General features: G+C 40.7%; 1 protein-coding gene and 1 long non-coding RNA gene across 4 annotated transcripts; one reads left to right on the plus strand and one right to left on the minus strand.

The window, feature by feature from the left end:
* The first annotated feature begins 27,875 nt into the window (after nucleotides 1-27,875).
* Nucleotides 27,876-59,793, plus strand: TNFSF11 (TNF superfamily member 11). Of its 2 annotated transcripts, none has more exons than XM_059144529.1 (5): nucleotides 27,876-28,400; nucleotides 35,263-35,430; nucleotides 54,084-54,126; nucleotides 54,207-54,305; nucleotides 58,280-59,793. In XM_059144529.1, exons 1-5 carry the CDS (start codon nucleotides 28,167-28,169, stop codon nucleotides 58,699-58,701), a joined length of 966 nt encoding a protein of 321 aa, XP_059000512.1. In that variant the 5' UTR covers nucleotides 27,876-28,166; the 3' UTR covers nucleotides 58,702-59,793. The 2 variants fall into 2 exon arrangements, with proteins under 2 accessions (XP_059000512.1, XP_059000513.1); XM_059144530.1 differs by lacking the exon at nucleotides 27,876-28,400 and adding an exon at nucleotides 28,962-29,133.
* Nucleotides 59,794-69,660: 9,867 nt separating this feature from the next.
* LOC131814003 (uncharacterized) lies at nucleotides 69,661-87,073 on the minus strand. 2 transcript variants are annotated; one of them, XR_009347083.1, is made up of 4 exons: nucleotides 87,034-87,073; nucleotides 71,852-72,345; nucleotides 70,174-70,373; nucleotides 69,661-69,785 (listed from the first exon to the last, which is right to left on the minus strand). It is a non-coding gene; the product is annotated as an uncharacterized LOC131814003 (long non-coding RNA). The 2 variants fall into 2 exon arrangements; XR_009347084.1 differs by lacking the exon at nucleotides 69,661-69,785 and having other exon boundaries at nucleotides 69,796-70,373.
* Between the last annotated feature and the right edge of the window lie 57,106 nt (nucleotides 87,074-144,179).

The raw sequence follows: 144,179 nt of genomic DNA on the forward strand, positions 1-144,179 counted from the left end.
TGCTGGTCTAGACTGAATCTGTTTGAAATCTCCCACTGAGCCAGTACCTCTCTCTGTCTTCCTTCTTCTCCTCCCCACCCCTACCTCCAAATCTGTCCGCTCTTCTCCACCTCAGTCTAAGTCATAGACTTCTCTAACCTGCAAAACTGCTGCGGCTTCTCTCCTAACTATTCTCCTAGATCCCCTTTTATCCTCCAAAAATCACTTCTCCATCCACCGCAAGGAACTTGAAAAAAAAAAAAAAAAAGTCTGTGTTGCGCTTAAAACACCTTGGGCCTTTCCATTTCTTTAGGATGAAGACAAAATCTGCTATGACCCGACCTGGCACTGTGTGCTCAAGCCACTCTGCAGATTCCTCCACCCTATTCACTCCCTTGTCCCATGGGCTCTGCTTTCATTCACAGGTGGGCTGTGATTCATCCAGCCACATGGCCTTTGCACGTGCTGTTCCTCTGCCTGAGACTTTCTCCTCTGACTCTCCAGGTTATAGCAGCATGTTGCTTATCAGTGCAAGCCTCTCCTCCTTAGGCAAGACTTCTCTGACTGCTCAGAGCAAAGCGGGCTTCTGCTCACAAAAGCAGTAGTACCAGAAGCGGGGGGGCGGGGGGTGTTTTAACATTTATCACTTGTGGTTTGACATCAGTGGGTTATTAATCAATGTTGGTTTCCTTTCCCCCTCCGTCTGTCTCTTCTTTCCTTTTCTTCCTCCACTTTTTGTGGACACAATTCCCCATGAGTCTGCCGAACCTGGTCTGCCAACCCCCACCCCAGGGTCTCTAAAATACTGCATCATTTCTTCCTGTTATTTATCTTTCAACCCATCTCCCTTTCTAGCAACCTACCATTAACCCTCCCACCGTTTCTGTGGGTAAGGAGGTCTTTTGAAGGAATACCAAGCTGCTGAAAACATACCACCCAAAGCTTTCTTTGTGAAACCCCTCTAAGATGATGAGAATTACCCCAGTGTTTTGTTCAAAAGAAGGAGTCCTGCACTTTCCAATCATATCTCAGCCACAAGGCTGCCCAGGGCTCCAGCTTTTATAGCTGGTGATAAAAAACATTTTTTAAATTTAGAAGTCAAACAGTAGCAAAACAGAAACTCTAACTCATTGCGTGATTTTTTTCAGGCAAACTCTCCTTTAGCGGGGTTTTTGGCGGTAGGCAAGAGAAAGTATAGTTAATGATAAGGGCTGATAGCGGTATGGCTGATGGGTCGTGAACTTGTCTGGCTCCTCTGTTTCTGGTTTGTGGTTCTATCCCAAGTCTGTAATGACATATAAAATAATAGACCGCTTATCCTGGTCCTTCCTTCTCATTGCAAATCACATTTCTTAAGACAATCCATGGAATTTACAGGATGTGAATGTGCGAGTGACAGTGTTCATCATTCAATAGATCTGCTCCTGATGCAAGAACTCACACCTCACATTTAACTTAAACCTCCTTCTCCACATGGTTCTGCTTTAAGCTCATGTTTCCATTTTGTTTTTCTTCCCCCTCTGTCCCTAGCCTGTTGACATTCCCCATTTATTTCTAGATGAGAGCTTCATAAAGCATGTTATACCAAATAATGAAAACATGAACTCTTCCAGTCTTGACAAGACTGGGCTGGAGATCTAGATAAAAGTCACAATAATAATCGTAATAATAACAGTGGGACTTGCTACAGATTTCAATAGGTCATAACGCACTTTTCACCGCCATAACTGCATCACAGAGACTCTTGAAGGATGCTAAGAAAACTCTAGGCCCTAGGCAGAAATCAGAGAGGCTCTTCTCCACTCAAAATTCCATTTTACCAGGATTTCTATTGTAAATATCAGGGGCCACACTCTTGTTTGTGTTACAGACTCAAGGAAAAATGCTCACTGAGAAAATTCACCGAAGAGTTGGATGGGGAAACTGGGCTGCTGTCCCAGCAACTGGCTTAAGCTTCAAGACTGTGTCTGTTTTCTTCAGCATTGTATCCCTAGAGCCTAGCACAGTACTTGGCATTTGCTGTCCCCAGTGAATATCTGTTGATCTGTATGTGTGATAAGTAACATGATATGGGAATGGATGGGAAGCCTCCTCCACAGGTGGGAAATAGGAAGGAGAAAATGTGAAAAATGAGGAAAAGTGGCAACAAATGAACTTATGTTATTCTCTTTTAAACTATTTCTTCTTCAATGATGTTGTCCTTCTTAGGCTAACATTAAGACATCTTCTTAAATGGTTACGGTTCTTTCCATTTTGCATAGTGGGAGAAGGAACACAAGGCATGGATGCCGTTGGGTCATATGGTGAATCTACTCGATCCTTTCTCTATTTTACAATATGCTTGTTTCCTTTTTGGTCTTAAATAGGTTTGTGTCTGTCTCACATTGTTAGAGATTAAAAAGAGTCAAGAGTCACTCGCTTAAAGGAAGCAACAATATGCACAGGACTGGTCATTTCTCGATTTCTGTGAACAAGTTAAAATTTTCTTTTAACCTTCCATGATGCTGGATGCCTTAGTGCTGCTGGGATAATTTTCCTGGAGCTTCAGGATGGAAGAGTATCCACCTTCTTTCTCCTTCTCCACCAGCCTATGGGAGACATCATAACAGGTTTAATTACAAGGTTTTCTTAAGAAAAGAGATGGTAAGCGCTGAGTAGATGTCCACCTCTTCAGGTCGTAAGGAACAGAAAATGCGTGGTCCCCTTTGTGGAGCTGAACTCTGGGGACAAAGCTTCTTACATCTGGGACTTCCTGCTCATGTTGCATCAGCTTCCCTCTCTTTTCCAGCTCCCAGGCTATGTCATGACTCTACAGATACAAACTGGCCACGACCCAGCACACACACAACCAATTCAGTGGCTATTCTTTTACAATCTCACAACCTTTATCTACCTGATGTAACAGACTATTCAACTGTCTCCACGTCGAAGTTGCTGGGTCCTGATCAGCAATGTGATACCATTCAGATCACTAATCTCGGGTCCTTTTTTTTTTTTTGCATTTGCATCTTGAGGATGTTTTAATGCCCCAATACAGGTCAAGAAGGAGAAATGCAATGCAGGAAGATGTAAGGAGGCGGAACAAATCATGTTGCTATTCCCAAAGGAAACTCAAGTTCACAATTACTATCTGTTTCTTTGAATTTGTGTCACCATGGATTGTTAGCCCAGAGCTACTTATGTACCACTAAGAAACAGAAATGTGCCACTAATTAAACTATGACACTGCTTTCTTATCACATCGGTTGTAAGAGACATAATCGATTTTGGAAATGTGAAATTGTCTAAAACAATTTGACAAAGCACATAGGTGCATTTTACCGATCCATAAACTCTGCGTTGTGCCATGTCCAAGCTACATTGCAGGAATTATAAAGTAGGCATCACCCATTATGCAAACTGTTCTTTTAGAAGCCTCTTGTTTCGTATAGTCATTTCCATGTGAATCCAGAAAGGACTGATTGCACAGAACTTGGAAGAGCTGTTTTCCTGTGTTTTCCTTTCTCTATTTTACAATATGCTTGTTTCCTTTTTGGTCTTAAATAGGTTTGTGTCTGTCTCACGTTGTTAGAGATTAAAAAGAGTCAAGAGTCACTCGCTTAAAGGAAGCAATAATATGCACAGGACTGGTCATTTCTCGATTTCTGTGAACAAGTTAAAATTTTCTTGTTTCGCTATAGTCATTTCCATGTGAATCCAGAAAGGACCGAGAGCACAGAACGTGGAAGAGCTGTTTTCCTGTGAACATGGTCTAAGGCTCGGCATTTGACTGACATTACAGTTTTATCCGGCTTCCATGAGCGCATTTATTTATTTTAAATCCAACATTCTTTCTATGAGAATTTCTTTTAAAATAATAGCCACTCTTCGTGCCTCCCACAAATAACCATCCTTGCACGCTTGCTGCTGAGTCGGCACTGGCAGAGACACACAGTCTCTTTCCCAGGGCGGCCCTGGCTCTGCCGGCCGGCCCAGCGGATGCTCAGGGGGCCAGGGCCACAGCTGAAACTCCCACCGGCCTTTGCCCGAGAAGCTCATCCATCAGACTACCGTCAGTCTGCACTTCGAAGTGCAGTGGGGTTGACACTTTCCTGGAGAGAGAGATAAAAAGTAGTTCCTGTTTCCTTTTGTCATTTGATACTAGGGAATTATGCTCAGTGAAGAAGGGATACCTTCAGAACGGCCACCTTCATAAGGAGCTGTCATGGAACTGTGGTGGCTTGCTCATACATCCATCAGCGCAGCTTCCCCTCTGGAGCAAGGTATGAGGCAGCCCGACAGAGGGGTGGGGTGGAGAACATTCCGCGTCCTTCTGTTGACTGGTGTAAGAGTGGCTGTAATTCTGAGCCCTTACTATGTGCCATGAACTGTGACGATTCAGAAGCTCGAGCCACATCTCATAACACATACAATGGGTGACATTACTAATGACATCTCACAAATGAGGGAATAGAGCCTTATGTGTTTGTGTCCTTCCCCCCAAAATAATATGTTAACGTCCTACCCTCAGGACCTCAGAATGTGACTATGTTTGGAAACAGGCTCGTTAAAGAGGTCATCAAGTTAAAATGAGACCAGTAGGGTGGGGTCCAGTCCAATAAACCAGTATTGCTATAAGAAGGGGAAACCTGGACTCTGGACTCAGGGATAGGTGTACCGGGAAAACCGGTGTGAAGGTGAGGGCCGCCATCTATAAGCCAAACAGAGAGGTCTGGAGAGGATTCTTCCCTCACAGCCCTCAGGAAAAAAAAAAAAGAAGAAGAAGAAGAAGAAGACAAAAAACAAAACAAAACAACCCAAAACAGCCATGCTGACACTTTGATCTGGGACTTCCAGAACTGTAAGATGATGATACGTTTCTGTTTCAGCCGTCCAGTCTGTGATACTTGTTATGGTAGTCCTAGCGACAAATTCACTCAAGTCATGCAATTTGCCAAGAATCAGCCAGAGAATGGGGTCCATAGCTCATGTGTGTACTTTGGTGTCTGAGTCAAAAATGTGGGCTCTGCTTAGCACCATGCCCTACAGTCCCTACTGAGTAATAATAGAATCTTTTCCTGGGCTTCTTGCTCCATGAAACTGGATGGGTCCACCACATGGGGTTAGTGGTTGCTAGATAATTTTAATAATATCACACAGTAACTACTTGTCTGCTATGTCATACTATTGGTGAATTGGTGAAATATTTCTTTAAGAATTTTTTTTTAATTTTTAATTTTTTTAATTTTTTTTTTTTTTTTTTTTTTTTTTGAGGGAGAGAGAGAGAGAGATAGGCAGTAAGGGAGAAGAGAGACAGGGAGGGAGAGAATCCTAAGCAGGCTACATTCACAGCATGGACCCCAACACAGGGCTTGAGCTCCTGACCCTGAGATCATGACCTGAGCCAAAACCAAGGGTTGGATGCTTAACCCATTGAGCCACCCATGTGCCCCTTGGTGAAATATTGAAAATAGTATTATACCCCAGGGAGAAGCCAGGGCCAAATTGACCCTGCCCATCTGTTCTGTAGTCTGTGGTAGGCTTACACTGGAGTCAAAAACAGACTTCAAGGACACTTTTGCCCTTGTCATCCTTTCGGCCTGATGCTTAGGGTCACCATGACTGTAAACAGGGTGCACTTTCCAAAGCCATTTCAAGGCTCCCTAAAGTCCTGATTGAGTCATTCCACTGCTCAGAAATTTGAATGACTATCATATCCATATGCCATGTCTTGACGTGCAGAAGAAAGTTGCTAATGCAATTCCTCACACGGCATCTCCCTAGCCTATTTCCAGGCCTCCCTAGAGGCCCAGGACTTTCCTCCCCGAATGCAGGCACATGTACTCACAGACACACTCCAGGCTCACCCCCAGCCTGGCTCGCCTGCTGCAGCCAGGTTTGGCCCAGTATTCCCTCACACCTGGGCTTTTACTCTAGGGGTCTCCTTGACTTGAAACTACCTTCTTTTCTCTTGTTCATCTACTGATATCCTACTTACTTGCAACGTTCATCAAACCTCACATTCCCCAAAGGCATGTCTCCCTTCCCTCCAGTAGAATTATTTTTCCTCTCACTCAAAGTCCCAACGCCTATTTCCCAGCCTGCCTTCAAATGGAGGTAATTATGATTGTTATCCCCATGAGCTCTTGGGAGATGGGACTTATGTCTTTTCAATTTCTATGTGTCCTCCAACAATATCTAGAAAGATCTTTATATAGTTGGTATTCACTAAGTTTTTGCTAGATTCTAATGCAGTCTCCAGGATACCTCACTGAAGCCTTCCAAATAGGCTCCAAAAACCCCCACTAACCTTCAGGAATAAGAAGCAAAGAACAGGAGTCTTGTCCTCAGCTTTCATTTTAAACAGAGCCAACTCATAAGGGCAGAGAAACTTTTTCTTATGTTTTTCCTGGAAGACAAAGCGTGGGCTTATGATCGCTAAGTGTGCTTTGTGGTCTCAATTTCATTGTCTACTCACTTATAAGGTTTTATTCTGTTTCTAGACTGAACCACTTTGAACTCTAGGAGTTGATAATACAGCATATTCTTCTACATACAGCAACAATTCCTCCGCCTTATGTCAGGAGACAAAATGGCAGCTCAGGTCACATGGAGGGCCCAAACGGAAGGAACGCACGATCTCAGATTAGAAGCTGCAGATGGTCAAAGTCTATTTCTTTTCTCTAAATTGCTTTCTTCTTAAGAAATGTGAAGGCAGCACAAATGAAATATGCCTCCCAGTTCACAGGTCTCACTGAGGGTGACTGTCCAGGGTAACACCAGTCCTGATCCCTGTACCTTGGTCATGACAGCAACAACTTCATCAGCAGCATGATCCAAAATTTACATTCTTTTCCCTGGGATAAATTCTCTTTGAACGTGATGGAAATTATTCATTTCTAAATGGTAACAGGGTGTGATTGTTAAGTGCATGGAACCCGGAACCATCTGACTGGGGACAAATCCTTACGCCTTTTTAGGTGTTAGGGATTTGGGATGTGACTTAACCTTCTGGGCCTCAGTTTCATTGTCTGTAAAATGGGGACAAGGGGCTATTCTGGAGGACTTTGATGATAAATTAACCGAGTCAATATATAGAAAATGCATTGTCCAGTAACCAGGACATAGTCAGGGCTGGATTTAATGTTAACCATTACTATTTTGAAGTGTTCTCTTCACCAAAGAAAGGAAACTGCTGAGAACATTACTAGCTTCTGTTATGGGTTCCATCTCAAACTCTTTTTCTTCTGCTGTTTTTCCTTTTCAGACTATGTTGGAAATTATAAGCAAACATGCAAGTGATGCATGTATATTTAGTTTCACATACAACCTCATTGTTACTTCCTGGCGCCTTTCCAAGATATCTTACAAGTTATCAATCTCGCCAGGACAGAGTGTGTTTTCTGACCACTTCCCCTTTGCAATTAAGGACTGTGACCACTCGCTTACGCACAGACTGAGACCAGCAGCCTTAACCCCAAAGGAGGTCAGAAACTCCCAGCTCTTCCCGCCGAGGGGGCTAGCCGAGAACCCGATACCGTCTGTTTTAAGGCTGTGGCTACGACTGTGACCATAGGAACTGGGAACACCCACCAACACCCTGCTTCCCCCTGCCCCACTTCCTTCACTTCAATGCCATTAGCATGGTTGCAATGCATTTGTGAATGTTTTGAGTGGAGTTAGGTTTCTGATGTTTATTGTTGAATTGCTAAAGATTTGGAGTGAAGACAAATGAACAAACAGACAAGCAAAGAAACGTACAGAAAACACCCCTGGACAGACGAGCACTATGAGCAGACATGCTTAAGATCACCGGGGTCCATGAAGTCCTGGGCTCATACCAGAGCCCCAGGATTTGGTCAGTTGCTCCGCAAAGAAAACCTGCCTGAGACACACAGCAAGGAGGCTTTATGGAAACTTTAAGGAAACCTGCCAGTCTGGCCTTGCAGATAGGAGGTTGGGTGGTGATGAGTTTTCCTGTTTACCTGTTTACCGTCTACCTTCAGGGAAACATTGAATGCGGGACTGAAAGGGGCTACAGAGGACTATCTCGGCTCCTCTTTCCAGATTTGGTGTCGCAGTTAAATCCAGGGCTTTGCCTCTCTGATTGTTCTCTGCACCATGCAAAGCAGAGAAAAGTAAGATAAACTCCCAAAGACTTCTCTCCTGAGAGTGTGGGAGGGCTTGGGAGTGAGGCTGGTTGGGCTGGCAATGGGAAGGTCAGGTTGCACTGCACTCTCCACAGGCTTCCCCATCTGACTTCATCATGGTGCCTCTTACACCTACTTATCCACATAAACTAAACTCCATGTGGCTAAAAGCTGTGTCTATGCTGTTTGCCACTGTATGCCCCACATCTACCACAGTGCCTGGCACGTACCAGACTCTTAGTGCATATTTGTTGAATAATAAATAAATGAAATAAATGTCTACTAATAGATGCAAATATATAGGAGTTCATATGGTCTGGATTTAAAATATTTAGTCCCATTGTATTCATATCATACCAGTGTTTTGTTTAGTCTACGGTTACTTTATGCTTTTCTTTCCTCCCTTTTTTCTTTATTCCTTCTTCCCTCCCTCTCTCCCTCTTCTTTCTCTCTTTCTTTCGCTCTTTCTCTCTTTCCTTCCTTCTTTCTTGTTAAAATAAGGAGAGCAACCTTTCCAGGTCTGCAGAGAGAATATATTTGAGATCAGTCTGTGAAGGCTGTGTGTGATTTCCTTGGAGAATAGACTCCAAAGGCTCTTCCATCATATTTGAAGAGGCTTATAGTATGTAAGCTTCTCCATCCGAGACAGATGATACATTCCTTGGGAGTACAGGATTTTATCACTCCTTTGAGAGAAGCTTAAAGTTTAAAGAAAGTGAAGTTACTGGATTTGTTGAGGAGGAAGTTGAATGGCACACTTTAAGATTATGAAAGGTTATGCTCTTTGAAGATGATGTTGGCCGAAGGAGTATAAATTATAGCTTAATATATAAATAAAGAGCCTAAAATTTTACCTTTTCATCTAGTAATTCTTCTAGGAATATAGCCTAAAGACAACACAGAAATCGGCAAAAGATCCATAGCCAGTAAAATTCACCATATTATTGCATTTGAGAACCAAAAGTTGAAAACAATATTAATGTCCAGCAATGGGCAATGGCTAAGTAGATTATGAGGTACTTTCATTAAAGTGGAAAGTAGGACACCTTGTTGTGGCTGCTTTGGTACTGTAGATACTTAATGGCCCTAAAGAACAAACCACTGAATTCAGAACAAATCACTGAATTCGTAAGTTAAAGAAAAAAGTGATGTACGTAACACATGCATCATCCCTGGAACCCTACTTCTTCCTATCTTTGACTCTCACCCCAGGAACTTTAGCAACTAGCTGGGTTTTAAGGGTAGGATAAAGTTAGCTGATGCATAAATAATTTGCATAATAATCTGATGCAAATAGTTTGCATAAGCAAATAATTTAAAATCAAAACTTAATTGTTTCTTTTTAGTGTCACCAAATAGTTGTGTGTGTTAAAATAAACATGACAACTAAAATAAGAGGGTCAAACCTTTACTTATAAGGGTGATATTTATAAAGAGTATTTATTGATGAAAAGGAATATTAGAATAATATCAAGTAAAAAAGGACACAAATGTGCATGTACAGTGTGATCTAAATAATATAAACATATTTATATAAATAAATACATACAATTTATTTACCTATGTATATAATGTATGTGCTAAGTTATTTACATTGATTTTCATCATATAATACTATTTTAATATATACAATTTAGTATTTATATTTTAATAATTTTATATAGATGTATATTGCTTTTATATTGAATTAAAATATTATAATAAAAATATTGAAAAGTAATTAAAGTTACAATGTGATGTGTCTATATGTTATATTTATTTTGTTTTTGTTTTTATTTTGTGTATTTCAAGTTTTATTTAACTTCTAGTCAGTTAACATACAGTGTAATATTGGTTTCAGGAGTAGAATTTAGTGATTCTTCACTTATATACAATACCCAGTGCTCATCACCAGTGTCCTCCTTAATACCCATCACCCATTTGGCTCATCCCCCAACCACCTCCTATCCAGCATCCCTCGGATTGTTCTCTATTGTTGAGTCTGTTTTCTAGTTTGCCCCTCATTTTCCTTTCCCCCCCTATTTTCATCTATTTTATTTCTTAAATTCTGCATATGAGTGAACTCATTTGGTATTTGTCTTTCTCTGACTGACTTATCTTGCATAGCATAATACTCTAGCTCCATTCACATTGTTGCAAATGGCAGGATTTCATTCTTTCTGATGGCTGAGTAATATCCCATTGTGTATGTATGCTATGTCTTCTTTATGCATTCTTCAGTCAATGGACATTTGGGCTCTTTCCATAAGTTGGCTAGTGTTGATAATGCTGCTATAAACAGTGGGGCGCGTGTACCCCTTTGAATCAGTATTTTTGTATCCTTTGGGTCAATATCTAGTAATGCAATTACTGGATGGTAGGGTAGTTCTATTTTTAACTTTTTATGGAAACTCCATTCTGTTCTCCAGAGTGGCTACACCAGTTTGCATTCCCACCAACAGTGTCTGAGGGTTCCTCTTTCTCCTCATCCTCATCAATACCTGTTGTTTCTTGTGTTGTTGATTTTAGCCATTCTGACAGGTGTGAAGTGGTATCTCACCATGGTTTTGATTTGTATTTCCCTGACGATGAGTGATGTTGAACATTTTTTCATGTGTCTGTTATTCATCTGGATGTCTTCTTTGGAAATAGACTTCATTTTTAGAAAAGTTCTAAATTTGCAGGAAAATTGAGAAGATAGTAGGGAGTTCCCATATGCCCCTCACTCAATTTCCCCTATTATTAACATCTTACATTAGCATGGCACATCTGTTACAATTAATGAATCATCACTGATACAGTAGTATTCATTAAAGCCCATGGTTTATTCAGATTGCCTTGGTTTTTTACCTAATGTCCTTTTCATGTTTGGGGATTCCATCCAGGATACCACACTACATTTATTGTCCTATCTCTTTAGGATACTCTGCTGTAACCGTTTCTCAGACTTTCCTTGGTTTTGATGACCTTGACAGGTTTTTTTTTAATTTTTTATTTTTTATAAACATATATTTTTATCCCCAGGGGTACAGGTCTGTGAATCACCAAGTTTACACACTTCACAGCACTCACCAAAGCACATACCCCCCCAATGTCCATAACCCCACCCCCCTCTCCCAACCCCCCTCCCCCCAGCAACCCTCAGTTTGTTTTGTGAGATTAAGAGTCACTTATGTTTTGTCTCCCTCCCAATCCCATCTTGTTTCATTTATTCTTCTCCTGCCCACTTAAGCCCCCATGTTGCATCACCACTTCCTCATATCAGGGAGATCATATGATAGTTGTCTTTCTCCGCTTGAACAGTTTTTTTTTAATTGAAGTGTAGTTGACATATAACATTATATTAGTTTCAAGTATATTGCTCATAATTTGTATTTGTATATATTTATATATTGCAAAATGAGCACCACAGTAAGTCTAGTGAACACTTGTCACCATACACAATAATAAGAACTGATTGATGAAAACTGTTTTCAAATACTCAAAAAGAGCTCCTCACGTAAAATGTATGGCTGCTTCCTCCCTGACAGTCTTGTGGAAAGGTGCTCCCCTTTCTCCTGGAAGGGTTAGTGAATCTGATGAATGGGTTATCTGGACCATGGGCCACCTTTTGTCTTCTAAATATCTGTTAAATTATGAAAATAGAACAAGGACAGTTAAATGCTGCCACAAGAAACGGCCATGGTTTTTCTGGCAAGTGCATTACCAAGGAGGTGCTTGAATACCTGTCCCAATGGCCCACCTCTCTTAGTAATTCCCTATTTTCACACCCCTTCCTGGTTCAAGTCCCTTTTCAGAATGGACCCCCACTACAGCCAGAGGAATCCTTGAAGGCTGTCGTTGATCTACTCCTCCTATGGCCTCCTACACATTGTGCAGACCCTGGTGCTTGGGTCTCCCAGTATTTAGCTAGGTGCTGGTGGATTCAATAACATACTTAGATAACAAAGCTAGAAGTAACCCAAATGAGTGTTTTCTTACCTTGCACTTGACTCTGACCCCTAGTCTCAATCCATGAGGTCCAGCTCTCTCAGGGGTATAAATTCAGACTAGGATAGGCCTCAGGAAATGGCAAGAATGGTCTGTAGTGGCCTTTAGGGCTCTTGATATATGGCAAACTCTAATACAGTGATAATAATAGGACAATAGTGAATAGCAAAAGGGATCTCATACTTGTGATGGGAAAGAAAATAAAGACATCTCATCTTCTGAGTAAAATTAAAAGTAATACTGTTTATTTCACTAATAATTTTGGCTATTTGGGTGCAGTACACAGAAGAGTGTGTTTGTACAGAACATATTTTATTCCTATGGATCTTGACAAAATACTATTTGGATCAGATCTACTTTCCATGGCAGCTGGGTTTTCCTAAGCTAGCTTTGTGTACTTTGGGAACCTCTCTGAGCTTCCCTGTCTTCCCTGGGGATAGGCTAGATCCTGGAAATTGTTTCTGGGGCTCTAAAGACCAATTCATTCTGGACAATGGGAAAAGAGGGACCAGTGAGAGAGAGATATCAATGAATTGCTATAACTTACTCATTGTATCTTGTATAAAAGTATCTAGGGGAGGAAAGATGACTCCAATCAGGGACCGATGAGTGCCCTGATGTTTCTTCCCACTCTATGATAGTAAAAGAGTGGGAAGTTACTTTCTTCCCACTCAAGATAGTAAAAGAACTTAACAGGCAAAGAGATCATACCTCTCCTAAGAAGTTTGTGGTCCTACAGAGAAGGAGCTGGAAAAAAGCCTGTATTAGTTTGCTTAGGAATGCCATAACAAAGTACCATAAGCTAGGTTAAAAAATGGCAATTTGTTTGTTTGTTTTTACAGTTTTAGAGGCTCAGAGTCTAAGATCAGAATGTTGGGAAGGTTTGTTCCTTCTGGAGGCCCTGAGGAAAGTATTTTTTCCAGGCTTCTTCCCTTGTCTTATAGAAGGTGCCCTGTGTCTTCACATTGTCTTTTCTTTATATGTGTTGGTATCCAAATTTCCCTTATAAGAACCCCAGTCTAGAACCTCATTGTAACTTAATTATTTCTGTAAAGAATTTATCTCCAAGTATAGTCACCTACTGAGATTCTGGGGGTTGGGACTTCAAAAAAAAAAAAATACAAGTGTGTAAACCTGGCGATTCACAGACCTGTACCCCTTGGGATAAAAAATATATGTTTATAAAAAATAAAAAATTTAAAAAAAATCCAAAAAGATCTCAAATGAAAAAAAAAATACAAATTTGGGGGGATGCACAATTCATCATAACGAAACCTGTTTATTTCTGATCATGGAATACTCTGGAATAGATGTATTCTCCAATCTTCCCTGCCTATAGGTCTGGAGTCCCCAGCTCTTTACACCGGAGAGAGAGGGGTAGAGATAATCAACCAGCAAACATTGCATACAAGACTCCGCTCTTCCAGAAGGTACTGGGTGAGCCACCTCTTCAATCCCAGCCCAGACTGGACCTTGTTCTCTTTCTAAATGGAGCAGTTGCCGAAAAAGCAAAATTGTATGGTGAAGCCAAAATAGTCCAAAACTATGAAGCTGGGCAGTTTGGCTGTGTGGTGGAGCCCATTAATTATAGTGTGTCCTGATCGTGTTTATTTGTCTAAACTCTTCTTGGTATTGCAGAGCTGCACCCCTTGGACATTAAACAACAAAAAAGTGAGAACTCATGCCAGTCTAGTCATCTCTCCTGTGGCTCAGGTCTATGGGGGGCAGCACAGGGAGGCACATGTGCTGACTCTCCCTGGGAGAGGCCCTGCATGATGTGGGTTCACCTGGGTCCCACAGAGAGAGATTATCCCGAGTATAGCTATGGGTCCCCAGGACCAGCCGCCATCTCATTTATCATTAACCAAATGTTGTAGAGATTAAAGTGATGTCTTGGGAATGAGGGGGATGGGTGATGAGGCAAGAGAAACACTCGTAAGCCCTCTCCTAATTGTCTTTTGTCCCTGCCCCAGACTGTGGTAAAATAGAGCAGGGACCAGCTGGTCAGCCTTGTTTGTTTAAGCTGTTGACTAATCTCTGAGTTCATGTGCTGAGCTGGTTCATGAAGTTCTTGAACTTTTATTATCCTTGGACTTTTGGCACAGTGAACATGAAATAAGAAACGGGTACTGTTTTGAAAAGAAGCCTATGAGATTGAATGAAGTGAATGTTTGATTTCAAATTAAGAGATGCAAGGAATTCAAATAAATTTGCACAATATTTGTTGACCACTACTCTGTGCCAGGCTCTGTGCTAGGCTCTGGGATCAGAGTGAAACTGAATTTTCTCCTCAGCTCTATCAAGAGCTCTATTCACTGAGGCTTTCTCAGTGGGCAACACTGATCCTGTTTCTCTGAAACAATGTTTTAAATGCAAACTACTAATAAGCATATATAAATCAGGAATAAAGAAAAGTATATATAGATCTGTGCTTTCCAGTATGGCAGCCACCAGCCTCAGAGACTGATGAGGAACTAGGGAAATTCAGTCCTCTAGTCATATTACCCATATTTCAAATGTTCCATATCTGTACATGCCTGGTGGCTACCATATTGCACAACACCAGTATAGAACATTCTCATCATGGAAGAATGTTCTCTTGGAGAGTGCTGATATAGATAATGAACAAATGCATATGGTTTCACGTGGGATATTTTTCATTTGAAAGCATTTTGTAAAATTCAACATACAGCACCTGGAAAGACCTGTTAAGGTTGCTAATGTGTATCTCAGGACTGGAAACTTACTGAAGATTATCCAGATTAACCACCTGTCTGATAATTAGTCCACTCTACAACATCTCCACCAAGCCTCTATGTTGGGCTTGAAAATGTCAGCAACAGACATTTGCCTTTGAAGGCAGTGGATGTTCTCAGTGAATTCCCCCTAGTCCAAAATGGTTAGTAAAATTTAGTACAAGGCTTTTTGAAAATATTAAGAAATTCCATATTCTTACAAATGCCTTTGCAGAAGAGTCACACAATTTCCATTATGGTTGTGTATAGAAAGAGTAATTATCAAATGTAAATGCAAATGTCAAAAATAAAACGAAGTTCTGATGTCATCTGCCCATTTGTCCTGCAGTCTGCTACAATATTTTAAAAATTAAGTCTGGATGAATTAACACAGCCAAATAGATGACTTCTTTCCTGAAAGTGATCTTAAATGTTTCTCAATGATTTTCTTTCTCCAAAATACTTTAGCCATTGAAAAATGAGCAAATTTTCCAGATAAATAATTAGGTTTACCTTTTATAACACCACTGGTCAAGAATTATAATCACTCATGACAGAAATACTTTCGTGGAGTATCTCTGCTTGAGTAAGCAGGCATACTGATGCACTCCAACCTTTTCTAAAGGTCTTGGCCTTGCCAGCACCACGGTACTGAGCCAGGTCTTTGCACCACTGAGGTGCACAGGCTGTGTGACTCTGCAACTGCCCTAATGTGTGACCCTATTGTCACTCTACTGTGCCTGCCTTCCTTGTTTGATCATTCTTTTGACTGCTCTCGCTGAGCACCTCTAGCTGCAGTTGGATAATATTTACTGGGTGATATTCTTTACTGCTCCAATTCTTCTCTTCTCCCTTTCTTTCTTTCTTTCTTTCTTTCTTTCTTTCTTTCTTTCTTTCTTTCAAGATTTCATTTATTTATTTGACAGAGACAGAGGGAGAGAGCACAAGCAAGGAGAGCAACCAGCAGAGGCAGAAGGAGAAGCAGTCTCCCCGCTGAACAGGGAGCCCAATGCAGGGCTCCTCCATCCCAGGGCCCTGGTATCATGATCTGAGCTGAAGTCAGATTATTAACCCACTGAGCTGTTTCTTTTCATACGTACAGGATTTGTTTAAAGACAAGAATCTGAAATGAGTATTCTTCTAAAATTTCTAATTACTATTAAGTAGAGTGCATCTATGTGGACAACAATCTGAATGGCTGATAAGTGATGCTGGGCAATAGTCATAGTCATAACAAGGACAAAAAGAAGAATGAAAAGAATGTAACATGCATACATTATGCACCATTCTAAGGATTTGTATACAATGATTCAAACTGTATTCATAACAACCCATAAGGTAAACATTTCTTTCTTTATTTTTTCAATGGCCTAATGAAGGCATAAGATACTTTGGTCCCCCAGCCAGTAAATGGAAAAGCCTGGATTTAATCCCAGGACATATGGCCCCAGAGTCCCTCTTTTTAACCATTTCATTTTAGGACTGAGTTTTAAAGTTTTCACTCTATAATACAGCACGGATGCAAGCATGTTAAATAACCACTTATTTCTATCCTCTGTTTTGCATGGGGGACCTTTGACAAAACCCATGAGAGTCAGTTTGGTATAACAAAGAACATAAGGTCTACACTCAGAATGGATATGACATTTGTTCAGGCATCCAATACATACTAGTTTGAACAAAGTCCCATTTGAATATCTTTTTAGTTTGGGTGTTGAGTTTGCTAAGTTCTTTATAGATTCTGGACACTAGTCCTTTATCTGATATGTCGTTTGCAAATATCTTCTCCCATTCTGTCAGTTGTCTTTTGATTTTGTTAACTGTTTCCTTTGCTGTGCAAAAGCTTTTGATCTTGATGAAATCCCAATAGTTCATTTTTGCCCTTGCTTCCCTTGCCTTTGGCGTTGTTCCTAGGAAGATGTTGCTGCGGCTGAGGTCGAAGAGGTTGCTGCCTGTGCTCTCCTCAAGGATTTTGATGGATTCCTTTCTCACATTGAGGTCCTTCATCCATTTTGAGTCTATTTTTGTGTGTGGTGTAAGGAAATGGTCCAATTTCATTTTTCTGCATGTGGCTGTCCAATTTTCCCAGCACCACTTATTGAAGAGGCTGTCTTTTTTCCATTGGACATTCTTTCCTGCTTTGTCAAAGATTAGTTGACCATAGAGTTGAGGGTCTATTTCTGGGCTCTCTATTCTGTTCCATTGATCTATGGGTCTGTTTTTGTGCCAGTACCATGCTGTCTTGATGATGGCAGCTTTGTAATAGAGCTTGAAGTCCGGAATTGTGATGCCACCAACGTTGGCTTTCTTTTTCAATATCCCTTTGGCTATTCGAGGTCTTTTCTGGTTCCATATAAATTTTAGAATTATTTGTTCCATTTCTTTGAAAAAGATGGATGGTACTTTGATAGGAATTGCATTAAATGTGTAGATTGCTTTAGGTAGCATAGACATTTTCACAATATTTATTCTTCCAATCCAGGAGCATGGAACATTTTTCCATTTCTTTGTGTCTTCCTCAATTTCTTTCATGAGTACTGTATAGTTTTCTGAGTATAGATTCTGTGTCTCTTTGGTTAGGTTTATTCCTAGGTATCTTATGGTTTGGGGTGCAATTGTAAATGAATATCTTTAGTTTTTAGTCCTTTTGTTCCACCTTTCCTAGAAGGCTAACAGTGCCCGATTTGCATGTGAGTATGCAATGAACCTTCATCATGGTGGTGATAAAGATGGTATCTGCCATACTGGTCATTTCTGAAATGTATTCACCCAGAAACATCTCATCATATGTATTTTTGCATCTGTGCTGCTGTTTCAATGTTTTAAGATTAAAAGGACCACTTTATTCAATAACAATGATTAAGTGCCTAATATTTGCCAGACATTTTGCTAGGTGATAAGTGTGCAATAATGAATACAATAATGTCCTCAAGGCTCCCGTGGTCTACTGGGAGGACAGTCATTTGTAAACAGATGAAATCACTAAAGAAATGAAGTAATGAAGTAATGAAGAAGATGACAAGCTAAAGGTGAGTGAGGAATAAGAGAGGAAGGGCTGTTAGAAAAATCCAGGGATGTGGGAAAAGCCAGGAGGCGATATTACCTGGACTGCGACTTGATGGTTGAATAAGAGTCAACAGAGCAAACAGAAGGGACAGAGAAAACTTCACAGGTGCACTCAGACCTATGGTGCGACATGGGGCTCATCCAACCTGCTCCTCCTCCAGGATTTCTCCCTTCAGTAAAGGGCATCCCTCTGCAGAAAATGAAAACCTGTGAGGCATCATAGAGTCCTTCCTCTTCCTCACCGTCCACAGCCAGCCAGCCACGACACTCCATGTACTCTACTTCCTAAATGCTTCTGGGACCCATCACTTCCCCCCACCACTTCTGCCACCACCGTGGTTTCTTCTTACCTATATTTGGCAATGGTCTCTTAGCCAGCTCCCTGCCTCCATGCCAGCTCTGTCCATCTCTTTTCACTACCCACCTCCAAACTCATTCCCCACATTGCAGCCAAGGTATCGAAATTGCAGATCAGAATATGCCATTTCTCTGAAGGGGAAAAAAAATGCAATGGCTCTCCCTTGCTCTTAGAATAAAATTTAAAATTTTATCATGACTGGCAAAAGCTTGGTGATTCAATCTGCTTATTTTTCTAGTCTCATCCTTACCCATCCCTTCCTCACAGTGTGATCAAGCTATATTGAACTTCTTGCAGTTCCTTGAATGCATCCTGTTTTGTTTCTGGGCCTTTATATGTGTGTTTTCACTAGTTTTGGATAACTATTACTCATCCCACAAGTCTCATCTTAAATATGGCTTCTCCAAAAAAAGTCTTTCCTGAACTCCCTAGTCTAGGTTAAGAACTTCTCTTCTGTGCTCCCAGAGCACATTTTACTAATTACCCTCTATGGTTAAGTGGCTCTTTCCTTGAGCAACAGTGTGTTAAAGTGGGACCAAAATACTTGGTGACAAGACTAGTTGAGAGAAGATACTTGTAGAGAAGGAACCTGGAAACTAGACTAAGGATAGAAATGATTGAGGATGAAGTAATCAAGAGATTTATTTTTTTATTTATTTTTTTAATTTTTTGTTTGTTTGTTTAGAGATTTTATGAGAAAGGCTTTGAGAGGGACCAGTTGGAGAGTTTGATATTTGTTCTAAAGTATGAGATGACAGAGACTGGGATTTCTCTGATGTCTAAGAAGACTAAAAGTAAATGGTTGTGGTTGGAGCTGCCTGTCTGTTGGCAGAGCTAAGATGAAGCTGTCCTGGGAGCAAAATATGTTTTCATTGACAACAAGGCAGGAGTGTGTACTGGGGACAAGATGTGGGCAGCCAAGAAGGAGACAGTCTGAGGATAATACTTAAAGAGATTTTATCCAAGAGGGCTTCTAGCCAGACACAGGCTGTGGCCAGAAGAAAGAAAAGGGGATATACTATTAGCTGCAGAAACTGAGGGGATAGTTATCTAAGGGAGAGGGAACTTAGGTTAGATGATTTTGGTCGGAATTTTTTCAAGAAAGCATCAGAGTGCGCCATGAAATAATTAGCTCTGAATATTCATTCACCATGCCCAAAGAGCACCAGCTTAGGTTATAACTGTACTAAATAAGACCTTTCTGTCCTTTGCCACTCCCCACTCCACACCACCCACACAACAGCTCCTTTAGCCCATGGACATTTTTCCACACTGGTAGTTCTAAGCAGAGAGAGGGAAGAAGATTCAACTTCAAATGGCATCAAAAATTTTATTAGTAGACCAATTCCTTCATTTAATTAGCAAACAGTGTGTTTTGAAGACCTGTAACCAGAGATCTTTTTTATTACATAAATGTTAACAAGGAAATTGTGAGACTCACATGAGACTTCCAGGGAAAAGGAGAAGAAAAATACAGATTACTGGCTGGCTTTATATTTTGGTTTTAGCAGTTTGAATGTTGTGTGCCTAAATGTGGATTTCTTTGTGTATATCCTGTTTGGGATTTTCTGACTTTTTCAATCCACGAGTTGCTGTCTTTATTCAGTTTGGAAATTTCTCTACATAATCTCCTCATAAGATGCTTCTTCCCTCTTCTTTCCTTTTCTTCCTGAACTCCAATTACACATATGTTAGACCATTTGATGAAGTTCCACATATTTCTAATGATATATTGTTTCATTTTCTAATTATTGTTCCTTTTTATGCCTCATTTTGCCAATCTTCTGTTGAACAGCCTTTGAATTCATGAACCCTTTTTTCCTTTTTTGTATCTAGTGTGCTATTAAGCTCACCCAACAAATTCTTAATTTCAGATGTCTTATTTTTATTTTATAGAAATTCACTTGATTATTTTTAAACTATCCCATTTCTCTGCTGAAATTTTATTTCTTTTTATGTATTTTCTTTACCCTTTCCCTCTTTTTCTTTACCATAATTATTATAGTTACTTGAAAATCCTTGCCTACTATTTCCAATACTTGGGTCATCTCTTGGTCCACTTCTATTGGATGCTTTCCATCCTTCTTGATTATGAACCCACAGTCCAGCTTTCTATCATGTCATGTAATTTTTAAAATTGCATAATAGGCATTATGTATAAAAGAGCGAATGTAGATATTAACAGGCAGCTAAGGTGAAAAGGATTTCCATCCAATCAAAAGTCAAACTGGGTTGTAGCTTTAGTTTCAGTGCAGCTTTTGCTTCAAATATCTTGAAGGCTATATTTGCTTTGTGCTTATTCTAAATCTCTCTCTCCAGCAATATTTTGAAAAAGTCCTAATGGCCACTGTGAACTTAATGGCTTCCCAATAATAAAAAATGTCCTGATGACATCAGTGCTGATATTAGTTGAATGTGAGTTTGGGGTATTATATAATGAAATATGTAAACATTGGGAAGATCTGTGGAATTCAGTGAATGAATGTTTTTCAAATGGCCATGCCTGATATTACAAAGTCATTCCTGGGGAAGAGATGCATTCAAAGAAAAAAATAGACCAATGGATATTATTGTAATGGAGGAAGAAAACTTCACTGAAGATTTTAGATGCCACAGTGCAAATATTGGCTAAAAAATGACCACTTGTTGAATTTTAGTATAGTAGAAAAGGAGAACTCTGCAATTATCAGGAAAGGCAATGAAAATATTCCTCCCTTTTCTAATTATATGTTTGTGTGAAACTATATTTTTCATACATTTCAAGAAAAACAATGTATCACATCAGAATGAATGCAGGAGTGTACAGAATAAGGTTGTCTTCCATTAAAGAAATTTGTAGGGTGCCTGGGTGGCTCAGTGGGTTAAGCCTCTGCCTTTGGCTTAGGTCATGATCTCAGGGTCCTGGGATAGAGTCCCACACTGGGGCTCTATGCTCAGCAGGGAGCCTGCTTCTCCCCCCTCTCTCTGCCTGCCTCTCTGCCTACTTGTGATCTCTTTCTCTGTTAAATAAATAAAATCTTTAAAAAAAAATTGTAAACATAAACAATGCAACTCTATTTGCCAATACTTTTATTCTTAAAATGATAGTCATTTTTCATAAAATATGTTACATGTTGTTACCACAAAGAGTAAAAAAAAGTCTCTGTTTAAATATCTAACATTGTAAATACTAATAACTATAACCTACATTAAAATATTCAGCTCTTTGGGACACCTGGGTGGCTTATTTGGTTAAGTGTCTGACTCTTGATTTCAGCTCAGGTCATTATCTCAGAGTTGGGAGACTGAGCCCCGTGTGGGGCTCAACATTGAACACTGAGTTTAGAGCCTGCTTAAGATCCTCTCTCTCCTTCCCATCAAGCATGCATTCTCTCTCTTAAAAAAAAAATAAATAAATTTAGCTTTTGGGGATGGTCTCTGGTTTTTAAGAGTAAAATTTTCTGACACTAAAATGTTTGAGAACTGCTGCTATATAATTACATAAAATCTGAAAGTCACTCAAATTCAAGTTTCATTATGTCCTATAAGCTTGACATAAAGATTTTACAAAATTAGCAGTAAAAAATGCATTCTTCATTATTGTGCTGGCATGTTATACCTGTAAGTTGGCTGTGTACATTTTCCTAATCTGATTAGGTCATCAAAATATTTACAGAGATTGAGAGAGTGGCATTATTTGGGGACTTTCCTCTTTAACACTCAGTCTTCTCCCCAGTGCAGCCCTCTGTTATTAGAATGCCCGAATCATTTGCATATTCTTTTCCTCTTTTTAAATTTATTTTATTTTTTTAATTATGATTTTAAAATTTCAGTATAATTAACATACAGAGTTATATTAGTTCCGGGTGTACAACATAGTGATTCAACAATTCTACACATTACTCAGGGCCTATCATCCCTTTTACCTATTTCCCCCATGTCCCCACCCACCTCTCGGGCAACCACCTGTTTGTTCTCTATAGTTAAGAGTGTGGTTTTTTGTTTGTTTGTCTCTTTTTCATTTTATTCACTTCTTTTGTTTCTTAAATTCCACATATGAAGGATATCATATGGTATTTGTCCTGCATATTCTTTTCTTTATCTCTTCATTCATTCTACAAACATTCTTGAGGCAGCGTGTTAAGACCGTAGGAAAACAAAGATAACTTCCCTCAGGAGCTAACGGCCTAGTAGGTTAGACAGAGAAGTAAATGAAGGATTATAAAAAAGTTTCAGAGCTACGACGACCTATACACATAGTGTAACAAAGAATCATAGAGAAGTGATGCCTGGCCTCTGGAAAAGTAGTAAGAAAAGCTTCATAAAGACAAAGGGGTTTGGCTGTGTGTTTGAAGATAAGCCTGTAATCAGATGAAAAATTCAGGGAAGGTCAATCCTGACAGAAGAGACTGAATGACCCAAGGTAGAGAATTAAGAAAGAGGAGGGTGCAAGCAATTCTGTGTTGCTGAGGCATAAGGGTGAAAGGCTGGAGGGTGGAAAGAAGCAGTGAGGGAAGGAGGAACAGAAATTGCTAGGTACACGGGAAGGAGCTTGAGCGCCATCTGATCAGCCAGTGGACTTGAAGGGGACTCCACAAAACCCTAGCAAGGACTGAAAGCTTCAGGTCTGTGGGAATGCTTTGTGTGGGCAGCATGCAGCCTTAAAATGGATAGGAATGCTCTTCTCCAATTTGCCAATCTTCTGCGTCCTCTATGGTCTTGTGTCTTCTCTCTCCTTATCCTGTTCCATAAGTCTCTGGATGTCCCCCTGCCTGCTGGCCATTGTACTGGCACTTGGGCCATTTGTATTGTACTGACCACTTGGGTCCCACAGGTGCCTCTCATCAAGTTTTTACCACATCTTGTTCATTAAACCCTTGATATATGAAGTGCTCCACCCCGTCCCATCCTCCTCCCCGGCAAAACTAGAAAATTAGAAAATCAGTGTCAAATCCCTTTTCTGGAGATTTGCAAGATGCTTTTGTACATTTTTTTTTTTTTTTTTTTTTTAGAGAGAATCTTTTTTTTTTTTTTTTTTTTTTTAAGATTTTATTTATTTGTCAGAGAGAGCGAGCAAGAGCGAGCATAGGCAGACAGAGTGGAAGGCAGAGTCAGAGGGAGAAGCAGGCTCCCTGCAGAGCAAGGAGCCCGATGTGGGACTCGATCCCAGGACGCTGGGATCATGACCTGAGCCGAAGGCAGCTGCTTAACCAACTGAGCCACCCAGGCGTCCCGCTTTTGTACATTATTGCCACTGATAAGATCTGCATTAAACAAAAGCCAACCGATTTTATTTCCAAGCTAATCTGACCACGGGACCATCTCCTTCATTTAAGGGAATGTCAATAACATCTAGAGCAGTCATTTTCAGAGTGTTGTTAGGGAATGCCTAAGAGTCTCTGAGATTCTCTTAGGGGTTCTGTGAAGTCAGAAGTATTTCCTAGTGGGCTGTCTGGGTGGCTCCATTGGTTAAGTGTCTGCCTTTGGCTCAGGTCATGATCCCAGGGTCCAGGATGGAGCCCCATGTTGGGCTCCCTCTCAGCGGGGAGTCTGCTTCTCCCTCTCCCCCCTTGCTCATGCTCTCTCTCTCTTTCACAAATAAATAAATAAAATCTTTTTTAAAAGACAAGTATTTCCTAATAATACTACAGCATTATGGTCCTTTTTCCTCTTCATTCTCCCAAGAAGGTACAGTGGCATTTTCTAGAGGCTCTATGATGTTCAGTATTTTTTTTTAATGTTATGTCAGTCACCATACAGTACATCATTAGCTTTTGATGTAGTGTTCCATGATTCATTGGATGTCCAGTATTAAAACAGATTAAATACAGAAATGGATAAGCCAGATAGTAATGGGATTTTTAAAAATGTAAAACAGTGCCACTTTTCTCCCTAATTAAAAAAATATAAATGACTTTTTAAAAAGGTTATTATTTATTTATTTAACAGAGAGAGAAATCACAAGTAGTCAGAGAGGCAGGCGGGGGGCCGTCAGGGTGGGGGGGGAAGCAGACTCCCTGTTGAGCAGAGAGCCTAATGCGGGGCTCGATCCCAGGACCCATGATATCATGACCTGAGTGAAGGCACCACCGCCAACCCAGATGCCCTATAAATGACTTTTTAAAATAAAACCCTACTGTGTTAACAAGTTAAAAGATTTTTTAACAACCATTCAGTTTGGATTTCTACTATGCCAAATATTCACAGATGCAACTCACATGAACAAATGTCCTTTGCGGTCCTCATTAACTTTTAAGAATAGAAAGCAGTCCTGAAACCAAAGGACGTGAACACCACTGACCTGGCAGAGTCACTGGTCATGAGTAACTGGTATTTTTGCTTGCCCAGTAACACAGCATCAATTCTTTGTATTTGATCTCTGCAATTTAATTTTCCTCTGGGAGTTGTCTCTCCTCTCCTCTCAGCCCATAGGTTCCAATTGGGTTAACTCAATCCCTTGGCTCAAGGGAAAGGCATCTGATGAAGACCTGTGTCCAACCATGCCTGAATCTAGACCTAATGCTACATTTTTCAACTACATGCACCAATAAATCATCCCTTGACTCCAAAGGATTTTCGTCTTAATACACCAGGGTACCAGGAAATGCAGCAAGAAAAATGTTGATGTAGTCGTGTTGAATGTAGCTGAGTATTGTCATAAACTTGAATCTTCACTAGTGTTTTTGGTCTTGACATCTCTTAATACCTTAGTTCACTAGGGCTCTGACTTAATTATTTTGCAACTTAATAACAAAGTAACTACTTAATTGATGTATTAAGGTAATAATAAATCTATATATGAATTCACAGTAAGACAGACATGTTCAATTAGGAAGATGTATTAAACGAAGAATTATAATAACATAACGATTCTCTGCCTAAGATAGATCCCTGGTCACTCTCTCCCTCAATAGCTATTATTCAGAGATTAGTTTTAATCATTATCTTTGCCTGGGAAGTCTGTTCTGACTCTTGATAATTGGTTGGCACCCCCCGCCACCACCATTACTAAAATGTTTTCATCATTCTTGCACTTTGGTTTTGGAACCCTCATCATAGTTTTAGTTGATTATTTGATGATTTGTTTGATATGTTTCCTTCCCTCCAGACTGTAAGCTGCCTGCTTATCTTGATCACTGCGTCATTAGGTGTATCGTGGGTTTCCAGGAATGTATCTTTGAGTGAGTGTACGAGTGTCATAACAGGAGGAGTTAAGGGTGCTGTGGGGGCATAAAACAGAAGGAGCCCACCCAGGTCAGGGGCATGGAGAGGACTCCTGGAGCAATGATACTGGAGCAGAAAGAGGGAGGATGAGTAGGAGAATCACCCAGTCGTGGAGAGAAGGGAGACACACCACAGTGAAGGGTAATTTTCGAAGCTGATATAGAACAGGAGTCTTGGGCCAGATTGTGAAGGACCATTGGAGGTGTCTATCTCAAGAGTTTAGGCTTTATACCAAAGACACTTGGAAGCCACTAGAGGGTTGGAAATAGGGAAATTATATTTATTTTTGCTTTAAAAGGGAATCCCATTCAGTGTGCGCAGATATGCTGAGAGGCAAGCAAGTCTGGAGGAAGTGGGACCAGTTAGGTAACATGATTAATTAGGAAAACAAACAAAACAGAGCAATGTGGCTTAGACTGGGGTGGTGGCAGAGTCTCCATCAATCATATTTTTACTTGACACATATTTACTGTGCACCTACTATATACGAGGCAACATTCTAGGACATGGGGATATACAGATGAATAGTACAGATAAAGTTCTTGAGCATGTGGGGTTTATGTATTGATTAAGATGTGGAATGCTGACGAATGAACAAGCAAATAAAGAAAGGTCCATTACCTTCAAAGAAGCAACAAGGGGAATGTCATTAATTTCCACTCCAGCCTATGCATTGCCAGAATACAGTGAGATGGAATCTTTTGGGTACTAAAGGAACGTAAGTCCCAAGCAGTAGGAATATCACATGAAGAATTCTGTACAAATATAACATGGGTCTAATATATGAAGCTACTGCATCAAACATATCCGAACATGAGATTGAGGGTCCCTCTTGTAATCTGAGGATCATGATGGCAAGGAATAAAAATGTGTAAAACACTGGAAAAAATCGAAGGGATTACAGAGAAGTCATGTGGGCTTAGTAGTTGTTGTTGTTATTATTACTATTACTATTATTTGAGAGAGAGCGTGTGCGCATGCACTTGCCCGAGGAAGGAGGAGGAGAAGAGAGAGAGGGAGAGGGAGAGAATCCCAAGCAGGCTCCACTCTGATTGCAAAGCCTGACACAAGGCTCAGTCTCAGGGCCCTGAGTTCATGACCTGAGCTGAAATTAAGGAGCCACCCATAAGCCCCGGGGTTTAGTTGTTATAATGCACTTTAAATTTCACTGATCCTAATAAAGATTTACCAAAAAGTTGAAATACAGAATTGTTTTCCAAAAGAAGAATAAAAAGGAAAAAGAGGAGGAAAAGTAACATCTTATCCTCAAAGTTAACAAACAAAAAGCAGCGAAGAGGCCCAGGTCTGCATGGAGTAGAAGAATCATGTTAATTATTCTACACTGGAGTATGAAAAATTTTTTCCCCTTCTTTTCCTACCAAACTTGTTATACATACACCTATAAATGCTAAAAGCATTTTCTAAAAAATTTGAACAAACCATTTCATTTGTACAGATGCTTTTTAAATTCCAACCCAGTTTCTCTTCTTCAACATGTGCTGTGTTATAAGTGTTCACCTGAGCACACGAGCTTTACTAACCCAGGGTTGTGTCACTTGTGAGAAATCTTGCCTGGAGAATGGCCCACTAGAGAAGGATGCGGAAAGAGAAAAGAGGGTTTCTAAAAACCTGTGAAAGTTTTCTTTAGGGATGAACTAACATGTCACTTACACTTTCAAACCTGTGGAACATTCCTCTTTCTCCATTCACAGTTATGAGCTCTCCTGGGGCTCCCTACATCTTGGTGTACACCCCTCTTATCTTTAGGACACTGAAGGAAAACAACCGTCAAGCAATAGGAATGGCATGTGACAAACCCTGTCGGAATGTAATAGACGGTCCTATATAGGAAGCTACTGGAGCCTACCCTGCTCTCTGTACTGCTTCCATTTCCTAGCTCAGAGTTGGCGCCTACAGGTTCTCTGCTCCCACATTCAAAACTGCCCTACTCAAAGCCTCTACGAGGGTGCAGAAAAGGGATTTGGTGCAGGAGTTCTGGTTTTCTAAGGTTGCCAAGATAATTTGGAACCTATATTTAGGGTCATGATAGAGGCTGCACTCTCAGGATCCCCAAGGATATTCCTGGCTGAATTTCTTTCGGGGTGATGGAAAGTAGGAAGAGATCCCTCAAGAGATCACCAAGTCCAGCTTTCTTAATTCTATAGGAGAAACTGAAGCTTTGGGAGGCTGACTGCCTGGCACAATGCCTGTATCCTAATCCTTAGGATAAGGTTAAGGATAAGGATAACCTTTATCCTTATACCGAGGCCCCTCTGCATCTCCCCCCCCCCCCCCACCACCACCCCCGGCCCATCTCTTGGCAGCTCAGGATGAGCTAGCTAGTGGCGTCTGGCTCCGCGAGAACAACCCACAGCCCTCTCCCCTTGAGAGCGCTGATGGGGAGGAGGCCATTCAGTGAGAGTAAGAACGCGAGGGAGGAGAAAGGAAGGAAGGGGAGCCAGAGGTGGGAGTGGAAGAGGCAGCCTCGCCCGGGGCTGATTGGCTCCCGAGGCCAGCCCTCGCCAGCGGTTTATAAGAGTTGGGGTAGCCGGGCGCCCTGCCCGCTCGCCCGCGCGCCCCCCGAGCTGCGCCCGGCTCCGAGCGCCCCACGTCGAGGCCCGTCTGGCCCCGCGCCGGCTCCGCGCCGTCTTTGGAGTTGGTGGCGGGCAGAGGCAAGGGAGGGCGCCAGCCAGGGAGGCGAGCGCCGCAGCCAGCCGGCCGAGCGCCATGCGCCGCGCCAGCCGAGACTACACCAAGTACCTGCGCGGCTCGGAGGAGATGGGCAGCGGCGGCTCGGGCGCCCCGCACGAGGGCCCCCTGCACGCGCCCCCGCCGCCCGCGCCGCCCGCGCCGCACCAGCCCGCCGCCGCCGCCTCCCGCTCCATGTTCGTGGCCTTCCTGGGACTGGGGCTGGGCCAGGTGGTCTGCAGCGTCGCCCTGTTCCTCTACTTCAGAGCTCAGGTGAGTGCCGGCCTCCCCGGAGGTCCGCCCACCTCATCCCTCCCGCGCCTGTGGGAAACTGAGTCTGGACGTCGGCTCGGCTCCCCCAATCTTGTATATGCCGGAGGGGAAAGTGACTCCAAAGAGGGTGCGTCCGACTCGGGGACAGCCCCGCGCGGGGCCCGGCGCGCTCGCCTCCACTGTCCGCTCCCGCCCTTGCCCCGCAGCGGGCGGAGGCTGGGCTCCTGCTACGTTTGAATTTCCCCCGCGATGCAGCATTGGCCGCTCACCTCTAATGGATGATTGCACGCTCCCCCTACAGACCCTTCCATTAATTTGGAGCTAAGAATGAACTGAACATCCACTTGGGGAAAAAATCGAGAGCTTAGGCGGCGACCCTTTCCCTTCCCGCCCACCACCTGGAGAGGGTTTCGTCCTGGGGTTGGCTGCTTTGCAGGGGTGTGTGTGGTGGTGGTGGCGGTGGCGGGGGACTCCGGGCAGCGGCGCTGGAGGGAAGATCGTGTGCGGTGCTTGCACTGCAGGCAGCCCCTGAAGCAACCGGTGGTGATGCCCAGGGCGCCAGATGGGCCGAGGGACACAGCGCGGCCAGAGCAGCCTGGTAGTGGGTCAGGGGTAAAAGAAGAGGGAAGGACCCTGTGCCGTCCCACTGAGGTGGGCGGAAGAAGGAAGCAAGGTGTGTGTGTGATGGTGGTGAAGTTTTCACCCCTGACACAGCCTCGCTGCCCTCTAGCAAGTAAATAAACTGCTAAGAGATGAGAAAGAGGGCTGGGAAACTGCAGGGAAAGATAGTAGAAAGGAAGGGGTAAATCTGTAATATTATGCTTTCTGGTGGTTTATGCTCTTGTGTTTTCTTGGAAATTGCAGTGCAGTTGGTTGGATTCATTCAAATGTTCTTGTCTGGTGCTGTGAACTCTTTCTCAGAGGAAGTGGAGGGCTGACTGTGCAAAAAAAAAAAAAAAATTTTTTTTTTTTTTATGGGAAAAGAGAGTTGGGTTTGGACTCCATTGGTTTTCAGATTCAAAGGTGATTACTAAACCAAATTGGATGCATCAAAATATGGCATTGCTTGGATTGTATGGGTTTTTGACATAGTCCAGAGTCTTGAACTCCATTACTTGTAATCATAGGCTTTTTGTTAAATATTTATTATCCACTGTTTTGTGTTTTACAGAGCAAATCTGATTACCTACATCTTAAAAAGGTAGAAATACTATGAGCAATACTTTAGGACACTTGTATTTGCATCTTAATTAAAATAATCTCTATTTATGGAGATTTTTTTCTTAAAAAAAAAAAAAACTTTTGTAACAAAGACTACACACTTCTATATGAAAGTGATGAAATGTTTTTCTTTCATCAGAGGTTGCTTCCGTCAGGAATGAGTGGTTCACCCATGTTCCCACCCAGTTTTCTCCTCCCATGTACAATCTGTATATACTGAGGGTCTACACTGCAGATGAGACTATTAAGTGCTATGGGATGTGAGTTAAGGATCATGAACTCAACATACAATGTCCACCTACTATGTGCATCGCACAGTGGTAGGTAATGGAGGGACCTATAACAAAAGACGTAAAATTCTTAGTCAAACAGGAGAGCAGCATTCAAAAAAAGGACAGAAGATGTAAGTGTTCTCTGCTCCTTTTTTCTTTTCTAACACCTTAGGGATATGACATTTCGTAGCAGTGATGGTAAAGTAAGTGTTCGGCAGCGAAAGAGCAGTGGGGAAATAAATGAGCTCTAGGGAAGATAAACAGCTTAGATTGGTGGGAACCATGGAAACGGGTGTGGCCATGTAGAAAAAGAGTGGTGTGCTGGACACTTAGGACAGACGTTCTGCTTCTCCAGGGCATTATTCATGGTCTGGTAGACTCGAGGGGGCTGTCTGATAATCACTTGCCATAATTTAGCCATCTTGACGTTATATGAGTAGTAATGAAGTGCTCAACAGTTCTTTCCAAACTAAATGGGCCAATTAGTAAGCCTACCTGGAAAATTCTCATTTACAGGTTTTTAAAAAATTTATTTATTTATTTATTTGACAGAGATCACAAGTAGGCAGAGAGGCAGGCAGAGAGAGAGGAAGGGAAGCAGGATCCCTGCTGAGCAGAGAGCCCACTGCGGGGCTCCATCCCAGGACTCTGGGATCATGACCTGAGTGAAGGCAGAGGCTTTAACCCACTGAGCCACCCAGGCACCCTCATTTACAGATTTAATGTCATCAGATTTTACAGATACAGTCATGGGTTTCTCTAAGGCTTGTGCCAAATATGTTAGCCATGACTCCTAAAACCCGTTTTTGTACTGCATTTTAAAAGGGGTGTCTTCTTTAGGGAAGAAGTAATATCAGGAGCAGTGTGTTCATTGGAAGACACATAATGAGGCTGCGTTTTACTGAGTATATAGTATCTACCTTTGATACTTAAAGGAGTCCTAATCATTTACAGATACCTTCCGAAGTAGGTACAAGTGAAATGCTATGATGTCTGGAATTTGTTTCAAAATAATAGGTGGGGAGGGTTCGGGGTAGGGAAGTTCTTGCTTATAGATGAAATAGGATTGGCCATGGGTTGATAATTGTTGAAGCTTGGTGATAGGTTTGTGGGATTTCATTCTACAGTTCTTTCTAGTTTTATGTATGCCTTTCAAAGTTCTTCTACCTAAGAGAATACACTCATTTTGAGCCATCACTAATGTAACATTTTTCATTTTTACTCATATCAACTCCTTTAGATTAGAACTTGGTACCAAATAAGAGATTTTTTTTTTTTTTAAGTTCCACTGAAGTTATATCAACTACTTGGGGTTTCTAAATGCATCTAGATTAGAGTAAAATCATTTAAGATCTAGTAATATGTTTGCAGTTTATAGTAAACAAATGAGAAAAAGGAGCCTGTTTTATTGTTTTTTTTTGGGGGGTGCTATATAATTTTTCAAGGAAAAAAAAACCAGTTTATTTAGTTTTATATGCATTTAGAAGAATGTCCAGGATAGTGTAAAAATTGCAGTGACTTCAAAAAATGTTTCCCCTTCTCAACTCCTGTTTGAGTAGTTAAAAATGAATCAGCCTCCTGAATGTTTGCAGATCGCCTGTGCCCAGATTGAAAAGAAAAAAAAAGTACTAGATCTAAAGTAGATTGGCTTTTCCTCCACCAACCTTGCCAAAGAAAAAAATAACATGCGGTTTGTGCTATATATTTACCACATAGTATTCATACTTTGGTTTGCAAAGAAGAAGAAGGAAAAAAAACCTTCCAAAAAGTTGTTTGTAAAATGTATGCGTGTAGTATTCTCTCTTTCTTTTCTTTTTAACATCCAAATAACCATATTCAAAGTTTGGAGTTTAGCTACATGATAAGGTTTTCAGAAAACTCAATCTCTGTTGCCCCTTTGAACTCCTTCCCCTAAACCCCGAGTATGCATACCAACCTCCCTGGCTGTTTGTTCCCCCAACCAGAGAGCAGTCACTACTTCGACTCTGATGTGCAGGCTGCCTGTTTGAGAATACAGATAACCAAGTAGCACAAATGTCAAGCATCCTGCCTCATTTAACCCTACACATGATTACATTTCAAGGAAGTTTTTTTGTTTTAAAGACTTTAGTTTCGTATGAACTGCATCATCTGATAAATGCATTTTTAAAGTCTTTTAAATCAGATATTCAAGGTTTATAGATGTTCAGAAATTTCTAGGTAAAATGAACTCATTTGTAACTAAGTTTACAGTGAATTTTTTTTTTATGAGCTTCTTCGTTTTTCTGTTGAGTACAGTAAGTTCAAGGATGGAAGAATTGCCTGTTTTGCTCACTATATCATTGGCAGCATCAAGCCCAGGGCCTGGCATGTTCAATTTACTGAAGAAACTTTTCAAATGATTTACAACACTAGAAATTTGCAATGTGGAAGTTATCTAATGAGTAACTAAACTAGACTAAAAAGTAGCATATTTTTCAGTCATGCAAATTCCCTTTCTGGGGAGAGGGTGTGGGACAGGAGAGTCCTTGATTCAGCTACTGGACCAGCACTATGGAATGCCCCACACCTTGCCCTGGGGTCTTCCCAGCATGGAGACAAGAGCAGAGCAGAGTCCCCTCACCCACCCCACTCCCACTGCTGTGTGTGGTCTGCTGGTTTCCACTCAACTCCTCTCTTTTCTCCTGGTCTCCATTTTTGGGAAGGGGGAGCTACAAACACTGGAGCAAGAAAGATGTTTGGTTGCAGGTTAACAAGACATTTCTAACAAATGGCTTTTAAGTAGACAAAATAAATTATTGAAATTAATGATGCCATGCTTTCATGATTTCTTTTGGGAAAACAATTGATGATTTTTATATATGTTTTAGTTCTCATGTTACCTTCCTAAACAATGGTTCTCCAGCGCACATTTGAAGCCCTTGGCTAGAGAGATTTAGTTGGCGCCTGCCTTCAGGGATGTGGGTTCTGTTGGCCGGAGGTGGCCTCTGGGTATGGAGACTTTTTAAGAGAGAGGGGACAAAATCTTTGTGTTACATTTCTTTGGATCAGATCATTAGTCATCATAATTGTCACAAGATTTTTGTACTAACTACTATTGCTTATGAAAAAAAAAAAAATTAAAATTGTTTTCCAAAGAAATTTCGAGACATATTACGAGCAGAAAATCTCTATTTGTACCTTTGATATTTGAAAGCATTTCTTCTCAAACTTTCATGTACATAGAGAGGACTAGGGATGTAGTTAGGATGCAGATTCCCAAGCAGCATGCCAGGGACCTGCCTTTCCAAGACTCTGGTGCAGAGTCTGCATTTCCAAGGAGCTCCAGGTGAGCCTGTGAAGCTACAAGTACTCAGACTGTACTTCGAGTAGCGACAACATGGTAGACAACACTGCTTCTGGTTAATGGCCCTTAGTCTGTCAGCAGGCCTGGAGTTCAACCAATTTCAGGGTCCCCAGGCATTTCCCTCCAATCTCCGCATTGTTCCTGTAGCTCAGAAATTTCTGGTGGTGAGCCAACTGAGGCCTTGGCATGATTCTTCCTTCTTGAGGTCTGAACCCAGTGACCCTTCATATCAGCTGCCCAGGCTGCTCTGATTTTGTGGGAAAGTTAGTGGCTTAAGTGAGCTTAAAAAAAAAAAAAAAAAAACTGTGATCGAAAATCTTTCCTAATATAAAAACTCTCATGTTCTGAATTATGCTGATTATTTTAAAGAAAATATGAGAAATAAATACGGATTGCAAATAGTTTTGCTTTGTGAAGGACACCTCTCCCATATGCAAGACTGAAATAAGAGAATCTGTATTAGTGGGCGCACATGTGTTGAAAGGTTATCATTCATTTCGAGAATCTCAGATATAGGTAGAGTACTTACAAGTTTATTTCTGATGGTTGGTTAATAAACCTGTGCATCTTTTTGATTACTTTCATTAAGATAAACCAGGCACTGAGAGAGCTGGTATTAATTCACTGAACTTATATTATAAACTTCTACAATTGTTCCTTTCTTCATCTGGTTTGTACCTAATAATGAGCTAACACACATGAGGTACCTTGAATTTTTGAAAGAAGATGACAATCAGTTAAACAATTATTATTAAGACAATTGATAGTTAATTATCTCTACACTTTACTTGGCAGTTAAAACTGCTACAAGGGTTTTTCAGAACCCTGGGAGGAGGGGGAAGACAATTTCAAGAGTAATACTTAAAAAGATGTGTATGTATGGGCGCCTGGGTGGCTTAGTGGGTTAATAAGCCTCTGCTTTCGGCTCAGGTCATGATCCCAGGGTCTTGGAATGGAGCCCCTCATCGGGCTCTCTGCTCAGCAGGGAGTCTGCTTCCCTTCCTCTCTCTCTGCCTCTCTGCCTACTTGTGATCTCTGTCAAATAAATAAATAAAATCTTTAAAAAAAAAAAAAAAGATGTGTATGCAGACAACTAGCTAACAACTCAATGGGGATATTTTGGGTGGAACAATCCCTGACATTAGAGGAATTTTCACCCCCCCCACCAGTATCTGTCCATATAGCCTGCTCACCCCATGCAGCCCTCTTCACCCCGTGTAACACTAACTATCACCTCCAATAGACGTCCCACACCAGGTTAAGAAACATGGATGAGAGTTTCAACAAAAAGGGAAATTATGCTTCTGGCTTTAGGCTTTTGGGGCTCCCTAGGAAATGGATTTCTCCCTCCCTTCTTTGGCTAATTAAAATATACATTGATTAAGAAAAAAAGGCGAGGGGCGCCTGGGTGGTTCAGAGGGTTAAGCCTCTGCCTTCAGCTCAAGTCATGGTCTCACGGTCCTGGGATTGAGCCCCACATTGGGGGGGTTTCTGCTCAGTGGGGAGCCTGCTTCTCCTCTCTCTCTGTCTGCTTCTCTGCTTACTTGTGAACTTGCTCTCTGTCAAATAAATAAATAAAATATTTAGTTTAAAAAAAAAAAAAGCCAGACAAACATGGTGGCTAACGATGGTGTTTATTTCACCTGTTTTTTAGGCTTCATGCTTTGAGTATCCAAGTGAGTTTCATCACCCTATCTAGCATGCTGGGTATGACTTAAAGAGAAAAAGCTTACTCTACCTGCACTGGCCCCATGTGATTATCCTCAACCCTCCCCCAATGAGAATTACACATTGGCAGACAATTTTGATCATTTCCTCACAATTCACACATATACACTTGTGTTGTGAATCATCACTCTTCATCAAAATGAATTAGAAGTCAATGTTTCACCAACGTGAGGGTAATTGTACTCACTATTAATTGTTGAGGACATAAAGACTCTTGCAAGAAAGAATTTTTTTGTCCTTAAGTTGGTCACGCTTTATTAAAGAGCGGAATGATCAATGATAATTACTCTACGTTGTGACTTTTTTTTTTCCTCAGATGGATCCTAATAGAATATCCGAAGATGATACTCACTGCATTAATAGAATTTTCAAACTCCACGAAAACCCAGATTTGCAAGACACAACTCTGGAGAGTCAAGACACAAAATTAATACCTGATTCGTGTAAGAGCATTAAACAGGCCTTCCGAGCAGCTGTACAAAAGGTGAGTCCACATGGGAATATAAGTCAAGGGCCGCAGTGACCCTGCTAATAACGAAAATTAATACTGGCTGAGTGTTGTTGACTCTGTTCTTTTTCATTTTAATAATTTGTAAGAGAGCTGCAGAGAATTTTTGTAAGAGATTAGTAGAATTCTTTTGAAGTTGGTAATGGCTTATTATGGGGACCGGGGACTTTCATGCACATATTCTTGGCAGAAGATTTTTTTTCTTTTTCTTTTTTGTTAAGAGGAGACATTTAAATCCATACAGTGGAGGAGGACAACGATAGTTGGTGGTATTCACTGGGTCAGTTTGCTGGTGTGAATTGCCTGCCCTAGAAACCATTCCCTCAGTTTACAAGACTCATAGCTATTTCCTTGACATTTGGTTTTGTAAAGGTGGGATCTCCTATTCCACATGTGTTGGTCCAGGACCCTGTTCAGAATAATTGGAACTGGTGCATTGTTATCGCCCGTGGTGAGGATGTTAGCAAGCAGGGCAGGAAGTGATGTGGTGGGCAAGGGGAGATTCTGTGTCCGTCTTCTCGTTTTCCATGGGAGCTGAGTGAGAAGGGAGAAGGTGGGGATGAGGGACACTTGTGACTCCTCCTACACCAACAGCTCCAGGTGAGAAACACTGCAATTAATAACTGTGTGTTCTGCTTTTCTGAATAACATCACTTGAGCATTTGGCAGCGGTGGAATTATTTTCCTTACTGACTCCACCAAAAGCTGGGTAGAACCCAGTGACTCCAGTGTGTGTCTGCTCACACACATTGTGTGTGAATTCTTGTATCGACTCCTTTATCCCAGCCTCTAGTTTGCAACTCTCTGGGCTATCTCTGATCATCTTAGGGTAAATCCTAAAGTTGTCAAACTTGTTAAATCTAAATTACATGTTAATTCAGTTTATTTTTTAAAAATCTGCAGATAATAATAGCATTTTTTTTTTAAAAGGGTATGTGCCAGAGGTAGAGATTGGGAGATGAAGCTGTTTTGTATATGAAGTTGATATTTGCTGTATTTTGTCAAATCTAAGATACCACCAATTTTCAACTTACATTAGTATTTCATGCATCACAAAAAAGAAAGAAAAGTTGACAAAAATATTAAACACAGCAGTGCCTGGGTGACTTAGTGGGTTAAGCGACTGCCTTCGCCTCAGATCATGATCCTGGGGTCCTGGAATTAAGTCCCTCATCGAGCTCCCTGCTTAGTGGGGAGTCTGTTTCTTCCTCGCCCTCTGCCTGTCTCTCTGTCTCTAATGAATAAGTAAATAAAATCTTAAAAAATATATTAAACATGATCATCATAGATTCTGTTTGCATCTTAATTTCAGAGTTACTAAAATATAAAAAAATGCATCAGAGAATCAAGAAATATATATTGCTCTAATATCTATAAGAGCATATTGGTTATAAATATTACACTTTTGTTATAATTTAGTATATAGGTGCTTAGCTTTATGCAGCAAATACATATTTTAAACTGTGGGCTTAATTTGATCTTTTTATTTATTTAATGTATTTATTTAATATTTGAGCTATTTAAACAGCAACTCTGCTAATCTATTCATTTTTATTCTTTTATGTTTCATTTTCATTGGTCTACTTTCTTATCCCATCTCCCAAATACTGCGTTATCTATCTATAAACAATGATTTAGATATACTAGAGATAATCTAGTAGTTAAAAACTGAACCCCTAACTCAGGTAATTCTGGTTAAGTAAATGACCATCTCCTAATATTCTGTGTCCCACATTGTACCTCCTTACAATGAAGAGATAAGTTGTTAATTTCACCGGTGTCCTCATTCTTAAAAGTTATCCTCCAGGTTTTCTTCTGGATAAGCAGAATCAGCCAAAATAATTTGAAAATAAAAAAAATATTAAGAAAAACAGATATCATCAACTTTTATTTAGGGGAATACAAAAGTAATTCATCTGAACAGGTCAAGAGAGAAAAATATTAGCATCTCGTAGAAACCAAAGAAGAGAATGACAAGATTTCATATTTATTTCTGATGTTTAAAATCCATTAGAAAACAGAACCGGATGTATTCTTGATGTTTTTCTAAACATCCCAAACAAAAAGTTAGCTAATGATGAAAAACAGAAACATTTTCTTAAAGTCGGGACACAACAAAGATGCCTAGTTCCCCCACATTAACATTGCTCAGAATATACTAGCTAATGTAATCACACAAGGAAATAAAATAAGAAAATATGTGTATATATACACACACATATATGGAGAAGACAAGATTTGCATACAAAGATTGCGTTGTATACTGGGGTAAACTCGAAAGAACTGAAAGACTGGAAGCAACATCAATCCATTTGTAAAAATTAGTAAGTAATAATCACTAGCTGTCCCCATTCCAAACAAGTGGAAAACAAATGAAAAATTCCATTCATATTTTTTAAACAGCCCTAAAAATAAACTGAACAAGGCACAGGCAAAAGCTTATGGAGATAATACTAAAAAAATCTACAGAGACATTTACAAAGTAAAGACGTACCTATGCAAAGCCCTGATCTGTGGGAGACCAAACACCGCAGAGTAGATTTTATGGGATGGGTGTGAATGTGTGTGTGCATGTAATTTAGTACAGTATAACCTTATGTTAAATCAGTGGGCATAGTCTGAATGATTCAAATATGGCACTGGAAGGATTTGTTTACCATTTTTAAGAAGTAACAGACATACCTCATGTCCTAAGTGAAGACAAAGCCCAGCTAGAGAGAGTATTTGGGGCCACTTCTCTTGCCTCAGTTTCTGCCCCTACCTGCCTGATCAGAACTTAACACCTGGTCTTTGTCCCATTTCCTATGCACTTTCTAAGTGACTGTCTAGATAGGATGACAGACCAGTTTGTCTTTAAAATGAGCAATAACGGCAGAATTTTCACTATTTTAGGAGCATGTTGCAGATTTGGTGCCTCGTTCCAAATAAGCAACACCGTTATAAGAGATTCAGTACCTGGCCAGACAAAGGAGAAAGATCTGTGGGCAGACAAGAATAATCAACTCTTCTCATTAAAGGCACACAGTTTTTGTTTTTGTTTTAAATTTTTATTTATTTATTTGATAGGCAGAAATCACAAGTAGGCAGAGAGGCAGGCAGAGAGGGAAACAGACTCCCTGCTGAGCAGAGAGCCTGATGTGGGGCTCCATCCCAGGACGCTGGGATCATGACCTGAGCCGAAGGCAGAGGCTTTAACCCACTGAGCCACCCAGGTGCCCCAAAGACACACGGTTTTAATTACAGATTAGTATTATTACAGTATAATTACAGATTAGCATTGTTTATTAATAATAATTCGTATTATTTATTTACAGATTAGTATGACTCATAGGATGAGGAGAACTTTATTTTGCTAATAGCACATTGTTTTGTTGTTGAGCTATAAGATTTTACCCATTATTCATTGGTAATAACATTACATACAGGCAATCCTTTTCCAGGAGTAAGGAGTTGTCATGATATATCCATGTATCTTTGGAGGTAGAAGATGTCACTTTTTCCCCCAGACAAGAGGATCTTTAGGAAGGAGACGAACATTACCCATACCTTATCATTAGAATCAAGCCGTGTTTATTAAACGCACTTACTGTGCTAGGCCTGTTGCCATAACTTCTCCTATATGCAAGGACTTACTCTTCTCTTACTCTCGCCAAATAGTGATTTGCCAGCTGTGTTGTCCTTTGATGAGAATTATCGGTTAATATGACATTCTCTACATCTTGCCAAAATAATCAGATTTCACATTTCTCTTGCCAATGCTGAAAATAGAATGGATGTATCTGGCATTCATAAGTAGGTCTGTATCTTAGTTTTAGTTCTAATATAGATATCGAGTGAACCCGTAAAACAAAATTACATGTGAGGCCGCAATCATTATTGAAGGATCAAACCCATCTAGTGGTAACAAATGCTAGACATAAGCACAATACTACATTATATGTGTGCAAAAGTGCTGTTTACTTAGCCTGTCTTTGGTCAGACAAGTAATGCTGTGTTTCCCCCTTTTTTTTGTTTGTGGCTAGGCTTTCTTGTTTTTTTTTTCCACTTTAGCACAGAACTCTGAAAGCCTCTTAGTGATCCAGTCCTACCAACCACAATTTACAAAGTCTATCATAACAGTCTATGGCAATAAAGAAAACACTAGCACAAATATGGTGTCCAATTTATAAAGCAATTCTTGTTTCCAGCTTTGGCAGCCTCTCTGGCCTCTGCTAGCCTGAGGAGTGGAGTGGTGAGCTCAGGCTCAAGCTAGGGGCACTTGACCCTTAGATCTTTCGGCCAGTCTCGGTGAAAAACCATGTGTTTAGGCACTAAATATACATTCTGAGCACTCCTTGCTGTGACTCGGCGTGATTTTATGATGCTGTTTTGTTGATTTCACATGGAGTACCTGTCGGTGAAAAACTTCCTGAAACTTACTATGAAAAGTATTTCGAAGAATGATGTGGAGGAGAGAGATTAGTGGGGGATACTCAAGATTGCCCCCCTGGATGTGGGAAGGCAGCATAAAGATTTACATGTGTGTGGATTTTTAAATATTAGCTTTTAAAATATTTTTGTGACTCTTCTTTAATGTACTTAATATACAGGAATATCTTATTTAATACTTCAGTTAATATAGATATCGAGTGAACCCGTAAAACAAAATTACATGTGAGGTCGCAATCATTATTGAAGGATCAAAACCCATCTAGTGGTAACAAATGCTTGGGAGCATTACAACTTTTTCCTGAAAGAACCATACAATCACAGAGGTCACAGAATGAATCTGCAAACTCCCATCAGGACAAGAACTACAGCTATTGTGCTCACACTTGAATATGTCACACGTAACATAGTCTCGAGAATGAAGGAAAAGAACAAATAAATGATTGATGACTTATGGAGCTCTGTGAACTTCTATTTTTAAAGAAGACTGGGTCAATCAACCACTAGCCTGGTTCTCATTCATCTGATGCCTTCACCAATGTTATGATTGATTATAATTAATATTGTAACGTGAGGCACTTAGGCCTCAGTATAGATACAAAAGTTCAGATGATTTTTGTTGAAAGTTTTCTCCATCCAGACTTCTCCCTTTAGGCACGTTTTCCTCTGGTCTCTGCAGTTTCACTACAGAATATGAAAAGCCAAAGATGATAATGACTGCGAATAGCTATCTTTTGTTGGCATATTCTTGACTCATCATTTTCTGGACTCAGGAAGCCTTCGAGCCTCCAAAGGCTTACTGGAAAATGGGGAGTAAAACCAAAGCCATCATTATTGAACAATTAATGCTTACCTGGAATTCTTGTTTTAATCCCTGGGGACCAGTAAATATTTGGTCCCATCTCCTACAGGATTGACAGTGTAAATTAGAACTCTCTCCTTCTATGAAGAATGGTGTGCCCAAAGATATTCAATGCTTTGATCCCTTAGGAATTAGTCACAGTCTACCTGCTGTAACAAGAGAACCCTGATTCATGAACTAAGTTAGGCAGAGTTTTTTCCTCTCCTGTGCAAGAATCCGGGGGTGAGCTGGCCAGGGCTAACAGGGAGGCTCCTCTATTATCAGCTGGTACCTTCCTACCTTCCATCTCTTGGCCCAAGTTGGCTTTTCCATTTGTTGCCATTTCCAGACAGAGACAAGGGATAGGAAAGGCCAAGAGGCTTACCTGGGTGCTGAGATACTACTAGTAGCATCCTCTTGGCTGGAAGTAACTCATAAGACCACACCTGGCTGTAAGGGGGGCAACAAAATGTTATCTCTGGGCTGAGGAGCCATTTGCACCAAGGCTTGAGGAAGGGGCTTGCCCATCACTCACTGGGAAGAGGAGAGGCTGCATTCTGGAGGACACTAAACCCTGTTTAGGCAGGAAAGCAGGCTCACCATTCGAGCAGAGTTAACTCCATGAATACATAAGTCTATGAATAATTGGGCCGGCTAAGATTTTGTTTTCTAAGGGTTAAAGTGCTTCAGGATTATTTGGATTCCAGGAGAGCGAGAGAGAAGTTTAAAAGTGGATTTAACGGCATGCATTTTATGAAGGAGCTTTCAAGGGTTTGTTTAGATCCACATATGGGACCTCTGAATGAAACTTGATTGTCACCTACCCAGTTTTTAGTAGGTTTTATGGATTCAAGAACATTAATTTAAAGCCAAAAAGTTTATCTGATGAAGTGCTTGTGTTCTCCATACAGAGAGCTGATCCTTTAGAATTCTCATGTCAATTATTACAAGGACACTATTCCCATTTTAAAAACTGAAGTACATAAGAAATCAATTAAAATTTGAGTAGATCTTAACTGCTTATGGAATTGTAATCATTAGCGTCATTTCTCTAGAGTTGTTATATACCATTATCTCTCACTTGCTTTTTAGTTAAATATACACATAACAAACACAAGAGGGAAAATTAAACCCCATTCATTATCACTTTTCCTTTGTATATGCATATGTAGCCCAAGCAAGTTTCTTGTAAACCCACAAGGAAACTTGGGGTTTGGGGACACTGGTGTTCCCAAATCAAGATGTTAGTCATGTAGTGGTTTTCCAATGGGATTTCTTCTGCGCCGTAACAGTTTTGGAAACTGCAATTCAATCAACCCCAATCATATTTAGCATTTATGAAAACTATCTTTATGGGAAAGCTGAAGTAAGACCCACAGAATTTTCCTACAAAACCAAGGCCATCTACTACTGCCTTTGGCCCAACAATAGGCTGTTGGCTGTGATATGCTCAATCTTAGGAAGACCGAGGGCAAAAGGTAGGAGGGTTTGCAAGAGGAAAGTAACAGTGAGTGGCATCATCAGAGACGGGCTTATCTGTGTGCTAGAAGTATCCCAGGATGGAAGAAAAGATATTTTGGATCAACATTCTTAAAGAGGTAGAGATAAGGAAAGACATACCTGGAAGAGAGCATCTAATTGTGTGGTTGGGGATCTTGACCTACAGTTTTAGGAGTGGATAAAACTCAGGGTCCTTGGCTGGAAGGGAAGGTAGCAAAGGTGAGATTGGATTGCTCCCCACAGAGTGGCTCATCTTAGGGGAGATAGAACGTGTGGAACTGGAGAGTGATATTCCCTAGAATGGTGTTTCCCAAACCTGCTTGATCTTAAGAATCCCTTGGGGACCTTGCTTAAAAAAATAAGCAAATAAACCAGATTGGTCACAAAAGTTTTGGTAATTCAGGAGTAGACTTTGTGATTTCAGAAACCCTCTCTGAGAAAGACTAGTCTGTTTTTAAAGGAAGGCTTCAGGGTGGGAAGGAGAGAGCCCCTGGGACCAAGGAGGTATACGAAGCATCCTAAGAAGATGTGAGAGCCAGCAGGGTACAGGGAAGCCTTTGGTGAATTTAGTGGTGGATGGGAAGAGTAGGCACAAGGCTGTGGTATGGAAAAGTGGGTTTTGAAAGTTGCAGAGAGCTGTCTACAGCTCAGATGATGAGACAGATGTTTGTTTGAACCTTTTGAGATTCAGGGTCTAAGAGAGTTCTGATCTCACTTTGCTTCCTCATCATAAGGCTGCTGCCCTACTCCCCAGTCTTTGCCCTTCGAGGACACTAAGTGGTGGTGGTATTGGTGGTGTTGGTGGCAGTGGTGGTAAATATGATAATGACTATAAATCAGGGGACTCATATTCATCCAAAGTTTTGGTGGGCTTGGAACCTCTTTCTCTCGGTGCCTATGCCTGCTTCTTATCTGCTTGAACCTTTCATGGTGAAGGACCATACCATCATCTCCATCACCCCAACCAGAAGCTAGAAGATCATCTCACACTCTCCATCACTAACTCTTGACTTGGCTCCCATCCTGTGAACTCTGCCTCCTCATAGAACCTCCAGCTCCTGCTACCTAGTCCCTACTGTTGTCACCTTAATGCAGGAGTCACTAGCACCATTTGTTGCCTGGGTCACTACAGGTGGCCACCCCATCTTTGGTCTCACTACCTCTAGTCCATTCTCTGCACAGCTGAGTGACTTCTAAAATGTAAATCTGAACATGTCCCTTACTTTCCTGCTTAATAATAATCCTTTGGTGGACCCTGGTAACCAACAAGATAAAGTCTGAGCTGCTTAACATATAATGCAGAGTCTTCTGTGCTCTGGAAGCCCTCATTCCAGCCTCTCTGCCTCTCCAGGCTCATTATGTTGTGTGCCATTCCATCACACAACAAGCTTGTGCCCAGTGGCCCTACCATGGTAAAATGCTAGAAGTTCTCTAACCGGTCTACGCCCTTCCCCACTCCGCTTCCCTGCTGGGACCCAAAGCACAGTGAAGGCAAAGATGATATCTCTCCTGGAAACACAGCATCTTTAGCACCCCCCGTAGGATGCCTGCTCTCCCCCACCCAGCAGCCATCAATAAACTTTGTGGAATGGATGGATGAGTGAATGAAAAATGGGCATTTGCATGCGGTCCTTTATATGTTATTCTAGGCCTTTCCCATGTCATTGATTCTCTGTCTTCAAAATTCAGCTCAGGCATTACTTCTTAAAGAAGACCCCCACCCCCACCCCACTGATGCCTGCCTGCCTACCTTTGGGTTAAAAGCTTCTCCTGTGTGTGCTCAGAGCTTTATTCAGTCCTGTCACACAGGGCATCCATGGCAGGAGCCTGGTGTGGGGCTGACGCACTCAAATGTGAGCCTTCCAGGACTGGGAGAGGTTTAGTTTTTCTCTCCTGTGACAGGCATGCAGTAGGTGCTCAGTGCAAGTTTGAAGAACCGGTTTAAAGAGTAGTGAGCTCTGCTCATGCCTGCTCTTGGTGCTGTCCGATGGCTATCTGTTTGCTACTGCCAGAAAGATTCCCAGAGGGCTGGAGGTCACTCCCAAGTGTGATGCTTGTCCTGCTTCTTGGAGGGGTGAGTTTCTGCCTTTGGGGCATGAACTCATTAAAGGATCTTAAGGTTAGAGGACCCTAACTGGCCACCCTGTCCCTTCCTTCCTGGCCTCATTTGTCCACAGAGGCTGGCCTGGTACCTCTGTTCCCCTTAGCATCGTATTCCCAGCAATTCAATACTTTGGGGAGGGTTTGTGAGCGTTTGTGAGCCTTTTTCAGAGCCTACAAGGTTCTGTGAAGGTCAGAGCTCTGCCAGTGTAAGGGGGCTTTACTGTTTAAGTGGCAGAAGAAATCAGAGACAGGGTAAATAGCACACCTCATGCAAGACGCACGCCGCAGTCACTCCACTGGGCCCTTAGATTAAACTTTGTAACCGAGTACTGTAGTGCAAGACATTCTAAGATTGGGCTCTTTATGAAGACTAATACTGCTGTCATAAGGCTACTTTACGAAAACTCTAGGAGACTCTTAACTGTGGCAGAAGGTTTCTCTTTTAAACCATGAAGGTTAAACAATAAAAACTAATTTTCTCTTCCCAGCATAGCCAGCACACTGCCAGGAAAGCATCACTCGGTTCTTGGAAAACAAGGGCACGCTCTTCTTCAGCCCTTTGGAGGGGAGAGTACATTCTCTGTTTGCAAAAGTGTGTCTTTTCCAATCAGTGGACTTCTTCCGGGAGAAACGAGCCCATGCTGACTGTGCCTGGGTGGAAGGACACCAATGCACGTCTTGGTAAAGTTCTTCACTGAGAAATTTCCAGAAGTGGTCATGGGTTGGTGGTGGCTGATTTAGTTAAGAAGGAAAACAAATTAAGAGGTTAAGAGGTGGGGTGCTGGGGTTATGGGCTGTGGATAGAATCTGTGTTGAGAAAACTTTGAGTCTGGGTGAATTCTGTGAATCAGTAGTTTATATATATTAAGAAATAAAGAATTTTAGGGATCAAAATGTAGAGTTGTAAATGAATCAAAGATGGCTCTTCCTTTCAGGATTAGTGGACCCAATGCCCCATCCGTGGGCTCCTCCCCCTGCTGCTAGCTGGGCCCCTGGAGCCATTCCTCCTCCCCTTGCCTCTCACCTCTCCCTGCCCGCCCCCCCCCGGGGGGGGGTGGGTGATGTTCAGGAGCCGCCCCACCTCACCACTGCTCCTCTCCTGTCCTGGTGCCCTGGAGGACAGTGTTGCAGGCTCTGCTCTACCCTTCCTGACATGTATTCAGCTGACAGCATGCTCAGTGGATCCCCTTCTTGAAGTTCTTCACTTTGAGGTTATTTTAAACCGTTACCACGGACAGTTCATGAGGAACTACGGGGTCCCCTCTTCATCCAGGTGCCTATAAACTGTCCCCCCACATCCTGTGGATTACAAGGAGGGAGAAAAGTAAGGGGCCGAGACATCTATATTAATGCTGTCCCTTTAGCTGCTGCACAACACCTGGGTATCCTTTCTGTGAGTGGGTAGGCTTTCTGTCCCTTGCAGACCAAGAATACCAGGCAAATAAAAAACTTTATAAATAAAGACGAGCTACCGATAAGACAGTAAGACCTGTCTCCGAGAGAGCACTTGGAGACCATGTCGGTATGAAGAGGAGGGCAGGATACTTGCAGTGGGGACTGACTATAAGTAGCTCTGGGTGGCCGGCACATGGGGTGCCCCACAGTGGCCTCAGGAGTCGAGTTTGGGGGCTCGGGGAGGGATAGCAAGGGAGCCTGAAGCAGAAACCAAGACACCTTGCAAAGCCTTCGAAGCCCAAGGGAGGAATGTGGACTTGCTCCTGAGGCCTGTGGGCAGCTCCTGCAGAATTTTCAGAGAAGGACCATGCCCTCCTTGTGCCCCAGCAGCAATGGGTCCGTTTGAGGCCAGCAAGAGACTGGGAGAGGAGGGAGGAGGCTATTATCATGATCCTAATGAGAAACCCTGTTAGCTTGAAGGAAGGCAGTTGCACTTGGTGGAGAGTCGGGGGGTGGGGGGGGGGAGGCTCTCTGCACTACTGTTTACGTGCTGTAAGTCCAAGTCCGCAGGACTTCTCTGCAAGAATGCGAAACTGGCTATTCATCTTCAGCAACAACCCATGTGAGGCATTCATGTGCTAACTCGGCTGATGAATACACTATTCTTGTAACTTGGTTGGAGAAGAATTACATGAAGGGTATCATTAAGATGTTAAAACGAATGCATTACATATGTTAACAAGTGAATGAACCCTGTATTATATCCGGCAAACGGGGTGTTAAAACCTTGTTCAACCAGCCAGATGTCCCTGCAGCTGCCTATCTGCAGAGGGAGGCAGCCACCTGAGACCTCAGCCATGAGCAGGTGCCAGTGGTTTCCGAAGCATCTGGCTGTACAAATTGCTTCTTCCAGGCTCTGACTGACAGGCTCCGACTGACAGGCACCGCGTGGATCGCACAATTCACGTCACCACGCCCGGTGGGATTTTCAGTCTCAGAAGCTCAACCTCCAGCAACTTGACCTTTTTGGGGAATCTTTACAGCCAGGAATGTCCTCAGTGGGAGCTTCAATCCACTCCTGTCATTTCGTAAGATTATAAAACACAGCAATCAAGCAAATAAGGCCATTTTAATAACATTCGCTCTTGAATCGGGATGCTATTGAAGTCTGGTTTGGGGCAGTGGTCCAACTGAATTTGCAAAAGCAGGCTTAACATTTGCTGTCAATGTTGAAATTACCCGGAGCAAAATTTTCATAACTCCCCAGAGGAGCTGAAAATACTCATAGGTGTTTGTATTTATTCTTATAGAGTACAATCTCTCCTAAGTGCCTTTGATTTATCAAGATTGAGCCAGTTCTGAGATGTCTCCCACCTCCCTATGTTTGGTGAAAGACCCTAAAACATTGTAGAAGATGTTCGAAAGAGCCTGTGCCGATAGCCTGAAGACCTGGTCTGCACTCTTCAAATTCACCCTACTACACTCTGGGCATTGGGCTTCTTGGATGTTGAGTTCGGGAGAAGTTGAAAAGAAGCAATCCTAGAGACCACAGTTACACAATCACATCGATCTTTTGTGTGCTTTCTTTCCTGGCGGAGAAATTGTGAAATCGCAACATTTTTCTATGGGTGAAATAAGTCGAAATAAAAAACAAAATTATATCGGTTGTTTTCTTGTCTATTCAGATGTACTCTGACAGCAAAGATGAAAAGTTAGTGCACTTTAAATAGGAAAATACCACAATAAGAAGATTTTTTAAATGTTGTGAAATTTCCTCAGCTCTATTGTTTTTAGACTTTAGAGTAGGGGCTATAGCAATTTCCAATCTGGAAAGGAGGGCTGTGGTATCCCAGGCTAGTCAATGCTAGATGGTGTCCACTAGGTGGCAATATGTCAGAGGGTTTCTTTTTCCATTTTATTGACAGCAATTTCTTTGGCTGCCTATCAGTAGTTAGCTTTTCCTTTTTGTTTTGAAGGGTTAAATGAAGCCATCATAATTGAGGTCCAAATTATGCTTAATTTTGCTGAAAATGCATAATTTTGCTGAGAAGACTACTTGTTACAGTGTGACCATAAAATGAATTCATTCATTCAAGTGAGTTTTCTTAGTAACTTCTAGGTAATGATCCTAGTTGTCAGGGGTAGGTCATAGAAACCTACGACCTTGGGGGGGGGGCAATTCTTTTTGTCCCCTGCATGTAACAGTTGCTAAGCATGCTGTATTCTGAGAAGGCAGATCGCTGGTCTTCCTGAGGAGCAACTATCGGGTTCTCTTTTGTGGCTCTTAGCGAAGACCTTCGAGAGAATTGCAAGGAGGACTCTGCCCAGCTTTTCACCTTGGAAACTGTTTCTGGCTCCTGCTAAAGGCTGTTTGCTAGGAGGTGTGCAAAGCTACCTGTTCTTCCTTATGATCGTGTAGACCACATATGCACAGGATGAACTTTTTTTTAACTTACAACACATAAGATAAACACACATAATATTCTAAAAAAAGATCTCTTTCATCTGAATAATTCATTCAGAGGAGAGAAGTTGGGATATTCTTTGTAGTGTTTTCCGCAGATTAGATGATCAGAACTTTTTTAATTCAAAGAAACCAGAAGCAATGTCTGAATGATAAGATCTGGGAATAAAGAACCGTACATTTTAAGACACTCTAATTAGTGTGACAGAAGTGGAGGACTAAAGTGGATGAAAATAAATGCAAATGTGCTGCTTAGAAAATAAATGGGATTGTCAATTGGGGTGAAGTTGCAATTCTCCTTTAGAAGGGTTTTCCTATAATCTTGAAAATTAAAAATATTACGGGGCATTCAAGAAAGATCCATGCTTGGCATATACATAGCCAAGTATCTGTTCTTTGAGGAAAATGACAAACCAGAGTAGCTCCTGCCTTGTGGTGTGGACTCGGCAGAGTCACAGTTGGAGATCGACGCCCGTCATGGGGTCTGCAGGCCCCTGGTTTGGGAACTTCAGCAGCCAAACCCTGAACATGGGCTCTGAGCCTGTTTTCTGAAGACCCTGGAAATTCTGAGTCCATATTTCCTGATGTCAAGGCTCTTTTTTGTCAGATTTTCCAGACAACCTGCAGGGACTTGGCAGTCAGATCTCCAGTGAAGATAAGCCTCCTTTTAGACTTTTTACTTCAGGGAGGAAAAAAAAAAAAACCCTAAGGATTTCTTGGCAGGCATAGGGGAAGAAAAAAAAGATTTTTTTTTTTTTTAAGATTTTATTTATAAATTTTTTGAGAGAGAGAGAGAGAGAAAGAGTATGAGAGAGATCACAACCAGGGACGCGAGATAGAGGGAAAAGCAGACTCTTCCCCTGAGTAGGGGGCTCAGTTCAGAACTTGATCCCAAAACCCTGGGATCATGACCTGAGCCAAAGGCAGACGCTTAACCTACTAAACCATCCAGGTGCCATCCAGGGGGAAAAAGATCTTTTCCCTTTTCCCCACTTAGGTTCTCCAGTTGGAGCTTTATAAATTAGACCGACAAGAGAGAGATGAATAAAAGAAAAGCATAGGGACGCCTGTGTGGCTCAGTGGATTAAGCCTCTGCCTTCGGCTCAGGTCATGGTCTCGGGGTCCTGAGATCAAGCCCCGCATTGGGCTCCTTGCTCAGCAGGGAGCCTGCTTCTCCCTCTCCCTCCATCTGCTTACTTGTAATCTCTATCTCTATGTCAAATACATAAATAAGATCTTAAAAAAGAAAGAAAAGCATATGCATGCATTGAATGTATGTTTCCTAAAGAAATGAAGACCTGAGGAAATGGTTAGCCTGACTGGTTTTTATACTAGGTTTGATGGACAATGCAAAGGTGCAGGGAAAAATGTGACACGACAGAAGAGTCTGAGCTATGGTTAGTAAACTGGGGAAATCTTAACAAGGCCTGTTTCTCCCAGTTCTTCTTAGTGTCCTTCCATCTTGAAGCTAAGGATGCTCATTTCTGCTAGTTAGGAGAAGAGCACCTCTCATGCGAGGGTCTTATGACCTGCTTCAGAGGAGAAAGATGAGTCAGAGGGTCCTTCCTGCACCTGCCATTCCTCAAATTCCTTCAGCTTTAAGTATTCAATAGGCTAAGGCCTTATATTTTGGGGTAGCACGTTCTGAGCCCCATGATGGACCATTGAGACTTTTCTGCCAGCTTTCAGGCATGTGCTTGGTGACATTTGTAAAGGGACAGGGACGTACAGCTCTGAAAGAGGAGTCAGGGGCAGAGGTTGAAGTCCCAGCTTTATGGGGAGAGCTCTTGTCCTCTGAGCCTCTATTTCCCAGTCTGAAAAATCAGCGTAGTGATAATTACCCAGCCTCTGATTCTAATAAGAATCAAATATGCTAATATAATGGAAAATACTCTGTTAGCTATGCGTGTAAGGGATTATTTAATTTTCAGCATGAATATGTGGAATATATATATAAGTTGGGAGAATATAATAAATCTATGGCCAAATACAGACATCACCAAACAGCCATTCATGGGAGAACTCAATTAGTAATAATGTTTGTCAATGCCAGCCCTATATTAGAACCACCTGGAGAGATTCCTTTAAAAAAAAAAAATACCAAGTCACTATTGGACTAAGTGGAGTTGGGGCCTGGGCACCCAAGATGTAGTCCTAGAAAAATGTTCTGTTTATGGTTGACATCTATGCATATCATTTTGAGTTCAAAAAATTGGGAGTGAGGTAGGGATACAAGAACAGATAATAAGAGTACAATTTTTGGTAGCCTCAGGTCGTAGACATACCATGTACTGCCTTTGCACAAGGAAACTTCTCTATAGGGTTTGAGAGGGATTGCAACTTTGGGGTACCTAAGAATGGGTATAACACAAAAGCAGCATTACATGATGGGGTCTCTAGTTAGAGTTCTAATTTGTCCTGATCAGGACACATTAGGGTTTCTTTTGTTTTGTTTGTTTTGTTTTGTTTTGTTTTTGATATTTGGGTTTTTTGTTGTGTTTTGTTTTGTTTTCTTTCTTAGCAGTCATTGAAAGTGCTTCTGAATGGTCCTGGTTATTGAATTTTCTTGTAATGAAAAGTTTCTGTGACAGTTCTGACCTAGGAGCCACTCCTTAAGTGGGCAGGGAGAAGTTTTTTTATCAGGTGGGAAAGAACAAACTTTCCTTGCCCGTTTCATTTAGTCAGTGACTTTAGTCAGCTGCTGCTTTTGCCTGGGTCTCAACCTTCACACAGTGTCAGATTGGCCTATCTCTGAAATCTTCGTGGATGTCAGAGGCTTTGCAGTTCTCATATTGAGGCCCTAAGCCACCAGCACTAGCTCACCTGCTAGAAATGCAGAATCTCAGGCCCTACCCAAGACCTACTGAGTTAGCAACTCGGTTTCAACCTGCCTTCTGGTAGACTGTGATGCATGCAAGTCTGAGGACTACTGAGCTAGCACATAAGCTTTCCCATTGTGTTTCTCAATAAAAGGTGTGTTTTTCTCCATAGAAAAGCACGAAGCAGACATTTGGAGACATAAACCATACTTAGCTTTGCTTCTTCCCCCACTCCTCCCTCTTCCCTTTGATGAGACAAATCGGGCCTAGAGGGAAAAATGAAGGGCAGCTTTATATTCCTGAATTAATCTGTCATCAAGGATCCTATTTCAAAATTTTAAGAGATAATAATCAGGTAAAGAAACATTGTATATATAAGAGAGTCAGTATATATAAAGACATATTATATTGTAGGTGCACCTGGGTGGCTCAGTAGTTAAGCATCTGCCTTCGGCTCAGGTCATGATCCCAGGGTTCTGGGATCAAGCCCTGCATGGGGCTCCCTGCTCTATGGGGGAACCTGCCTTTCCCTCTTCCACTCCCCCTGCTTCTGTTCCCTCTCTCACTGTGTCTCTCTCTGTCGAATAAATAAAAATCTTTTAAAAAAAGACATTCTGTAAATGTATAAATATATATACAATTTTTATCTCTATTATAAATGTATATATAATGAATAAAGATACATTGTACATGTACATACATACACTTATATAAAGCTGTAAAGATATACAGGTATATAAAGATACACTGTATATACAAATATGTAAGGATACACACAATGTATAAATACACACTGTGCATCTACAAATCTCTGTTATAAATACAGGGGAGACTAAACCAGGAAATTCCAGAAATCAGAGTACCACTGGGAATCTAGAAGTCACAAGAAGAGAGTTGGGAGATTGGAGATCAGCTACGGAGAACAATAAATCTTGGATGGAGAGGGAAGAATAAGGCCTGGAAAGGGCCATTGCATGGCACCACTCAAAAAGGGCTGCCACAATTTGCCTAGAATTTCCTACAAACAATGCTCCAGCGTTTGGTAGGGCAGTACCCTGGGCCAAGGCAAGGGCAGAAGGCAGCCCTGGATGAGCACTGGATGTAAAAGGTAGTCACACTGTGACTTCTTTAGGTAACAGAAAACAGCTGTGCTATCTCCTCCAAGGGTCTTTAAAAATAGAATAGATTTGGGGGGACAGGGGAAGGGGTGTAAGGAGAGGGTGGTGGGGTTATGAACATTGGGGAGTGTATGTGCTATGGTGAGTGCTGTGGAGTGTGTAAACCTGGTGATTCACAGACCTGTACCCCTGGGGATAATAATACACTATATGTTTATAAAAATTTTTTTTTTTAATTTTTAAAAAATAGAATAGATTCTTAGCTCTCTTGGGAGTCCTGAAGGCAGAGAGAAAAATCAATGGTGTTTTTAGAATCCTTCCAGTTGTTAACAGTTGAAGTTGTGTTTGCCCCTATCTATCTATCATCATCTGTCTATTCACCTATTATCTATCTATCAATCTATCTATCATCTATCTCAAAGCCCTTCTCTTGAGATACTCAAAGAACTTAGGTTATATGGCTAATCTTTTAAACATCCCAGGATGGGGCTGGGGGCAAGGGGGTGGGAAATGGTTAGTATGGATGGCCATCCCAATAACAGAGAAATTAGGAATCTCCCAAGAGTGTTTCTAGTATCTAAGTATTTGAAGTACCAGACACTCTGCTAAGTGCCTACATGCATTTAATCTTAACCTCCTGCCTTATGATAGAGGTTCTATTAATATATTTAGTGCAGGTAGGTGGCTGATAGGGATTTGAACTGACGTTAGAACTGACGTTTCACCCACTCCATCTTAATAGTTAGTGGTAGGTGGGGTCAGGATTCAAACGGGTATGCAGTTACTTACACATCAGATCCTTCATTCTCAGGGCTCAAATAGAGATATGCAATTACCTGTGCTCTTTTCAAACTTGGGCTCTTTCTTTTTCTGGTTTCAGTTTCTTTCCCTCTTTTCTTCCTTCCTCTCTCCCTCCCTCTTTCCTTCCCTCCTTTCTTTCTATTTTTCTTTTTCTTTTCTCTTTCTTTCTTTCTTTCTTAATTTCTCTCTTTCTTTCTTTCAGATTTTATTTATTTATTTGAAAGAGAGAGCAGGAGCCAAGTAGTGGAGCAGAGGGAGAGGGAGAAGCAGGCTTCCTGCTGAGTAGGGAGCCGAGGCCGGGCTCAATCCCAGCACCCTGGGACCATGACCTGAGCCAAAGGCAGACGCTTAACAGATTGAGCCACCCAGACACCCCATCCTGGTTTGAGTTTCTAAACCTCTGTTGGTGGAAGTATTTTGACTTAATTATTGATACTGTAAAAGCTCTTAGTCTCCTGTGCAGTACTTTAAATACACTGATTTTTTTTTTTTTAAATAAAAAATTAACCATTGGGAGCTAGGCATCATTCACTTTCCTGTGAACTGAACTTCATTGTGGTAGCAGGAATTCACTAATGAAATAGACATAAAAAGAGCTTCCCTAAAGATTTAAGAGGGTCATATATTTTGTGGTAATTGTTATTTTCCTAGTTAACTTCATCTTCATTTATGTATCTGCTACAAATTCTTAAGTATGTTTAATTATTCTAGGTTTTATCATGTACATTGTCTTTTATTTCCTCTTTGTCCAAAGTATTTTGTTAGATGGTATGTGTGTGAAGCATACGGACATAACTCTTTGGGATGAACATCTCTTTTTTAAGATTTTTAAATTTATTTTAGAGAGAGAGAGCCTACAGGTGGGGGGAGGGGCAGAGGGAGAGAAACTCAAGCAGACTCCCCACTGAGCATAGAGCCTGACACAGGTCTTCTCACCACCCTGAGACCATGACCTGAGCCGAAACCAAGAGTTGGACACCCAGGCACCCCAGGTTGAATTTTTCTTGATAGTTACCTAGAACACCAAAGAATTTCACTGCCTACACATGCCTGGCATTGAAGGAAAAAAGATTAATTTATCATTACGTCCAACAGTCCTAAATTCTTATGTCTTGACTAGAGAGTGAATATTTAAAAAGATTTTTGTCTTTTCATTTCAGGAGTTACAACATATTAGATCACAGCACATCAGAGCAGAGAAAGGTAAGCATGGTTCTGCATGAATATTTGAAATCATATAGGGTCAGTGTTCTTGGGGCTAATATGGTTTCTCTCCTCTCCAGCTATGATGGAAGGTTCATGGTTAGAACTGGCCAGGAGGGGCAAGCCTCATACTCAGCCTTTTGCTCATCTCACTATTAATGCCACTGACATCCCATCAGGTAAGTTCCGTTTGCATCCAGCCTGAAAAAGATTTCAAGAGTCCTTTACCAGTCCAATTAAATACTCAAAACTATTATTAGCTGGTTACTAAAATTTTGAGAGCCCTTAACTTGTTGACCAGAAGAAGGATCGTTTGGTACTGAGTTGATGATCTCTATTGTGGAAACAGTTATTGTCAGCTCTGCCAGGAAGGACGTCATTGCTTTTCATTTTCAGATCATCGAAATGGGTGCCGGTTGAGATTGCAGAACTGGGAAGGGCAGTCCCTTGTTATGTTCATCTGTATTTCCCCAAACTAACATTGGTACATCCCCACCCCCAACCTATGAAGTGTGTGATTTATGTCCTGCAGAATTCCAGGTAGGGTCTTAACAGAGTAATGTTTAAGAGGCAGTAGCCCTCTAGAAAAGGAGACACGCTCCTTCCCCAAGGGCTTATTACTTTCTCTGGATAAGAATTTAGCTCAATGCACTGGAGAGCTGAATATCTTTTAGAAATGAGGAAATCCAGAGCTCTGTGCCTACAGATGTCCAGCTGTGTCCTAACCAATGTCCCAGCTAGCCCACCATGCAATCCCCACTGGGACTCTCTACCAGATAGGTGGGGATAGGTGAACATCCAAAAGGTTAAAAGAACATTATTTAATAGAGTGTCAGTTGACGTCATCATTATTATTATGGTGCCATTTGTTCAACATAAAATATGTACCAGGCATTTCACTGTATTCCTTACCTCTGCTCTTACCACAACCCTGCAAGGTAAGTGATTATCATTCAGATTTGTGGACAAGGAAACTGAGTTCCACATAATTTATCTACTCAAGATCACAGGGGTGGTAGGTTTAGAAATTGAGTTCCACTCCAGTTGATTCCCAAGTCCATGGTTTTTACACTACAGGCCATCATATTCCTACCCTGTAGCCAGCTGGCTTTGACAGAGGGAAAAAATTTCAGAGCCCTTATGTTCTTATTTTTTTGTAAGAAGTAAATTCCTGCAGTCTTAATAGAAGGGGCTTGCAGTCTGACGGCCTGGGTATGGGGTCCTATCGCACCACATACTGGCTGTGTGACCTCATACAGATTCCAAGTATCATTTGTGTGTCAGTTTCTTGACGGGGATGGAGATTCACTGGATGGCCGTGGAGATTCAACAAGGCTAGGTCGGAGCATTTGCACGGGTAGGCTGGCCTCTAGTAAGCACTCCATGAATGCCACTTGTTACTATTATTTGAGTTTTATTAAATGGTTATGCATATTCCACTCTGTTCCAAAAACGGTTTAAGGCTAGTTTTTCTTGGAGTTAAAAAAAAAAAAAAAGACCCAAGTTTTCATAGTGATTTAGCCATCACTCTCATAGTGTGGGTCGCGGAGCCATATTCCCTGACTGCAGACGGGGAAATTGAGAAGCCAGCGACTCGGTTGGTAGCACATTTGCCTCCACCCTCTCTCCTGCCCCAGAGATCTGCTTCATAAACAGATTTTCTCTCTGCACATGTGGATGTGCGCCGTCCATTGAAGTGACACTAATTTTCTGAGTGAAAACTGTTTTGCATATTAGCAAATGCAATCAAATTAATACCGATCAGCTGTTTGTGCTATGAACGTACTCTGCATTTATCTTTTCAGTTCATTTTAAATGGCATATGATAAATATTACATTACACCATGTGCCAAAGTCTGTTTGGCAATAGCAAGCGTGTTTTAGTTATAAAGCTCTCTCTTCAGGCACCTAGCATCAAGTCATTGCCAAAAAACAAGGCAAAACTCCCAGTTATTTTCCGACGGTTATTGAGTTTGTGAGTGAAATGAAGTCATGTATGCTCCATTTAAGAAAATAACGTTTGCTCCTCTGGCTGAGCCAACAGCTCCTTGAGTCCATGTATCTCCCAGTTTCTGGCCAGTACTGGATTATTCAGAAGAAGGTGGCTTTAATTTTGCATGTTCTTTTGGCCTCTGTTTTATATTTATTTACACACAAGAAAAAAGTCAGAGCCTGCCTTCTATTGACTGTTAGCTTATGGATTTGCAAATCTTCCTGAATAAAATGCATTGGGAAGTATTTTGCAAAGCCAGACTACAAGGCTTTCTTAAGGGGGCGGCTCAGGCTAAAAATTTGGACACCCCTCTTCCCTAGCGCCTAATCACACTGATCATAGGGGATGAGGGGCTTGGGTACAAGGTTGTCAGCATACCTTGTTAGCCATGGAAACCCAGGCTTGAGTCTTGGAAACTCAACTGGATCACAGTGTATTTCTCTTTCCTTGTCTTCCACTCTTCTCTATTCTTGAGTTTTCACATTCATTCGCACTGATAGCTTTCCTCCCTTTAACCCTCTGCACGCCGTGTGCCTTCCATTTTTTGCTCCAACAGTTTTGCTCTCTGACACTACCTTCTCTCCCTTTTCTCAGCTCATACACATTTAATTGAAGTCCTCCCCATCCTCTGGCTCCAGTGTCCCCCCATTGGGCTCAGTGCCCCTGGTCTCCATTCATTTCTGCAACGCTCACTTAGCTGTTGCCTAATTGAACTTCAACCAAGTGCTGTGGGACATGCAGCAATGAAGATACTATGTTTTCCAATTAATATGCCTATTTCTTATTTTCTCCACTATTAGTGCTAAGTGCCTCAAGGGTATACTGCTTGATAAAATTCTTAATTATGGGTAGAGTGAATCCCCATAGAAACCCCCACACAGATATTTACTGAATGACTGATCAACTAAATGAATTGGTGAATGGATGAGTGATGAATAAAAATAAAGATGTGTTTAGTAGGGAATATGGACTCCTTCCAGTTGACTAGCTAATGGTGGAAGTGGTATGTGGTCAAGGTTCCTGTCTTTTCTCCTCTCCCTGTTGCCTATTCTTTTCTGGCCTGTCCAATCTGCACTTTTTAGCCCTTGGTCTAACACTAACAGATCCAACCCACTGAGAGGGCAGACTTTACCTTAGTCATTCTGCTTCTCTCTGTTAAGAGTCATCATTGGAGATAAACTCTAAGACAAGTCATGAGTTGAGAGAAGGACTGAATACAGGAAGAAGGTAAGAAAAGAGAAACATGGGATAATTTTAGATGGGAAACATCTTGAATTTTGTTTGGTCTGTGAATGGATTAGGTGGCTATTTACCAGTCTGGAGGAATTACTTCACTAGTGTTTGTGGGACTGTGATGAATAATTTTGCAGTCGCCTCTTGATTCACTTGAAACCCTGAGATGATATTTATATGTGGAATGATATTTACATTTGGGGGGATATTTACACTCTGGATGGTTTCATCTGGATGACCTGAGGTGAGACCTCCAATGAAAAAGAAAGAAGTGTGCAAAAGTGGGTCGTGGAGGCCGCAGTATCTTTAATGTCTTCTCAGGCTCGCTCTAGTGACCTCCTCTGGACTTCAGGAAGTAAACCATCCTTGAACAGGATTTGGGAATATTTGAATCAAGCAAAGTCTGGAAGTTCTCTTCCTATGCTTGTCTCTTGCTTTTCTGTATCAACTGCCATCAGCTTACTCTCTGTCTTCAACCTTAAATGATCTTTCTGATTCTGTTGGCTGAATCCTGTATCTATTTCCATTTCAAGTTCTCAGGCTCCGTAACAATCCAACAAGGTCATTCTTGATTTTTCTGGGAAGAACTCTCTTTCCTTTGAATACTCATAGCAATTATCTGCACCTTTATTTTCAAGGTTCATGACTTTCTTCTTAACTGAACACATACCATACCCATTTGTCATGTACTGTAGGCACCTTTAGGGAAGGAAAACTAAGTTTTTGTCTTTGTACTCTCTCAGGGGCCTAGCAGAGAGCACTAAGCCATCTTAATGTATTTCTGCCCTTTTAGAAAATAAATTCTGAGAAAGTATTCTACCTTTGGAACAAGAACAGTTACGCTTTTCTTCAGCCTCATGGAATCGTGAGGATGTCCTTCTCATTGAAGGGGGTGGATTTTAAATCATATGCCTTTCCTGTCCTCAGGTTCCCACAAAGTGAGTTTGTCCTCCTGGTACCATGACCGAGGTTGGGCCAAGATCTCCAACATGACTTTCAGCAATGGAAAACTAATAGTCAACCAAGATGGCTTCTATTTCCTGTATGCCAACATCTGCTTTCGACATCATGAAACTTCAGGAGACCTCGCCACAGAGTATCTTCAGCTGATGGTGTATGTCACTAAAACCAGCATCAAAATCCCAAGTTCTCATACCCTGATGAAAGGAGGTAGCACCAAATACTGGTCAGGGAACTCTGAATTCCATTTTTATTCCATAAATGTTGGAGGATTTTTTAAGCTACGATCTGGTGAGGAAATAAGCATCGAGGTATCCAACCCTTCACTATTGGATCCAGATCAAGATGCCACATACTTTGGGGCTTTTAAAGTTCTAGATCTAGATTGAGTCCCATTAAAAGGCTAAGACTAGATATAGATTGAGTCCCATATTGTGGAGCATTATTCTGTATTTCCTAGGATGTATGGGGAAAAGTTCTAAACAAGCCAAGAAAGATGTATATAGATGTGAGACTACTAAGGGGTATGACCCACAATGGTACAAGGAGACTCTTTCCATGCTTTTGACTCTGTCGTGAGCATGTGTATCTACCGCCAATGGGAGACGTTGGAGTAAAGATTGTTACAGTCTAAAGACTTTCTTACATAATGGCTTTTAAATTTTGTAATGAATTCCTAAAATTATACCAGATTAGCCTGTGGTTATGTGCTTCATGTGGGGAGGGGGTCGTCTAATTGCCAACTGATGACCATCTGAAGGGTTAAGTTCCTTTGAATGGTTACATCATGCTGGAACCTTCAAATAAATACTTTTTCTAACGAGGAGAGAAAATATATGTATTTTTATATAATATCTAAAGTTATATTTCAGATGTAATGTTTTCTGTGCAAAGTATTGTAAATTATATTTGTGCCATAGTATTTGATTCAAAATATTTAAAAATGTCTTGCTGTTGACATATTTAATGTTTTAAATGTACATACATATTTAACTGGTGCACTTTGTAAATCCCCTGGGGAAAACTTGCAGCTAAAGGGAAAAAAATGTTGTTTGGTAATATCAACTGTATTATACTTCTTTACTCTTTTTAACTTAATAGATTTTTCAGACTTGTCAAGTCTGTGCAAAAAAAAATTAAAATGGCTGCCTTGAATAATAAGCAGGATGTTGGCCACCAGGTGCCTTTCAAATTTAGAAGCTAATTGACTTTAGAAAGCTGACATTGCCAAAAAGTATACATAATGGGCTACTGGAATCTGTCAAGAGTATTTATATAATTATTGAACAGGTGTTTTTTTTCTACAAGTGCTGCAAATTGTAAATTTTGTGTTGGGTTTTTTTTTATGGAAAAGTTATCAGTGGCTTACTAGCAAAAAAAAATCCCATTTTTAATGTGGTAGATGATATTTTATACTGTACAGTAAAAACATTGCCTTTGAATGTTAATTTTTTTGGTACAAAAATAAATTTATATGAAGACCTGCCTTGTGATGTTGTGCTTCTCTTTCATGTCTGTCTTATTCTGTGATCCCATTCTCTCCAATATGCTGTTGTGGCTTCCATCTTTCCAAAGGTTACTGGGAGAACTGCAGATTTAATTAAAAATTCAGAAGAGATTCAATTAAATTAATGAACCTCCAAATTTGAAAAATAATTTACAAAGGATATGTATGCAAGAATGGAGCCAGATAGGAAATAAAGGCTTCTTCACTCCAAAAAAGACAGTTTATGTTATGCATCTTTCTTGAGAAATTATCGGTGCTGTACACTAGTTCCTAATGTCCTGTGGGACAGTTGAACTGTGGGAGCCCTTGAACTTTTGAGAGCTTGCCATGGTGGGGAAGCATTAACAACGGACTAGATGCCCGACCTCATGGGAATTTATGTGGGGGAGCTGTCCCAACCCATGCTGGTTACTCACGTGAGGGAGAAAGCAGAAAACAAGCAACTTGCGAAGACACGGGAAGCCATAATTTAAGGCACTTCACATTTGTGGATAAATGTTTCTTGATGGTTGTGAAGAATGGAAGGAGGAAAGAAACAGCAAATGTTAAAGAAGAAATTACACATTTTAAACAGCAAAGCTATGATTGTAGGACTCAATCATTGTCCAAAATACACCTATTGTTTTAAACCTGTAAGTAAGTCTGAGGTAGACTGGCAGAAAATATTGCATGTTCCAATTGCTGAGCCTTGGCTTAAGGAAAAATGAATTTTTATATGCAATCAGAATTTCTCCACTCTCCATTGACACGAAATCTTGTTCTATAAAGAACTTTAAAAAAAAAAGAAAAAACCAACAAAACAAAACAAGATTTCATGTGTGTGACACGAAATCTTGTTATATAAAGAAACTTATTAGCTGCCCTGGCTACTATAATGTGATTCTGTCATTTCCACAGGTGAATGATATTCATTCATTTGTTCCACATTATTCACTGAATACCAACTATGTGCTAGGCACCGTATCAGGCCCTGGGGATCCTAGGGCACTCTTCCTGACCTTGAAGAGTTTCCATTCTCGTGGGGAGGAGCATCCTAAGGGTGTGTTAGGTAAGCTCCAAGGTACATAGAGTACGCTGTGACATCAGAGAGAGGGTCATTGAACCCAACCTTGGGACTCACAGAAGTTCTAGAAATTAAATTGGGCTGAATATGAGTCGGGTGTAAGGCTCCCAAAGTGGATATAGAGTAGAATATCCATCACTATTTTTCAACTTAGAGGCAACTAACTTGCAATGTCTCAAAGATGAGCTAAAATTCAAAGTCTAGGGATGGAAAGAACCCAGGATCTTGTGAGACAATACATGGTGGCACCAGCCAGACCCGGGAGTTACCATGGTGGTTGGTCTGCCATGCTATGGGCAACCCTCCATAGAAAACCTTGAAAATTCAGCCTGACTAAATTTGCATAAGTTAGCAACCTGGTAGATGAGGCATTTTTAGAGCTTTGCTGGAATGAATCTATGACTTAATGAAATGTTGGTATGAACTGGGCTTGAAAGGAGTCAACTGTGACAAGTGGACATGCCGAGGGTATGGAGGTATGGAAAAAGCTTCTTTTCTAGTGATGCTCAAGGCTTTCCAGGATCTGAGTAGAAGGATTGAAAAAGCAGGATTCAATACCCGACTTTCCCATTCACACATTACTACACACACACTACTTCTTTTACTTCTCATTCATCCCTTTTCCCACTTCTACTCTTATGGGTTTTAGTCTTTTTCTTTTTTCTATTCCTTTTCCCGCACCGCCCCCCCCACCCCTGCCCCGAATCCCTGGCCCTTGTCTCAAGAGGACCATTTTGTTTTCCTGGTGGCCTTTGAAAAAGAAGGAGGCTGCTGCATCTGACTGAGACAGAACCAGATATGTCAACACTCAGCAACAACTAAGTGAATGTGCAAAGGAGTGACTAGATCATGTCAGGAAACCAACACATACTGGATGCTCTGGCAAATGGAATTGTCTGCTCCTAGTAAACATCCCCTTTCCATCTTCCCACCACATGCCAAATCTGAAGGAAGGAAAGCATGCAAAATTTGAGGTCCTCCGTCTTCCCGAGCTTTTACAAATACATCAGATTCATGCACACTGGCATCTTTCTAAAACACTACATGTACAGCAATTCCTGTTCGGTAGAGTTTTTTTCCTCCCTCTCCTATTTCCTTTTGTCTCATTTGTTTCCACCAGGCCATTGTAGAAAAGTTCCCAGGGAAGATGACCCATTTCCCCAGGGACCCTAGTGGAAACCTGAGCACCTCATAGCTCATTCTGTCTCTCTGTGTCTACTTGTTGATGTGGCATGGGGTTCCACCTGTACATTTTGGGGACACACCTCTGACTCAGCTTGCAGTTGCACATTTAGCCCGTGGAGTCATTTGGGGCATGCCAAGCATGTGCTCGCTTCACTTTTGGCTTTGTGAATCGATTCTCTAATGTCCTTGCTATGAAATTGAAATATGTTTCCCAGAAGCTGCATTTATAAATGCTAATTAGTTATTGATTCACATTATGATGATTTAGGCTTGTGTCATTTTTTACAATAAAAAAATTTGTACACAGTGCGTGTTAGATTTTAGCTATAAAACAGAAATCTATCCTTTTGATTAGTAACACTTTTATGATACCTCAACTCTTCTACTCTTATAATTGAAAAATTCTATTTCCTAATCATTTACTCCCACCTCCCCTCTCCTTTGCTGACTGATTGTTTTCTTTTCAGGAGCTTCTTGACCAGTACTCCAGCCATTGTGGTGACAATCTCTTTGATATTATCAGATATGAACCAGTTATTCATTATTTCTATTGCTCCTGGCTTTCAATGATTACAGAGAAATCCTGTAGAATCTTCTGTTTTGAAAATTTGAAAGTGTCCCCTCCTTTTGGCAAAGGAATGAGCTAGAAGTTACTTACTCCATTGGTAGCATCCAGAACTAAGAACCTGGAGATCAGGGCTGGCTTCAGAGACAGTAATTTCTTTTTCAAAAACAAAAACAACAAAAAACAAAAAACAAACATATTTTAAGCTTTATTATGAGGGTCCTAAAATCATGGTATGTCACCATCTTGGGAAAACCCATATTTCCCCCTTTTCTATGAATTCTGCACAAGCTTCATTTTCTAAAAGATCTGATCTTAATCATCTTATGTTGGTAGGGCAGAGGGTGCCTGGATGGCTCAGTTGGTTAAGCAGCCAACTCCTGATCTTAGCTCAGGTCTCAATCTCAGGGTCATGAGTTCAAGCCCCACATTAGGCTTCACTTAAAAAAAATCTTCTGTCGATGGGATGAAATCTCCTCATGAAATGTACACATCTTTTGGAAGACAGATTACAAATCTGGGTGTCAGCTAGATCCAGGATTGGAGTTTGAGCTCTGCTGCCTGGTAACCTTGGGCAGGTGGCCCTTATTTGGATTTTGGTTTCCTACCTTATGAAGCAGGAGTCAATTACCTGCACTGACAGGTTGTGAAGATGGCACATGGGAGGGGCTCGACAAATTGGAGCCACTATTATTATCTCCCCATCCCATTTGCTACACCCTAACTCCCCAGAGTCAATCACATATTTTTATCTTTTTGTCTATATCTGCCATGCACGGTCATATTGAGCAAGGCACTTACATTACATTACACTGAGCAAGGCACTCTTATATTATAAGAGAACTAGGATGGATATTAAATTAATTTCCTAGGGCTGGATTTGCAACAATTACACAGACTGAGTGGCTTTGAACAATAGAAATTTGCTCTCTCACAGTTCAGGAGGCTGGATATCTGAAATCAAGGAGTTGATAAGATCATGCTCTTCCTGAAGGTTTTAGGGAAGAATCCTTCCCAAGGATTCTGATGGGTTCAGCAGTCTTGTTCCTTGACGTGTGGGTACATTCTCTGCTTCTATTGTCATATGAACCTACTTACCCATGTGCCTGTTTGTCTCCAAATCATCCTCTCTTCGTAAGGACACCAGTCATTGGATTCAGATAGTACCCTAAGACAGTGTGACCTCATCTTACCTTGACGACATGCGCAAATACTCTGTTTCCATATAAGGTCACATTCACAGTTTCTGGGTGAACATGAGATTTTAGGCAAACGTATTCAACCCATACATTATCGAGGGACCTAGAGTTCAAGAATGAAATAATATCTGGAAACCAAACCATAACTAAACTGAAGTAAATGAATGCCATAATAGAAGCATGAGCAATGGTGGTGTTGAATGTATCTAACACAGTGACGGGTTGTTTCTTTGAAAAGGGAAGGAAATCATACTTGGATTCGAGTAAGTATGAAGTGTTTGTATTAGCTATTGATTTTTTACGAGACCATGTTGGGATTAGAACAGGGTGCTCTGTGCCTGCTTGCACCTCTCCTTCCTGTGATGTCTGTCCCTCTCTGCTCCCCACCCTGCACCAGAGCATCTTGGTTCTGCTGATAGCCACAACAGGATTTGCATTTACTTCTTCCTTCCAATGGAAAATATGGTTTTGTTTAGGGATTAGGAATTAAATGGGACATGGAGCCAGATAGAGAAAACATTATTTTCCCAGTGTTTCAGAGCTCAGAGGGAGGCAGCCCAGCTTCATGGAGCCTTGCTCAGGGAAGCATGCAGGGCTGATGTTTAGTAAGAAGATCGGTCTGCATGCTGGGGGTGGGGGGATTCTGCTGGGGGCAGTCACATGGGTGATGGCAGGAAGGGCAGCAGGGATGAGAGATCAGAACCATATCCATGACCCTGAATTCTTTGCTAAAATGACCAGCATCCTTAGAAGTCTGTTTTCATTGCCTTTCTGCTGGAAGCCAGTGGAAAGGCAGCATCTGCCCAAACACAGTGAAATACAGAATGGAGGAGCCTACAGAAGCAAGAGCAGAGGTAGGCATGGGGTCTCAGTCACGATCTCAGGGTGAAGGTGCTGATACTTGGAGCTGGCATCCTTAAAACTTCTCTGGGCAGGGAAGCCTGCACTGAGGACACAGAGGTCAGGTTTAAAGTAGTATGGTACTCAATAAAAAACAGGCTCAGATCTATAGAGGCAGAGAACAAACTGATGGTTGCCAGAGGCGAGGGAGATAGGAGATAAGCAAAATGCGTGAAAGGGAGTGGGAGACACAGGCTTCCAGCTCTGGAATGAATAAGTTACTAGAAGAAGAGGCACAGCACAGGGAATATAGTCAATGATACTGTGATAGTGCCATATGGCGACAGGAGGGAGCTACACTTTTGGTGAGCACAGCAGAACGGTATATATTGGTCAAAGCACTATCTTACACAGCTGAAACTAACGTAACATTGTGATATTGTATGCCAACTACATTTTTTTAAAAGGGTGAAAAGACTTGTTAAAAAAAAATAAAAGATAAATAACTTGGGGGGCACCTGGACGGCTCAGTTGGTTAAGTGTCTGACTCCTGATTTCGGCTCAGGTCATGGTCTCAGGGTTGTGAGTTTGAGCCCTGTGCTGGGTAGGGAGTCTGCTTGAGACCCCCCCCCCCATTTATCCCTCTGCCCTTCCCCCCAACCCCCATGTCTCTCATTCTCTAAAAAAATAAAAAATAACTTGGAATCTTCAAAAAAAAAGAAAAAGTAGTGTGTTCCAATTTAGAAGGAAAACATCCTAGACCCTAATAGGTAAGAAAGACAAGCTTATATATAACTCTAGGGGAAGGACAAATAATGAGTGAGACTTAACAAAAATGCCTAAATGAGGATAAGTCATGAAATAGGGGAGGGGTCTCTAGAGGACTTTACCTAAATCCCCAAGTTCAGGGAGACATTATCTCTAACAGCGAAAAAGGAGATAACCATAGAGCATCAGCTATACCCTGGGGACAGAGGTAACACCTTCCATCCCCTTCTCTCCTACAAAATCACCAACACAAGTGGCCCATGATCCAAAAGACAAATCCCACCCAAGTTCAGGCACAGGTCAGTGATGCATGAGGGGTGAGGAGTATCTGGCCCATGGGAATGAAAGGGTAATGCACCCTGGGGTCAGACTCCAAGTCAGTTCAGAGATGGGACCAGGGGCTCAAGCAGGATTCAGCTCTGAAAGAAAACTGGCAGGACCCCCAGAAGAGGGTCAGATCCCAGCTGCCTGGGAGGGGAGGTAGGCAGTGCCAAGGCACTGGGAAGCCCCAGGATGGGAAGAAGCTCCAAAGGCCCACGTTTCCCAGGCAGCATGGATCTGACAGGCAGATGAGCTCCCTTTGCGGGGAAGAGTCGGGAAGCCGCCATCTTCCCCTGACATCCTGTCAGGGACACGATGACATGACATGCCATGTCGCCCTGTCCCTGACAGTATGAAAGACCGATATACTGAACTGATGTCCTGTAGGTGCTGTAACAAATGACCACAGACTTGATGGCTTAAAACAACAAAAACTTATTCTTACTTATTTCTGGAATCAGAAATCTAAAATCTAGGGATGGCTGGGTGGTTCAATCAGTTAAGCATCTGCCTTCAGCTCAGGGCATGATCTCAGGGTCCTGGGACTGAGCCATGTGTTGGGCTCTTTGCCCAGTGGGGAGCCTGCTTCCCCCTCTCTCTGCCTGATGCCCCTCCTGCTTGTACTCTCTCTTTCACTCTCTCTCTCTCTCAAATAAATAAATAATCTTAAAAAAAAAATCTAAAAATCTAGGCACAAGCAGGGCTCTAAGGAAGAATCCTTCCTTGCCTTTTCTAGCCTCTGATGGCTCTGTGAGTTCCTGTTTTTAGAAGACAAGATGAGGAATCAGGACAGTTTCAAAGAAGGAGAATGTTTTCCTGAATGCCTTAAACCCCAGAGGTTCAGAGCTAATTTTTTTAAAGATGACTTGACAACTTGTTCACCTTGGTTTCTGCCCTCGACAAGGGAGTAAACTTGACAGACAGAGACAGGTTAATTGAAATGTTCCCTCAGCCTGCAAGCTGCTTGGGCAAAGATGGTATCCTTATAAACCGCAGGGATGTTTAATAAGTTTTGTGTTTTGGGTTTTTTTTGTTGTTGTTGTTGGTTTTGTTTTCCTCCACTGTCAAAAGGAACTCAAAGCTGAATGTTCTTATTTGTGATATAAGGGCTGGTGATAAAGGCTCTCTTTTAGAATAAACACTATTGTTTTGAATCCTAGGAATTCTATTTTTCTTTTTTTTTTTTTAAGATTTTATTTATTTATTTGACAGACAGAGATCACAAGTAGACGGAGAGGCAGGCAGAGAGAGAGGAGGAAGCAGGTTCCCTGCTGAGCATAGAGCCCGATGCGGGGCTCGATTCCAGGACCCTGGAATCATGACCTGAGCCGAAGGCAGAGGCTTTAACCCACTGAGCCACCCAGGCGCTCCGGAATTTTATTTTTCTAAATATTTATTTATATAAGAGGAAGAGCAGTGAGAGGGGCAGAGGGACAGGGGGACAAACAGGCTCCTGGCTGAGCAGGGAGCCTGACACAGGGCTTCATCTCATGACTCTGAGATCAATACCTGAGCTGAAATCAAGAGTCAGACACTTAACCGACAGTCACCCAGGCACCCCTAGGAATTTTTATTTAAGTCTCATATACTGGCCCATAGAAATCCATTTATACAAGTTATAATGGCAACAGCATCTCCTGGACTGAAAAGAGGAGTAGGCTTCTGGCCTAACACCATGGCTAAAGGGAGGAAAACAGGGAAACATGGCTAGAAAACATTTCTTATGTGTACGTTACAATCAAATCCCTCAGAATTTGTTGTGCATGGCTAATATTAATGTCTATAGCCTTTAAATTATTTTTTAAAAGTCCTATATGACATAATCTTGTTTTTATAAAGGACTTAGAGAGATCTGTGGGATCATTAGTGCACCTGCAAGGAACGAGTCGTTCAATACCTTGGTTTTACTAGATTGTATGTCCCACACCACAGGGGTTAGACAAATTTACCCCACTTTAAAAGAATATTTAAAAACATCTGTTCAAGTTTTGTTTAGGAAAGGAGAATGACGTATGTGACTGGGCAGAGGAGGGGCTGCTGGTGGCAGCATTAAGCCTTCTCTGGGCCATCCTGAACAGTTCTGATCTGGCCCAAACTTGCATAAAAGGATTCTTCAAGCTCATCACAATCCCTCCCAAATAGCTGTTAGAGTCAGACATTTAACCGACAGTCACCCAGCTGTTTTTTTGTTAGAAGAACCTGCCCATTGGGGCCAAAATGAATTCCTTCCTGGCATACAGAGAAGTAAATATATTCTTTCTATCTCTGTCTTCTTACATTTCAACTTTCTCCAGCACCTGCCCCTCCAGCCTAACCAATCTGGCTCTGTAAAACACAGCACTGTAGTCTTTAGTCTTCCCACAGTTAATAATGATGGATTGTATTACATCAAATTGTCAAAGATTATCAATAGTCTATTAATGCAGTTTCATGCATTTTTCTTTGCCTGGATTGATGGTTAAGAAATATCTAGATTTGTTTCTTCTCTTTTACAAAATCAATGCCAACATTCATCTCATGATTAAAAATCACATAGCAAGTCAAGTTTTTTAACCCTTCAGGTTTAGCCGGAAGGTTTGAGAACCTCCTATATATTGAGCATTATGCTAGGGCTGTATCCACATGTAATCTCTTTAATGCTTTTCCTTGGGAGCTCCTCTTGTTCCTTGTATTTTTTTTTTTTTAGATTTTATTTATTTATTGGACAGAGAGAGAGAGATCACAAGTAGGCAGAGAGGCAGGCAGAGAGAGGAGGAAGCAGGCTCCCCGCTGAGCAGAAAGCCTGATGTGGGGCTCGATCCCAGCACCCTGGGACCATGACCCGAGCCAAAGGCAGAGGGTTAACCCACTGAGCCATCCAGGCACCCCTTGTTCCTTGTATTTTAATCACAGAATCTATGACCCAATTTCTCTTATCTCTTATCACCTTTAGACTACTTCCTAGGTCTTGGTCTTGCCTTCTAAGAGGAGTATGTGCCTTTCAGTATAAGAATAGTGTGTTCTGTGTGCCTCTATTCTATTCCCAAAGGTGCCTAGCAGATGATGGAGGAAAAGAAGAACTCAATACAGGCTTATTGAACACTCGACCAATGAATTTACCTGTGTCTTCTGTCAACTGTGAGCACCCACAGCCCAGTATTTGTAATGCAGATCTTAATTTTCACCTCCTTGAATTTTTGTCCCCATTCTCGTTGGGGTTACATAAAATTGGGTGAGAGGTAGAAAGGGCCAAAAAAGCCACTTGTGCATGATGAGTTTTCTCAGGTATAGTGTCTTCCTTACATAGAATCCCAAGGCAGGGAAGTATGACAAGGTGGAAATGTTAGCCAATTTGATGTTGGGAGAATAGAGATCTAGACTTGCCTCTTCAACAATTGTTCCATAACTTAATCTTTCTCCACCTCTTTATTCACAAAATTCAAATAATCATAGCACATCACCTGTCTTGTGTTCTTGAGATCTCAAGTAAAACAGATGTGCAAACATGTCAGGAAGAATAAACTGTAATATGGATCGGATAGGACCATTGTTCTTGAGGTTACTCAGACCAATTACACAATTTGACCTGATTGGCATCTAGTATCTTCCTTGAAGCTACTTTCCTCCTCCAGCTCATGCATACCCCTTTCTGTGCTACCCCCCACACCAACAAGCACGTCTGGGCAAGATTTTAGTGGTCATGGGCTCAGTGCATTCCCCGTTCTCAGTGGTAACACATTAGTCTTTAAATTAATTCTACTTGGATTTAATATTTCAATTTTTTTCTCCTATTGAACTCTGGTTTCACATTCTAGAGATTGAATTTATCTCTTCCAACCTTTCCCTTTTCTAAAGTGAAAGAGAAAGGAGGAAGGCAAAAAAAGTACACCTTAATCACAGTTGGTAGTGGATCACTTTCTCTTTCTTGCAGGCAAGTAGCAATGAATTAGAGTCTCAGGGCTAAACCCACCTTGTTCTCCTAATCCACTGGGTACTTCTCTGCTTTCTTCACTCCTCTTGGTGGAGTCAATCAGCCTGTGGTGAGCCTAGTGGTGAAAGTGAGAGGAGTCCAAGAAGACCGTGGTCTAGATAATTCTTCATTTTTTGAAAGCAAGTCTTTAAAGACCAGCCCCATCCACTGGCCCCTTCCCTTAACCTCAAATCCTCACAGCCCCAAGGGTCTAGCATTTGGTAAAGACTCAATAAAATAGTAAGCAACATTTAAACTAATTTTTAGAAAAATGAAAATATTTAAAGAGAATCTTGCAGAGATATGCAAATATTGTAGAGAGAAAATTCCCCAGTGAAAAAAAGGGTCAGGAGAAGCATTTCAGACAGCGAGGGTTGGTTAGGGAGGAGATATTTTGTGTGTGTTGCCTATGTGTATTTGATGGGTATAACTTCGGATGCTTTTAGCTATAAAAAACAGATAACCTGAACTCAAAGTGGCTTGAATAATCAGGAGATCAGGAAGTTTGTTTCCTTGCATAATAAGAAATCCAGCAGTGAATCAGGCTCCAAATCTGCTTCTTATGGTTCCCTCTGATCTGGTCTCCTTTGTGTGTTGACTTCATCCTCTTGGCATTAGCAAAACGGTCACAGCAGGTCCAGGCGTCAAATTCCAATAAACAATGCTAAGGGAAGAAATAATAAGCATAATCGGGCCAGGCTCTGCTGGTGCCCTTGCGGGGCTCCCAAGGGCACAGAAAGTAAGTTTTCCAATTCCCACAAACCGCCTTCTAGACAGAAGTCAGACGAGAGCAGAGAGAGAGCTATAGGCTTAGCTTATGGAAAACCATATTGTTAAGGATTTTTATGCCACTTTCGTGTGCAGAACTCAAACTGGAAGATTTCTCTGAGCAAACTCCACTGGGCATTACCCACAGACAGCTGTGTGACCTTCACCTGAACCTTTGCCATTCTGCTGACTTGCCTTACAAGTACCACTTTGGGGCTGGGCTTCTCACATGCACACACGTTTCTGAAATCTGAAATCCTCTTTAAATTTTCTACTCAAGCCAAAACTGAGGATCCAGTATAAAAGCTTTCTATTCTCTTAACACAAGCCCTATTGAGGACTTGTTCTTCCAAATTGTTTGTCTACTTATGAGATCAGCAGCCACATTGTGTTCCTACATGACTTAACCACTTTGCATCAGCTGCACAACTGGCCCCAATGACTGCAAAAGCTGGTCATTAATAGGCTAAGAAACAATTTCAATGGGACAACTGTCAATTTTGGGTCAGCAGGTGCATGTGGCCAAGCCCTTGTCTGTTCTTCCCAAGCAATCTCCACCTCCGTGCTTTTCCCAATTCTCCTCCATGGTGTTGGGCAGAACAATTTTCTAAAACACAGTTACAGTCACATCATTCACTCATCCCAAAGCCTTATGTCACTTCTCTGCACCAACGGATTAAGTGCAAAATAGCTACTGGCATTACCCTCTTTTTGCTAGTTTTCCCCCTGAAATCTCTGCCCTGTGCCATCTCCACACTGTGCCCCAGTCACACCAAAGCAGCAGCTGTTGCTCTGAGGGGTATGCAGGTGCATCCACACCTCTGCGTGTGCGCGCTGCTCTGGCCAGACATTCCCCCATCCGCATCTCAGATCTGCTCCTTATCCTTGAGGCAACAGTTCTGAAGCTTTCTGTATTCTCAAGGCCATCAACCCATCAGCCCCTTTCCTGGGCCCCTGTGGGACTTTCAGGGACTCAAAGCCTGAACCATAGTTATTTATGTACATGTGTGTTCCCCTCACGACTATAGCGACTGTTGTGTCTTATTCACCATTGTGGGCATAGGACCCAGCACAGTGACCAGCGATGAGGAGCTGCCCAAAAAATATTTAATAAGAAAAAGAAGGAATGAGGACGGGAGGAAGGGAAGGAGAATGAAGGAATCTTCATTCATGTCAAGTCAACGTGCTCTCCTAGACCCTAGTACTCTGTATCTTCCTCTCAAATCTTATCTTTGACCCAGAGTAAAAATTAAGGCTAAAGGTACTGAGGGTCGCCTGGGTGACTCAGTCGGTTAAGGGTCTGAGTCTTGTTTTCAGCTCAGGTCATGATCTCAGGGTCATGAGACTGAGCCCCTCATAGGGCACCCTACTCACCAGGGAGTCTGCTTAGGATTCTCTCTCTTCTTCTCCCTCTGCTCCTTCCCCGTTCATGCTCTTTCTCTCTCTTAAATAAATAAATAAATAAAATCTTGGGGGGGGGGGAGTCTAAAGGTAAAGAGACAACCCAAAAGGCAGCATCTGGAGGGTGTCTAGCTGTCCCAGGAAGCTCTTTCAAAGCCAGCCTAAAGACAAGCAAGAGCCTTATCTTCTCTGTGGAACAGAAGCTTCTTACTCAGTAAATGTTTTACTGAGAATCTCTTCTCAGGCTCCAAGGGTCACTGATATTTTTTAAAAGATGAACTCGACCCAGTCCTCAGTAGTCTCAGTCAAGTTCGGTTATCTCAGTCTTCTCCTCTGGATCCCTCAGACGCCAGATTCTTTCCTCACGTCGTTAACTCCCCCTGCTTGTTAGCTCTCGGTTGTTTCTGAGCTCTGGATGTCACTGCCCAAGGTCTGGAGAACACCCCTGTTTTCACACCACGCTGAACCTGAATACAGAAGTCAAATGATCAGCCCCTTGTGAGGGTTCTTTTTGTTTATCCTCCCAAGCCTGCTTCTTCACGTGTTCTCTCTCTCTCTCTGCCCTTTCTCAGATGCCAGTTGTAGGTTTATTAGACCTTTTTACTGGTCCCACACCAAATGCACCCCCAGGCTCTTCCGTACTTTCCCATCCTTTCTGGTCCCACACGTCAGTCTGGATGTTTCCTCCTGACCTGTTGCCTAGCTCGCTCATCTTAGCCCCCACAGCATCCTACCTGCAGCTCACCCTTTTAATACACACATTTCAGTGATTTATTTTTGAGTTCAAGAATTTTTATGTGATTCCTTTTCATAAGTTCTAGTTTTTTGGCTGAACTTCTCCCCTCCCCTCTCCCCATTCTCTACTTTTTACACGGCTTAATCTGTGTTTGATAACTTCAAAATCGACACCACTGTTCTGGTTATCACTGCTACATAACAACCCCCCCCCCCCCAAAAAAAAAAAAGTAGTTGCACAAAGCATCCCCTTGGCTGGAATCATTTAGAAATATCTTCACTTGTGTCTGGCAATGGATGCTGGCTGTTGGCTAGAGCATCTTCAAATACTTTCTCAAAATGGCCTAGGCTTCCTGATGGTATAGCCATTCCAAGGCCTTACACTTCTTACATGGTAGCGATACCATGCTACCAGATGATACTTAGATGCTAAGCAGAGATCCAGGGTGGGCAGGGGGGGAGGGGAAGAGTGTGGGGAGAGCAAGCAGAAGGTTACTGCGGCAAAGTGAAATTTCAGCATCTGAAATGCCAATGTTTAAACGTGGTAAGGACATATGGGAATTCATACACCCCCGCCAAGCTGCAAAATAGCAGAAGATCGTATTATAATGATAATTACATATTATGATACCATGATAATTAACATGTTTGAGAGATTTGTTGAGTGCCAACAAGTCTAACGTTTCTTCAAAATATCTACTATCATTACCCTCACCTTATAGATGGGAAAACTGAGGCCAGAAAGGTTCAGCAGCTTGGCCAAGGGCACCCAGCAAGTGGCAGAGCCTGAATTCAAACCCGGGCGGTTATACACTGGAGGCCACTCCTCAAAACTCTGTTATGTAAGACACAATGGCCAGATGTACACGGTCTCCCATTTTCTGTGCATATCCTGGCTAAACGCCAATGGCAGAAGTTAATGAGAGCAAAATGCAGTCATTATGTTTAGACAGGAGAGGTCGGATGGAAGCCAGGCTTCAGCATCATTTATCAACATCAAGGGCCTCAGCAGATGTTGCAGTGGGAAGAGACTGGGTTTGAATTTGGATTACTCACAAGATCTGGTTTAGGTCTAGGCTCCATCATTGCTTCTGCGTGAGCCTCAACACACCATTTAACCTCTAGGTACAGTTTTTGCATTCTAAAATGAAGATCCTAGCACTTTAACTGAATGACGGACTTATCTTCAAGGCTGTGGGGTTAGAGGGATAGAGAGTGAGCGAACAGACAGGTCCGTCACTGCTGGGACAGACAAGAGAGGTGGCAGCAACCAGTCAGAGGAAGACAACATTCAGACCAGACCTCTCTGACCACGGACGATACCAAAATAGGAAATTTAGTGACTTGTATGAGAAGAGGGTGCAAGAGCCACAAGAACCTCCCACACAGGGGTCAAGGACAAAATGACAATGGGGCATGTTAACCTGCTCTTCCCCTTCCAGGGCCAAGGGCCAAAAGTGGGCTTCCCCTCCTCCCACGACCTGGTCCTCAGGGTGGGGGTTGCAGCAGTCCCCGGTGGAGAGTGGGAGAGAATGAAGCAGCCAGAAGGGACAGGAGAGGGGAGGCAGAGGCAGGTGGGACCCTGGCTCAGCAGACACTCCAGGCTCCAGTGCAGGCTCCGATGATCCACCAACTGTCAGCTGTAAAACAAAATAATTGATCCCCAAGCCCAGGCAGGCTGAGGGCAGGGCCCCATGAGACCATGCTGCTCTCGGGTGCCCTGCAAGACTGGCTTGGCTGCTGGTGGTGGGCTTGGTGCAGCCCCCGACCTGTTCTAAAGCAGCATTCAAGCCAAGTCTCAGTGTACAAACAACGTTGATTAGGTTACCAGCCTCCCAACTTCTGTTCAGCCTCCTTGTCCCTCCCTTTGTAGGGAGACCTGGATATTCTTTCCATGCCTTGCTTTTTGCTGACCACTACCCTTTTGGCGCTGATGTTCTAAGGCTGAAGGCATTATGCTAAATGAAAATAAACACTGATAAATCCTGCCTTAGGCACTGGGGTCACATGCTGGCTTTAGGGAGCCATTTACAATCTGTTTGTTTTTTCTACCGAGGGTTGCAGTGGCAAAGTAACATTATTCAGGTGCCACTGTGTTTGATGTGCGTTTTATTAGACACAGGATGGCTGAAAAACAATAGCCTCTAGTCAGCTTTAACTCCTGTGCTGCCATCCAGCTGTTGGTAACTTCCCCTTCAGGGAGTGCCTCGTTTAGACAGGTCCATTTTTTAATTAAAAAAACATTTTTAGTCCTGATTTATTGTTAAAAATGGTTCCTCAAAATAAATTTCCATAGAAGTGGGTTGCATTTTTCCAGTCATAAGAAGAAACTTGTGTTTGACTGTAGGTGCAGCAAATGAGACATAATATAGTTTAGAAGCACAGACACATTGTATCTTGCATGAAACTGCGTGGTTACCTTTAACAGAATTGTGAGCTTCCACAGTTTAAATTCTGTAAATATTGCCTACGAGTAATTTCTTATGCATTGTATATTTTATCTAAAATTACAAAGTTGGCTATGAGCTATATTATATAAATTCTTAATTAATAGAGCTGGGGAGGTTCATTTTATTTTTTTCTTTGTTGATATTATTAACATAGAACATATGTAAGCTTTAGGTACACAATATGATGATTTCATACAGATGCATATTGTGATTTGATTACTAAGACTATTTTAATTAATAAAATTACTTGGATAATTCAAATATGTTTTAAAAATTACACAGTCAAGGAGTGCCTGCGTGGCTCAGTCAGTTGAGTGACCAACTCTTGGTTTTGGCTCAGGTCATGATCTCAGCATCCTAGGATGTAGCCCTGCCTTGGGTTCTGTGCTCAGCATGGAGTCTGCTGGATATTATCTCCCTCTCCCTGTGTTCCCCCCACCCACCACCCCCAAGCAGCTCATGCTCTCTCTGTCTCTTTCTAAAATAAAAATAAATAAAATCTTTTAAAAATATTATTAAAAAAATTACTCCATCAAAATACATAAAGTTCTTTAAAAAGTCAATATACTTTGACAGAGAGATTCTAGCCTGGAGTAATCAAAAGGGAAGATAAACATACATGTAAAAAAAAGATGGTTACCAAAGAATCATTATTTACAAAAAAAGAAAAGAAAAGAAAAGAAAAGAAAGAATCGTTATTTACAACTGCAAAACACAGGAAATAACTTAGTTATCCAACAGAAGAATGATTATGGTATAATCATTATACTGATTGATTATGGTATTGATTGATTATGGTATAATCATAATAATGATGGTATTAGGAAAACAATATAGTCTCAAGGTTAAGAATAGGCTTTGGAGACAACTAGATCTGAGTGTGAAATGGGGCTGGCTTGCTTAATTTTGTGACCTGGAGTAATCAGTTTTCTCATCTAATGTGTTATTTAGCTATTGCTAAATAAAAAACTGCCCCCAAACTCAGTCGCTTAAAACAGCACTCATTAATTATCATAGCTCCCATGAGTGCAGGTTGGCTGGAGTTGGCTCTGTGAAGACCAGAGTGGGGGTGGGCTGGGCTGGGTGCCTCTGCTCCTCCCTGGAGGTCCGTGTGCCCAGTGGTGGCCCCGCCCCAGGAGTCTCTCATCCTTGCTTATCCTAGTGGGAGAGACAAGCTGGTACTTTATGTGGTGCTAGAAGAGTCTCAAGAGGGAAACATGAAAACTCATAAGACAAGGTTGCACTGTAATTTCCACCTCACTCTTTTGTCTAAAGCGAATCACACTGACCAAATCTCAAATCAAGATGTAAAAAAATACCACACAGCTAAGATTAGGATTCCACAGCAGGGATTCTCAACCTTTGCACTACTGACCTTTTGGACCAGATAGTTCTTTCTTAGGAGGGGCTGGCCTATGAATTGTTAGATGTTTAGCAGTGAGCAACCCTGGCCTCTACAACCTAGCTGTTAGCAACCCATCCATAACTATGACAGCTGAAAATGTCTCCAGACTGCCAAATGTTCCCCAGGGGGCAAAATTGGTCCCTGGTTGAGAACCACTACTCTATAGGGAGGGATGAAGAGTTGGGTATAGTAATTAAGTCTGTCACTTTGAGGGTTATAATACTGCTGACCTTATTTGATTTTTCAAATGATTAGGTTTTTCAGTGATTAGGTTCAATTGCTGCTACTTTCATAAGTACTTAAAAATACAACTTCTGCTCATTTATAGCCCATATAATGTGGTCATTTGAAGATTTTTGAAGGATTTCTAATATCATAAAAAAAAATGTTTAAAAGTTTTTAAGTAAAAAAGAAAGTATCTAAAACGATATAGGCATCGAGAAAATAAGTGTGTGGGGATGCCTGGGTGGCTCAGTTGTTAAGTGTCTACCTTCCCCTGAGGTCATATTCTCAGGGTCCGGGGATCCAGTCCCACATTGGGCTCCCTGCTCAGCAGGAAGTCTGCTACTCCCTTTCCCACTCCCCCTGCTTGTATTCCCTTTCTCACTGTGTCTTTCTCTGTCAAATAAATAAATAAAATCTTAAAAGAAAGAAAGAAAGAAAGAAAGTGTGTAAATAATATGAATATGAATGTAAGTATAAATACTCAGGAAGAAGAACAGTTGGACAATAAACCATTAAAAGGTGATTTTTCTATTGTGGTGTAATTTGGAGTGATTTCTCATTTTATTTATATTTGGTTTTTTTCCACCTAAATTTCTCATAATGAGATTGTATTTATTTTTTAAATCAGAGAACAAGTTTGCACACGGACATACACAGCATAAATTTATTTAAGATTCTCCAACCTGACTCTTCTCTCCTCCTAAAACATTTCCTTTGAAGAAGAAGAACTCTTCAAAAAATCACTCTATTTGGCTTGGTCTTTCAGTGAAAGTATTATACATAGATGGTCAGTAAATATGTGTAGTTCAGGATTTCATTTTTTGTAGTAAAAAATCTCTTCTGAAAGCAAGAACATGTTAAATTGGGGAAGATTTTTAAAATATAAAAGTATTAGGTATTGGGGCACCTGGGTGGCTCAGTGGGTTAAAGCCTCTGCCTTCAGCTTGGGTCATGATCCCAGGGTCCTGGGATCGAGCCCCGAGTCAGGGTCTCTGCTCCGCAGGGAGCCTGCTTCCTTCCCTTTCTCTCTCTGCCTGCCTCTCTGTTTACTTGTGATCTCTCTCTGTCAAATAAATAAATAAAATCTTTAAAAAAAATTAGGTATTAGAAGTTATGTGGGGAGGCAGATTTATATCCTGCAGCTGGAATTACAAACTCCTGCAATCTTTCTAGAGGGCAATTAGTCCTTTAAAGTGTTCACATATAACATTTCCATTTCTAAGTATATCTCTCTTAATTAAATTATCCAGAGATGTATATGAAAATTGTTCAATAAAGATGTTCTCAATCTGTTTTGTAATGCTATATTTTGGGGTCTTTTGTAATAGTAGCTTAGTCTGAATCATAACAAAACATAATTTGGTATCAGAAGTAGTATCCTGCAGGGGTAACAAAAATGTAAATTCTATCACTTTAATAAGTATGTGATTTTTTAACAATTGTATTAGAATCAATTGTGCTTAAAATTGATCCTTTAACAGTCATGGGATAGGCAGCAAGGAAACGTTTGAGAAGCTGGAGACTTTTATCAAATCCCAGCACATTTGGCAAAACTGGTCTCTGTGAGGGGCGCCTGGGTGGCTCAGTCGGTTAAGCGTCTGCCTTTGACTCAGGTCATGATCCCAGGATCCTGGGATAGAGTCCCCCATCAGGATCCCTGCTCAGTGGAGAGCCTGTGTCTCCCTCTCCCTCTGCCCTTCCCTCTGGCCATGCTCTCTTTCTCTCTCTCTCAAATAAATTTAAAAAAAAAAATCTTAAAACAAAACAAAACTGGTGCCTGTAATACTTTGAAGGTAGTTTACACACTTACCAGGCCTCAAGCTCTGGGGGAAACAGTGACACAAAATTAGTATGTTGATTTCTGTCAGCTGCTCCTTGATGCTTTTAGTAGGCAATGAAAAAGAGAGAGGTGAAGTCTACCAAGAATTTTGTCAGCTTCTCGATGGAGACGAAAGGGAAAAGGGCTCAGATGGGGATGTCCCCTGTATGGGGGGACCACAGTCTGAACTGACTAGCAGTCCCTTAGACCTCATGGAGCTGGGAAACTGAACTGTTTCAGTACCATAAACAGAAAGCAATAATACTGGGTCTACGACCTTTCTCCAGGGCTTGCTGTTATTGGAACCCTAGGAGGCAATCCTCAGGCAAATACAGAATTAGGCATATTGTCTACTCATCCAACCCTGTTATTTTCAATGGCCTCCAAGTTGCTACTGAGTTAGAGAGGAAATAGTCCTAGTCGAGAGATGAGTAAACAAATGAGTGCTCATACACTTAAGATTTATGCAGAAAATATCTTTGGTTATCCTGACATGTTTATGGAAATGACTGGTAGCAAGTAGTCCAGAAAATGGCTAAGAACTTTGAAAGTACTATGTGATCAAAGAAACCACAAACCTGGCCTGCAAAAGCTTGTAATTTTCTGATCCCCAAAGCAACCCCCCGGGGAAAGTCGTGCATCCCCAAGGAAGACAGGCTCTCCCACACTCGCTGTAGCTGTGGCCATAGAACTTAATAGACAAGCAGAGTCTCTGAGAGGTCACTGGACAAAGGAACTTCTCCCAGAGAGGGGAACCGGTTGGTGTCTGTCAGCCAATGAATTTTTGTCATTCGCCGTGGCAGACTTGTCATAGTTCCTTCCCAGTGAGATGTCATCACTCTTAAGGACGATAACCATTCTGCGTCCCATTCACCCTTTTTTTCCAAAAGAGGAGTTTTTATAGCAGCTCTGTTTCTTTGACTGAAGAGTAATTATGCAGAAGGAGGCGGAAAACCTGCCTGTTAGTTTAAATGTCTCCAGACCGGGGCACCTTCAACCCTGATGGAAAAGACTTGAGGTCACCCAGAACTCTTAAACTTTGAGTTGGATTTAATAACTGGAAGCCTGTTTAGGCTGTTTCCTTGGGGGCAGGAGTATATTCTTAGGGCACAGATTTGTAGCTGGGGGACTTGAGACAGAGGCTGGAACTGTCCTCAGTATTCAGTCCTCCTGGCACTCAGTAAAATCTCTCCCATGTTGTGGTTTTGCAAGCGCTGTGGCTGGGCAATGGGTGACCAGCATTTCCCAGCCTACCTTCTAACTAAGCGTAGCCATGTGGTTAAAATTTTGGCAAATGACATGTGGACAGAAGAGAAGTGAGCCATTCCTGGGGCCTTCCATCCACTCTGTCTCTCCTTCCCTTTGGCTGGAATGGGATGGGGGCTGTCAGGCCTGCCTCACCCACCTGGACTAGGGAGCAGTTTCCCTAGGGCTGGGCACAGCCTGGCTCCCCAAGAATGTCTGTCCACCTCTGCATTTATCCATGAGGGAGAAGAAAGCTTATATCTTGATGGAACCACTATAGTTCGGGGTCTTTTTGTACAGTACTTTCAAACTACCCTAAAAACTCAATTGCTCAGGGGGCGCCTGGGTGGCTCAGTGGGTTAAGCCGCTGCCTTCGGCTCAGGTCATGATCTCAGGGTCCTGGGATCGAGTCCCACATTGGGCTCTCTGCTCAGCGGGGAGCCTGCTTCCCTCTCGCTCTCTGCCTGCCTCTCTACCTACTTGTGATCTCTCTCTGTCAAATAAATAAATAAAATCTTAAAAAAAAAAACAAAACTCAATTGCTCAGGTAAAGACACAACAAAACAAAATAATAAGCACATAGTGAACTCGAAAAAAATTATTTAGGTATATTTTTTAAAAGTTATTTATTTGACAGAGAGAGATCACAAGTAGGCAGAGAGGCAGGCTGAGAGAGATGGGGAAGCAGGCTCCCAGATGAGCAAAAAGCATGATGCAGGTCTTGATCCCAGGACCCTGAGATCATGACCTGAGCCAAAGGCAAAGGCTTAACCCACTGAGTCACCCAGGTACCCCACGAACTCAAAAGTTTTTAAGAGGCATGTGTGCATAGAAAAAACCTGAAAAGCTGAGTACTGAAACATGTATTTCTGAATAGTGTTATTATGAATAGTTGTATTTTCTTCTTTGTGTCTTTCCATATTTTCCACTTTTTTACTTTGCATATATATGATTTTTATAATGAAGGCACCAATATGTACTATTTTCTTTTAAAGATAAATAAGCATAGATTCCTCATTTTTCTTCCTCACATTTAACTGTTAATATGTTGCCTAATAGCCACAGTTTTTTTCAAAGCCAAGAGCATTAGACCACATAAATGCCTGAGGAAGCTCTAACTGCTTTTTCTTATCTTTAAATGCCATAAGACCTGTTCAACATGCGCTGGACATCTATCAAAATACTTCACATTTCATGGAAAACTAGAAGAATAATTACCAGGGGAGGCCTTCTTACAGCTGCTAAAGCACACCAAGACCAACCAAGTGGGCAGTTAGAGGAGGAGAAATGGCCTCTTGAAGAACTTGCTTACATTTTCTCCCTCTCTAAGAAGCTTCTTTGGCAAGCATGCTTTTTACATTTTATATGAGGCTGTTATGATTAATTTTAAAAACAGTTACCATAATCTGCTCAAAATCCTCTTCTTCTCTCCCTATATCCAACCATCCAAAGGATAAATCTTGCTTTCTAGGCCAAGTCTAATGACTCACAGACCCTTCATGATCTGAAAAATGCCTATATTCCCAATCTCCTCTCCAGATATGATTCCCTACCCCTTCCACCCCTGCAAACACACCCTTTCTGGCACTCCGTAATTCAGCTCACTGAATGTCTTTTTTCATGAATAGACCTTAATTTTTAGAGCAATTGTAGGTTTACAGAAAAATTGAGCAGAGTTCCCATATACCCCTAACTGCTACCCCAACACATAGTTTCTCCTGTTATTAACATTTTGCCTTATTGTGGTTCACTTTTGTGATTGATGAGCCAATTTTGATATGTTGTCATTAATTAAAGTCTACAGTTTACATTAGGGTTTGCTGTTCATGTTGTATATTCTATGGGTCTTGGAAAATGTACAAAAACATGTATCCACCATTAAATTACCATATGAAATAGATTCACTGACCTAAGAGTCCTCTCATTCAACCTTCTCCTCCCTTAAGCTCCTGGCAACCAATGACCTTTTACTATCATCATATTTTCGCCTTTTTCAGAATGTCACATAGTTAGAACATACGCTATGTTGCTTCTTTGGCTTAGTGTTATGAATTTAAGGTTCTTCCAAGTCTTTTCATGGCTTGTCAGTGGGTTTCTTTTTGTTTATTTATTTATTTGTGTATTTATCTATTTGTTTATTTATTTACCAGTGTGTGGGTATACCAGAGTCTGCTTATCTATTCTCCTACTGAAAGACATTTGGTTCCTTTTTAGTTTTGGTGATAATGAATAAAGCTACTATAAACATTCATGTGTAGGTTTCTTGCATCAATATTTTTACCTACTGAATATCTTTTATCTTCTCAAATGTCATTTAGTTAGATCCCTTATCTTTGGTTCTCCAAATATGCTGTTCTGATATCCTAGAACATGCTTCCATCTTTTGCAACCTTGGTAACTCTTATTCAGTCATTAGGTTGCAACCAAGAGATCATTTCTCCCAAGAAGTCTGCCCTAATCCCTTGACCTTCCCACCTTCCAGGGGTTATGTATGTCTCCTCTGTGCTTCTGCAATATTCTATTCTACTCCTAGCATCACATCATGTATTGTCCTAAACTCTCTATTTCTATCCTGCATTAAACTCTGGGCTCAGGGAGGTCAGTGACCAGATATGCCTTCCTTATCATCAAATCTCAGCCATATAGCTGAGCCCTTGACATGTAGTAGTTGCTCAGTAAATATCTGTCAAATAAACAGCCACTTGGCTTGCATTGCCTAATCTCACAGGAATATTATATATATATATATATATAATATACAATATTATAGTAATGTATGTAATAATATATTTAATGTATGTATTACAATATTATAGTATGGTATATTTTCATATATGTCAGCATTACATATATATTACGCATAGGAGTAACATATATTATAAAATACATGTAAAACACAATATATTTATAAAATGCTATTTATTATAAAATAAGGGCATTTTATGTTGTTTGGGAACTGTTCTGAAGTCATCATGATCCTTATTTCTTTTATATTTCTTCCATCCTACATCCAGAGGCTTTTTACACATAAAGGATTGAATACTGTTGTTAACTAACCAAGAGTTGTTGGTACTTTCTAATTTTTTTATACAAAAATAATCCAGAATAGCTGTTCAGAATATCTGTTCTCAGAATCATTTCACCCACTGAACATTTTTATTGTCTTTGATCACCACCCCAAACCCAGAGATGTTCTCACACCTAGGAATGCCTTCACCCTTAGGTTATAATAGAATTGCTATCACTTACTGTGCTAGTTACCTTCAAAGGAACTCCATATGTATTATTAGTAATCCACTATGTTCATAAAGATCCCTTAAAAGCCAGAGAAACAGGCTGGTCCTTGTTTATAAATGTAGAAGAGAAAAATCCTAAAGTTTTAAAAATTCAAGTTATTTAAATACAAACAGTTCCCCCAGTTGTCAGGGATTTACTTGGACTCCCCTAGCTAGGAAGAGATGATCACAATGAATGACACAGGGCATGAGAGCTTTGGCTGGTAGAACCCATCACACTTCATTCATTCTCTCACTTGATCAGTTATGCATCCTTTTGAAAACCTACTCTACTGTCAGATATCACACTTGACTCTAACTCCTATTACAATTCTACTAGGTAGACATTATTTCTTCTATTTTTTTTTCAGATATAGAAATGGCATCTCAGAGACATTAAATAATTATAATGTCACAAAACCATCCAGGTCCCAAGAATTTCAAGGTTCTATAATTTAAAGGGCTATACTGTCTTTAAGTCTTCACCATCCCACTGTGATGTGCTGCCTCAAAGGACATTATTCAAGGGGTGCCTGGGTTGCTCAGTTGCTTAAGGGGGACTCTTGATTTTAGCTCAGGTCATAATCTCAGGATCATGGGATCAGGTTCTGCACCTAGTGGGGAATCTGCTTGAGATTCCCTCTTTCCCTCTTCTTCTCCCCCTGCTCTCTCTCTGACAATAAATAATAAATAAATCCTAAAAATAGACATAATTCAATCTTCAATAACATCATGTATCTCATCAGGATCACTGAACTGTAAATCATGGCTAGGATGAAGAGTGAAAGGGGGATGCCAAAGCAATGAAGGCATTTCTTACTCTCTTCATGAATTGACCAAATGGTTCTATAGCTAGAAGTCACACACAGAAATGTCTTGCCTCTCCACTAAGCCAACTCAGCTATTAAACTTGGGCTTTTTGCATTTGTTTAGTAAGACCATTGTTTTGATAAGGGTCATTTCACGTGTTGCTTGCCCTACAACACAAGGAGCAGGGCTCGCCTGGCTTACTTCCAGTGGTTTTCATTTGGTCTGCAGGAGCACACTCCTACGTTCTTAGGTAGGTCGTCAAATTTTATCAACCTTTTGTCAAAAAAATGTTCTGTGACAACTAAAAACATACCCTGTCGCAATGAGGACCATCAGTGGCTACACATTGGGCAGAGCATAATTTACTCTGGACTTACAGGAGTAAATTTAATTTACTCCTTATAATTTACAAGGTACAACAGAACAAGGCAACATCAGAGAGAGCCTAGTGCTTCTTGGAGTATGTGTGAATTTGTTCTCTTGGGCAGGGCAGCAACTGTTCTGTTTAGACAATGACTGACCCAAGGTTGAAGATCTGCCAGGTGAATGGTATTGTAACTGTGGGTACTCTCATTGGAATCTGTGACACATGGAAATAATCTAGTTTTGATATCTAAGTGACTTCCAACTTAATTTGTACAGTTTTAAATCTTAAAATGCCTTCAAGTTCCCTCCAAAAATTCTGTTATTTGAAAAAATATGTCACCAACACAAGAGAAGTGGAAAGTTATTGTTTCAGCCTGATAAAAAAGACAAAGATTTATGCTGGTTTGGAATATGGATTTTGGAGTCAGCTCAGATCTGCCTCGCTTGCAACTACTTTCTACACTGTGCACCGGTGTCATCAACACCCTCTGTGTTGCTGTGCGGATTAAATGACATAATGCACATAAAGCATTTCGTAACACAGCTGGCAAATAGTCAATGGCAGTTCTCAAACAGGATGGATTACTGAGTGAGTGAGGAATGAATGAAATGGGACGCAGTTATGCAAAAGCTCAAAAGTACTGGGAAGTTCTCTTTAGGCCTTGAAAACTCTGGTCTAGCTTGTGATCATCTCTTCCCAACTAAACGAGTTCAAGCAAATCACTGAATACTTTAGGATTCTTCTTTTCGACATTTAGAGACAAGGACCATGCTGTTTCTCTGGCTCTCCCAGAATCTTTACGAGCAAAGCGGACCACTACTACCACAAACTGAATTCCTGCGAAGGTATCTTACAAGAACGAAAATGTCTACAAGATTTCTCCTTAATGGCAGGAAAGAAAACTGGGAATTCCCTGTACTGCACGCCACACATCAGCCCGAAGCACTGTGTCTTTGACGAGAGAAAGCTGCAGGGTGTAAACGTTCTGTGTGAGCCACTTGCATGCACATCTAGAAATTCCAAGCAGAGAATAAACTTCTCACATGTGGTCCCTACTCTTTCATCAATAATTTTTGCTTTGGCCCTGTCAGACTCAATGGCCTAGCTGTAAGTGTAGCTTTGCAGGCAAGCTAGTTCTGGTTCAAGTAGCAATAAATCACTGATAAGCATAAGGGAACTCAGTTTTCTTCCCAGAGCCTGGTCTCAAATCATGTCTGAGCACACACCCCCAACCTGGCATCTTTTAGCTGACTGCCCAAAAAAGGAATATACCAGAAAGTCAATTGTCCTTTGACCTACACCCAGTGATGAAATCTCTGCCTCTAATGACTTTCATTTGAAGCTTGAAGAAGAAAATAAATGTGAACAGAAAATACAATAACATAAAGATTGGCCATGCAAGAGAATTCCTTCTCGACTATCTTTAATAGTTCATCAATCTCTCGCCACATGCCCACTATTCAGAGCAAGAAAACTATAGATTGCAACTTCAGGTTCAGTGCTTCCGGCTTCTTGTTTACAGGGGCAGAAGAGAACTGAAGAGGCCAAGCAACCACCTCCATTAGACAAAGGTTTATACAGACTACAGAAAAATTATTCACATTATGAGTTATTCACTGGTACATTCCAGACCCTAGAAAGGCTTTGTTCCCTGCTTTTGATCAGTCTCCTTTTGTTTTCCCCCCATTACTAGTGATGAGCTTAAAAAAGAGAGCGACACTTTCTAATACAACTCAATTATATTAGAAAAAAGTCTTCACGACAAATTTGCTCAAATCATAAGTCAATTCAACTGGTAGATGAGATTTGGGTGGCTGCTCTCTCCCCTTGATCAATTGTCACCGGAATTGACCGAATAAAGTCTGTGCAAGTCACAGAGCTGGGGAGAGGGTGAGGCCAGACACTTCCTTGTGCCCATTCCTGCTTATCCCAGTCCCCTGCCCAATAGATCACGTCCCTGTGGCTAAACACAAGCCCCCACCTGCCCAGTGAATTCTCACTGGCTGGGCAGTTGACAGCAGGAGAAGAAACTTTGAAGGTGGCATAAAACTCAGGTTTCGGTCTGACTTCCGTTCCTCACTACCTGGATGGCCTAAAAGCATCCAGTTGTTCGAGATTTATTTCTTACTCTGCAGAATAGGAGATAATCCTTGCTCCGCCCAGCTCATGAGATTGTGAGAAATAAGTGAAACAATGGTTTTTATGTGCTTTGTGGATGCCAAAAGCTATAGAATGGAAAGGACGGGGGAGATGCTGAGTTACTGAGAACATATGCTCTATCAATTTTCAGGACATCACAGACTAGAGATGTGGAACACTTCTGTGCCCCTGCTTGCTCATTTCCGCAGCGGAGAATGACTGATTTTTCATCAGATTGTTTTCCTTTTTCTCCTGGGCACATAGCTAGACTACATTTTCCATCCGCCCTTGCTCTTAGAGTAAATTCTGGCCAGTGGAATACAGATGGAAGTGATGTATACTACTTCTGGCCTTGACCTTTAAATATTTCCTAGCACAAGCCTCCACTCTCAGCTCATGGTGCTCCTGGAGTCTTAGTGAATTTTTTATGCTACTTCTTGGCTGAAGAAATATGTAACAGTTCCAGTTATAAAGAGGCTAGGCCCAAGCAACTTAATAAATATTTACGTCTTCATAACTTCATGATGTTGGAAAAAAATAGTATACCTGAATTCAAAGCCAAATAATATTAATTCTTAATTACTTTTTGTATTAATCAGTACAAATATAAATAATGTATTTTAATTATATATACATGTATAAGTATATAATTAATATAAGTTAATACTTAATTATGGTTACTTACTAATAGAATGTGTATGCCTGTTTGGGCACTGCATATCTTCTTAAACCTAAGACTCAGAGTAACACGACGATGCTCATTTCCTGTTGCACATTGATTTTCATATGGTACTTGGTTTTTATTATAGCAATGGCTGAAAACCTAGATTGAAAAAGGAATAGCATTGTCAGTGACATCAGCATCATGGGATCATAAGACGTTCCTCTTTTTATTCCTCCCCTTTTAACAACAAAACAGACAACCGTCTACAGACAGAAGTGCCTTTGTGGGTGTTGTGAAACCTAGCACCATATGCCTAGGAATGTGGGAGGAGTCTCATCTATCTCTGAATTTAAGTTTAGCAGACAGGCCACCCTATAGGCTGAAGCCAGCAAAACTACCCAGATACCTCTTGCTGCAGTCAGTAAAGAACCAGAGGGGTACTGACCTGGGCAGATACACAGAAATCCAGCCATCCAAAGGTACAGCAAGACATTCAAGGAAAACAATATATGAATTTAGTCACAGGAAAGGTTTTGGCACAAGAAAGTTTACCAGTCCCCCTCACCCAAGGCAACACTGCACACGGGTGATTTATCTGGTAATAATGACCCCTCCTCCAAGGGGGAAGGATAGATGTAAGTGGCTAGTTACCCCAGCTATGCTGGTCAGGGCTGGAGAAATCTGTTTCTCTCCAGTAGCACCCGGAGTCCTGAGGCAGGAACTCTGGGGGTGGGGGGAGGGTGACTGGGAATGAGGCAGATAAGGACATGGTTCCAACTGACTGTGCTTGACAGAAAGTCTACCCATGAGTCCCTGGTAGTATCATGCTGGTGGACCTCCCAATGGGGTCTGCGGGCACTCCAATACCTCAGATGTTAAACCCACACCTCCTCCCACTCTGTGGTTGACTCCTTGTGCCTGCTCCCACGAGGGATGGTGAGAGTTCCCTAAGCGAGAGCACGCTCAGAAAACGGGCAATGGAGAAACCACAAATTTGCGTTATAGTGCCACCTTCTGGAAAGAAAAGGGAGGATTCCAGTCAATAATCTGGTGACTTGTGAGAACCAGAAATGTAAACGCTTAAGAATCCTGTTACTAGAGGAAGCAAGAGAAGTGGGGCAGGTACCCATATAAAGATAAAACCCCAGATAATAACATCATGAAATAGAATACCCTGTCTGAAGGTAATTAGCAAAGATTTAAGGAGGTGTCTGCTACTTCAAATGCAAAAGCAACAAGGCAAATCTATAAGGAACATGAAAAATCAAGGAAATTTGCTATCACAAAAAGAAAAAAAACAATTCTCCAATTGCTGAACTCAAAGCCACAGATTTTCATGATCTAGTTCATAAAGAATTCAAAATACCCATTTTTGAAGAACCTCAATGAGCTATAAGAAAATTCAAGAATGATAATTCAATGAAATCTTGAAATGAATACATGATCAAAATGGGATTTTTCCAAAGAGATAGAAATGATAAAAAAGAACCAAACACTTTCTAAAGCTGAAGATGAATGAAATGAAATGAATGAAATAATAATATCCAATGCAGAGTATTTGTAGGGAATAGAGCAAATAGAAGAGAGAATTAGTGAATTAGAAGATAAGAATTTTGAAATAACCCAGTTAGAGAACAAAAAAAAAAAAAAGAGTGAAAAGCAGCAAAGAAGGCCTACATGAGATCCCATCAAAAGAACAAATATTTGAATAATTGGTATTATAAAGGGAGAAGGGAGGAGACCATTTATTTAAAGAAATAATAGCTGAGAACTTCCCAAACTTGGGAAAAGAATTGATATCAGAGTTAACAAAGCTAACAGATTGCCCTATTATCTCAATGCAAAAAGATCTTCTCCAAGACACATGACAATGAAATTGTCGAAAATCAAAAATAAAGAATTTTAGAAACAGGCAGGTATCACACTTCCTAATTTCAAACAATGCTACAAACTTATAGTAATTTAAATAGTATGGTACAGCATAAAAATAGATACATGGACCAATGACACAGGCTCCAAAGCCCAGAAATAAATCCCTACACATATGATCAACTAATATTTGAAAAGGGAACAAAAAACAATGAGGAAAAGATAGTCTCTTCAATAAATTGTGTTGAGAAAACTGAACAGCGACATCCAGGAAAATGAAATTTTGGACCCCTCTGTTACACCACTCATGAAAATTAACTGCTGATGGATTAAAGACTTAAACGTAAGACTTGATACTGTAAAACCTCTAGAAGAAATCATAGGGAAGAAACTCTTTGACGTTGGACTGGGCAATGACTTTTTGGATATGACGCCAAAAGTCCAAGCAACAACACGAATATCGACAAACAGAACTATATCAAACAAAAAAGCTTCTGCACAGTAGAAGAAACAATTTTTAAAATGAAAACACAGCCTATAGAATGGAGAAAATATTTGCAAACCATATATCATATATGGGGTTAATATCCCAAACCATGAAGAACTCATACAACTCAGTAACAAACAAACAAAAATCCAATTACAAAAATGGACAGAGGAACTAAATATTTTTTCCAAAGATGACCTCCAAATGACCAACAGGTACATGAAAACATGCTAAACATCACTAATCAGGGAAATGCAAGTCAAGACCACAATGAAATGTCATCTCACACTTGTTAAAATGGCTATTATCAAGAAGAAAAGAGATAAGTGTTGATGACAGGTGGGGAAAAGAGAATCCTTGAGCACTGTTGGTGGGGATGTAAATTTTTTCAGCAACTGTGGAAAACAATATGGAAGTTCCTTAAAAAATTAAAAATAGAACTGCCATATGGTTCAACAATTCCAGTTCTGAATATATAGCCAAGAAATGAAAACAGAAGTCTAAGAGATATATGCACTCCCTTGTTTATCACAGCATTATTCACAATAGCCAAATTATGGAAAGAATTAAGTGACTGCCAATGGATGAACAGGTAAAGAAGCTGTAATATATATAGATATCAATATCAGTATCAATATCTACACACGCACACACGCACACACACACACACACAGGAATATTAATCAGCCCCAAGAAAGAAGGAAATCTTGCCATTTGCAGCAACATGGATGGACTTTGGGGGCATTATGCTAAGTGAGATAAGTCAGACAGAGAAAAATAAATACTGTATGATATCATTTGTTTGTGGAATCTAACAAAGCTGAATTTGCAAAAGCAGATAAGAATGATGGTTACCAGGGACTGGGGCCGGGGGTGGAGGGATTGGGAATATGTTGTTTAAGGGTACAAACTGGGGAAGCAGTAGATAAGTAAGTCCTAGAGAATTAATGCAGAGCACAGCGATTACAGTCAACAATCCTCTATTATAAACTACAATGTTGCTAAGAGACTAGATCTTAAGTATTCTCACAACAAAAACTAATTATGAGGTGTGACAATGGTACTAGCTAATTCTACAGTGCTAACCAGATTGCAATATATAAATGTATCAAATCAATATGTTGTACACCTTAAACTTACATAATGTTCTATGTCAATCATATTCAATAAAATAATGTAGCACTGTAGAAATGAGTGTAGCCTGATTTAATGATCAAATTTCAATTAACCTTGAGCTAGTTGTTTTTACAGTATCCAGCACAGGCTGATTTTTCCTGGGTTTCCCCAAACATTTTTAAATAGCTTGTGCCCCCCTTGTGAATTCACTACCACACACCCAGGGCATGTTGGTACACAAATTGGAAACAAAGGCTCTCTTGTTTTCCCCCACCTGTCAGTTGAATGGGGAGAACTCTGAGGATTGAGAGGCTGGGGAAGACAAGGAAGAGACAGGATTCCTGCGTCGTCATTGAAGAATAGTCATCCAGGAGAAATACTTGACAAGGAATTCTGTTTCAGCCCAGAGCAAGAATGAGATACGACTTTTTCTTTTCACATGCCACTGATTTTTCATTTTTTGTTTGCGATGTAGTTGGTCAATGCTGTCTCATTCAACCTCCAAATTCAGGAACTATTCCTAGAACTACTTTTGTAAATCTAAGCTTTGCTTTACATGCTTCCGGATGGCTCTTCCCCGTGGGGAATGAACATTGTACTACCCGGTCTATAGCCTTCGTGACTTGGTTTATCAAAGGCCCTGGGGAAATACAGACAATATTCTGAGAAAGAGGGTCTTTTTCTAGAGACAGGTGTTCTCTGAGTCAAAGCAATTACTTGTAAAGTAAACAAGAGTATTCCTCAGTGACCACATTATCAACCAAAATGCAAATGTTCTTGGGGGCTTTGAGGAGGTTTGTTTTCCAAGAGAATACAGTATTGTTAGAAAATAAACAGAAGAGAGCTGGTCTGGCCTTTGTCCATTAGCATGGACATGCACTCAAAGTGGTAAGATATAAAGTGCACCTTCCACGAAGCAGGTTTATAGCCCAAGACCCTTTCCCTGAAAGGGGGAAAACAGACAGCTCACTTGGAGAGTCAGGTGTTCAAGGCCAGTGTACTAGGCTCCATGCTGGGACCTTAGGGGCCATTTTTCTCTTTCCACATTTTCTATGTAGGCCTTGTTTCCTGACCTACCTAAAGAAGATGGTAGTTCACAAATCAGGTAAACATTTCTGGGAAATTTTCCACATTATTTGTAACATCTCTGAAATCCCATGCCCCTCTCCACCCCCTGCCATCTGTTTCCCTGAAGAAGCACAAAGCTGAAAGGGAGCGGTTCTTCTCCTTCTCATGAACAAATAAATGTCACCATGCTTCTGGAACCTTCCTAGCACACACATGTCCACATCAACTTTATGGTTTAAGTGAAGTGCTGGGGTTCTTTGAGTCCATGTGTTTAGCTCAGATCTTCCCTTTTCACCTGTTTCTCAACTTTCTCTACACTCAGACTTCTTACTGGTTAAACAGAGGTTACCATGCTGTTGGTTGTAGATGAAAGAACCAGGAATGTGGCTTCCTTGGCCCTATGGCTTTCCTAAAATATTCCAGAGAGTGTGTGGTTCTCTTTAACCATTTACATGAAGAGCAGTTTGAGAACACTGCCATAGACTCTGTCACAAAACTGAAATCTGTCTCTAGCATGAGTCTTTGAAGAGAAAATACATATAGTTTTTTTTTTTTTTCAGTTTTCTCAAGGTGTGAGTAACAAATAAAATTGTATATGGTGTTTCGACACTTTTTTTTTATGTTACAAAATCATATTTAAGAAAATAACTGAAATTTTTTCTTTATTTTTTTTTAAAAGATGAGTAGTTTATTGTTGATCCATGAAAGGCTAATTCATTCTATTAGTTATCTATGGTCACAGGACGAATTGCCCCCATAATTAGAAGCTTAGTTTCACACACCACGACATTCCTGGCAGCCACTGGAGCTCCACGCGGATTCCCAGAAACCTGGTGCTGTGGAGGAGGTATTAGGAGTGGGGGTGAAATGAGGGATCCGGAGAAGCTGCTACAGCTGGGAATATGGGTGTTTTGGCCAGAAGAGGCCTGGGGTGAGCCACCCCAGCCCAGCAGCACAAGCCCCTGCACCAGCACAACTTGCCATGGGTCCTGGCTCTTGTCCATCTGTGGTTGCTGTGGCTCCAGCCAGGCTGGAGAGCCGCCTTCTGGAACAGACGTGGCAGAGTGGGGAGACACAATGAAGGAGTAGATTTCTTGTCCTCTGGTCTTCTGCACACTCTCTATCATGTACTCAGAGAATGGGCTGGTCTTGACTGCAGGCATTGAGATTTTTTATTTCCTGAATGTTATTTTTCTTGCCATTGAACTTAATTAAAAGACAGCAGGTAAGAAAGCAGGTGGCTGATGCTGAGGCTGGAAAAATTACTGAGAAGAGAGTAGGATCCAGAATGTTCGGTGTGGAGATCACAAGGCTATCAGAAATATTTAGAGGGAAGTCGGGCTATTTGGTTCTATTGCTGGATGGTTAGGTGACCATAGTTGTTTTATACCATTTTCCAATTCCCCATTGGTAACAGATAAAGTGGATGGACCTATATTCTTATTCTGTATGACACACCATGTGTTCAGCACAATTTTGGTCCCCATGACCTTTATCGTCTGGTGTTTCACACTTGAATATGCTATGCTACGTGGCAAAGGGACTTTGCAGGTGTCAGGAAGTTATAAATCAACTGACCTTCACATGGGAAATTACCCTGAATTAGTTAGACCCAGTGTAGTCCCATGAGCCCTGGAAAGCAGAGCTTTCTTCCACCTCAGTGAGGGAGACCTCTAAGAGATCCAAAGCATGAGAAGGATTTTAGGCAGAGCTGCTGGCTTGGAGATGGAAGGATTCATGTGGAAAGTGTGAGAAGGAATTGAACTCAATCAACAACCAGTGGGCTTGGGAAAGGACCCTGAGCCCCAGATGTGAACTGTATTCAGCTTTCCTAACCCCTTTATTTCAGCCTGGTGAGACTCTGAGCAGAGAATCCTACCATGTTCAGCAGATGCCATGTTCTGACCCACAGACGCTAAAGTAATACATCTGTATATTTTAAATCACTAAGTTTATAGTATTTTGTTAGAGCAGCGAGAGGAAACAATAAGCATTATGAAATCCTCTGGGGTCAGAGATTACAATGAAATATTAAAAGTTCGGAATGTTGCCTCACAGGTTGATGATAAGTCCATGAATGTGAAGGTGGAGTGTGGAGGTGGGAACAAATACATAATATTTTGCTTTTCTATTTCTTCACTAAGGTTCAATAGAGATTTATTATAGTGTACACTGCATAAAATGTTTCTTTCATTTAATGCTCATAAAAATAATTTGCTTTCAACCTAAGAAATGGAGACTCAGAAAGTCCAGATAATTTGTCCAAGTTTCCACCACTAGATTGTGATATTTGAACCCAGATATTCTCACTACAGGCTCAGGATTATTTCCTTTACTACACCGGGCCAACTCCTCAATCTGCAGGGGTGACTTAAATATTAGTTGACGGTCCTGAAGATTAATAGAAGGTCACAAAAAAAGAACTATGTGAGTTTTATTTTAATGGAATATGGTAAGTGCACCAGATTAAAGATTCTGAGATTCTTCCGCTTGTATGAAAATCTGGCTCTCTGTCAGCAACCAGAAGCTGAGGAAAACCCAGAATTCTTACTTCTCAGTTGTTGGCTTCCAGCTGTTATTTCCATGGAAACATATCAGATCTTCAAAAACAAGTTAAATGCCTTAATATCATCACTACCCAATGGCTAGAACTTCCTGTGTTCCCATGTAACTAATACCTATTTCCAAGGGAAGAGAAAAGAGAAACTACTGTCACAGACTTAAAAGGATGTGAACTTATTTCATCTCAGTGGTCTATGACTGGGCAATAATGGGAATTCTCACTTTCTAATGGTCATTTAATTTTAGGCAAAGACTAGAAAGGTATCTGTGAACCCTGCTTTAGAGGATAATTAGCAAGAATCTCCTACTTCTTTGTTATTATTGGTCATTGTTATCGAATGGCATTATCTACTTATTGCTATAAATATCAAAGATCAATTTATGTGCCCCAGGCAATAGACACAACAGCAATTTATGGAAAAAAAAAAAAAAAAGGAATGATTACCATTGGCCAAAGAGATCAAAGAAGACTTCCAGGAGTAGGGGAACAATAGGTTTCTCTCTCAGTGGTATTACGAATGTCATCAAGGACACATATAAAGCAGGCTCCATATCCTCTGTGGCTGCTCCTTTTCTGTAGAGGGTTAGAGCACTCCAGAGCCACAATTGGAAGGCTAATCAGACAATATGTCTAGAAGGCTTCAGATGCTACCAACTGACTTTCTCTTAAGAAGCCTTGTAAACAAATACTGTGTCATTATAAGACCATTACAACATCTTGGGTGGGCTTTGGCTTTCTGCCCAGAGTTTGGGGGTTGAGACAATCAGCAGCATGATTACACCACTCTGTGGTCCATTGGCTCATCAAGCTGTTGAAGCTTTCATTATATCCATCAGTCAGCAGCAACTCTGGGGCACCCACTGTGTGCAGAGCACTGAGCTCTACAGGGAACATTAAAGCAAAGAGAGAAGACACTGCTCCTGCTCTTAGAAGAGTTTTAAATTTACTGGGGAAGTCAGGAGCACACACATGAAAACATGTAAGGAAATAAATGAGAGAAACAACCATTCCACCACACCAAACCAAAAACTCCTCCATACTTCCATTTTGCTGACATAGTTAGCTGAGTAGGGTCTGTTTGAGGGGTTGGGGGACTGGAGTTGGATGGAGTCAGAAATGGAGTTAGATGGAAGTTTTGAAAAAAAGAAAGAGAGGGAGGAAGAGATGAGAAGCAGTGGTATTCACAAAAGGAGGGTTAGCCTGGGGTTAGGGTCGGGGAAGCTCCAGGGCAAGTAAGCACAAGAGATGAGACTAGGTGAGGTCAATGAAGGTTGCTTGAAGGTTGCTTAGATTAGAGCCATGAGTCCAGCTCTGGGGCTGAACATGATTTAGTATCATGTGGAGGGTAAGTTAATATAGCCCAGCATTCTGAAATTCAAAATCAAGAGTTCTTATTTGCTTTGAGAAAATTAAAAATGCCAGTATTTCTAAAGGTTTCTGAGAAGAGACCATGCTTCATAAAAACAGAGCCAAGAATAGAAGCAGAACATGGAAAGGACACCATATTCCGGATTACCCAGTGGAGAGAATTTGAGCACCAGTCCTTCTGTAAAGCCAACCATGCCTTGTACATCCACTGAACATTTATAGTACTCGGAGGTTATACCACATAATTTAGCACTTGACTATTAGTTGTTTAGTCTGTTCAAATTTTATGAAATCAATGTTGGAACCACAGCTGACACAAATGTCACACAACTCGATAATTACCACTGTCAAGGCGTTTTCTAGAGGAAAGGAGCTATGTGACATTTTGGTTTTTGTTTTTGAGATTAGGGAAGAAACTTGAGGTTGAACACCATGATCACCCTGTTGCTTTGGGTGTGAATGTAAACTCAGGTTTACAACGCTACACATTAACTCGCATACTGGAGCAGAAAAGCAATACTGGTCTTTTGTTATTTACTTTGCTTAACAGTGGCATTTTTAAAGTTAGATATGGTCACTGTTGTTTTCTGCTCTAATGCCATGCTACCTGAGAAGAGCTAGGATCCAGGACCGAGATTCCTTTGCCATCTCCGCTTGAGTCTTACCTGTGATGGTGGTTCAGGAAGAAAATACATTATCCTAGAGAAAGGTATTTACACTACGAGCTTGAATCAGGCCCTGCAGAGAGAGGGGAGTATGGATGAGAGCAGAGGGGACTGGCCCTTAGAGAAGGGAAATGGTAACACTCCAGGTCTACAAAAGAGTCTGCAACTCACTCACCTCCCCTCCTGCAGCAGGTAGATTTGGGCCCCAAACAGTTCTGGCTGAAATACAAACAACCAATGGAAGTATGGAGACTCAACCTTATCAAATACCCAATAAATAGAATTTAAAACAACATCAGTGTATTTTTGTAAGGTTTTTAATGAGAGGGACATAGTGACAATGCTTTCTAAAAGCACTGGGTATTGTATGTAAGGGATGAATCACTGAACTCTACTTCAGAAACCAATATTACCCTGTATGTTAACTAAGGAAAATTTAAATTTAAAAAAGCACCAAAACAAAAAACAAAAAAAATTAAACAATCACAACAGCTGTGTTTGATTTGAAATTTTAACTCAGTTTTGGGTTCTCCAGGTATAGCATGTAATTCAGATTACAGATTTTTAACATGTTACAAACACTACAAATCTATATTTCCATGCTGAAAAAACAGCACAGTAGACATGAACGCCCAAATCTGACAATGACTGCTTCAGCAGACTCAACTACAATCTGGCACAACTAGAATGGGGACTAATTAATACCCCTACTGTCTATGAGAAAAACATCTGACACTCAAAACACAACAACAACAACAACAAAACCCCAAAAAGCCCAAAACAAAACAAAATCTACCACTATGTGCCAAGCACTGCACTAAGTTATGACATCTCATTCCATTTTCATAGCAATTCCACTAGAAGAAACTAGAATTTAGAAAAATTTTTCTAAATTTTACTTTTACTTTTCTTCTAGAAGAAACTAGAATTTAGAAAAATTAAGGTTGAACTATCTGAAATTGCAAATATTTGACCATTTTTAACTTACAGATGCAGCAGTTTCATATGCTTCAACCTGATAATGTGCCTGAGGTCATACCATGGGCAAATGGTGGAGCAGAAATTATCCAAGGCCTCTCACTCCAAACTCCAGGGTCTTAACCACTAGGCATATTGCCTGTATTTAATTAAAAGAAGAGGGTGGGTGAGTCTGGGGTCAAGATTTTAATAAAACTGATAAGCCACTGAAGGCATATCGTATCAGGACAGTTCAGAAAAATATATTTGTATAAAATCTAGGGAGGCAAGGTGATTCACAATGAACTAGCAACAGGGTTGGATAAGCAGAGCTCTGACCATTTGGCTTCTTTGTATTTGCCATCAAGTTGCTGGAGGTGACTCCTCTCTGAATCTGTTATATTTTTGTTAAATGACTCTGATAGCTATGCTCATCTAGAAGGGCTTTGGAAGGGACCCACCAGCTGAATGGACCAAGACATGGAAGCCACTCAACATTTCCAACAGGGAAAGTCCCAACAGTGGGGGCCCTTTCCAAAAGGTTGGCCTTAATTGTGTGGGATAGAGCATGGGGCCAGGCTCCTATCAGTATTCTGCAGGGTGGATGAGCAACCATTTTCCATTTCTAGATTGTTTGCTCTTTCAGAGCTGGAGACCCACAATGATTCAAGAGTTCTGACTCATTTGGATGAGCTGGCTTGTCGTTAACATAAATCAGATGAAGTTGAAAGCCCACCTCAACATCATGGGGAAACATTGGCTGTTGTCACTGGAAAAACTCCCGAGGCACTTGCTTTCATAACCGTTGTTTTTAAGAAGAGGTTCAAAGAAACATTTAGGCAAAAGGATCTTTGTACTTCCCACGGTGTATGCAGCCAGGCTGCAGATGAAAATGATAACAATTTATTTTGAAATTTGCTCTTTAATTCTGATGGATTTTCTAAGCAAATGATTCTGAATCTAACAGCTGCTGGGCTAGCAGTATGTACCAGGATAAATCAATCCCTCTGCTACCTCCAGAGTGGTGAATAATATGTCTTAGTTAGCGCAGTAAAGATTCTTGCTTTCCAGATACAGAGCCCAGGCACAACTCGCGTGTGATTGCAAATATTCAAATGAAATGTAGGGATCCTGCAAAGACTGAGTAATAAATCATTTGGCAGGCAAGCTCCTTCCCATTTGCATGGATTTTTGTTGAGTTAAAAGAAAAAAAGAAACAAACTAGGGGCCAGCGTAATGCAAAAGCCATCTCGGGATATCTATTACTCTTTGTGACCTGACCTGGTCTTGCAAAAATTTAAATATAGGTTAATGTGCTGAGTAGAGAACAGCTTGATGAGAAGCGGGTCATAGAGTATGCACCCTACGCCCATCCATGGTTAATACTGCTGCCCCTGGATGGGGAGAACAGGCACTTGCATTTAACATGCACGTGGCCAGTGGAAAAGCAGGAAGAAAGAGGGGGGAAACAGGGAAAGGAGATAAATCTTTAATAGACAGACATCAAGTTTTCATCATGGAAATGCTCATAAGACTAACGGGAAGGTCTGGATGACATAGCAAAGCATTTGTTTGTTAACTTATTACCTTTGAAATCCCTCCAGATTTAATATATTTTTAAGACCCCCTTTTTTTAAAAAAAAATTTAATTTCTTTTCAGTGTCACAAAATTCACTGTTTATGCACCATACCCAATGCTCCATGCAATATGTGCCTCCATAATACCCACCACCAGGCTCCCCCAACCTCCCACCCTCCCTTCCATATTTAATATTTACAAAGTTTAAAAAGTATACCCAGCTATTCCTAGAAGGTCCACTGCCTATGAACAAAAGAGTGTTCTTTTTTAGAAAATCCGATTCTTTTACCCCTCTCTGCCACCTCTTCTGTTATGTAACAGAGGAGGAGTTGAAAGATCAGAAGAAAAAGTGTAGGAATCTGGAAAGTAAATGAAAATCAATGTATGCATTTTAAATCTTTGGATATATTTGCAAGAGTGATCCAGATGATTGTAAACTCACAAAACACAGTATATGTCTGTGTTAGAAGTGAAAACATGATACATTATTCTTTTGGAAACCTATCATTCCAAGATCTGGGTGTTTCAAGTGGTCTGTGTGGCTTTGGTGGTTTTCCTTTCTGGCTCCCTCTTCACATTGACTGGGTGATCATGAAATGCATCGTCTTGTGGCACGTAATGCAGTCTTGTTGTGGCAGTAAGGAAAAGACTTGAAAAGGCTCCTACACGTAACACGAAGTCAAGAATCCCCATCTTACGTTTCACGCCACTTCAATCAGATTGCTTCAGGCAGGCACCCTGGTCCAAAAGTTAGACCTAGCACACGGTCAAAATACAGATTCAAAACAAATCTGTCACATCTATTAACAAAATAATATAAAGCACATCCCCAGGCAATGGGACGCTAGTGCTACTCTTGCACATTTAACTCTGTTCAGTTGTGCTCAGGACCTGTCTTTTGCTGAAGAAGATACAAACATCCCTGTATGCATGATGAGATGGTGTTGGAAAGTTGTAGCTACCCCGTGTTAACCTAGATTTGGTCTGCCCCTGCAGGCTGCTGGCTCACCCAGAAATTCTAGCTGTTCTACTGCTGGATCTTTTAGTTTCTAAGTCAGACTATTTGTAGCCTTGGGGAAATCACTCACTGGGTCTTGGTTCCCTCATTTATAAAAGAGAAAGCTTGGCTTTGCAAAATTTAGACAGCATGCTAAGGAGTTTATAGTAACCCTTTATACGGATTAAAATTTTTCACCAACTGTGATTACTGTCAGGAAATGTTCACCTCGCGATGACTCTGTCACCTTCTTGGCTCCAGTCTCATCCTTAAGAAACACAGATACTTTGCCCCTAATAGTTCTGTGACAATACAGCTACCCATTTCCACCATGGCCGCAGGCACCTTGAAGTTTCCTGCAAGTGGATCAGGCACTGGTGCTCAGGGTTAATACCAAGTCGAAGGGGTTCCAAGTGTGTTCTGAAATCCCACCAGTAAATGCACCTGTCTCATGCTTCAGTGTATTTGAACCAAGAAGAAACCTCCTTCAACATTCTGGCAAATAGGTCAATCATTTCAGCCTACATTGAAATCACTCCTCCAACCACTGGAAGAGATGCACATCTACACTCAAAATATCTCCTTAGAAAAAAAGCCATCTACCAGAAAGTCTTAAGCTTTATAATACAATCATTTTTTTTTTCAAAGACTCTTGAAAAACATCACCCATTCAGCTAAGAACAGCTAAGAATCACACTTCCATTCCAATTGAAAAATAACACCCAGCAATTCAGAAACCATTCAGAGCCTCCACCAAGCATTTCAGAAAGGTCTCTTAGGTGTCTAACTCCATATTCGTGCAAGAATGTATACTCTGTGCATTGGCTTAGTACTGATTAATTGGCTTCACTGTCATCCCTCATGTTCTCTGGGAGTATGACATTCAGACATCTAGAGAGATGCAGAAAAGGTAGAAGATAAATGTGAGTAATAATGATGATTACAGAGCTGGTAACTGAGGACTAAATCTCCTTTTTCTATATTTAAATTAAATAATCTTCATGAGAGTAGTAATGTGTAATTCCTTTCTGCACTGGGGTGCAATGAACTAAACTGATGTGACAGGTGGCCACACCATAATCCACCCTAATTAGCATTCATTAGCATACCAGGTTGTAGCTTGCTCAGGCACTGAACCCGAGGTTGTGCACAGAAACAGTGTCTCTAGTAACTTCATCCAGAAAAAAGCATCTCTTCACCTTGGCAGAGGAACTTGGTAGGAAAATACCACGACGATCAATGCTGAATTCTGCTACCTGCCAGAGGGGTTTCAGGCTTGGGCTGAGCCAACCTGGAAAGAGGCCACTATTCCTAAGGAGAAGCTGAGCTGTGGGGGACCCTGGGGACTGTGAACTTCAGGAGATGCGAAGACCCCCAGAGCTGGGAGAGGATTTAGAAGGGGGCTGAGGGAAAGTATTGTTCTCGCCTTTGTCCTTGAAGGAAAGCTATTCCCTGATATTGAGAGAATAAATGTTGTTTATCATTTTAGTGTGTCTGTACTGTTTTTGCTGTTAGTGTAAAAAGTCCTTTACCTGAGCTGAAAAGAAACCAGTAGAGAGAGAAGAAAAGAAGGGAAATAAGTACACACCACCTGCTTTCCTGGGAGGATGGAAAGCATCAAAAGAAAATACATGTAAGGTGCTTTGGGCATAATAAATATATGTAGTTTTTTTAAGCACTTCCTTTCAGGGTGCTGTTGAAAAAACACTTTCCTTCTCCTAGGGCTGTGTGATCATCAATTTAAGGAAAATTGCTTCCACTAGCTGATGACGCCCAAATCCATATCTCTAATTTCAGATCCCTCTTTAGAGCTTGGCACCTATATATCTGGGAGTTTATAGGACACTCATTCATAGAGACGTGCCGCAGCCTTTCTTAGGGTGTGCCTTGTGGCAGGAACTGTGTAGGGAGAAATCCAGACAGTTTATTGTTTCGTTTAGAAGACAGAAAAGTAAAAAGAAACTCTAATACAGCTTAGGGACAGAGAACAGAGTGCTGAGGAACATTTAGCAAAAGGCTTCCTGCCTGGGGTCATGACAGCTACAGAGGAAATGACCCTGAGACCAAGATCTGACCTATGGGGAAGGATTACCCAGGGAAAGCTCAGAGAGGGGAGGCCACAAAGATGCAGGAAACAGGTATGGGCGACAGCCTTTGCAAATGCCTAGAAGGGATAGAAATTATGGGGTAGTGAAAGAACAGTAGTGTTCGGCATAGCAGGGCCATCATCCATGCTTCAGTAGCCCAGAACCAAACCTGCCCTTCCTCTGGTATTTCTCTTCTTGTGAATGACACTACCATCTTCCCAGTTATTCAGGGCACTAAGCTGCACATCTTCCTGATTTCCTATCTTACCATTCCTCCTTCAAATCCAGTGAATGACCCACCTTTCTTCCAAGAGTCTTCCAAAAGGGTTTCCTCTTCTCCAAACCCAACATCTCTCCCCTGGATTGCTGTGACCATCTCTGTACTTGTCTTCCTGCCTCTACCTTATCCCCCTCCTCCAGCCCATGGCTTACGTCACTGTTCTAGTGCTTTCCTGAGAGCATGGAATGTACCACCTCTGTTCCCATCAACAGCCCCTCTATATCCACACGTGGCCCTCAGGATTAGCAACTGCTCCATCACAGGCCAGATGAGGGCTGATAAGACTTGCCCTCTTTGACGTGGGTGGGCCTCATCCATTCACTGAGGGCCCAAGTAGAACAAAGAGGAAGCAGGAGGAAGAATTTAGTCCTTCCCTCCTGATGGCCTGAACTAAGCCATGGATCTTCTCCTGCTCTTGGTGTTCCCAGGGCCCTGGCCTTCAGACTAGGGCTGAATTCCAGCACCCCTGTCTCCCTGTCTTGGAGTCTCCAGCTCCAAGGAAGAAGATGGTGGGGCTTCTCAGCCTCCATAAGTGCATACATCCCATCGGTTCTCTTTCTCTCTTTAACCTGACGAGCACTTCAGGTATCAGATCCTGCTCAATTCTCAGGGTTTGTGCTTTGTGTTTATTCTTTCCCAGGGTGCCCCCACATTTCCTATCTGGCTAATTCTATTCATTTCTGTATAATTCTCAGTGGAAACATCATCATCTCTGAAAAGACTGCTTTGAAACTTTGAAGCCTTGTCTCAGTGGGGAGCCCTATGTCCTTCCGGGCACTCTGTGCTTACCTCTCCACTGCACAAGTCGCAACACACTTCTTCACTGAGTCTCTCTGACTTGTCCTTAGGCTCAGAGTGCTTTGGGGGTAGGTATCAGTTATTTTGTCCTGTACTCCTCTGAGCCTAGCACAGGGTCCCCAACCATCCTCTAGCTCTCATAATCATCACAAGACATGATAGTATGTTTCTGTGTATTATCTGCTCCATTGTGAGGTGGGCTTTATGATGCTGGGAGTCTGTTTTGTTCAATCCCCGGCTCCGACAATGATACCTGGCATAGAAAAGGCGCTCAAATAATTGGGTCTTTGTTGTATAAATGAATTCAACATTCAATGTCCTTATCCTGGCTTGGGCTCGTTCTCTCTTCACTATGGCAACCACTATTTCTCCAGCTTTCCTTGACATGAGATCTCACAGTAAGCGGTCACGATGTGACTTTGGGCAAGTTACTAATGTGCTCTGTTTCTGTTTCCCCATCTGTAGAAGGCTGATTATAATAGAACCTACTTCATTAAATTTCCATGAGAGTTAAATGAATTTATACACGCACAATATTTAAACAGTGCCTGCACATGGCGAATGCCCAGGATATGTTAGCTGTCATCATCATCACCATCATCATTATCACCATGGAAATCACCTCCATTTTCACTTTATACTACCTAATACTTTATAATCACACCTTTGAAACATTTTTTCCTACTACAAAGCCTTCAAGTAACAGCTGTCTCAATAATTTTAGGGGCCATAGGCCTGTTTCATACACAGTTCCTAGCACAATGCTAGGCGGTCATTAAATGCTTGCCAAGAATGACAATTTGGAATTCCTCTTCTTAAACACTTGTATCTTTATGTATAGGTCACCTTTTCAGATGGCCCACTACTGAACTGATCTGTGCTATTCAACAGAAAATGAGTTTTGGTGAAGCAGGCTTTTCTTGTCTGTTCCTCCCACACTCGTCATGAAGAACAACTATGAGCAGGATAACAATAGCATTTCTATTTTTATACATGACATTCATCCACCTGCTTCTTAAAACCTGACACCTGAGCCAGATACATTTCATTCTAGATTTAGAAAGGAAATTAAATTGGAGGAGAAAAATGTCCTCAGGTGCCCCAAGAAGCAAATAAACACATGGCCAGGGTAGCATTTCCATGGAGATCTTAAAAAGTTGATCTGATCGTGTTATTCCAGGTAAGTTGGACAGGAGCAGGTCACACTATTTTTAGGTATGATGGCTTGCATCCCTATGGTGCCAGTAAAAGCTTTCATGCCCCAGAAATTTACTAATGATAGAAATAAGATCTTTCTGACATCTGTGATGGCCGCTTGTGGGTGCTGAGGACGTTAGCTGACAAGGTCTGTGTACACATGAGTAAAGTTCAGGCATCGTCCAAAAGATGGCACTGTTTATTTGTGTTTTTATCGTGCTTAATTGCAAACTTTTTATTATACAGCACATTAATGAACGAAATTAAGACGGAGCAGAGATATTATCCTCCACACAAATCAAACTGTCATTTTATTATAGGCCTTTTCAAACTCTTCATCATGTTTCTCAGCAAATGAATATGCCCAAGCTGTTAAAGGTAACAACTGCAATGTCAGCAAACCTTTTCACTTATTAAGGGCTTCTGCTTTTCCTGCCTTAAAGGGGATTCTGGAATCGATTTCTGAAATCAACACAGATACACTCCGGAAGATGGGTAATTCAGACTATATTTAACTTTCAATCTTGAAAAGCTACATTTTCAAATGTAGATGGTTCTTGATGATCTCTTAAGTGTGACCACACAGGGAACACACAACTGACAGTGGGAGGCCCCTGGCTATGAAAAACCACAGTGCTTTGAAATCAGTTGTGAAGCAAAAGGTGAAAGCTCGGAGATAACTTTATTAGTACAAATAGGAAATGAGGACTGATCACAGTGGCTCAATCCCAAGATGAACCAGGGGATACTTCTGTGCAAAAGTAGGACATGGTGACAGATGGCTTTCTTAGGAGCCTTCTGACATTGTGGTACACATAGGTATTTTTGCCAGCCCAGCATGCCTTTAGGACATCACCTGTCCCATTCTTAAGTCATTTCTATTCATAAGTTTTGGGCTGAAGCAAGTCAAATGGCATCCCCAAATTCAAGGGGGGCAGGGAGGTATAGGGTTGTGTGTCCCTGAAGGGTAGGAACACCAAAGATTTAGATAATGAGCATTATTACCCAAATTTGGGGTATGGTTCTGCACAAGGCTTGGCAGAAGCCACTGAGTGGTTTCACCAAGTTTGGGGGGGGGGGGTTGTTAAATAAAGACAAATGTCAGGAATAAAATTCCTGATAAAAAGATGGATCATCATGGAGAAATGACACTGAATGTGCATTAATGCACATATCGGTGTGGGTGGGAATGATTTTTCTCTAACTCCTCCTAAGTCCCTGAGAGCTAAGGTTAGATCAGAGCTTTATAGAACAGAAAATAGTTCCTCTTTAAGCAAAAGAGAAAAGTTAGGGAACCAGCATCCTTTCTGATACAACAGAAAGCAAACAGCGTTAAGATATTTTTGTTACGGTAGGTAGCATTTGAAATATGTCAATTATTTCCAGCAATGTAAGAGAGCAGGTAGGGGGTAGGCTGCTAAGAGTTTTGAGGCAATTAAGAATTTCCAAAGAACCAATAAAGATTTCTCTTATGCATATTTAATAACAGCTGAAATTTTACGGCAGAAAGTGCCAGAAAACTTAATTGTGTCTATGTGTCTGTTTTTCTTTATGTCTTCCTTCCTTTTGCATCCTTCCCTATTTGTAATACTTCATGCTATTCTCTCCATGGTTCCAGTAAACAACTTGTGCTGAAGTTATCTGTTCCCATTTCATATTTCCTGAAGAACTCGATGTAAGGAGATAAGAGTAGGACTCACAAGGGGGAAGTGCTTAGATGCAGAACAAGCACTGGAAAAAAAATCTAAGAGACTAACTGGGGTATCTTTGTTCTCTATTAGTGTCTGGGCATCTATGCCTTAATGCTCCTGAGAGTTTGGTTTTCCCTTGATGCTGTATATCAAATGAGAAGTGTTCCATGCCTTTATAACACACTCTAGGTGATCATTAACAAGTGAATTTGGTCATATGGTACATCTGCCTCCAGCTACGTAGTGAATATGAATGCATACTACATATTAATATATTTGAATACAGAAAAGAAGTTAAGCCACAGACTTCAGAGTCAGCTGAGCTCAGCTGGCACCTGGAGCTGCTGTTTACTTGCTGTGGAAACTTGCCCAAGTTACTTCTGAGTCACAGAAGTAACAATGGTTTCCTCCTCCAAAAAAACAAAGAATCAATCTCATAGGATTGTTTTTATAATTAAATAATATAACTTATTAAAGAACCTGGCATAATGCCCAAACAGAGTAAGTATGCAATAAACATTAGCTATTAAAATATGAATTTTTTTAAATTACATACCTTATTTCCTTGAACCTCCTGATAAGTAGGCAGACAAGGTGCTGTTAGGACCCACCCGAGAAAACTGAGGACAGAGAGTCTAAAGAATATACTTCCAGGTGACCTGGGCAGGTGGTACAAAGCCCAGTCTGCTGACGTCCAGCTCAGTGAAACTTCCCTGCCCTTGTTGTGTAGCTGATTAAGAAATACTCCTGAGTACAAGCTATCTTCATGCATGTGACATTTTGTTTTATGTGTATAGATAGCTAGGCTGTACGACCCAGTTATTTAATCAAACACTAATCTAGGTGCTTCTGGGAAGGTATTTTGTAGATACTGTTAGCATCTATAATCTGTTGACTTTAAGTAAAGGAAATTACCCTCAGCAATATGGGTCAGACTTATTTAATTAGCTCTAGGTCTTAAGAGCAAAAACTGAGGTTTCCTAAAAAACAAGAAATTCTGCCTCAAATCTTGAACTTGCCTGTCCCCACAATCATATAAGCTAATTCCTTACAATAAACTCTCTCTCTCTGAGTCATGGATTTAAATCCCACATCATTTCTGGTTAGCGTAGTCAAGGGTTCTCCAGAGAAACACAACCAACAGGATAGAAGCGTATTTCCAATGTGTCTATTGTTTATATTACATATGTGGTACATTCTTCTGTATACACGCACACATATGTGTTTGTGCCTGTGTGTGTGTATACATATCTGAATATTAAATATCTCAATGGCTCTCTTTCTCTGAAGAATATTCACTGAATCGATGTACAAAGCAAAGTCTCCTAGAATGCTCTTCCTGGGGGCAGAGCTAATCCTGATTACAGGCTCACTGTGTAATTCCAAGCTCTAATACATGTGGTCACTGCAGGAGATGGGGCTAGTCTGCAGAAGAGCTCCCTCCTCCAATTAACTGCATTGCCTCAGACCACTTATGAGTTAGAGTTTGGTGTTGACTCCTCAGAAGCATGGTGCTTGACACTAAATGATGACACAGACTGGCAAATAAGAATACGTAAGTGCTAACACAGACCTATAAACATGTACATCCTTTGCTATCTCAAAACATGGAAGCAGATTCCTGACTTTGGACACAGATGTTCCATGGTTGAGATGATCTTCCCCACTGCTGGCATACAGAATTCGTCGGTACCCTAGCCCCCACAGTTATATGTTAAAGTCTCAGGAAATGAAAACTATGGTAACATCACTGAAATGAAACATTAGGAAAACCAGGTAGAAAATCATCTTATCATTTTCTTCCAAAGCAAGAGGCAGCAGGCTTGTCTCTTCCCTCCCCCTTGGGTGAATTTTCTAGGTTTTCCTCCAGCAGTATCTCATGGCACCTAATCAGAGAGGAAGAGGTGACTTTTTTTTTTAAGATTTTTAAAAATTTATTTGAGAGAGAGAACTCAAGTGAGGGAGGGAGAGGGACAAGCAGACTCCACGCTGAGTGTGGAGCCCGATGCAGGGCTCAATTCCAGGACCTGGAAACCATGACCTGAAATGAAATCAACAGTCGGATGCTCACCCCATTGAGCCACCCAAGCACCCCCTCACCTTTTTTTTTTTTTTTTTAAGATTTTAGTTATTTGAGAGAGAGAGAGAAGAAGAAGAGATATCTTCCCTGCTGTCTCAGCACAGCCCCTCTGCTTGCATTTTGGGTTTTACTCCCTCCTGCCCCTTCAGGAGACTCATTCTAACAATTATTCCCTCCTTCCTTGACAAACTTCATTACTAATGATGATGAAGATAATACTCACCGCCATGTATAACAATTGCCTGAATCAAGCTGCAAGTCCGCAAAGCCATTGTTAGCCTTTGGCTGTGTAAGTGAAGGTTAGAGAAGCTATAGGAGTGTCCACAGCTACTCTAACCAAAAAATATCTAGAATGCAAAATGAAGTCCATTTGAATTCAAAGCCTGCACTGTTAGTTCCTTTACACCCTGCTCAACTTGTTCAAATGTGCTCCAACAGTAATCGTAGCATCGGGCATGGAGTCTTGGTTTCTTCAGCCTGTTTTAGTTAAAGAGCTTAGCCTTCTATAAGTCTGATTTCCAGAGTGTTAACAGTGGGGCTGGTCATATCCTCCTGAGTCCCTGAGCCCTGCCACTTCATGTCTGCAGCCTGGGGAATTTTCTCACCGTGGGCTGCCAAGAGCTCTCAGTAAGGTCATGGGCAGAAATGTCCCTTCCCAGGACAACTTCCTCTTCTTTAAAATGTGATGGTTGCTACTCTGACATCTCCTATAGGAGCAGAAAACTCAGGCTTGGCTGTGGGAGTGATTGGAACTGGAGGCTTGTTGTGCTTTGTAATCCTGTTATTGTGGAATGCTTGGTATGGGGATGCCAGTCTCCATTTTTCTCCACAGTGGCCCTGCATCCTGGACTCCTCCTGTCCCTGTCATAATCACTGTCCTGTCCTATGTTTGGGAAGTCCATCCACCTAAAAAACCCCAAATGTAGAGTGAAGAGCATGAACATTTGTCATACAGCCTGGCAGTGGAATCCCACTTCAACCGTCTGCTCCATGTGTGACATGGGATATATTTCTTGACATACCTATGCTCTGTATGGCCATTGGAAATATGACCCATCTCTGCCTTGGTGGGCTAGAGTAAGGGTATGGAAGATTACATATGTAAAGAAATTTATGTCACTCAGTGCACGGTACAGGGTAAAACCTTATTATGTGCTTTGATTTTCACGCATTGAATCCAGATGTTTGCACTGATTCTATGTAATCACCACCTTGCCACATACTGTCTTCATAGCACACGGTTTATTTTCACATTTCCTCTGATAAATGGGCAGGCCCAATAAATTATGAACTGTGATCTGAAATGAAGCCAGGAGAACCTGTCCTCAATGCTGCAAGCAATGGCCTGAGGCCTCTACCTTCTTGGCTCTCTGACTCTCTTGACACCAATGAGGTGATGAAGATGTCATCTGTTAAGTATTGAGGGATGCTACCTCACTGAGCCTCACAGTTGTTTTTATCTGTAAAATGGGCTAATAATAGTGCCCACAAGAGGACTGAGTTACACTGTGTTAAAAATGTCTAGCACATGAGGGCTCTGGCTCTTAGTCTGTCATGGTATTCTTCAGCCTGGTTGTCCTCCCCTAGATTTTAACTTGCTTCCTCTTCTCCACGTGGCAGGGATGGTCTTGGTCTTGTTTCATTCGGCGTCCCCTGGACCTAGTAGTGTGTGGCACATGCATGAATGCTCTAAAAAAGTAGGACAGATGAGGAGCATATCATAGTATACATTATGTCATATGATATATACTATATATCATAGTATATCATATGTAGGACTACCATGTGAGCAGCATCACAGCTTCTTCCTAGAATGGTTTTCTCCATGCAGTATACGGAAGTTGCTCCATCTGCTACAAAAGGCTTCTTCAAACACCTATGTTTTCTACACTTAAAAATTCCTATTTTTAGGGTAGTCCTCAAATATTTAAAGATAGACCTATCATGTGATCCCTTAACTTCACTCCGGAGTATATTCCTGAAAGCATTGAAAGCAAGAAATTGAACAAGTATTTCCACACCTATGTTCACAGCAGCATTATTCACAACAAAAGTTGGAAACAGTTCAAACGTTGAGTGTAGATAAACAATAGGTGGCACACCCAGCCAATGGAATATTAGTAAGCCATAAAAAGGAATACAATTCTGATACATGTTGCCATATGGATAAACTTTATGAACATTATGCTAAGTGAAAAAGTCAGATATAAAGTGACAAATATTGTATGATGTCATTTGCGTGAGGCATCTAGAATAAGCAGATTCCTATAGATGGAAAGGAGAACAATAATTACCAGAGGCTGACGCGAGGGCAGAAAGAAGAGCTCGATAATGGATACAGAGTTTCTGTTTGGGATGATAAGAAACTCCTGGAGATGGATGGTGGCAATGCTTACACAACTGTGCAAATGTACTTAATACCACTGAACTGCATGCTTAAGAATGATAAATTGTAGGGGTGCCTGGGTGCTCAGTCACTGAGCATCTGATTCCTGGTTTCGCTCAGGTCATGATCTCATGGGTCTTGGAATCAAGTCCCGCATTGGGCTCTATGCTCAGCAGGGAGTCTGCTTGGGATTTTCTCTCCCTCTTTCTCACCCACGCCCCCACGTCCCCCACATTCTCTTTCTCTTTCTCAAATGAATAAGTAAATCTTTAAACAAATGGTAAAAAATTTATTTTAGATTTTATTTATTTGAGAGCGAGAGAATGCAGGGTGAAGGGCAGAGGGAGAAGCAGACTCCCCGGCGAGCAGGGAGCTCAATGCAGGACCCAATCCCAGGACTCCAGAAACATGACCCGAGCCAAAAGCAGACATCCAACCAACTGAGCCACCAAGGCACCCCAAAAATGGTGAATTTTATATTATGTATTTTTCATCACATACCCTAAAATTTTTACTTAGGACAGTTCAAACCATGAGGAGAGTCTGCTCTCCTCAGTCAGAGCAGGGCCAGGGAGGGAGCTACCTGATGGAAACTTCCACCCAGTCAGCACTCCCCAGTGCTGCCCGGCATTTTTAATTACCATAGCACCTGACTATTTCTCACAGTCTCAACGGGGGGCTGTGTCAGTTGGCCCCTGTCAGATCCTGATTGCCCTGCAGAAGCTGCCTTCCCAGGTTGTAATTGTCTTTTCAGATTACCGTGGTGCAAGGACAGTAATCATTTGCTTGAACCTGATTGTGTCCTCAGCGTGACACTAGCTGCTGGGCATAACAGAGCGTGAATGGAATTCAGCTGACTTGAAACGTGGTCTCACACCAATGGGCTTTCTCCCCACCCATTCCATGCGTGATCCCTCTCAACTTCTCTGACATCACTGTGGCTTCTATGCCTTGTCAATCCCGGCCAACTGTCAGGGTAGAAACGGCATCTTGTGCTCATCTGAGTTTCCCATTGATGACCTCCCTATCAAAAGAAGCCTGTCTAGACAGCAGATCAAAATTATTTTTTCCCCTCCTTAGCTACCAGGACCATTCTTATCTCTGAGAATCAAATCTTTTCTCTGAGCTCATATATCATCATTACCTACAATACAAATTCTGAAATCAAAGCAGACCTGGCAATTTTATTGATGCACGGAGCGGAACAGAGCCCAGGTCACCCTGAATCGGTTGCGCTGGCTTTGCCTTGCTGACAACAACAAACATGTCACTGACAAAAATACCAGCAAAAAGATGGCTCGGTAAGTTCAGTGCAGAAGGTAACTTGTCCGTGACAAGGGTGGGATATTTTTATCCTTATAACTCAATGCTAATCCAATTGGTGGATATAACACCTGACTGAAAACGTGTCCCCTGGGGAGCGAGGAGAAGCAGAAAGCACTGGAGTCGGCTTGTTTTCAAAGTCATTCTTCTCAATAGAGCCATAATTTAATCAGATGATCTTAACAAGAGCCAAGGAGCTGGGGACCCAAAGCAATAACCAATAAGCCACCTTTGTCACTCCTAAGCATGGCCCCTGGATCAGCTTTGTAAGGCACAGATAATCTGTCACACCTAGGTCGCAGTTTTTTCATTTGTGCAGTGGAAAAATTACATTGTATGACTCTGCTATTTTGAAGGTCTGATACTGTTTGTTAAGTGTCTGAAAATCTAACAATAGAAAGAATTATAAAAATGGGTGTACCTCACTCTATCATTTTATAGTTGGTAGCAAGGTTTTAGGTAGGGAAAGAAAGATGCCCAACCATGAGAGGTTACTGTCTGTCCCTTTAAGAGAATGCAGCTGGGGAGACAGGGGGGATGGGAAATCAGAAAGAAGGAGGGCGTCAGTTGGCTGGAGGAAGAAGGCAAGGAAGAAGAGTAAAGACATGGTGTCAGGGGACCCTAAAGCCTACCCTCAAGTTTGATGATTTACTGGAAAGACTCCCAAGACTGAGAAAAGCTGCTATATTTATAGTTATGGTTTATTAGAGCAAAAGGACACAGAACAAAGTCAGCATTGAAGTCAGGAAGGGGAAAAGCACATCGGGTGGGTTCTGGGAGAGACCAGTGATGTAGTTTCCAGTTGTCCTCTCCCAAAGGAGTTACACAGACCACACTCAATTCTCCCAGCAATGGCGTATGACAGCACATGTGAATTATCCCCAACAAGCCTTCACGTCTAGAGTTTTTCCTGGGGATCAGCCAGTCACATAGGCATGGAGCACCCACATGACTGACCTTGGCTCCTCAGTCCCCAGCCCCCTCAGAAGTCAAATTGATATAGGACTTCAGGAATACAGAAAAGAGGCCTTCACCATAAGTCACATGGTTGGCATAAACTGTCATGGCCCAAGGCCCCAGGTATACAGAGACGCTGCTATCAGACAGGATATTCCAATGGCCTGGAGCAGTCAAGGACCACTCCTTTCTTTAGAACGTGCAATGTTTGGACATCCCCAGCCGGCTCAGTGAAGCCTCTACCACAGAAATGGAAGAGTCCAAATTCCTTCCACCTGCCCATCTGGCTAAATGTGCTCAAGCCTACATGCTCATACTACTTACAAGTCAAAGTTATTGCAAATACACAATTCATCCATTATGGCTCCTCTCATTTAAGAGTCTTCTGATAGCCTTTATTTTCAGATATGATTCACCAAATTTCTTTCGGAACTCAAGGCTAGGAAAATGTTTACTTCTCATGTTACCTTCTCATGCACTTCTTCTAAAAGCCAACAAACATGACAGTAACACAGCAACTTTCCCTCTCCCTTGGCTGCCAGGACCGTCCCTGTTTAGGTTTGTGCTCATTGTAGCAATTTCTCTCAGTCTGTTTTCTGCCCTAATTACTGTCTTCTCTACCCGTCTTCCTTGTGACAGAGTAGAAAGAGTACACTTTGGAGCCCAAATGTGTGGATTCAAATGCTAATCATCAACATGATGTGTGGCCTTGGACAATCACTTAAGCCCATTACACCTGTGCCCTCACTGGTAAAACAATTTTTTTAAGGTTGTTGTGAGGACTAGAGTTACGGATGGGAAATGTCTGGTGTTGGGTAGGTGCTAAATTTAAAAAAAAAAAAAAAAGCTAAATAAAAAGTAGCTTTGCTTCATGTGCACTAACGCCACCTTCCCATGGGCTGCTCCCCGATGAGTACACAGGAATACCAAGGTAGGACCATTCCGGGAAATAGTACCCCTCTAACAGAAAACTTTGACCCAATGGCCTTTCCAAACTTCTTTAGAACTACATTGCAGTCTAAACTGCCTCCACAAGAACCCCCTACTTCCACCCTCTCTCTCTCTCAAGTAAAATCTGCATCACAGTCCAATGGTTCACCCACCCTATCCTGGACCCCACATCGATTTCTCTCACACAGGTTTTCATAATAAGTTTCTTGCATATTTAATCTCATTTGGGCCTCTGTTTCTTCAAGGCTCCAGACTGGTCTGTAGACTACTGGCCTAAAATGTGGTGACTGACAGAGAGAAGAACTTCTCTTCCCTCCTGAGTGGTCTTCACCCTTCATGGACCCAACATGGTACTAGTAACTTCCTTATACTGTGATCCTAGTCCCGGCTCTACAGCAAGCTACACAGATGGTAAATGGAGACACGTCCCCACCCACCCCCCCACTCTTTCTGGGTTACTCAGTTGCACTCTGAAAGGATGGGCTGGTCCCCACAGCTTCCATCTTGGTCAGGAGATGTCCCAGATGAAGAGAAACATCACAAAGAGGATGTCAAGTCCTCAGGGGGTGGATGGGACTGTTTAAAAGTTTTGATCTGCATGTTTATAGGCAGCATTTTCTTTCTTAAAACCAAACACCTCCCACCAAGGAGCATTCCTCCTTGACTGACTAAATTACATTTTAACGCAGATTCTCAGCTGTTTACCTTGCCTACCTGAATCAATAAGGCACCAAGAGCAAATAGCTTGACATCTATTAGCTGAATCAGTGTGAAAACATTGTTGAGCTTATTGTGCCTCCAAGTCTGTTCAGGGAACTGAAACTAATTGAAACTATTTTAAGAGTCCATGAATTTGGGGCAGTTTCGATGCTAGCTAGTCTTGGCCAGGACTCTAGTTCTTTTGAGTATGTCTGTATTATTAGAACATCCACTTGCAATGTACTTACACTCAACTGGCACCATTTCCCTCTTTCTAGATACAAGCCCCAATCACAGCCATGGCTCCAGCATGGAAGAAGAGCTTGCATCAGCCCTGAAGCCCAGAGGACCCAGCTGAGGGGAGAGGGGACAGAGTAAATGGATGGCCCTGGGCAGTCACAAGTAGGCAATCAACAACAGGCGTACAGCAAAGCGAGATCTCAATCTACAGATGGAGCCCTTAAACATGGCATCTGGTAGCTGGAAATGGGCAAGTATTCCCAGCACAGAGGTGGTCAACCCAGGGAAGTCCGTCAGGAGGTGGAAAGGCACCATTCCTTGATAAGAAATGATCCTAGGCAGGGAAGCACAGCAGGGACACAGGCTGGGACAAAACCAACCAACCAACCAACCAACCAACCAAGAAGCTAGTTATTAGCAGGAGACTGGTGTGGAAAATATAGCAGGAGCCCAAGCTCTGCAAATGGTTTCCAAGGTCAAAGTAGGAGGAGTGGCAAGGCAAACAGTGCTCCAAGGAAACACTCCTCATGATCCTAAGGCCAGGGAGAGGATTAGTGTCTGACCTCCTGTAGCGTCTAGAGCAAGGCTGAATTTCCTACAGGCCTTTGGAGTGGGGCCGGGAAAACAGAAAAGGATCGGGGAAGAAAGGGTTAAATAAAGAAAGCCGCAGAGACTGAGATATAAGCAAAAAGTGAGGCAAAAAGCACAAAAGATCAAGATGTATAATAAGGGACCCCCTGTGACACTCTGTCCTCAAAGCTATCATCAGGGAGAATTTGGGCTTCTTTTCCCTCTGTTTCCCAGGCCTCAGAGCCTGCTCAGGCGTGGCTCCCCACACAAGGGACACAGAGACTGGGTGGTCTTCTGTCGGGGCCCAGCACGTTCAGCAGTTAACTCAGTCTCTGTAACTTGGCCCTTCTGGTACCTGGGTCACAGGCCCAAGACAGGCCCCCTGCTGCCCCACCAGTTGCCAAGAGACAGAATGGAGTTTCCACAGGTGCCTGGGCCAACTTTATCCAAAGGAGCACTGATCTCAGGAGATCTGCATATGGAGGGACATTTGCACCACTGATATACCCTGTTGGCTTCTCTTCCCTTTGGAGTATGTCCAAGATTACCTGTGCATTCTTCTTTCTCCTTAATAAGGAAATCAGAGGTGGTTCCCTTTGCCGCCTGCAGCTCCCGAAACCATGAAGCCCCTGAAGCCACGGGCTCTTCCACCCTCCAGCCCATGCCCCCTGCCCCAATCTGTTCACTCTGCCTTTCCCAAGAGGTGGCCCCAGGTGTTCAGCCTCTGCTCCTCCACTGACACCCCGTTGTCAGAGTTTTGCTAACTTTCCTCCTTTCTGGGAACTTCCATTTTAGCTGCTCATTTGCTTAATTACCTCTATTGCTGATACTCACAGAAAGACTGAAGATGTAACAGATGGTGCCTTGGGATGGATGGATGTTATGGATTCAGAACTGTCAACACACCTATCTCGATCCCATTTTAACTTTCACTTTATGTCCCCCTGTGGACTGCTGGCGATGAGCTGCGGGCGCCTGGATTCATGTGGAGTTTAGTAATTCTCTTTCCCTCCCGTGCCTCCTCCCCCAACCCCTCTCCCTGTATTCAGCTTCCCAGTGCTTTTGTAATGATCTCTGTAACGTCTTTAAAAACCATTCCACCTCATTTAAAATGGGGCAAAATGATGGGGTTTTGACACATTAAGTAATAGCAAGAAAACATTTTCAATATTCTGCAATTTTCCATTAAGCTCCAAAAAAATAGTGATTAGAGGAGTCCCATTCTCTCTCCACAGTTAACGATGTGTTAGCCCTGGTTTCATTAAAAACCTCATTATTCAAAGATTTACAACTCAGCCCAAGAAATCCCCCCTGAAGTTGAAAATAGATCCAATCTCAGTTTAGGAACTTTTTAAAGAATCCGAGTGGCCAATGAAGATACCGGTTAATAAATAAATGTGTCGGGATGTTGAAATGATGGCCCCAAATCAGCAGAATAAAACTTAACACTCGTTATTGCTGAGAGCTAACATGAGGGCTGAAATATCGGAAAACAGAATGGGAGTTTGTTAGAAGACAACAAGGGAGAGTTAGAAGTGGGAGTTAGAAGACCTGACTTTAGTCTTGGCCCTGTTTCCAAATAGCTGGCTCTTAAAATATCAACTGATTAGAACGTACACATTTAATTCCCCACTCACAGGAACTATGACTCAGGAGAAGTAGCTGATTCCTGCGCTGGCATGGTGTGCGTGAGCCCAAAACATCTGGCTCTGCCAGAAAGTAAGGAAGTGCTCAAAAAAGGGATGGGAACAAGGCAAAAGGACATAGGAGCCACGCTGAAGTGTTCTCACTGCCTAAATCTGGCACAATGTGAGCAACAATATGTTTAAATATGGTAATAATTTATGAGAGACAGAGTCAGAGAGACAGAGATTGAGAGCCAGAGTGAATAATAAAGAAAATTGGGTAAAATGTTAACCATTGTGAATCTGGATAAGTGATTGTGCGTGTTCTCGGTCTATTATTCTTATTGTTTGGAAATTATTTTTTAAAAAAATTTTTTAAGTGTGCAAACTTAGAGCTACCTGGCTTTAGCATTCAGATAGAAAAAAAAAAAAAAACCTGGTGATAAAACGTACAATACGAGCTAAAAGTGCAATTAGAGTTAAAATACCCTATTCCAACGTTAGAACACATCTGGAGTGCTGGGTTGGCACCTGCTGAGTTTTTCTCATTAAGTGAGACTCTGAAAAACTTTAGGTGTATTTGTGGAAAGGTGACTGGAATGGTAAACGATTTGGGAAATTGAAGGAACTAGCAAGAGAAAACTGAGCTGGGCACGGGGAAGGTGAAAATTATTATCAGATATTTGAAGAACTGTAATGCTCCAGAGAATAAATGTATTCACTCTAGCTCTAGGGGACAGGCCCGTAGGTAGATCTGGCTCCACATGAAGAATAATTTTTTACTGAGATTTTTCGATGAATGAAACAGCTGACCCAAGACCAAGTAGTGATTTCTTCTTACTGTTTTAGTCTTTACAGTGATTAATCAGGAAATGCTGTCCAAAGAATTGCCACCGTGAGGGGTGGCTAGTCTAGTTTGGTGTTGTCTTACCCATTGGCCAGAAAACTTTGGAAATCCTTAGAATTATTTCAAGAGGTGTTCAAATCCATATGCACTCCAGGTATATTTAAGACCAATAAATAATGTCTTTCACTTGCATTCATTACTGTTTTCCAAATATATAGATGTTATTTGATTAACAGTTTTTCTTTGAAACCTTTCAGAATACACACACCTTTATGATTTTACCTTTTGTTTCAGTATCCATCTTAAAAGAATAACTATAATCATGTGAAATCTGTTTTTTTTTTCTTTCCTTTGTTCTCTTATAAAAGAAGGCTTAAAGAAAAAGAGACAACCCATTTTCTTCAATAGGAAGAACTAACATTGTAAAGATATGTGTTAATCCCTTAAGTTATAAGTTTAATGCAATTTTAATTAAAATTGCAACTATTTTTTTTGCAGTGGGCAGTTGCACGGAGATTTGAGAAACTGTTTCTAAAATTTGTTTGCAATTTTTTCAAGAATGTTCTGCCTCTCCCCCTAAAGAATTTAATAAAAGGATTCACGTCCTACCAGATAGAAAGCTCGAAACTGCTATAATGGAGTTGAAGAAGACTTTGGATGAACTGAAGAAAAGAAAGAATCTCAAACCAGAGCTCAGGGATGTGAGAATTCAGCATATAATCAATATATAACAGCTATGTGTTGTAGCGAAAATAAAAGACACTTAAGGCATTGTAAACACAAGGATTCAATTCAGATATGTACTTACAGAGTGTTGAAAGGGCTTAGAAGCAATTTCAGGACAGGGCCTCTGGAATGACCATAAATACTGCAGCCTGCCTGCCAAGACCCCTACTATTTTAGCCCTTATCAGAAAGGGAGGGGACTCTGAACGCCACTGCTGTACCAAAGTTAAGAGTGCATGCACTATAGAAGCTGTGACACAGGGAGCTGGAAATTACCATCTCCACTGCCTTAATTTCTAGCCAAAGAATGAACACTGGACTGTTCTACAGAAATGGTCCATGTTTCCAAGACCTTCACAAACCTGCCTGAGTGTGCCTACCTTGGCAGCACCTAATTTTTACCAAGAATTTTAGTTGCAAAAATCAGTGCTTGGTTAGGAAAGAAGGCCGAGTTAGGAAAGAAGGCAGATGGTCAGTACCAGAGTATGTAAAACAAGTATTATCAGGAAAAATTTATAACATGGAAAAACAATAGCTACTGATTATTTGAAAAAAGGGTCATGGACACTTATATATAAAAAGAATAATAATGATGATAATAATAATAGACCATGGATCTAGATCAGAGGTTAGTTAAACCTGTAAAGGACCAGATAGTACTTTTTATTTTTTATTTTTTTAGCCATAAGTCTCTGTCACAACTACTCAGTTCTTTCACTATAGCAGTAAGGAAACAGAGAGAATACATAAATGAATGAGTGTGGCTATGTTTCAATAAAACTTTATTTATAAAAACTAGTGATGGGCCAGATTTGGCCCATGGACTGTAATTTACCAGCTTTTGGTCTAGAAGATAATCACTGAAGTGCCTTTGTAAATTAAAATATGCTGATGTGATTATTGATAAGTGCTTACCTATTACAATTGCTTTTCTTGCAGTCTCTTAGTTTGGAAACATCATTTGTAATAATTTCATTTGAAAATGGAATACTTTGCTCTGTGTGTTGTCTTTCTCAAAAAAGAAAAGAAATTCTTAAAATGCCAAGTCATTCAACTTTAAACTCTCTTTGCGCCAGAACAGTTCCTTAATCCAGACACTTTCACAGGGGTATGTGGCAGATCAATGGACACCTTGCTTATGTCTTTGCCCTGAAAAAAGAGGACAGTAATCTAAAATTGGTATGTGTGAACAAAATCACTACCTTTTATAAGACAGCCACAGCCTATCAATATTGCCAAAGAGTCTGAAAACGGCTCTTTTGAGGAAGGTTCTACTGTTTCTCGTCATGTCTATACCACTATTTTCATCTTCCTCCAAAATCACAAGCACACTTACCCATACACTCACACACTTACTGCCATTTTTTTTATGACTCTAGTTTATCTATCACCAAGTGCCTTCTTTCTCAGTCAACTTCATATAACCAGTTCGTAAGAGCTCCTAATTATACTTCTATTCCATTAAGCTCAAGACCCCTAGTTTAGAACTACAGTTTATTTGGCTAAGAAGTAGTTGATGTTTCTATTGATGTTGGCTGATCTCAGTTCACATATACCTCACTGATCAGAAATTTTACAGCAAAAAAAAAAATTAGAATCAGATGTTTTTTGAACTGGGATAGATAGACTCTTGAGATTATCAGGGTCAATGCTTCCTTTTTTGTAGAACAATAAACTGAGGTCTGGAAAGGTAGACTCATAGATTATTGTACAGCTCAAATCTGGAATACCTGCTCTTTGGGGGGATTAAGTCTTCTAATAGAGTTTTCTTATACTGTAAACCACTTCAGAAATGTTTTTAAAATATGAAGGCCTGAGGGAAAAGCTCACCCACATTTGTTTGGAATACTTAACTTTATAAAAATTAGTTTTCAATATAAGCTGTTTACTCTTCTCTTATAAATGCCAATTAGTCTTTTAATTTCCTTAAGTAGATTTCTCTTCCAAATTTCCTGTAATGTATTCATTGTTTTAGGACTTATAATAAATAGCGTCTATAATAAATAGAGTCTCAAAAAAATCATACTGCCAATGTGAAGACAGAGCAGAAATATGTCAAGAACAATTTTTCCAGACTTTGTGTGTTACATAGACAAAATACAATTTCGTTTATTCAGGAAAACCATACTAATCTCTTACTTAACCTCTGATCATGCACCTTGGGTATAGGCACATGTCTAACAGGACAGGGATCAAAATACCTCCTGTTCTGAACATTGGGAAGGCTGATCTTCAACCCCAGTGTCATCTTCTCCTCAATGAGTTTTGCTCCTCTTTGGTCTGAACATTTGAAAAGGATCTTGTCAGCAAATCTGGGCACTAGTTATCTTGGTGAATAATGGGAACATCTTGTCTCAGCAGAGGAGATTAATGCTACTTCTATAGAATAGGCTCTGATATCTGGACTAAATTTAATACCTGAGGCCAAAGTTTCAGTAATGGCTTGAAAATCTGTATTGCCCAACCATGTGATATAAGATACAAAAAAATCATCCTTTATCACAGCACAGAAAAAGGTCTAGCTCCTCAGTTACATTAAAAAAATTACTCATCTTTCTAAAAGTGAGAGGAATTATACTTGAGTGGTTTGAAATATCTAGCAAGTGGTGTGATAACGTGGAAATATCAGAAATCATTTAAATGAAGAATAATGAGAAACAAACACTAAATATATATCCTCAGGGAAAGCTGGGGAGTAAAATTCTTAAATCCCTAGTCAGGAAAGGGATTTGGGCTTAATTATTACCACACTGTTAAAGAGAATGACATAATAGGTCTTTCTTAGGATAACTTTTTAACTGAGTGTTTTGAAAACACGTATGTTATCACATGACTTCTCAAAGTCCATCTGAATCCAAGAGTTCATTAATAAGTTCAAGATCAACTCTTCTTCATTTACATTTATCAGGAGAACACAGGCTTAGTTGAAACGCATAGTTTTCAAAAGAATTTAAGAAATTTCTTTCTTTGGATAAAGAAAGCAGACTGTGCAGTTTTTTTTTTTTTTAATCTCTCTCTCCAGTTCCTCAAACCATCATGTTTCTAAATATAAGAAAATGGTTTAGCAAATCAGGAATACTGTCAGATTTATGGAAGATACAGTGCACATAAGAACGTCATGTCACCTGTATGATATGGTAGCTGAGGAACATAGCCAAAGAATCACTTCTGTAGGAGGTCAAGATATTTTCCTACAGTCAAAGCTTCTTCACGTACTCTTCCCATATTTTTTATGAAAAAAATAAAAATTACTTGAGGATATAGCCCAGCAAAACAAAAAAGGAAAAGGAGGGGTAGTGTGGGTTCATACAAACAGTGGAACTAAGCAGAAATTAACTAAGAAGAAATTCCAGCAAAAAAAAAATCTGTGCAGCAATCACAGAAAGAAATGAGACCAAGTTAAACAAGACAAAAGGTGCCATGCTACTTTCAAGAAGACAATAGGATCTATTACATTCTTTAAATAATGTTTTAAATAATCAGAAAAAGCATATGTCTCTGTTGTTAATAAGGAAAAAGAGACAATTAACATTTCCAGGAATTGAAAAAAAAAGGCTGCATAAGAAAGTCAGGATTCATATATAAAAACACTAAATTTGTTACAGAAGTAAGGAGCTGAAGTAATGGATACTAAAATGTGAAATTTGCTGAGGAGAGAAGTCATTCAGATGGAGGACAGAGAGAACCTGTCTCCAGCCGGGGCAGTTGGTGCTTCTTCTTAGGTGAGAGTGAAACATTTTACCGAACTATGAACTTTTGCACCTTAAACTCAGACCATTTGCTAAATGGAATTATGACACTAAAAAAATGGTAGGAAAAAGTAAAGTATTTCTTGAGGCCTTTAAGTATGTCTTGTAAAAAAGACCAACATAATCTGAAGTTGGTCTATCTTAAAAACAGAGCAGAAGGAAAATACAGCTTTGCCAAGCATGGCCTTTTCTGTTTGTGGCTTGCAGTATAAGGTAACAGTGAACAGCATTAGAAAAGCTGTATAGGGGCACCTGGGTGGCTCAGTAGGTTAAAGCCTCTGCCTTCGGCTCAGGTCATGGTCCCAGTGTCCTGGGACCCAGCCCCGCATCAGGCTCTCTGCCCGGCAGGGAGCCTACTTCCCCCTCTCTCTCTCTGCCTGCCTCTCTGCCTACTTGATCTCTCTGTCTGTCAAATAAATAAATAAAATCTTAAAAAAGAAAAGCTGTATAATCATCTGCACAGGTGGATGGACCCCCACCTGAAGTCTGATTTAAATGCTACACTAGGGGCGCCTGGGTGGCTCAGTGGATTAAGCCGCTGCCTTCGGCTCAGGTCATGATCTCAGAGTCCTGGGATCGAGCCCCGCATCGGGCTCTCTGCTCAGCAGGGAGCCTGCTTCCCCCTCTGTCTCTGCCTGCCTCTCTGCCTACTTGTGGTCTCTCTCTGTCAAATAAAATAAATAAAATCTTTAAAAAAAAAATAAAAATAAATGCTACACTACACACACACACCAAGAGGGTATAAAAAGTTTATTACTACACAACTGAGATCTCTGGGGAGAGCAGGGTGGTCCTCTTGAGCAGGTCCAGGATGGCGTGAAAGAGCCGAGATAGGTGACTGGTCTGGGTTTTTATTGTGGTTAGGTGGTGGGGCTGGGAAGAGGGTTTGTGCTTGGCAAGGGAATTGCATTCTTTGAATCTCCTACTGGCGCCAAAGAAGGAAACACCTTGTTTTCTTATCAGCTTGTCCAGATGTGGGCGGCACAAGGGAAGAAGTTGAGGCTTAAAAGCTGCGAGCAATAACACTTTTAAAAAATGGATTATTCTCATTAGAAAGGCCAGCACTTAATGTTCTACTCCACATAAAGTAAAATGAGCAAAGGCAGGAAAGCAATAGACTTAGCAGAAGGTAGGATCAGTTAAACTGGGTCCCTAAGTCTCTCCTAAGAAATTCTTGTAAGAATTCTCTGCTTAGCAAAGGGGGAAAATCTGGCAGCACTGATCACATTTAGGATGGGGGTTTCTTCCCTTCTAATAAGACTTTTGTTTTACTCTGTCTTGAGGAAGAATCATAAACAAAAGGCAGAAGAGAGAAGACAGGATTTCTCAACAGTGATGTGTAGACTAGGGTCTTACCTTTTATTATTATTTTATGAAATTGCTACCAACAGATACATGGAAGCCTACTTAGCTAATAAGGGAATCGTATGGCCAAGGAAAATTCAAGCATAGTGACATCAGCCTGAGACTGTTCAATTTTATTTTTAAAGATTTTATTATTTATTTATTTGACAGAGATCACAAGCAGGCAGAGAGGAGCTGGGGGAAGCAGGCTCCCTGCTGAGCAGAGAGCCCCAAGTGGACCCTGGGATCATGACCTGAGCCAAAGGCAGAGGCTTTAACTCACTGAGCCACCCAGGCGCCCCTGTTCAATTTTTAAGGCAATACCAAGGTTCTTGAACTTCCCTGAGGGGAAGTGAGCTGCTACATCTTTGTAGCTTCCAGAACTCTCTAGGGACCATCTGAACTGTAGCTTTAGAGCACGATTAACGAACACTAAGGAAATCATCAGGAACATGAAGGATGATGGACAGAGAAAATCCTTCCAGAGAGCAGAGTTAGCAAGCCTGCAGGATGTGGGCCAGTTCTCCTCTTCTTCAAATAGGATATTTAAAAACTGAAGTTACCCTGTCCTTCTCCACCATTATATATGTTGGGTATATTTAGGATGAATAATTATCTTTTGGACAAAACTTCTTAGACAACAAGGAACCATATTAATTATGATAGAAAGATTACAGTGTAAGTCCAAAGATGCAGAACTTTGTAGAGCTTCATATAGTAACTGATGATACTTGGAATTTTCTCCTTTGAAGATTGGCTGTGTTCTGTGTAGGATTGGGGATTTCTGAAAGTTCCTGTGTGGGACAAAGTATTTGTATAGATGTTGGGTAGCAAAGATAGACCCTGTTTGTTGCCTACTCAATAATTTCTCCTCCTGTATCCCTTCTAGCAATCCCAAATCATATTCAGCTATCACTATGCATTATGTGGGCTTCACCCCAACTCAGGGCATGAATGGTGATTAGTTTATTCAATCATGGAAAACCTATTCTCTTTACCAGTGGTTAAATGACTTCCTTCCTGACTTCGTATGTTGTTTTATAAGGATATAATGCAATGCTGAGGGGATGCCATGAAAATTGTAGAAAACCACACCCAAAGCCTAAACATTCTTTAAATTCAAAATTATTCATTAGGTAATAATAATTAATATTTTTTATTGCAATAGGATACAATCCTGGCCAAGGAAATGTAAGGGAAAAATCTTCTTGGGAGGGTTTCTAGTAAAAAATGTCCTCACTCTTTAAAATGGATATAGGTAATAACTTGTTCCTTCTTGACTTTGTATGTTGTTTTATAAGGATATATCAGAAGCTCCTATTGTTACAATGCAGTGCTGAAGGGGAAGCCATGAAAACTTCAGAAAATCAAACCCAAAGCCTAAACGTTCTTTAAATTCAAAATGAACTTACAGAGTCTCCTTATTATGGGAGGCAATAAACCCTTCACTGTTTTAGAGATTTTTAGCTAGATTGTCTGTTACTTATAGCCAAAGGCAATCTAATGGAAACCCACTGATAAAACTTTATAAATGCTGTTTGTTTCTTAAATATTCAGAACATATTGAAGGACACAGAATATGTAATAGTTATAAAACACAGTGTAATTATCAGAAACTTTTTGATGTTCTTTCAGCATTGGTGGGTCAGTGGAATCAAGAAATAGAAACTTTAGTGCATTATTTCAAGAGTGTGTCAAGAGTCCTTGTGTATTTCTGCTTGCTCTCCTTTGTGCTTCTGCCATCACCATAAGAACATGGCCAGGCTAGCCTTCTGGAGGATTACAGACACGTGGAGCAGAGATACAACCTGACACCAAACTAGATGGGCTAACACGAGCTGCCCCCACCTCCAAAGAGAGAGCAGGGTGGCATAGCCACCTAATCAATCACTCCAGAAGCATAAGCACTAAACACTAATGTTGTAAGCCACTGGAATATCTCAACTGTTTCTTATGCAGCATTATTGTGGCAACAGATAGCTAACACAGGTTGCTCCCATGCATTCTGAGTCTCCTTGGTTCAGGCACATGGTAGGATTGCTTTCCCTTCATCAACTGAAGTGAAGCATGGCCGTGTGGCTTGCTTTAACAAGTGAAATGTAAGTAGATATAATATGCCTCTCTTCTGGGTAAGGGAACTTAATTACCTATGTAAGAACAAGGCAGTTCATCTCTCCTGTGCATGTTGATTGAAATGGAATTGCCATTAGCCTGGGCCCCTGAGTGACTGCAACAACCAGGAACTACCTTGTTGACCTGTACAGGTACATGGCATGAACTAGAAGTAAATGTTTGTTCTGCTGAGGCATTGAGCTTTGAGGGTTGTTCATTATCACAGTATAACGTAGCCTATGCGGACTGATGCAGGCTGTCCTAGCAGATTTCATTGCATAGGTGACATTTGAGGTTGGACTTGAAGGTGAAGGATCACTTGTGTGCTATCCACAAAAAAATGATGTAGTCAGTGAGAACAACTAAAGCAAAGACCCTAAGCCAGGAGTGTGCCTAACATATTCAAGGAGACCTATGTGTAGAGTGGAGAGAGGGGGAAAATAGCAGGTGGTGAGGCTGGAGATGGGAAGAGGGTTTTCAGGTCATGTAGAATCATGTAGAACTTTAGTTCATTCTGAAGACTTGGGCTTTTAATCTGAGTGAAATATGGAGAACTTGCAGGAATTTGAGCAAATAATGACATCTGACTTGAATTTTAACAGTATAGAATGGACCACCAGGATCAAAGCAGGAATAGCAGTTAAAGCTGGAATCTAGCAAAAAGATGACAGTGATGGCTAGGACCACGTAGCAGCTGTGGAACGGATAAGAAGTGATTGGGCTTTGCACAAATTTGGAGGTAGCATCTACAGGATTTTCTTAAGGGTTGAATGTGGGATGTGAGAGAAAAAGAGAAGTTGAGAATGCCTCCAAGACTCATTGGTCTGATGCAAAGGAGATGCGGAAGCAGAAAAGGAAGGTCTTAAAAGCCAGGCAGGAAAGTGGGCATTTTATGATGTAACCAAGGAAAACTATTTTGGGGTTTGTGATAGCAAGACCTGGAGATTATGTATGAAGTGAGGAAATGAATATAGTAGGGAGATTAATCTATAGCATACAAAGAGGGTGGTGATAGATTAGAGGGGGCATGGATACAAAAAGGTATCCCAAGATGGTCCCAGAAACATTATCCAGGAATGGCTCCATCTAAGTGTGACAAAGGAGAGGGCAGGAGGGAAAGTCAAGAAGAGGGCAATGAGGAAGGAGAAAGATGACAAAAGGGCACATTCTGTTCAGAATGAAAATTAACTTGCAGTGAAGGAAAGCATTGTTGTGGCCCTCCAAAAGATCCAGGGAGAGGGCTGCTTCTCTCTTGCTTTAATCAGATGAGGCAAATATCTCCAGAAGCGAGTGACTAAAATAGGCAACACAGACCACTGCAGGGGTTCCCTCCTCTCTTTGGCTTCATGCTGCTTTAGTTTAGATACTGTTTCAGTGGTAAGCAGAGGAAGAGTAGAGTAGGCTTGAAATAAATGGACTATGTTCAGCAATAAAGAAATAAATGTAGTTAATCCACTGATAAAGAAGTAATGCTTTGACCTTATCAGAGCAGTGATAATAATAATCCCTTATCTTTGTAAGGTACTACATGATAGAAATAAAACTGTCTGAAGATTCCAAGACACTAAGATATATTTTAATATCCAAACCACATTTTATTCTAGGTATATATTCTGAACAAAGTCTTTCATGAAAAGAGTAACAACAATGACAACAAAACAACATTGAAAAGAATACAAGAAAGCTCATCCATTTGGAGAGACACAAAAATTCCTAACCCATCCTGGCCTTCTGTCTTGCTGGCTAAAGACGGAACTTATTGAACTAGCAGGCAATTTGTCTTATTTATATTGTAAGTGTGAGAACTGGTAAGCTCATGCATGATATAGAATCCAACCTTCTTAGATGGCCTCAAGGTTCTTATGGTCTGGCCTCTGTCACCTCTCCAGTGTCACCTCACTCTACTTCCTCCTCTAGGATTTCAGACACACAGCAGCCCTTCTCCTAATTCTCAGTCACATCAAGCTCTTGTCCCCACGAGAACCTTCACACACGTTGTTTCCTCTCCCTGTGCTGCTCTTTGTGAGGTTTTCCACACGGCCAGCTCCTTCCAGTCAGGATCCAGGCTAGAAACAGAATTCACTCCAGATGGTCCCTGTGGGGGGACTTCAGAGGTGGCAGCTGGGTTAGGGAGCTAAAGGTGAGGCTCCCAGGGATTAACAACACCAGGAAGCCATTATCATACCTAGGGTTGAAGAAACAAGAGGAGAAAGTGGTATTATCTGAGCCTAGTATAAGCTAGACCCATGAGGAAGGAATGTTCTAGTGGGAGCAGTAGTTGTAAGGACATCAAAGCATGGAGGCAGGGCAAGGAGAAACCTTAACATCTCTATCCTTCTGCCTCTCAACCTAGCCAGTATCTCACTTAGGCAGAACTGAACGAGAAGCCTGAAGGCAAGGAGCACACATGATGTCATCCATTGGGCACAGACAGGGTTGAGAAAGGCAGAAAATGGTCAACGGGGTACATGGGTGTGGGTGGGAGAATCAGAGATGAATCAGTACACTGTTCTCGAGTTCTCTGTTTAATTATCACATTCTCATAAAGACCTTCCTTGACCATCCTTTCTTTGGTCTTGACTAGGTCCCTTCTAGTACTTTCAATTCATTTCTTTCTTGTCTATAACTATAGCTGTCTCTAATTCTTTATTGTTCAAATGCTCTTTTCTCATAATAGATGGTAAAGCATCATCAGGGAAGGCACCTGTTGCTTTGTTCTGGGTAACTGGTACTTGGTACGGGTGCTTGGTACTTAGTAGACACTGACATATCTGCACAAAGACAAAAGGAAGGAAGGAGAAAGGGGGAGTGGACGGAGGAAAAGGAAAGTTCTCCTTTGAGAGATTAAAGTGTGTGTGCACACAAGTGTGTGCATGCTTACACATGTGTACACATGCATATCTTCAAAATCTTCAGTTATTAAAAACAAAACAGAAACTGTTTTTAAAAATTAAAAACAGAAAAATACAACAATGAGTTGAGAGGAGATGGTAAAATAGAATTTATTGATGGTTTACTTGGTACCAGACCCTTTTCATGTTATTTCACTTAAACCTTGTGAAAGTTCTGAAAGACAGGGAGTGTTATTCCCATTTTTTATGTAAGCAAACTGGAGTTCAGGGACTTTAAGTGACTTATTAACATGGTTAAGTCACAAGGGGTGTTTAAACCCAGTTCACATAGATTGAAACCCTGAGTCCTTTCCTTAACTCTTGGATACACTGGGAATTCTGTGGAAAACATTCAGGACAGTGTATCTTTTTTCTGCTCAGAAGACCAAGCATAATCATTTTCAGGCTTTGATCTTAAAACAATCCTTATCTCTCTCTCTTTATCTAATCTATCTAAAAGTGATTTTTGTGAAAGGTCATTTAGCAAGGTGCTTTGTTTATGGGAGAAAAAAACCAATTGTGCTATAAAGATGTTCATCCTTGAGAACAAAGGTAGACAAGTAATAGATTGGATGTTAATTGAGGCAGATACCTATGAGAATAATTTGAAGTAATCTGGGAGCAGTAAACGGTAGTGAGCACTCTTTCCCCTCCTAATAGGCCCTACTGCAGTTGTAAAAGCAGCAAGAACCCCATAATGGAACCTCCATTCTGTTACAAAAGAGAGTCCTTCAAACAGATCAACTATTTGAAGCAGACTCTTACATGCCATAAAGTAAACAATGTACACAATAATTATCTCACTTCATTGTCATTTAATTTTTACAGCAACTATCAACTATCCACAGCATTCATGGGTTTAGGAACCGGGAGTGAATACACAACTGATGCGCAAGAAAGATGCAAATTATATATATGGAATGACTGAAGTAATAACTTGCATAAGTAGCACACTGATATGAATTCAGAAGAGAGGAATATGTTGGAACATTATAGTTTGTCTATTATCTTTTCTATTCCATTTTAAATTATCCTCCATTCTAGGACATTTATTATTAATAACATTTTCATTCTATTTCCCTTCTTTTGAAATGTTTGGGTAGTCTAATGCTGATATCAGAGAATTTTCTCTATTTTTATCTTGTGTTTTAAGCATAAAACAACTCTTTCATTTTCCCCTTTGAACAAGTTAAATGTTCTTGCCCTGCACTGAAAACTCATGGAGTATAAATACCAAAATGTAGGAAGGGTTATACTGATTTGTTAACCAATGCTGATGAGCTAATTTGAGTTTCAAAAAATACTGCCTTTACTGACTTAAAACTGGCTTTTAAAATACTATCTCAAATTAGAATTTTATTTTTTTTAATTTAATTTTATTTTTTCAGTGTTCCAAGATTCACTGTTTATGCACCACACCCATTGCTCCATGAAATACATGCCTCCTTAATACCCACCACCAGGCTCACCCATCCCCCCGGCTCACCCACCCCCCACCCCCCTCCCTTCCAAAATCCTCAGTTTGTTTCTCAGAGTGCACAGTTAAACTGTTATTTATTTCTAAATAACTGAATATTTGAAATAAGACTGTCTCAAGAGCAAGTCTTGTGCCATGTCAAGCAATTAATTTCAGCTCCATCTTTCGTTATCATTATATTTGGTGACAGTTCTCTAGAAAGATAAATAAATTTTAAGACCAGATTCTGCTTCTAGTAAAGCTATCAACAGATTTGTATGTTCCAAAGATATATGTACCACTATCCTATCCTCTTTTTCTCTCTCTGAGAGCTGGGATTGTGTCTCCTTTCCTTAAATTTGGGTGGAGCCTTGTGATTGTCCTGATTGTAAACCAATACTACAGAAGTGAAGCTATTTGGTCTCTGAGTCTAGGACATAATAGAGTTGGAGCTCTGCTTTATTCTCTTTCTTGGATGTGTGCCCTCAAAACCCAGCCACTCTGCTGTGAGGAAGGCCAAACTAAGCCATGTGGAGAGACTGCATGAAGAAGGCCACATGTAGAGAAACTGAGGCACCAGCCAGTGGCCAGCATCAATGACCAGACATGTCAGTGAACAAGCCTACAGTTGACTTCATCAATCTTTGAGCTGCCTCACCTTACACCCAGTGGAGTGGAAATGAGCTGTCCTCATTGAGCTCTGGCCAGGGCGCAGATTCATGAGCAAAATGGATATTAGTCTTGTTTTAAGCTAAGTTTTGCTGGGGTGTGTTGCAGAAATAGTAATTGTTCAGTCGTATTACCCACAAATTAAATGGATAAAAGCCAACTCGCTTTTCTTCTAAATACAAAGATAACTAAGTATTTAACATTTGATGCTTTGCCACCTCTCATTAGAATCTCAGGCAATTAGGAAATATTCTTTAGGATCAGCATCCGTAAGATGATCCAGCTCTGGGTTGTTTTTTTAAACAGTGATAAGGAGATATGGTGTAAGAAAGAGTAAGATATTTTCCTTTCAAACAACTTCAAACATTTGGTCTAAAACATTTTAATTTCCCTGCCAACTGCTTTTATTTTTAAGACTTTATTATTTTTAGAGCAGTTTCAAGTTCATAGAAAAATTGAGAGGAAGTGCCAGAAAATACCCATACACCCTCTGCTCTTACACATTCATAACCTCTCCCATTATCAACATCCCCCACCAGAGGGGTACATTTCTTACAAATGATGAACATATACTGACACATCATAATCACCCAAAGTCAATAGTTTACCTTAGGGTTTACACTTGGAGTTGTACAATTTATGAGTCCAGATAAATGTATAAAGTATGTGTCCATCAACACAATATTGTAGAGTATTTCTGCCACAAACACCTTCTGTGCTATGCCAATTCATCTCTCTCTCACCTCAACCCCTGGCAAACACTGATCTTTTTACCATCTCCATAGTTACACCTTTTCCAGAATATCATAGAGCTGGAATCACACAATATGGAGTCTTTTCAGATTTGCTTGTTTCACTTAGTAATATGCATTTAAATTTCTTCCATGTCTTTTCATAACTTGATAGCTCATTGCTTTTTAGCACTGAATAATATTCCATTGTCTGGATGCGCCACGGTTTATTTATCCATTCACCAGCTAAAGGACAATTTGCTTGCTTCCAAGTTTTGTCAATTATGAATAAATCTGCTCTAAAGATCTGTATACAGGTTTTTGTCTATTGTTTCTAACTCCTTTGGAGAAATAGCAAGGAGTATGATGCAAGTCATATGATAAGATTGTGTATAGTTTTGTAAGAAACCACAAGACTCACTTCCAAAGTAGCTGTACCATTTTGCAATGAATGAGAATTCTTATTGTTTCAAATGCTCACTAGCATTTGGTGTTGTCAGTGTTACAGATTTGGGGCATTCTAATGGGTGTGCAGTTGTATCTCATTGTTTTAATTTCCCTTTCCCTAGTGACATCTAATGTGGAGCATCCTTTAATATGCTTGTTTGCCATCTGCATACCTTCTTTGATGAGGTGTCTGTTAAGATCTTTGACCCATTTTTTAGATAGGTTGTTTATTTTCTAATTATTAAGTTGTTTTTTTTTTTAAAGATTTTATTTATTTGAGAAAGAGAGGTGGGGAGGAGCAGAGGGGGAAGGAGAGGGACAAGCAGACTCCATGCTGAGCGTGATTTTGACGCGGAGTTTGATCTCACAACCCTGAGATTCTGACCTGAGACAAAACCAAGAGTGGGACACTTAACTGACTAAGCCACCCAGGTGCCCTTATTAAGTTTTAATCCTTTGTATATTTTGGATAATAGTCCTTTAGTAGATGTATTTTTTGCAAATATTTTCTCCCAGTCTGTGGATTATCTCCTCATTGTCTTGGCATTGTCTTTCCCAGAACAGAAGACTTTCTTTTAATTAAGTCCAACTTATCTATTTCTTTCTTGCATAGAAGGTAACTTTGGTGTCATATCTAAGAAGTCATTACCATACCCAAGATCATTTAGGTTTCTCCTATACTGTCTGTAGTTTTATAGCTTTGCTTTTTAAATTTAGGTCTATGATCCATTTGGAGTTAATTTTTGTGAAGAGTATAAGGTCTGTATCTAGATTCCTTTTTTTTTTTTTTTTTTTTTTTTTTTTTGCATGTGGATATCCAATTTTTTCAGCACCATTTGTTGAAAAGACTATCTTTATCTTTACTTCATTGTGTTGCCTTTGCTCCTTTGCCAAAGATTAGTCAACTATATTTATGTAGGTCTATTTCTGGAATATCTATTCTGTTCTATTGATCTATTTGTCAATTATTTTGCCAAGCCCACAATCTTAACTACTATAGCTTTAGTAACTGTCAATTATTTTGCCAAGCCCACAATCTTAACTACTATAACTTTAGTAACTACTATAGCTTTATAGTAACTACTATAGCTTTATAGTAATTACTATAGCTTTGAAGCGGGTAGTGTGTGTCCTCCAACTTTCTTCTCCTTCAGTATCATGTTGACTGTTGTGGTCTTTTGCCTCTCCATATAAACATTTGAATAAGTTTGCTGATAGCCACAAAAGATAACTTGCTGGGATTTGGATTTGGACTGCATTGAATCCAAACGTGAAGCTGGGAGGAACTCACACTTTAACAGTATTAAGTATTAAACTTGCTTAATTATTCCTTCAGGGAAAAAAAATTTAAAAACCAAAGAATTAAATTTGTATTCCCCATTTAGAAACCATATAGTTTTTCACTAAATAAGTTCTAGTAGCTCTATTTTTAATTTCTTAAGGAATCTCCTTGGAGGGGAGGGGGATGGGGGGTTGGGTGAGCCTGGTGGTGGGTATTAAGGAGGGCATGTACTGCATGGGGCACTGGGTGTGGTGCATAAACAATGAATTTTGGAACATTGAAAAAAAATTAAATTAATAAAAAAGTTCTTAGTGACCCTACTCTTTGCTATCAGTCTACTCATCTGCAGCATAGAAACAAAACCAATACTTTTGCACTTTATAAATCCTAGGGTCCCATCTGTACTCTTTTCCACGGGTATAAGCCTCTCATTGGGAAGTCACAATGGTGGAGCACTGGGGTCATTTATAGTGAAGATTATAAGTTTTGGCCAATACTTACATGAATTCACAGTTAACTTTGTTCAAAATTTTCTTGGAGTAGTGCCACCAAGTCAGAGAGGGGAGTGAGGAGGTTTTGCAGTGAACAGATCTAGGTTCAGATGCTGATTCTACCACTTGGGTATATTGTATTGTAGAGACCCTATACTGGCAACTGGTTTTTGTTTGTTTGTTTGTTTTCCCTACACTAACTACATAGATTAGGCCTAGAACATGCTGTGTAACAATGATTTTTGAATTGGAAATATCAACTTTTCTGATCCAAATGTTAATATGGGAGTGGGTATTATGCTAAACTCATCCTTCAGTGAATTATTTTAATAGTGGCTTTTTTTTCTATTCCTAGGCTGGACTTGCCCTTGGACTTGCACAAATAAATAGCAATAGTGATTCCATCTGTAGTGAGGTTAGAATTAAATCCTATAAAGAAAGGTGCCCATCTGGGATATCTAATGTGTAGATATGGGCTCTATTTTGTCTAAATATTTGTCTACAATAATATCTGAAGGGACTGGAGCTTCATCAAAGCCATGTAAAATTATTAAAAAGAGAATTCACCTTATTAAATGTATGCTTCATGTATTCTAGCATATAGTTAATTTAAGAATAATTTATTTAATAAAAGAGAACCTTATAGTGTTCTAACACTAATTTTAAATTTTCTATTTCTATAAGTTGGGACCCATATGTGCTTAAAAGACTTTCCTCTTTCCTAGTTTTGTTGGATTTCTCTTCATCTTGAGTCAATCATGTTCTAATAATGCTTTTCCATTAACTTGTTGCAATTTTTTCAAGGCTGACATAATCACATAAGATTTTTTCAATAGAATTCTTGGATAAGAATTTTTTCTAATATTGCCTATAAGAGGGAAGTAACATCACCAAGATGGAGACAGACATAGCTTATTCCTCACTTTGCTCTCCCTCATAAAAAGAATAACCAACAAGTATTCAAAAATAAGTCATCACTGAGAGAATTCTAGAACATGGGGGTGAGGATGAAGTATCCCCTGTAGCACAGAGACCAAGAGAGAGTGCATCAGAAGGGTAAGAAAAGCAGCTACATGTTGATCACATTGCCCCTCTCCTAAGCCAGTGCAGCACCATGCAGAGATCTCCCTTGAGCCTCCAGTTTTTTCAGTGGGAAAAGAGAACCTAGGGGAGACAATTGGCACCCCCCCACCAGCATTATGCTCACTTTAGGAGAGCCCATACTCTGATCTTGCACCCCTGGGATTGCAGGAGAATCTGCAGGGCTCAATCGTGGGGAGCCTATGATGGAGAAGGTGGGAGGGGCTGCAACAACCAGCACATGGATTTTTGGAAGCTGAGTTCACACCTGCAGTGCCCAAGCAGTAATCTCCACCAGCAGATTTGCATATCCACAGAATTGAGTTGGGGTGCAGTCTGACCAGGAAACAGCAGGGTACAAATCTGCCTGATTTGGATCCTTGAATGAGGACTTTTGAGCTCGGTTTGCTCTTACCCAGGCAAGAAGCTGAGTCACAGCCTTACACACTGTGAAGAGTATCTTTGGCCCCATTTGACCAGAGTTGCTGGTGACAACTCCTGGAGACAATGTGGGCCAGTGGTGTTCAAGCAGAGAGGAGGACAGCAAACCTGACTGCCAGGGAACAAAGCCAGTACCAGGCGTTGATCACTCCCATGCTGTACACCATGGGCAGGGCCATTCATTCACAGCCATGGCTGAGGGGAACACTTGGCCCCTCTCAGCCTGAGAGCTTGTTTGGAAAATTGAAAGTAGCAACAAACAGAGCTTTGCCAGATTACGAGCTGCCTCTTCCACTGTTCCTGGAAAGAAATCTAACTCGTTGCCCCTCTATAATTCCTGAAAACAGCCTTCACCTTGTTTGACCAGGGAACCTACCCAGAGCACAGAGAAGTTGCATTGCCCATTCAACAGCCCCATGGAGAGTGGTGCTTCAACAGAGAACCCAACAGTGGCTTTCCATATCAGCAGAGCAAAACCGGTGGCCTCAGTTTATACTCTGACCTGATTTGGGCCCCCCAAACAAAGAGCCATCCAGGCCCTGGGTCCTATCTTGGTGACCTCCAGGGCAAGGAAGCTAATTCATAGCTCTCCTATTACTGAATACAGTGCCCAGTCCTTGACCAGAGAATCCAGGCAACTGCAAAGCCTATCCTATGGCCTCACTTGGCCAACAGCAGTCCTACCCACATGTTCTTATCCAGTGACACACATATCCTATCCCCATTTTTAGAGCTTGAACAGTTGCTTCACCTCAAAATAGACCAAAATGATAGGCCCCACGTGCCCATTACTCAAATATATATATGCCAACGTAAGAAATCAAGAATCACAAAAAGATAAATATGACACCACTAAAAGAAACTAATAAAACTCTAATAACTGACCCTACAGAAATGAAGATCTATGAACTATCAGACAAAGAATTCAGAATAATCCTCTTAAAGAAGTTTAGCAAACAAAAAGAAACACAGACAACTAAACAAAAGTAGAAAAACAATGCATGAGCAAAATGAGAAATTTGACAAGGAAACAGCAAACATAAGACAAATAAACAAAAACCAATCGAAATCTCAGAGTTGAAAAACAGAGCAAACAAACGGAATTTGAAACAAACAAAATCAGCACTGAGAGTCCACAAATAAACCTAAATATGATCAACTAGTATTTGACAAGGGAACCAAGAATATTCAGTGGTAAAAATACTGTCTTCTCAATAAATGGTGCTGGCTATTCACCTGTAAAAGAATGAACTGGGCCCATGTCTCCTGTGCATGAATCATTCACGGAAATTGACTAAAAATGGATTAGACTTAAAATGCAAGCCCTGAAAACCATGAAACTCCCAGAAGAAAACAGAGGTATAAAGCTCTTTCATGAACCTTGGTAATGACTTTTTTTTTTTTTTTTTGGGCTATGACACCAAAAACAAAGCAAAAAAATAAGATAAAAAAATAAACAGGTAGAATGACATCAGACTAAAAAGCTTCTTACAGCAAAAGATGCTATCACCAAAGTAAAAATGGGGGAAAATCCTTGCAAACCATATATCTGATAAGGGGTTAATATACAAAACATATAAAGAACTCATATAATTCAATAGCCAAACAGACAAACACAATTTTAAAAATGGCTAAAGGACCCGAATAGACATTTCTCTAAGGAAGATATACAAAAGGCCAACATGTTCATGAAAAGATGCTCAACATCAGGAATCATTCTAACAGAAGTCACCTGTTAGAAAAGTCATTATTAAAAAGACAAGAGATAACAAAAGCTAATGTGGATGCGGGGGTGGGGGAGGGAATTATTGTGGACTGCTGGTGGGATTATAAATTGGAGCAACCACTATGGAAAACAGTATGGAGGATCACCACAAAATTAAACATGGAACTACCAAATGATCCAGCAATTCCACTTCTAGGAATGCATTCAAGGTAACAAAAACACTAACTAGAAAAGCTATCTGCACTCCTTGTTCATTGCAGCATTATTTATAATAGAAAAGACCTGGAAACAACCTGTGTGTGTCTACTGATGGACAAAGAGATAAAGAAGTTTTATTTATATATATATAAATATATATATAGAAGTTTTATTTATATATACACACACACACACATACATACACACACACATATAATAATATATAAGTAATATAAGTAATATATAAGTAATATAAATAAGTATAATACATATATTATAATATATAAGTAATACAAGTAATATTATTCAGCCTTAAAAAGACGAGGAAATCCTACCATTTGTGAATATGGATGGACCTTGAAGGCAGTGAACTAAATGAAATAAGTCAGACAAAGAAAAAACAAATGCTGGATGATCTCACTTATATGTGGAATCTAAACAATAAACAAACCAAACTCAGAAAAAAAGAGATCAGTCTTGTGGCTACTGGAGGCAGAGCATCTTGTGGGGAGTGAAAACTGGAGGAAGGTAGTCGAGTGTACAAATTTCCAGTATAAAATAAGTATGTATGAGGTGCATAGTATAAAGGATGATGGCTACAGCTGACATTGCTGTGTGATACATAAGAAAGTTAAGAGGGTAAATTCTCTGAGTTCTCATTACAGGGAGAAAAGATTTACCTTTTCTCTTTTTTTGTCTTTCTTTTCTTTAACTGTATCCATATGAGAAGATGGACATTAGCGGAACCTATTGTGGTAATCATATCACAATACATGTAAATCAAACCATCAGGCTGTATACTTAAAACATACTGTGATACATGTCAGTTATTTCTCAAAAAAACTGGAGTTTGCTTCTTCCAATATGCTCTACAAGAGCCTTTTCTATTCAGTCACTCAGCAATCAACCAGGAATGTTCCAGCCTTGTTGTCCAGTCTGAGTGGCTCTGTGGGATCATTCTTCTGCCCCCTTCATATCTTATCTAAGCTGTGACGAAGTGATGAAGGCTCTTCTCTCCTTCCAGCATGAAAAACATTTCTGTGATTGAGTTTCCAAGCTGAAATTGATTCCCTTTTGAGCAGAAATATGAATGTCATTTATGCTTTCTGGTTAAGACAGCTTAGCTCATTTACACCCACTCTAACATGACTTGCATTTCAAGGGTTAGTGTATCCTGGAAAAATATCCTTTGGGATGATTATTGAAAAATAATTCCCAGATGAGGTAGGTTAGGCAGAACTGCATACCTCTCTTGGAAATTCCTACTGCATGTTAGAGATTTATGGGCTCTGGAAAGTCCTACAGCAAAGACATATAGCTTACCCTAAAATTTTCCCAACTCAATCTGAGCTGGTGATTTAATTTATTTATTTTGTTTTTTCAAAATATCTTTTAGGCTTTGGGAACTCATCTCCTATGGGACACATTGGGAATGCTGGTGTAAGGTTTTAAGGTAAAAATTGCTCTTATAAAGACACTCATCTAAACATCACACCATTCCTGAAATATATTCAGAGACAGGAATTTAATTTTACAGAAAAGGAGGCTAATTCTTCAAGCTGTTGAGTAAAAACAGAGATAGCTTTCATGTTACTGACATCTGGATAACTACTCTGCAGGCTGATGCGGAAGTGCTGATGGGGCATCATATTTGTAGCAACATGAATTTGGTTTGCTCAAAAAGGGAAATGCAATCTCTGTGTTATGCATGTGTGTGCACGTGTGTATGGGTGTACCTGTGCCTTTTTCTAAGTGTGTGGGCTTGAGTTGGTCCCAACTAAGATTCTGAAAAGATAGGGACAGTTGAACTCTATGCATGGTATGTTGGCATAGCTGGTTCAAACCCCCAACCTGTGCTTCCAGAGCCTCTGACATCACAGAAATTGTGTTTTGTGGCCTGACAAGTAGGAGGTCTACTGGTTTGAGCTCAAGCCCAGAAACACAGACCCTTTTGGTACTAATCCAGTACTCACAGTACTTCGGTAACTGTAAGGATAGAAGCCCTCTCAGTAATTTGGACTCCAATCAAAGAAAACAAGCCACTAGCTTCTTCCCATTTCATTTTCCTTTGATGTATGAGAGCTATAGTGCTACGTTGAATCTTGCATCCCTTACAGAGGCAGTCCCAGTTGTTGGATGCAAGCTTACCAGACACCCATGGCAGAATTTCTCTTTGTAAAAAGTAACCACCAAAGGGCCGTGTGGTTTTAAAGGTTTTTATGCCAGTCAGCAAAGTTCCTGGTTTCCTGTTGCAACTTATTAATAGGACAAAATCTTGTTACATTGGACATTTCCTCCATAGAGTCTTCCTGGAGCTTCTGCTGATAAAACTTCAACAATCCAATTGTCTTTTATGACTTTAAGAGATCTTTTTATCACAGCTTCATTGCCTTCATAGCCAAAAGCTGTTTAGAATGGAGCTATTTTACCCAAACCAAAGTCTGATGAATATGCTTACATACCTATTATATAGGAATTTTAGCAGGGAGAATCATGTTTTCATTACTTCTAGACTTATTTGAATGATTCATAGAAATTGAAGCCTGAAGACTTCTGTGGTGCTTATTTTTCTTCTGTAGGTGATACATATGTTTATGGATCTGGAAGATTGGGTTTAGAATCCAGTTGAACCTTATAAAACATCAGGTTAAATCCTGACTTAGTTTGACACTTGTGTCCAGTTACCTAATGTGGAGAAATGGGAATGTATTGTTAAGTAGCCTATGGTATCCTTACATCAAAGCAATTGAGCAAAGACGATCCAATAAATATGTTACAAAGAAGAGAGGTCATGTTTTGATTGGGATGTTAACAAAGCCTGTATATTAATGCCAAAAATGGATGTGAGGCTCCTAGACAAACAGTTAGTTCCTGAGTCTGGCTGCTGGTCACCATCTTACATTCCACTCATTGCTGTTCTTGCTTAACAAATCCCTCCCTTCTTTTCCAGAAGAGCGTAAGAGGAAGGGACGGAAAAATAAAACAAGTTGTAATCAGAGAGGGAGACAAACCAAAAGAAACTCTTAACTATAGGAAACAAACGGAAGTTTGCTGGAGGGGAGGGGGTTGGGGACATGGGGTAAGATGATGATGGGCATTAAGGCAGGCACATGATGTAATGAGCACTGGGTGTTATATAAAAGTGATGAATCACTGAACTCTAACTCTGAAACTAATAATACACTGTATGTTAATTGAATTGATATTTTAAAAAGACTTATCTCTGGGTTCATATAATTAGGTTTAAGATGTACTACACATTTGGTATTGTGTGGAAAGAGAGTTTTACTGAGGAAACTGACTTGTCTAAAGTCACGCAGTTATTCAGTAGAAGAGCTAAAATGAAATCAGTTCTCAGTTTAGTGTATTTCCAACTCTACCATCCTTCGTTCCTGTGCTGATGAAACTGAGGACAATGAGGGATAAGGGTGCAGCGAGGAAAGGTGTGAGGGATTGCTGCATAGCTTGGAGAACATGTTGAGGACAGAGAATTGCAGGAACTGTGCATGACCTCTACAACACACACACAAACACACTAGGATTATTGCAAGACATTAAGTTGCTTATGTTAAGTAGATATTCAAATGAAATATATAGTCCATAAAGCTATAATTGAAAGAGCTCTGAAAATGGAAAAACTGTGTTGGTTTGCAGAAAAATCATTTGATAACAACATCTGACTTGAACTCATATTAAAAAGGCTAATTATAGTCATAGTTTTTCCCATTGTATGAATATTCATATTTTTGCTGTAATAATATTGAAGTGTTTGGCTTTGAGGTGCTGGCCCAGATCTGCTAAGGGTGTTCCATAAGCATCCTACTGCCTTTCTAAAATCTGAAAAATTCTAATTTTGAAATACATCTGGTCTCAAGGATTTGAATAAAGGATAATTGGCTAATCTTTTAAAAACAGTTTTCAGAAAAAAAAAAAAAAAAGGTTCATTATGACCGGTCAAACAATATAGAAAAATAGTGGAAGAAGATTAAAAATTCCAAATTCCACCACCCAGAAATGATCACTATCTACATCTGGTGAACATTATCTATGTTATTTTGGTATGCATTTACACATACAGCAAGATAATTAGGTGCAATTTTCTAAAATAAGATCATACTATATAGTACAAGAAAATATTTCATCAGGAACACTACTAGTTTCTAAATTTTTCTCCAAGTATAAAAAAGACAGTGGAAACAACATATTAAAGTCATGATAAATGTATATATTTAGTTACAGTTAATTTTTAAGCCTTATCCTTTAAATTTCCATTATAAATATGAGAAAATTAATCCACTTATAATTTTTTAACTTCCTTTCTCTCAAACTCTCATTTTTTACATTCATATTCTCTTTTTTCATAATTCCCTCAGTTCTATAAAATTTGATAAATGAATTCTATATTGACTGAAAGCCATTTTCTTACAGCCTCTTCATTTTAGATTTTTTCTTTTAAATTTTGATTTATTCTTGGTTGAATATTGTCATTTTTTTCCCCCAGTGACGTATATGGTGTATGGTTTCTCTCATGTTGGAGAATGTCTGTTGATACTTTTATACCTGACTCAAACAACAACTCAGCTGGGTATAAAATTCTTGGGTCTCACTTCAAAGATTAATAACAAAGTTTTGTACACATCTTTTGGCATTAAATATAATTATGACATTTTAAGGCAGTGCGAGTTTCTACAAGGATTTCCATGTGATCCTTTCTTTATCCTTGAAATTTATAACTTTTCAAAGGTTCGAGACTTTCTTCATATAAAGAATGCCTTGCAATAATATACAGGATCTATGCATCGTTTGTTCTATTACTATTTTTAGGCCTCAATTAAATGATGATTGAACTTTGTTTTTAATATCTATAACTTTACTTCTAATCATTTTCCCTAGTTTTGAAATTGTTTTATATGATTTGTTTTACAAAACATGTTTTTAGTCATTTTTAGTCTACCAGTTGATTCTTAAATGGCTTTCAGGCCTACAGCAGTTTTTATTTTTCTCATCTGTTTCTTTTCTGAGTTCTGCCAGCTCTTTTTATCTTTTATTGTTTCATCATTCCTTCCTTGAGTTCTTACAACTTCTCCTTGAGCTGTCATTTAAGAAAAAAGCAGAATATCTTAAGTTCTTTTTAAGCAAATAATTTGTTCCAAATTCATATATGCTTTACTTTGATAGTCCCCAGGCTATTCCCAGGGTTGCCAGCTATCTGTGCTGCACAACTGCTCACCTTCAGATTTTATCAAGACTAGTCTAGCAGGTGCACTTGTGCTCCACCACCTGGGGACACAAGACAAGCCGTCTCGATGATCATCTTGAAGGATCTGCTTTTCTGATTTAAGAGGAGAGAAGCAGGCCCCTCCTCCCCATGACAGAGTGAGGATAAGGAAGGAAAGGTGCAGATTTAGGACCGAAAATGCCATAGATGTTCATCAACTTCTTCCAGGGGCATTCTTCCTCTAATTTCAGACCACATACCCTTTGAAGGTAGTTGTGCAGGACTAGAGACAAATTCAGTTTTCAGCCATATCCTTTGCAAATTCTGTATTCCTTAGTACCTTGCTTTGGGAATATCAGGGGACTTGAAAGTTTGAGATCTCTTAAAACCGAGTTTAAAAGTTTCCCATTTTGAAACTAAGTTTTACTTACTTTTAGAAAAATCTCTCTCATGGCTGGAGTCTGAAAATTTTGTGTCAACTCCTAATATCCTTTCTAATTTTGGTGCAAATTTTATTTTATTTGGCCAATATCCATTATGGCTTGTGGTTTGTGTTATAACCAATTTTTATTTCAAAGAAATGGTAGTTTGACTATTTTTTCTTTTTTCCTTTTTCTTTTTGATGGATTTTAAGGCAAAGGAGAGTAGAAAATGCTCCATCATTTTAAACCAGATGTCTGTAAGTATATTTCATGGTTGTCTTGTTGCATACATCCCTTGAGGTGTCTCAAGGGAAGAAAACACTATGTTGCATTAAAATATGATCAATGATGCTGCCTTGTAAATGAAATTCTTCTTGTTTTAGGCCATAACACCATAGGATAACTAACTTAATATTCATCCTCAGGACCTCATGTGTCCCATACTCCATGTGGCTCTCACTGGCAGCAAAGGGAGAGAGGGACCCACACACTAAATGAAAGCAGAATGATTTGGTGTATAAATTTGTATGCAAGTTATTTTATAATAATTATTTAAGTAATTATTTAAATGATCCATTAAAGTCTGCTCTTCATTAAATCTGTAATTCTCATTTCTACCTGGAGCATGCAACATTATAACTTACCTTCTACTTACTCTCTGTTGGGATTTAGTAAATAGTTTTAGTATTGCATGGCTGTATTAGATTAAAGGGATGTTTTAATAAAATCATCCAAAACTGAACTATAAATATTGTCCCTTTCAATTGCTCCAACACAAAATTTTGGTGTATTCTTTACTTTTCTTTGATGACACTTCAGTGATCCATTAGTGATTTCTATTGGCTTTATCTTCATAAGCATATTTGCTTCCTAGGGCTTCTGTAAGGAAGTACCATAAATTGGGTGGTGTGAAACAACCGAAATCTGTTACCTCACAATTCTGGAGGCTAAAAGTCTGAAGACAAAATGTGATGTAGGAATGGTTTTCAACCACTCTTCTGTTGTTGTGCATATGCTTAATGACATTTATAAATGTGACATAGCCATTCATTCATTTTGGACATATCCATCAGCACTTACTATGTACCAGGCAGGACTCTTTTAGACACTAAACAAGAAACTGTGAACAAATAGACAATAATTCCTCCCCTAAAGAAGTTTACATTCCAGTAGTGTGGACAGGTAATGAATAAAATATTTAAGTATCATATATACTTAAATATATAAAGACATAAATAAGTTATATATATATAATATAGTACATAGTATGTACATATATGTGCATAGTACATAGTAAGTGCTTATAGATATGCCCAAAATGAATGAATGGTTATGTCACATATGTAAATGTCATCAAGCATATGCATTGCAACAGAAGAGTGAAAACCACTTCTACATCACATTTTATGAAGGAAGGAATAGATAGTAATTTATTTTAAAGACCCCTTTGAAGCTACCATGCTTGACTGTGGCTACCCCCCTCCCTCTCTCAAGATAAAGCTTTCCTATCAGTCTCTGTGGGGAACATAGAAGTGGATCAAGTCACTTTTGCCCATCATAGTAAAAGGTGTTTTATTTAAAAAGAAGGGAAGTGAATTTTATAGAGGAATTCTTCTTTCCTCCATAATCACTGATTACATTTTAAGAAAGAATTCCCATCCATAGGGCAGCTTGGGCTGTCCTTCCAAAATAAGTAGAGTCAATTTCAGGATGCAGTTCATCATTTTCAAGTATCAAGAGAACGGTGATAGAAGTAGACACAGTTCAACATTCCTTGATGAGTAA

The sequence above is a fragment of the Mustela lutreola genome, chromosome 13, assembly GCF_030435805.1.
Source record: "Mustela lutreola isolate mMusLut2 chromosome 13, mMusLut2.pri, whole genome shotgun sequence".
NCBI lineage: Eukaryota > Metazoa > Chordata > Mammalia > Carnivora > Mustelidae > Mustela > Mustela lutreola.

What these genes read in the sequence shown, in the direction of transcription:
- TNFSF11 (XM_059144529.1), top strand. Translation starts at nt 28,167, where the DNA reads ATGCGCCGCGCCAGCCGAGACTACACCAAGTACCTGCGCGGCTCGGAG. An exon ending in GCACATCAGAGCAGAGAAAG is followed by an intron (nt 54,127 to 54,206) that starts GTAAGCATGGTT and finishes TCTCCTCTCCAG; the next exon opens with CTATGATGGAAGGTTCATGG. An exon ending in TGCCACTGACATCCCATCAG is followed by an intron (nt 54,306 to 58,279) that starts GTAAGTTCCGTT and finishes TCCTGTCCTCAG; the next exon opens with GTTCCCACAAAGTGAGTTTG.